Here is a 144,179-nt window from a genome sequence, read left to right as displayed (position 1 = left end):
CCCAGTAACTTATTTCAATGACCTCATTTCTTATTTGCCATGTCTGTAATCTTGAATAAAGAATTAAATATTTGTCCTGTTTCTCAAATAAACTTGCACTGACAAATTATGCCTATTTGCAGAGTTGGTGGTAAGCGTTATTCCCTTTACTGAGGACAGAGTGAAACTGACACGTCCCGATTTGGGCTCCCAGGGAACCTGTAGGTGAGAAACCTTACTACAGAGAATTTAGGTTGTAAGAACTACTAATCAGGTAAACTGATATGTGAAACCACAATATATATGTGTATTCATATTTATTTCAGCTAATAATTACTGAGTCTCTTTGAGGGACAGAAAAACGAAGGCCCAACACAACACTGTACACTGACTATAACTCAATTAAAAAAAAAAAAAGAAAAACAAAGGTCCAGTGTGTGTTCTCAAGGAAATGCAATCTGGTTAGTAGAGGAGACAGATGTGCAAATAATTAAATATTAACAAATTATTCACAAGAGAGAGTGCTGTGAACAATTTGTATGATGCCTTTGAGTAGATCATCATAATAAACAGCAGTGTGTTGCAGTCTATAAAAGCACTACAGGGCAGGGATTTTTCTTATTCACTACCAAACCCCAGTACCGAGAACACGGCCTGGTGCACGGGAGACCCTCTGTAAATATCCACTGAAGAAATAAATGAATGATGCATCTTTCCACCCGTTCCCCCACTGATCTCCACAGTCACCCTGCAGAACGCTTTCTCAGTTATTACTACTTAGTAAATGAGGAAACCGAGGCTCGGGTTGTTGCCGGTAGATGAAACCGGTCTTCCAGGTTCTTGTCCCGTCCAGGAAGAATTCAGAGACAAGACGTAGTGGTTAAAAAAGTAAAGCGAGGATTTATTACAGGATGGATAGTACACTCTCAGGGGGAGAGAGGGCAAGCTCAGGTGAGGGGCTGCCCTGAGCTTCTTTGGCAAGTTAGCTACATAGGGTGTAAAAATGAATGGGCGGAATATTCATTGGGGAGGAAGCGTTTGGGGTCGTATTCCCTGATTATCATCCCAACTCCACCTTCCCAAAGGGAGGAGGGATTTCTGTCCTTATTTAGTCAGGATCGGAAGTGTCATGGCGTCGATGCATGATGGGCACTTCTGATCTGCAAGGCTAATTTTATTGAAATGAGGGCATAATGAGCAAAAGGTTACATTCGGACACTGGAAATTCCTGCCTTTTCTCACCTTTCTTTGTTCATCTCCAGGCCACTCATCACCCCAAAAGGTGTGATCCCTTATCAGCCCAAAGGTTCCTGCTTTTCCTTCTCTGCCCAGGGACCCCTGGTGCTTCCATGATGTGTGGTTTCCTGCCTTTGGCCTGTGCCCCTCCTTTCTGCCCAATTCCTGCCATTTGGTCTGTGTCCCCCTTTCACTGCTCATATTTAGCTATCTGCCTGCTCTAACAAGGTCACACAGCTGGATACAGCAGGGACAGAAGCTACATCTAGGTGCTCTGACTCAAAATCTCAAGTAAGCATTTCCAATAAAAATGTAAATGTCTATAAATAAAATGCCTTTTTTAAGGGCAGTGAAAGGGTCCAGCTTCTGAGCTTCTGGGTAATGGCACAAGGCAGCTTGGTCAGACTAAACTTCTTGCAGGTAAAAATGATAAAGTCTGGACTAAACACATACAGACATAGTCTATCTGAAGGCATGGCTGAAGGAACAAAAACAGGCTGAAGCTAAAGGCAAATCTACCCTTGAATGGCAGACGGCGATGAGTGGGATTTGAGAGCTCACGGCCTTCTGCCTGGGTGGGCTGGGGCTGGCTGAGTGGCCAGGAAGTGGGGACGGGGTGTGCGAGCTGCAGGGGCGGTAAGCCTCAACATCTGTGTACAACATTCGCAATTTGCCCAAATCCGTGACCACTAAACCATACATGCAATATCAAAACATGCCGAGTGTGCTTTGTGGGGGAAAATGCAAACCCAAACGACTTGCAATGAGTCATTTTCTTTCTACTCCTTTTCATCAAATTACTATTTAAAATGACTTTGCTCCCTAAATGCAGCTTCCTCAAGCTTATTGAGGCTTGATGTTTAAAGAACTGGGTAAATTGATGCCAAAATAAAGACAATAAAAAATTTAGTAAAAATTAAAGTTCAGAAGTTAGGGTTTGGGGCAGAGAGAAAAAAAAAAAAAGAATTAAAGTTCAAAGTCTAATAATGATTTGAAAATCTTCTACTTATTAGTAGCACACAAGCACAGATCTTACAAAAAATAATGATGTTTTTATTATCAGGTTTACAAAGACAAAAAAGAATAGACAGCACTCAGTTGATGAGGGTGAGGGGAACGCTGCTGACAGAAATGTTAAGTCGTTCAACTTCTGGGGAGATCAGTTTGGCAGCCTACCAGAAACCTTCAAATTATGCATACTCTCTAATTTTAAGAAATATATCTGGAGGAAATAAATGTATATGCATATAAAAGATGTTTTTAACTTAAATATGTTCATCGCAGCACTACTTATAACTGAAAAAGTAGAAACTGTCTCAATGTCCCATACGTAATTTACAAACATGATAAATTCATATAATAGATGGTTACAGAATAATGTTCAAAATCTATTATATTTTAAAAACAAATTACCAAAGAATGTGTACAGAGGCACTGTAATAGATGCTATGGTGCAGAATACATGCTACATAACATACAACACTGTATTAATTTACTCCCATCCAGATTTTGGATTAACCCTCAGTTGGCCTGTGGAAGTTTGGTTAGTGTTTCTCTCTCTCATACAGATAAGAGAAGAACAGAATTGTGAAGAAATCAAAAAACAGTTCAGAAATCTAAAGCAAGATAATGAACTGGCACAAGCTGGCTTACTTCTTCGGCATTCATCAAAACATTCAGTACATTTACACCATATGTAAAATCTTCCCGCTTACCTTAAAAGTCAGCATAATGCTGATAAACAGAAGAATAATAAGGACCAAGCAGGTAGGATTCACTGACATGATATCATCCTTATAAGGAAAGTTGGGAGGCTGCAAAAGAGAAGAGCCTCATTAGCAAATCTCTTTCATCACCAGGACGCTACTCCTTGGGCATCGGACAGTTGTGCTTATCAGGAAGCAGTCGGTTAAAGCAGACAGTTACTATCTCAGGACGCAACAACATTTCTAGTCTGCTTCCACTCATGAAAAAGCTACAAACGTGTGTTGGTGGAGAGGCCAGTCTGTTCATATTTTAAGCAATAACTCTCAAAAAGAGAAATAAGAGGAAGATTCATGAGTGAGATGTGAACACGTAACTTTGCCCTCCTACCACACAAAAAGTTAGAAGTCAATGGTCTATATCTAGCATCTTGATATTTAGATTTCCTGCAAATTCTTATCTTTATTCAAAAATCTCTAAAAAGTAACTCAGATGCAAGTTCAAAATCCAAATTAACATGTGTATGTGTATGTCTAACTCTGCATCTTTATATTCTTGACATAACCAGGTTCCCCCCCAGAGAGACGGTAACTGGGAAGGTCTCATACCAGCTGTCGTATGTACTCCTGGATGGAGTTTGGATAAACAAGCACAGTGACTGCAACCAAGGTGTTCAGGGCAAAATCGAAGATCTGGTAACAGAAGAACGGGATGATCCAGGCAGCGTGTTGCTACACATAAGAGAGAACAGGACGTTAAAAATTTGGTGTTACAAAACATTACTTTTCTTGAATTTGGAGCAATCTTTTCTTAATCTGAAGGGAAACAGAGGAGTAGAAATTCATTAAAGCACGTCACGATGGCAACCTGGTAAGCCCAGCAGAAGCAGGCAACCAGCGAAGCCCCAGTGAACATTCCTGAGACTAGAACAGGGGTTTCCCACGTAACGTTAACAAGAGACTTGAACTTCCAAAGAGTCTCACAGGAAACCGAGGGTGATCACTCCTTACTTCTCACAGACAGCTGCACAGACTGCACATGTGAGGGACCGAGGGAAAGGCCCAGACCTCATTTCAAAGCTGCTCACCTTGTAGGCTCCGTAAGTGGCCATGGCACATATCAGGATCATGAGGAGAGAAATCGCGATGGCGATGAACATGTCTGTCAAAGAGAAAGACAGACGGACCATCAGGAGTGGTTCCGCTGTTGCAACACTTTTTTGGTCTCTCCTCAAAGGCTTTTTTTTTTTAATAAACCAATTATAAGCAAGAACTTGATACTAAGTAAACCACCAGAGTTCTTTTCGAATTTAAGAAGTCAGTTGCTAATGGAAGCAAAGTGCCCAAAAGATGATCTCCCTAAATCATACATATGTCTATAGAGAAGAGATTGATTTACACTCAAGTTTATTTCAAAAAGGGAGTGGGATACTGGTTATAGATATTAAATACATCCATAAATATACACCGATAGGTCAATCTCCATATCTCTCTATATGTTTATATATTTAAAAGTTTGGTCTTCTGGTCCACTGAATTTTATATATATAACAAATGAGGTATTCTTTTAACATACAGGTATCTAACATGTATGTTATAAACTCATGTGTGTCTCATGCCCCTACTAAAACTCTCCACAAGGTTCCCATCTTATTTAAAATCAAATCTCAATTTCTCATCAGGGCCTTTATGTCTCTGCTTACTCTAGAGCACACACAGATCCCCCACCAATCTCACTGCACCTCATCCCATGCTTCCTTGCTCACTGGAATCCAACCATGCTGTTTAGATCACTAAACACAACAGTATCACCCCATCTCAGGGCCTTGAGTTTGCATGTCCCCCTGAACAGACATAACGTCACTCAGTTTCTCACATGACTAGCTCCACCTTTCAGGTCTCAGCTCAAATGTCAGCACCTCCCGGAGATCTCCCCTGACTCTTGTAGCTAACGTGGGCCTCCCCTCCCGCCGTGCCCATGTGGCTGCTGTATTTTCTTTACAGCACGGATCACTGTTACCTTACTTACATTTGTTACTTGTGTCCTGTCTGTCTCCCTCTCCTAGAGAAACGCTCCTGAGGACAGGGAGTTTCTATGTCTCGTTCACTACTGCAACCCCAACACCGAGAAGGTGACAGATGCCACATGTGGGTCCAGGGCACTTGAAATGTGGTCAGTCTGAATTGAGATGCGCCCTAAGACTGAAATGTACTCCAGGTTTCTAGGGCTTAGTATTTTTTTAAAGACGTAAAATATCTCATTAATGACTGTTATATATAATTAGAACTTTTATTAACATAAAATATTAAGATAGAAGAAAAAAAAACACAAAATCTTACTGAATATTGTATGTTCTAGTGTGGAAAAAAGAAAGCCACTCCAGAACTAAAAATTCTGTAATGATTATGTAAGATTTAATTTCCATCTTTTTCAAAGAAAAAGGAGAAATTTAGAAGGCACAAATGAAATGGAAGTCATAAACTATCCTATCACCATTCACCATGAGATACCATAGAGAAATGTTGGTTTGAGATGAGGCATATATCACAAGCATGTGAAATACCTTAGGTAGAACCAAAGTGTAAATCCAATAAAAACAGAGAGCAGATAAAACAGGCTAGTAAACCTTGTACCTCCTAGCAATCTAGAGTCCAACTCCTCTGAAACAACGTGTAGCATACCACGGTAAACACGAGAGTTACTCTGAGGAATTAAAATCCATTCCTTTTAATTATGTCACACGCAAACGAGGAACTGGTTCTATAACAACATAGGGATTTTTACAATCAGGAAAGTACCGGTCGGTGACAGGAACACCCTTCCCATAGCAGCCCCACCAACCCACAGGCAGAGCACACTGACGTCATGCTGGTCCCTAAATTAACTTCCTGACTTACCAATGCAGTTCTAATTTGAAAAGGACCTTAATAAAAGTTACTCCACAGGCCACAAAAGGCATAATTAGAAATCTTTTCCTGATACTCAGTTAATCATTGAAATAGAATAAGCATATATAGGAGTTCCCTGAAATGCCTTTGTTTTAAATCATCTACTTCTAATTCCACGGTCCCTTTACATTTCTTGGATTTGTTTCCTTCCCATGAAAGTGGCAGTAGCCAGCTAGCTAACTACCTGATTTATCTTCCCACATCTTACTTGCCTAGTCATAAGCCACGCTTATAGCTCGATCTCTCATTTTCGGTCACATTTTTGGCACTGCCATTCATGAAAACAGTATTTGGGGTATATTCTCACCATTAAGTCTAGAGGAGAACTGTTTTCAGATGAATTCACAGCAACAGTCTGAGCTGCTGAGAGCAAAATACAAAGCCTAGGGGTCTTCTTAAACCTACATCTTTGTAAAAAGATCTTAAAAATATTCTTTGCATTATCCTTTAAAAAAAAAGATACAGTCAAGGTAGACAATATGCAACCTTCTTAACCCATGTGATTTATTTTTTTATTTGAAAATTTTTAATTAAAAAAAAATTTGGGGGGATGGGGGTAAGGTAATTAGGTTTAATGGAGGTACTGGGGATTGAACCCAGGACCTTGTGCATGCTAAGTATGCACTCTACCACTGAGCTGTACCCTCCCACCTTGAGCCATGTGATTTAAAAGATAAAGAGATGGAAGGATGGGAGGGTAGATGGATGAAAATAAAGGGCCAGGGTGGTGCCTATGGCTCTGCTTCCCCTGCAGTTGTGTGTGTGTGTCTATTTCCTTAAGACGCTGGGATGGTTATGCACAAGTAGGCGAGCTCTGCAGCCTGACTACCCAGCTGGGTTGGGGATTTGTGAAGAGAGAGCAGCAGGTAGCCTGGGCCGTTTCCAATGTGGCGTCAAGAGCCACATGGAAAGCACCAGCTGGTCACTTCTACCCCTTCTACTTCTTAGCTTCTATTATCAAAACTTTTAAACACACAGACATACGTAAGTATACCCAGAGAACTATAATGAATCCCAGCACCCACTCTGCTTGTACCCTTTCTCTGATCACTCCATTTGTGTCCACGCTACCACTGGTGGGAATGTGGACTGTTCCAGGCTTTGGCTATTATGGATAAAGAGACTACGCCCGTTTTTATGCATGGCTTATGATAGACAACACGCGTTCACTTCGGTAGGGTGCGTAACTAGGAGAGACACCGCTGAGTCATATGGTGGATGTATATTCAGCTTTAGTTTTCCCAAAGTGGTTGTGGGATTTACACTCCTGGTTGCAGCTGGAGAATTCCGGTGGTTCCACCGCCATAAACAGGTGGCACTGTCCATTCTGTTCGTGGTGCCATTTTGAGGGGGGTGTAGGGATTCAGCACTGTGCTTGTAATCTGCATTTCCTTTACAACTAATAATGTGGAGAATATTTTCATATGCTTATTGATCATATGGGTATCTTCTTTTGCAAAGTATCTGTTTTTCTCTTCTTGATTTCACCCAGAACCATCTACTGTAAAGATCATCCTTTCTCCAATAAATGTCTGTATCCTAAGTCAGGTGCCTACATGTAACAAACATAAATTCATGATTGTTTTTCTTTTGGCCATTCCCTTCCTGGGGCCAGGTGTATCCACCCAGTGAATAACATAAGTTTGGCTTGAAAGACAATTCTGCTGCAAAATTAATCAGAAATTAATTTGGATGATCCACTGTTTGGCATTATGCTTTGCTCTGACACTTCCTGTTAGTTCTTTGCCAGTCCATCAAAACTTCACAAACAAAATTTCATGAAGTCTACTTATCTGAACTTCACCTGTTTGTTTGCCTCCTAACATCCTTTTTCTGTTTCAGAATCCTATCCAGTGTCTCATACTACCTGTAGTTTTGAATCCTTTGTTTCCTCCAATCTCTGACAGTTTCCCCATCTTTCCTAGTGTAGTCCATTTTTTGATTATATGTTTATTTATAAATTATAAATATATATTATTACTAATTTGTATATAAAAATGTGTAAAAATACAAATGTGCAAGAGTTAGGTGTTTTTGAAAACAGAAATCTTTATATTTTTTTCTTTATCCTAGTGGAGTCTCCTGTATGTCCCATTTAGATATAAATAATAGCAATCTGGCTTTCTTCTACCAGATCATTTTAGGAAAAGATCGTATGAAAAAGCAAGACGCATCCCTGCTTTGTCCTTCTGGATAAAATCTTGAGATGGCTACCACCATTCCAAAAAGACAAGTCAAAATTGCTATATACCATAATTTTCGAGCACAACTTAAAGCAACTGATTGTACTCATTTCAAGGACTATTTAATTCTACCCTCATGTGTATTAAATATAGAAAGATTTGTCAGGCATGATGACCCTTGGCTTCTAAACTTTTTTCTAAAAAGAGATCAAAATATACAAAAAGGAAATGTAAGAGGGAAAGTTAAAAAAAAATTCACTCAAGTGAATGAATACTCATTCTTCTGTACCTTTTTAATCACGTGATTTAAACTATTCATTCATTTCTTTCAAATATATGAAATATCTGAGAAACCACAAATGCACTGGAATTAATATCCAGGACACCACAAAACAATGACTATTTTAGAGTCTTAAGTACCAGCAAGCCTTTGAAGTGAGCTAAATTAAGCCTGTGCTGTCAGGCAGTCACCACCCAGCTTAATCTCTGGCAATCAGAACAAGCCAGGCAGAGTTACTATCCGATGCAGACACAACTGTAGCTGTATCATTTAAAACTTCTCTTCTAACCTCTATTACTTAGAAAAGGAATCCTGCTACTGGAAGCAGTGAAAGAGCATTTATTTCTAAATGTCAATCAAACACGGTATTTATAGCTTATATAGTCTTTTAACTCAGGGGAAGGAAGGCAGAGAGGTATTAATTTAATATTAATGGATCTCATTATCCTTTCTGGAGGAATTCATCAGAGGAATGGGGTTATTCAGAGTAGAAAGAATGAGCAATGTTACAGCAGAAGTCACGGCTCAGTCTGACAAGGACTCCAGGATAACATAATGCCCCTGACTTCTCAGGACCTATTGTGAAGCAGTGTGGCGGAAGCCAGAGGACATAAAGCATCTCTCGGTTTTCCATCTACTTCACTTCCAGCTGTTCGCAGGCTCCTCCTGACCTCTAACACTGGGGCTCCTTCAGAGCCCCATCCTTCCCTTTTCTCTTCACTATCTCCCGAACATCAATACCATTTTTAAGTTGATGTCCTCAAATCTACTTCAGCCCAGGTGTCTGGGTTACAGACGCATATGTCCAACTACATTTTAATCTCTCCACTTTAAGATAGCTCACACTTCAACTAAAACATGCCTATCCAATAACAGCTAGTGAAACAGTGAAATATACTGAGCACTTACTACGGGCCAGACCCCATTCCAAGCATTTTTCATATACTAACTGATTTAACCACCACAACAATCCCATAAGGTAGATACTATAATCATTCCTCTATTCAGAGGGGGAACCTAAGCCGCACGAAGATAAGTAATTAGCCCAATCTTAACGCATTTAATACACGACAGGGTCAGGATTCAGGTCTCTGGCTTCAGAGTCCACGCTCCTAACAACTACGCTGAGTCACTTAAACCAGTCGAGTTTTCTTCCCAAGGTGTGTTCCCTCTCCTGGCCCTAGACTTCCTCACTCCAGTTAAGGTGCAGGTCATATACACAAGCTGGAAAGTATGGGCCATCCTTGATTCCTCCCTTTCCCTCACTGCCTAAACCAGCAAGTTCTGTCAATCCCACCTCCAAACCCATCATCTTCTTTCCCATCCCCAGTGCAGCCGGGATGGTGGGAAAATATGCCCCAAATCAGTCTCCAGGCCTCCGTACTCACACATTCAGTCCCCTAAATGCAACCTTTACTCAGCAACAAAAGGGATCTTCTGAAAACATGCGCCAGTTCATAACCACAGAATTACTAAAAACCACTGAGTGGCTTTTTCTTACCCTGAAAACAAAATCCACACAGCTCAACTCACCATGTCTTCTGAATGCTCCTGGTCTATCTCTAAAACTGCATCTTCAGCCACTCTCCCCCTTACTCACTTTGCTCCAGACACATTTTTTAAAATGCACTTTAAGTTCTGCAAAGCCAATGAAAAATGAATTCGCATGATCTCCTGTCTGGCAGTGTGCATAGCACTACCCCTTTCAGTGCGCATGGACACAGCCTGACTGTAGTTATAAAATGTTCAGGTTTCCAAGATCTTAGAGCTGGGTCCTAATAGCTTTCTTTCTGCACATCTCACACCAACATCCCTGTGTATGTTCATGTTTATCTGGAAAAAGTAACAAAACAACCAGCAGCACAGTTTCTAGAATGGAGGACGATCACCTCCTGGAGGAAAAGGAAATACTGAAACATGGCAGAAGACCCAGTAAAATACGCATCATCATTTGAACCTTCCTCTCAGCCACTGACTCCCTCTCCTCCCAAAAAGGCCAAAAAAGCCTAGAAGATTACCACAAGGCAACAATTTAAACAGCGGGTAAGTTAACACAAGATGAAAAAAAGATAAAGGAGATCTTATTGAAACTCTTGAACTTGGAATAGAGACAGAACACAAGTACACATAAATATCTGCTGTTCTGATTTGTGATGATGGAGAGAGAGTTAAGTATCAGCTCAGATGGGCCCATGAATCAATATTTGTCATTTAATAGGAAGAACTGGCAGCTGGATTCCCTGCCCTTGAAAATACCAAAATATCTAGCGATGCTATCTGATGTACTTACTGGCATCGTCCATGAACTCAAAGTCACCTCCTAGTTCAGAACTTGAAAAGTGATACTGATCTGGATCAGCCAGGGCGCTCAACAGAATCAACAGGAACACGGCATTGATGATCTGCAAGAAGAAAGGGAAAAAAAGTCCATAACCCCAGTATATGTTCCTTGTAATAGAAAATTATACTGACCACATGAAGTTTAACTCCAAGGGCTGCTGCACTTTCAACACTAAGCCCTGCCCACCCATTCATGCAGCCAAGGGCACATGGCTTGCTGGGCAGGGGACAGCTGGCTTTTCACCTCACCTCCCCCTGGGCTGGGCACCCTAGAGCAAGGAACACGCATGCAGCAGTCTGGACGCCAGTGGCTGGAAAAACTCCCTCCAGATAGCCACACACATGTGAACTAGCAACCTCCAGTCTGTTCGGTGATCATACATTTGTCACAGGTTCAGACAATAAAAGCCTTGAGGCCATCTAGGAAACAGCATCAGAGAACGAGAGCAAAGCTACTTAGTGGCAGAGCCAGGATCCTCCCTCCTGCAGGAGCACAGCCGAGCCCCTTTCTACCCAGGACCCCATTTCTATCTTCTAGAAACTGCCGAATACATTTCCATCAGCTGCTTCAAACTCAGCCCACGTGAGCGGAAATCATCTTCCCCAACACCTCCCACCTCTGTTCCTCCTTTTTTGTTCCCTATCTTAAAAAATAGCATTACCATTAATAATTAACAGTGGAAAAGACTCAGGCACTATGCTGAGTGCTTTATGTGGACTCTCTCTTAAGCCCTCCAGTAACCTAATGAAGTATGTGCTAAATTTTATCCCTGTTTTATAAACGAGAAAACTGATGGCTCGGGGGTTAAGAACACTGCCCAAGCTCAGGCAAATAAACTGTAGAAACAGGATTGGGATTCAGGAATTTCAATTCTAAAACCTAATTTCTTGAAATCTCCTGTTCATACTGATAACCTGGTTATCTTTGGGCTTACCATCTCCCTTATCCCTTACGTCCAACCAGCTGCGGGCTTCTGGCCATTCCTCTGTGCGCTTCTGTGTCCCTTACCCCTCCTACCTGCCCAGGCTGCGTTATTATGCACATGTACCAGCCTTGATGGGGCTGGGGTTGGGGGCAGCTTTTCCAGAGTTTATGTGAGGCTCCACTGGAGACTCAGTTATTATTTCTCCTTTTTCCTAAGTTGAGAAAGCTCTGACAGAGTTCTATGTTTCACTCTTACCAAAATGGGAAGATGCATAAACTTCATACATAGAGAAAAGTCTTTACTAACCACAGTAACTAAAGGCACTTCCTACTACAAAAATCATATTTCGAAATACCTGCTTACAGGAGAGGTTCAAATGGAGAGTCAGGTGATTCGTTTTACAACACTCACTCCAGAACCCACTCTGAAGTGGCAATCCCAAGTGGTTGTTTTAGGATTGCTGTAGAATTCAGAATAACCTTTTTGTCCCTTCCTCTATTTTCCAAAGTGTCTAATATGGCCTTATTGCTTTTTGAAAAAAAGTTACAGTAATGAGAATGGCAATTTCCCAGAGCACACATGTATATTACTAATTTAAATGGACATCACAAATGTGTGGGTAACTTTTTTTTATGTACAGAAAAGTACATAGTGAAAATCAAGTCTTCTTCCTGTCCTATCTGTCATGACCTCCTACAGTGACTATTGGAACAGCCACTTTCTTACTTCTCTCCAAAGACCCAAGAAACTTCATAGCACGGTTTAAAGGGAGTGTGATTAGCAAGACTCCAGTGGAAGAAAACCCTTCAGAAGGTATCTACAGCCCACGGGAAAGTATGAGTTAGCCCTACAACGGGCAGATGACTTGGCAAAGATGCTCTCGCATAAATCACCAAGTTTTCTTGGCATTTTATTCCCTCTACATTCTTGTCTTTGGAAAAGGCAGTCCAAAGATTAGGCACTGAAATAAGATCAGATGAAATAAGCTAAGAATGTGTCTCGAAAAGCAAAGCACCACGCAAAGGCAAGGCACTCGCTGCTGTCACCGTGATCAAGGTTTGGAGAAAAAAAGAAAAAACCCACATAAATTTGGGATTCATGGACGGAGCTTTAATGAAGCAAGGGGTGGAGTAGGGAGAGTAAGAGGAAAAGATGGAAGTGGGAGGAAGCCGTGCAGTGAGCCTGGTTAGCGCATGAGGGCCAGATGTGGGGATCCTGTAGAGCCACTTCAGGGCTGGATTTTATTCTAAGTGTAACAAGAAGTCAGTGGAGAATATCAAGGAAGAGAAGAACGTGATCTGATTGGGGTTCAAATGACTAAATTATGTAAAATACCCAGATGGGTGACAGGCATACAACAGCAACTCAAGTTAGTTCCCTTACATAAGCTCGTGCTGGTGTCGGAAGCTCGTGCTGGCGTCGGAAATCTACCTGGCTCCAGGTCTTCCGAGACAGCGCTGTGCAGCTGTGGTCCTGTCCTCCCAGTGCCAACAGGCCCGTCAGCTCCTGATCAGCTTGTCAGTGTCCCCCTCACCTGGTTTACTTATTATACATTCACTCATTGCCTACAACGGAGTAGGTACTTTGCAAAGTGCTCAGGAAGAACTCTCCCGGATTTAGAACAAGAGGATAAATAAATCATGCACCCAAACAACAGAAAGCATAAAGCAGTTAAGCAGGGTAAAAGTTCAGAGAAAGAATAATGGAAATTCAGAGAAAGATGTCACTGAAGCCTAAGGCTGAGCCTGGGGTCACGGGGCGTGCAGCAGACACAGGAGCATTTGGACAAGGACTGGAGACGTGAGAAAATTTTGGAACCTGAGAGGCATGGAAAAGAATAATTTCACATTTGAGAAAGGCCACTGGGACAGGGGCCTGTGCTAAAAATAGCAAGCAGTTCAATTTGGTTAGAACATAGCAGACCAAGGGAAGTGCTCGGGGATGAGAACAGAAATGCAGGCTGGGGTCAGGTGGTGGCGAGTCCTCGAAGCCAGGATAGGAAATGGGGGCTGTATCTCAGTAGTTAATGAAGAAACCTTAAAGGTTTCTGAGGCGGGATATGACGTGATCAGGGTCGTCATTAGGAGGGCCAAGCTGGAGGCTGGGATGGAGGCAGGAAACTGACCTGGAAGGTGTCCCAAGGGTCTGGCTGAGAGGCAGTGAGGGTCCACTCATCTCCAGTTCTTGGGACAACCCTGACAGACAGTCTGAGGTGTTACTCTGAGAGGTTAAGTGACTCTTAGATCTACGTGTGGCAGAGCCAAGGTTTGACTCTCAGGGCTCTTCCACGTGGAGGTAGAATTATTAGAGACATAGTAAGTGAGTAGATGCAAAGATAAAAAAGCAAACGAGACTTTGAAATTCCAAGCCTGTGCGACAATAAAGGAAATAAGGAAGATCGTTCGAAGGACTATGAGAAGGTTGATTTTAGACAGGAAAAGTACTTGCAGGATGTCCGAATAATCAGGCTTTCAGCTTGTCCGTCCAGCCTCTGAGCCTCCCCTTTTCATGCAACCTTAGGCCCTCCCTCCATGTCTTGTTTCCCAACTCCACTTCCGCCGGCCTGGTGCAGTCTTGTGTGCATCTGTGCTTCCTCCGCTCAGCCTCCGAACACAGCACATCATTCCTGATGTCAGAGTGCTGGCTCCAGATTCAGTGTGTTCTTCTTGCTCCAGAGCGGGTCCTGGTTGCCACACTTGGCTGCGCTCCAGCTGCTCCAGTAACCATCACCCTCTTCCCTGTAGCTCTGGCCCTGCAGCCCTTCCCTCGGTGCTCACAAGCCACAGACCACAGTCCAGGGGCCAAGGTCCCTTCCAGCTGCCCTTCCTCTTCAAGAGACAGTCCAGAGAAAGGAGGCATAGATAATACAAAGATGTGATGGGAGGGTCATTACACATCACAAATGACTCACCACTGTTCTTTTAATCACAGGGTGAAATTCTCATGATAGAAGGTCTGTGTGTTGGCACACAGTTCCTGTGTTATTCTATGAAACCTCTCAACTGCTGGATGGCAATGTGACACACCACGGAGGATGTGAATACAGCAGGATTGCAGAGGCACCCATGAGGACCCAGGTCTGTGCAAGGGGTTGGGGGCAGGACTAGCCATGGTAAACAGGGTCGGATGGAAAAGGTCAAACAAAAGTCAAAGCCTCCAAGAACTGTGGGTAAGAAGTACTTCCCGAAAGAGAGAAAATGGCAATCACCCAATTATCGAGTCTGACCAGGAATGAATGTCACCACGAATGAGAACCAAGATGGCAAGGCTTGCCAGGGGCAGATTGTGCAATGAGCACAGCTAATATAAATGTAAAAGAAAGAGGAGCAATGCTCCCTTCCATGTGGGCTTGCTCTGTGTGTTCTGGGAGGTCACGTACAAACTGTTCCCATTCTTATTTACACAGTGTTCCTGTGCTGTCACGTATTTTTCCCTTGTTCTTGACAACGATTATTTCCACATGTAAATACATTCAACGCCTATCCGATGACTTGAGTGGTGTCAGGCCCTTGCATCTTCTCCAGGGATCCAAAGTGCTCTTCACCCTTAAGTCATGTATCAGACCCTAAATGAACAGTGAGATCTGCAGCTTGAAGCTAAACAAATGAAAATGTAAAATGTAACTATCAGATCACTTTTTAAAAGCCTCAATAAGAATCTTAAGACCATTCAAACCCACCGAGATAATAATTACACAACAATCAGAATTTTGCACTGAAAGTTATGTCTAAAAATGATCACTGTAGACTAATTTATAATAATGAAAATGTGAAACAGAAGTAGAATGACTAAATAAGATTACAACAAAATAAGAGAATGCTATGTAAGCATGAAAAATCACATTTAAAAAATATTAATGACAAGGGGGAAGGTTATAGCTCCGTGGTACAGTGCGTGCTTAGCATGCATAAGGTCCTGGGTTTAATTCCCAGCACCTCCTTAAAATAAATAAATAAAAACCTAATTACCTTCTCCAAACCCCCCCACAAATTTTTTTTAAGTAAAGAAAAAAATTAACAAGAAAATGTTCATGGCATAATGTTAAACAGTAACTGCAGTATAAACATTTTTTATTCCAATTTATAATTTATGTTCCCATGTATAAATCAGACTGAAAACACGAAAACAATGTTATAAACCACGTGGGAGGTCTGCGGACACCTTGTTCCTTTAATTACCAGTATATCTTTTTTTGCATTTTCCTGAGTATCTAACATGAGCACAGTTGCTTTTATAATCGGGAAAAATTATTTCAAGCTTCAAAAATATTTTTAATATAAAATATGATGTAGAATATCATTATTAAGCCTGATTCTCTAAAGGGAAACAACTACTAGGAAGAAGATGGCCAACTAATAAGCAGGTCTGGCCAGGCATTCCCATCAGAACTTGGGAAGAGGTGTATCAGAGGAGAAGAGTCAGAGTGAAATAAACATAATCAGGAGAGCTGCCACTTGCAGTAATGGTGAACTAGGTAATACAAACCAACCTTCTCGCCGAGGGCAACCAGAAAACTTGGACAAAACACAAATGAAAGGCATTAGACAGCTAAGTCAGTGAAGAATTACAGGCCAAGATCCAGCAGAACGCAGAAATACCCCTGAGGGCATTTGCTGATTCCAGAAGAGATGGATGAGAGCTTGAGAGCACCCTTGACCGTCTTGCTGGGCCAGGGAGTTGAGAGCTGGCGCGCAGGCCTGCTGGATGGGGGTGGGGGTGGGGGTGGAGGGCAGAATTCCCCCGGGCTTTGTCATAAGCCCTCATAAGGGCCTCACCACTGGAGTCAGGAGAACCAGAGAAGACACAGCCCAGCCTGGCCTCATGTGAGTGCTGAAACTGGAATGTGGGGATTGCCAGCTGCTATGCCCCTGTAAGAAGCTATTAAAATCCTTATTGGAGAAAGATTTCATCCCATGCCTCAGACTGATTCTTCAATTTTTTCAAACACAATGTCCAGAATACAAGAAACAAACAGGAGAAGGCAGGAGGCTAAGAACAAGAACCAGCAGAAGCTGACAACAGGAACAGACCATAGGTGCTCTGGATACTGAAAGTGATTATGTTTACAATATTCAAGGAGATAAGAAAAAACCAAACAAGAATCGTGGCAGGGAACTTCAATCACATAAAGAAAAGAAAGAAAAGAAAAAAAAGAAAGAGAAAAAGGGATATGAGAGTAGTTTTTTTTTTTAAGAATTGAAACTCTAAAATGAAAAAAATACAGTAGCTAAATCAAGAACTTAGTGGATGAATTTAACCCATTTAGACAGTTGGCTTTAATAAAAACAAAAGAAGCCAGAAAGCAATGGAGTTAATATCTACAAAATGCTAGGGGCGAAAGGACAGCTTACAACTTTCTATTAAGCAAAAAACCAAAAAAAGAACCCAATTCTTCGAGGACGAAAATGAAACAAAGATATTTTCAGACAAAACCAAGGGAATCTGTCACCAACAGCTCAGCCGTGAAGCAGGTATTAAAAGGGGGCTCTCTGGCCAAAAGAAAAAGATACCAGCTGGAAGACTGAAGATGTACAAAGAAATGAGGAACAACAGAATGATAATTATGTTGGCAACTGTGAATACTACTAACAAATATTAACAACAATAATAATGACTTGTGAGTGCAAAATACAAACAGAATCAAAACACACAATAACAGCATATAGATCAGGAGGATGATTGGAACAGAACTGATCGATGGTGCCTGCATTGTCCAAGAAGAGAATTAAAGCACCAATTAATACAAGATTTTTAAAAGCCAAGCATGTATATTATAACCTCCAGGGTCATCTTAGAGAACAGTCAGGGTTGCGTGGCAGTGTTTGCTTAGTGATAACCAAGGTGTTTATACTTTGTGCACTTTCTGTATGTGTGCCATATTCACAGTCAAAATGGTTAAAAATAAAAATACACATATAAATTATAATCTGATATGCTGTTTTCAGACAGCTGGCTAATTTTTATACTCCAGTATTTGGAAATCTTCTAAAAACTACCAACAGCAGATGTGCCTTTCACTTGGGTCCAACTTCAATGGGCAAATCAAAGTGAAATTAATTTTAGGCTTTTTAATTGAAATTTATTTAAATTTTAGAATTGATCCAAACGTGCTTTTTATTCAAATAAGCCCCTGTCTGCATGGCCCTGTTCTGATATTAAAATAAATCTCTCACACGTGCTATGTCAATTCAAACAATTGTGCTGAATATATCCTGGGGAAAATCAGATCTACCATAAAATCCCACCCGCCTAAGAAACTGACCAAATCAGCTCATCCACTATGTGCCCAACACTCTGCTTGACACTGGGTTATAAAATGATGTCTAAAGATCGCCCCCCCCCCCCCGTCCCTGACGAGCCAAATAACCCAGAGACAAGGTCTTGGAGCTGAGAAGAAAAGAGGCAATTTTATTGCTTTGCTGGGCAAAGGGGACTCACAGCAGGCTAGTGCCTTCAAAACTGTGACCCCACCTTGGGGACGGGGTGAGTGGTTCTACAGCCATAGCTCAGTCAATAAAGCATCGATAACAAGCAACAGATTCATTTTCTCATCAGACTTAGAGTGGCAACATCATGCCTCCAGGAGACCAATTCTACAGAGGCCAGCATTAGATATCTTTATTTCGTAAGCACTCAAAGCGTGGTCTTCTTGGTAATTCAGGCTATTTTGTAAGGGTACAGTCCTGTGATTATGTGAGGACTCAGAGACCAAGTGTGATTATTACTTTCAGTTACTGGAATAAAGTAGAAACAATGAGATCAATAGCTTTAGTTTTAACAATGGGTCTGGAACTGTTAGTAGCAACCGGTCAGTCAGGTTAGTTGACTGTTTTAAAAGAAAGCATAAGAATGAGCAATCCGTTAGCCTAAGTTCGGCCATTTTATTCATCCTCCTTCAAAAGGATGAATATGATGAGTAAGATGAATAAGGCATGGTCCCTGCCCTCAAGCACTGGTAGCCCAGGGAGTAAACACACAGCAGCAGCCCAGTAAAATGTAGGATAAATGCTAAATGTTCATTAATTCATCCATTGAATCGTTCAAAAATTATCTATTAGGCAACAAATAAATGCCAGGCACTGTGCTAACATCAATATATATTATTCCCCCCTCAAGGTAGACTATCACCTAGTGGGTAACAACAGTCAAATAAATTAGCTGTTCCACTTAAAGTGGAAAGGAATTCAGCTTTACTGGTGGCTGGGGCAGTCGAAGGCCTTCACAGGAAGATGACTTTCTTAACACCAGAAAGTCACAGACTTTTGGAAGTCTTGAGAGACAAAAATTACAGCACAAGTAATTTTAGGGAATCAGACAAAGTGACTAAGAATTAGGTGTTAAGAGAAAGTCCAACGAAATAAAAACATAAAAATGAGCGACTCTTGGTAGTCCTTTGAGTTGAATTATAATTTCAGCCAATGGTTTCAACTGTAGAAGCTCTGACTCCTCTAGGTTACACACTGTGCAGAAGAAGGTTTAAGCACTAAAATGGAAGTTGTATCTTTTATTAGAGCCCCATTTCAACAGGCAAAATTTAAAAAATACATTAGAGATTTCCCCCCCAAATTCAATGAAGTCATTCTGATTCACCTTGCAGCCCACACTGCCATCGTTAGGGCACGTCTTCTTCATGGGTGATGGATTAAATCAGGAGACCACCACCACTGCACACTTTGACTTCCATCACTGAAGCAGTTTTGCCTCCCCTAGGTGGTGTGATTTTTTTATTTATTTATTTATTTTTTTTTTTGCTAAGGGGAGGTAATTAGATTTGTTTATTTATTTATCTTTAGAGGAGGTACTGAGGATTGAACCCACGACCTCATGCATGCTAGGCAAGTGCTCTACCACTTGAGCTATACCCTCCCTCCTCACGGTGTGATTATCACTGCCATTCTACAGATGAGGACTCTCAGACTGCAGGGGAAACCTGCACCAGGTCATGTTTGCAGCCGAGACGCAATCATTGGTCCTTTGATTACAAACGCCACACATGCGCTTTCCAGCCACCCAGGTTCTGCCCAAGAAGCCAACACACCCAGTTCACCAGCCCCTCAAACAACCCCCTGGCAGCAGGCTCGGGGTTCTGTTTAGGGAGTGTTCCAGACAGCCACTCTCAATGTGCCAGGAGGCCGGCAAGCACAGTGAAACCGACTTGCCACCCCAGCAGCAGCAATCCCAACTTCCCTGAATGGACTCGGTCGGGTTCGGATCCTCACTCTCGGGCTGAGACACCACTAAATGCTCTCAGAATAATGAGAAAGATGTCTGGACGGTGGACAGAAAGCAAAGGATGGTCCTCTAGCAGAGGCCAGAAAGAGGGCTGTTCACAGAGCCACTGGGAGACTTGGGAGGGGGGCATGGATGGGGAGAACAGCCGTGTTCCCTTTTATACCCTAAAGAACATTCTGGATCTCTGAGTATAAAGAGCTAGACCTCCTCTAGAAGCCTAGTTCACAGTGGGCTCTGGAGAGCTAAACTGTGCAGAAAGAAGGGTCAATTACTAGAGGGTTAGAAGGCCGACATGTGGAAAAAAGAAGAGAAAATGTAAAGTGCTAAATGGCTAAACTAATTTTTTAGTGCAGCAAATCCGGTGTTCTTTGTGTTCTGATATGCCCTGTGCTTTTAAAGACTGTTTAAAGCAATTATATTACTTCCTCCCTGTTTAGTTTTAATATAAAAAAGAATATTCCTGCAGCTATTCACCAAAGACAAAAGTGAAACTCGTAACATAGAGTGTCTTTGCTAAAGAAAGAGGCAGTCACAGATTTAACCATTAGAATATAAATTCTGCATTCCATTCAAGAAGAGTGTTACTACACTGTATTTTAGAACTAAATTTTTTGCTTACGAAAATAGCAATACATTAAATACACCCAAAAACAAAAACAAATTTTGAAATTAAAGACAAAAAATACACTTCTAGTTTACACATATGGTTTGCAATTTAGAATAAAAATCTGCTAAAGTATAAGTTGACAGCTAAATTTTTAAAGTCTTGTCAAAATAAAATGCAATGATATAATTTAACTATATGTAGACAAAGAAATGTTTTGTAATCATAAGGCTGATTGTTGAATAATATCTTCTCCTTTCCATACATAAAGTGTGTACCAGAAATATTACTATATTCTTTTAAGCAGAGACAAATATTCTTTACTATGAATCTCGGTAATGGAACATTCTTAAAGGTGAAGTTAATATCTGATATTGTTACTTTCCAATAAAAGAAAGTAGCATTAGACTGCTTCAAACGTAGACAGCCTCTGAAGATCACTGTTCTTAGCTATTCTCAAAGTAAACTAATGAAAAGATTATCTAGTAAATTATTAATTAACTGTTACTAACGTAAATTCACAAATTTCTTTATTTACATACTTACTTTAAAACAAATTTACATAATTACTTTAAAGCAAATATTAACATTATCTGAGAAACTTCCACTTAGTTTCTAAACTGCTGACAGAGAAAAAACAAAAACTAGGCAAAGAAATATTCTCAGGTAAAAATAACAAAAGAATAAAAAAAAATACCTATTTAAATTTTACTAAATTTTGAAAACATTTTCCTAAAAGCTCTGTAGTGTTTCTGTTATTAAAGCTTCTTCCTTATAACTACACATTGACTCTTTTCACCAAGCCTTCAGTTACTCGTCCTGTTCAATACTTTTTGAAGGAATAAAAACTAACAGTCAAAGTTTTAACTACATGGGCAAGATTCTAAGAAAACAAAATTAGCACCAGAAATGAGTGGGCCCACAAGCCACTGCTACCAAAAATGTGCTCGGCTGACCTGCGGCGTTAGCACCTCCTCCAGCTTGTTACTCATGTAGAACCACAAGACCTGCCCTAACTCAGGAATAAAGGTCAGTAAGACTGACAGCCAACCTCTCAGCAGCAAAGCAGAAGTCAAGAGACAGTGAAGGAGAGCTTCGCTGTGTTAAGAGACACTGTCAAGCAAGGATTGAAATACCTTTCAAGAATGAGAGCCAAACAGAGATATTTTCAAAGAACAACTGTCAGAGTTTGCCACCAACAGATCCTCCCTAAAGGAAGTTTTTTTAATATATAGACAGAAGAGAAGGACAGATCCTAGACTGCAGGTCTGAGGTACAAAAGAAAATGATGGATCATGTACTTTCCACACTAAAATAGCCATTTTTTAAGTAAAAACTATAGTGACTGCAAAAAAAAAAAAAAAAGAGAGAGAGAGAATGGACAAAGAACAGTAGTAAACATGTGGGTAACAAAGCAAACATGGACTGTATAGCTCCAAGTCTTGGGGAGCTTAAAAAATAGACACTAAAAGATAAGAAATGACTGGACTTAGAGGACTTGTATTATTCAAAAGAAAGACAAAGATATTATTAAGTGTAGACTTTGATAAGTACACATGTTAAAATTTCTTGAGTGGGCGAGGGTATAGCTCAGTGGTAGAGCACAAGCTTAGCATGCATGAGGTCCTGGGTTCAATCCCCAGTACCTCCATTTAAAAACAAAGGTTTTTTTTTTTTGAGTGAAGCACTAAAATAATAGAAATGAAAAATAGCAAACAGGCAAAAAAATGGATAAGAAAAATTCAGGTAATGTGAAAGATGGCAAGGAGAGAAAAACAGAAAACAATGAGTGAAATAAGCCATAATATATTAATCACTGTTAATGTAAGTGGGGTAGTTTCTCTGGTTAAAGACAAAGACTGCCATGCTCTCCAACATGGCCACTCATCCCCAAACTCTCCCACATGCCTTATCACAGTGCCCCACATGCTCCTTTGCAGCACTTACCACAATTATGTTGCAATATTTATTTGTGTGACTACTAATTAATACATGTTAATTACTGTTAATTTCCTCTACTAGACCACAGACGCCATGTTGTCAAGGATTGGGTCTATCATGAACCATCATTGTATTGCCAGCACCCAGCACAGTTCCTAACACACAGGATGTTCTCAAATCTGATAAAGGAGGAATGAAGAAAGGAGGGAAGAGGGAAACTGGATGAGTATCAACATTCCTTTTTAAATTTTCTACAATTATTTTCTTCTGAGATGGGAAGTCCTTACCCATAAGCCCAGTTAGTTTTCTAATCCATAAACCAGCCGCATTTCATCCTTTACTAGATGAAAACATGAGCTCTTATAGTGAAAATGCTACTCTTCATTTTACCTTTAAAAAAATTTTTTTAACACTCAATTAAGAACTCCATTAATGCAGCACACCTTGGGGAAAATGCATTTGCATTTGAATACTACTTAGTTTGATCCATAGTTGTAACTATTTTATGACTTGTTTAAATTGTTTTGTGGTATTTTTAAATAATTATTTACAATTATTTATTGCTAGAATTATTAACTCCAGTTTAGAGAGGAAAATTGAAGTACTGAGAACTAATAAGTACTGTTTTGCAGACTGGAATTAAAGCCTCTTGTAGTTAGTACTGGTGTCATGTGTCAGGTCAGTTAGCAGATGCCCCTCAAACTGGTTCTCCTCTTCTTTCACAGGAACAGGCTTATTTGGAGATACCAACACCCAGCTAAAGAGGACATCTCCCAGCCTCCCTTGCAGCTAGGTCATATGTCTTATCTTTGGCTACTGGGTCGTAAGTGAAAGCAATGTGTACAATTTCCATTGCACATCCTTTAAAAAAGATGAAGCTGCTTGTCTTCCAGGTGCCCTCTCTCCCTTCCAGCAGGCCCGAACACAAACACAGTGCTGGTGAGCTACCTCCAACCACACAGACGAGGATAAAGGAAGTAGCCCCCTCGAACCAGAGAAGTCGCACATTCAGGATGGCACGGCTGCTCGACCAGCCTGGGTCTCAGGAAGGATGGCCTCCTCGAATAAAGTCTGCCAATCCTCCCCTACTATTAACACAGCAAGAAACAAACTGCATCTTTTGCATCTCTGTTACAACACTTTATCCGTACCATAGCAAACACAGGCGTTAAAGCTAATATTAACATAAAAAAGAACAGGTATCAGCTAATCCAGTGCTACCTTAAAAGGTGAAGGAGGCGGAGTCATGCTAGATCAAAAATTAAGACCTCAAAAGGACTATCCAAGAAGCAAATCCTTCTCTTTAAGCATAACTGGAAGAAGACACACTGAAGTTGGCCTCACCAGGTCTTCAAGAAAAGCTGTAAGTACTCAAATCACTGACAGTCATCATTTAGTGCCCGCTACAGAAAAATAAAGCATACAGGGCTAAGGACAGGAGCATTCATCTTGACTAGGATTATATTTCCCCATCGAATATTAATAAATTGGCATTCTGGTTTTACCTGTCCATCTACTGCAAATTTAGTCAGCTTGAATCAGCCATTCCACATGAGGATATTGACAAAATCCAATCTCTGGTCCAACAAGGTTGAGGGCTCACTAAGGAAAGACCAGACTCCAGTGTATCTCATTTGGCCTCACCTAGGTGACCCCCTAAGTGATTCTTTTTTTCCAACTTGTAACACCTCCATTTCTGCAACTCCCAGTCCTGTATTGTTAGTCAACAAAGATGTCAGTGCCTACTTGTGCCAAGCGTTACTGCTTCCCCATCTCTCACCACAGAACCAGCTATGTAACTTTAGCTGCCCAAGGTTAAGAAATAAACACTCAGCTTAACTAATAATCTGAAACTGTACTTCTCAAGCAGTTTTTGGCCCCTACATACGTCCCTGAGAAATAACTTTCCCTTAGAAGCTGCAACTGCAAAGAGGCGACTTTTAACCTCTAAAAGTTTGTCAGGAGCAAATGAAGAAGTGTGATCTTTGCTTAACTTTTATTTTGCTTCAAGTAAAAAACCAGTTTCTAGCCCTTTAAGAACTCTCATCAAGGCTGCATAAGCTCTATTTAGACTCAAGGAAGCTTGGAGGAAGTGGAGACAGCAGTGAGTTATGCTGCTAGAGCTCATCCATTACTTCCACCAGCATCCCTTTATGAACAATATTCTGTCTGCCCCAAAAGGGGTACATGCAAGAGACAACTGCGACCTCTTCCTTCACGGTGAAGATTCAAAGTGAGTCAACAAAACAAATATATTACACGTTTAGTTAATATATACACATCTTGGTGCAAAACTCATGTTAACCACTTTAATACTTGAAGCCTTGTTAGACTTGATATATCTAAAGTGGGTCCCAGAGAAATTGATATTAATAAAATTGCTTTGATGGCAATCTGTATTTCTCGGTCAGTTGTCTTTAAAATGTTCTGATGAACATCTATCGTAACATGCAACAAAAGCTAAAAAAGTTTTAACAACTACCACTGAAATCTTCACCAGACAATATTTCATACAACTTCCCTGGATTCTCTACATGGGGAGGGCCTGTGCTCTAAAAAGGGGCTCATGAGACATCTCTCAAAACTCCAGTATCCCGCTCTATCCAAATCTGTTCGATTCCTAAATTCAGATGGAGAAAGTCTGGATGGCAAGAGAGACTTGTATCATTCACTAACTGATAAAAGCTCCCATCCTATTATTTGCACCATTAGCAAATGAGACTCATGCTAGGAAGAACTGGCACTCCTGCATCTCATGTCTGGAAGACTTAACACCCCCTCGCTGATGTCCCAGCCAGCCGTCTCAAACAGCCTGCCCTTTCAACCATCCTTAAAAACTGCTTTCACCCTATAACCCCTTCAGTGCCCCCTCCACTGCCTACAGAAGAAAATCCTTACTCTTTAGCTTAGAATTTCGGTCTTTTACAATCTAACATGGTAGGGAAAATACTAGGTAATAAAGATTATGTAAGTATTATGAATTAGCCCATATTTTGCCCTGGACTTACAGATTCTCCTTGTACAATGTGACCGCTGGGAAGAAGCTATTCATCTTAACTGAGCATATCACCACCTATTGTGCCTGAGCCCAGGGTTGCTTTGAGGTCTAAATAAGAACAAATGTGAAAGTCCACTGAAAACTATCAATCACTCCACAAATACAAGACGTCGGTTTTACTATCCAGTATTACTATCCAGACAAAAATCAACAGCTTTGCACCAGAACTTCTAAGGATACAGAAAGAGCCCACCAGGCTAGGGTACACAAGCAAGCTGTGATTTTCAAAGTGAACTAGCTGATTATTTGACAGGCCAGGTCATAAAGCCAATGAGACCAGCTACTCTGAGCTCTTTCATCCTTTATAATCTGATATATGGCCAACTCCCCTACTGAATAGTGTCTGGCACAAAGAGGCATTCAGTATGTAGTTGCTGAATGACTAACCTCCTAAAATACACTTGGGATAATAAAAAGGATGATTTGCACAAAGGGAAATATCCCAGTTGTCAATGACAGATTCTTCCAATTACCAGCCCTACTTTTTAAAAACACACTAAGAAAATCACATGATAAAATGGTGAAAGAAATTATAAAGGGAAAAAAAAGAATGCTTGAGTGTGTAGGGAGAAATTCAGGTCCCGATGGCAAAACATATTCCATAACATATGTGGACTTCAGCGTAAGGAGGGTAGCAAGTATTTTTTATTGTCCTCCAAATATTCTTTCCTCCTCCTCCTCCCAGTAACAGCCTCTGATTCCTCATCCCTCTGCCCTCAACCTGGAGTTTTAAATTAATCCCACCCCAAGGGTTCCATTCCCCGCTAACCAATAGTTCAGGGTCAGGGGAATATCCCGGACCTAAATTCATAAGTATATTCTAGGCACATAACCCTGGCCTCTTTGTTTCAGGGGTGGACAGATAACGTAATTTGTCAAATTAGAATGAATCTCAGGCCTCAGGGCTTAAAGTATTTGGCAAATGCAGGAAGATAACCTGAAAGGGGGGAGGGATGGGAGAAAGGGGGAAGAGTTACGGTGGAAACTACTCCATCTGTTAACTGTGTAAGCCAATTTAAGCTGACTTGAAACAGACAGCTCCTGAAATCCATCTCCCTGAGACAGTGAGCCAACATTTCTAGGAGGAGGATAACAAGCTCATATTTGTGTTTGAGGAAAAAAAACCTCTGGGAATTGCATTTGTAACAGACTGAAAAGAATGGACTATTGATAGCAAGGCTAGAAGCCGGGAGACCAGTTACGATACTATTATAATAGTCAAGTGAGTGCTAAATAAGGGAAATGGTAGCAAGAGTAAGAACAGGACAGAATAAGAAGGCAGTCAGGAGGGAGTGCAAAAATCAACAGGCCAGGGGAATGGAGTAAAGGAAGAGACTGAGATGCAAGGGGACCAGAGGCAACTTGCTGGGGGGTCTAGGTAGAGGGGGAGAGAGAGACTAGAGTCTGGGCAAATTTGAGGAGGAAGTTAATGGATTCGGGCTTAGAATATTAAGTTTTGCTGAAGAAAGAGGAAACCCCAGAAGCCTGCATAGCAATCAGTGTGCTTTAAGTATTTCTTTCATGTCATGATTCCTCTGGAAGCGAGGACAAGTCAGTCCTCATTCTCTGTGAAGATGGATAAGCACTTACTCGTCTTTTTAAAAATGTATGCAGTTATTAAAGGTCATATAATAAATCAACTTTTAGATGTGAAGATTAAACTGCCTTTAAAATAAATACAGTGGGTAAAGGGGGTGGGAAGGGATAAATTGGGAGTTTGAAATTTGCACCTCTTGGGGAGTGATGGAAATGTCAGCTATCTTGATTATGGTGGTGGTTTCATTGGTGTATACATCTATCTAAATTCACCAAATTGTACATCTGAAATATGTGTAGTTTACTGTACAGGAATCATACCACAATAAAGGTGTTAAAATAAATGAAAACCTCTATCTCATGTTGTAACACAAAACTTAATTTTAGATGAGATGTAAATATAAAAGCCATAAAGCTTCTGAAGAAAATATAAAATATCTTTACAGGTGGGGGATAGGGAAAGGCTTCTTAGAACATAGAAAATACTGACCATGAAAGAAAAAAGTGACAAATTAAATGTAATTGAAATTAGAAACTCCTATTCATCAAAATGTACCATTATGAAAATGACTGGGCAAGTCACATCCAGAGAGAAAATACTCATAAAAGATGCACTTAAGAAAGGACTGGTATCCAAAATATGGAGTCCTTACAAATCAGTAAGAAAAGAAAGACAAAATCCGAAAAAAAAAAAAAAAAAAAGAGCAGTAAACAGCACTTCACAAAGGAAGACAGATAACTGGCCAACAAAGACAAACTGTTCCACCTTATTAGTCCCAGGGAAATGCAAACTGAAGCCACCAGAGCCACCACTCCAAGCCCACGGGAACTTCATACATTGCTGCCCGGTGTGTACGTAAAATGGCAACTTGGAAAACCGCTTGGCAGTTTCTTATAAAGTTAAACACACATCTACCCAATGACCGGCAATTCCACTCCCAGGTATTTACTCAAGAGAAATAAAAACATATGTTCACAAAGTCTTTTGCAAGAATGTTCAGAGCAACGTCGTTCTCAGACACACACTGCCATGTCCTGCAGCCACTCAATACCACAGAAGGCACTGTGTGCTTCTTGGTTTTTTTTCCCCCCTACCCCTATCTTGCCCCTCCCCTCTTCTGTCTCCCCACTGGTCACCACTGGTTTGTTCTATCTGTGAGTCTGCTTCTTTTTTGCTCTATTCACTAGTTTGTTGTATTTTTAGATTTCACATGTAAGTGATGTTGTGCGGTGTTTGTCTGCCGTATTTCATTTAGCATGATGCCCTCCAGGTCCATCCACGTTGCTGCAAATGGCAAAATTTCATTCTTAAAAAAAACAAAAACACGAATGTTCAGAGCAGATTTATCCATAATAGCCCCAAATGGGAAACAACCCAAATGTCCATCATCTGGCAAATGGAGAAGCAGACTTGTGGAATGCTCACACAATACTCAGCAATAAAAAGGCACAATATGCTGATACACTTCAAAACCCTGAATGAATTAAAAACATTATGCTAAGTGAAAGAAACCCAATACAAACCAATACATAAAGTATAACACCATTTATATGAATAGGCACAACTCACCTATGGGGTGGGGTGAGGTGTCTGCGGAGGGGGCCCACTGGGAAGAGGCACAAGGGAACTCCCTGGGGTTTGGGAAATGTTCTCTAGGGCTGTGGGTTATAAAGGTGCATGCATTTGTCAATTCAGTGAACTGTACACTTAATATCTGTGAATTTCACCCTACGTAGATTATGTCTCAATTAAAAAAAAAAAACAAAGCCAAACAGAAATTGATTTCTAAGATAAATAGCTGAAATCAATATGCTTTTATATTGGACTGAAGGAAACCTTTACAATTCCAAGGCAACAAAACAAAACACACACACAACCTAAGCCAACCTTATGTAAATCACCTAAGCTCTCTTCACCTAAGTTTTCTCATCTATGAAATGGGAATAAGAAAATCTACCTTACCGGGAATAAAATTAAGCTTATGCAAAGCACTGTAAAGAAAAATGTTGCCTGCCATTCCGGTTCTACAAGGATCTGCATTAGCCCCTGCAGTCGCCCACCGACGGTGGACCTGAGGGGAATTCAGGATGCAGGAAAAAAGGAAGCCTTCTGTGCTTTGGATACCTGTCCCTAGATAGTTTTTAGCTAAGGAAAAATTTCAGTGGGCCCAGATTCTTGCATCTTCCCACACATAGAATCGCACTAAAATCTTTAACTTGAGGTGTCTGTTCTTTATGATGAGTAGTCATCTTTTGATGTTGGACTACGAATTTTTTCCAGCAAAAAAAAAAAAAAAAAAAAAAATCAAATATCCCGGTTCCTTCCTGACCCCTTCAGACTATCTGTGAGTCTGTCTTCTGAGCTAGATTCCTCAGGAAGTCACCAAATAAACTCAACTCACAGCTCTTACACTGTTCTTTTTTTTTTTTTTTAAGTCAACATATCTAGTATAGTATCTGGCACCCAGGACGGTCATGTAGGAAACGGTCAGAAAATGCATTAAAAAAGATCCACTTTAACTACCTGGCACGGCAGGCCGTCATTTATTAGTTTAAGGAAGAGTTTTTCTAGTGGATTCTTTTTTGAACATCTATCTATACCTCTACTCTTTTTTTTCCTGAAAACTCTACCCCTTCCTGATAAGTGACCCCATCCCGTCCAGACGGCTGGTGGGGTGACAGGTTAAGAGAAGGAGGAAGAAATACATGCCCTGTTCTTCAGCTCCCTTATCTTAAAAACGTTCATGTAAATCAAAGTTCTGGATAATCAAATTATATTTAAAGGTATGAGGGAAATTCATTTTAAAAAGTTTCAATTGTTTTGTGAAATGCAAAAGTCTTTCCATAAAGATGACCAATACCAGGTTTCCCATATGTTAGATCTGCCTGAAGTGGTATTCTTACTCACATCTGCTAGAAAGCTTTCTAATTTCAAAAAGCCATATATTTCCAAATGCTAAAACATGCATACCAATAACTACTTTCCCCAAAGAGCATGCTCAAACCATAGACAAAGCTTGCAGAATACTCCCTTACCACAGCAATGCCGTCTGGTTGGATTACAGCCAAGAACAGGGCTCATGTAGATTTATCTTCCCTGTAGATCATGTAGTACATTTGCCTAATGCAGTGCCCTAGATTTTACAAATTACATTCACTGAAGTACTTTCAAGTCTGCAGATTTAAACATTTTCAAGGAGGACACAAGACGTGTATAAAATTATCTGTCTGGACCATCCATAAAAGCAGTATTTCGAAGCCATCTACCATCCTTTTGCCGTAATTTTAAATTTCTGTAAAGATTTCTTAGCTTTTAGCAAAATCAGAATTGAGCCAATAAGCAGATGTTTCATCTGCATTCACACTGCATACATACATACCAAAGATCTGCTGGAAAGCTTTTAAGGCCAAATATTTCTATTGCGTGGCCTGTGACAGGCACAGACTAAAGGAAACTTCAAACTATAAAATAGCGCAGAGAACACCGTATGTCTGGGGGGCGAGGGGGATGTTCCGCTTAAAATGACCCACAATAAACGAGTTCACAATTCGACATAACGTCCATATTCCATCACACACACAAACTGAATACGAACAGACCAAAACACTCTGATGTCTTAGAAAATAAGAACTGATTCCCACTAAAAAGTTCTAAATGACACCTTACTACCCCTTTTAAGGTACTTTCTCACTATGCAGAGGTAGGTATTCACCGCAAAGTGGCGCGGGTCTAACTCTCCATCATGATGTCTCAAAAACCAAAATGCAGTGGAATCCGAGTCAGTGTTAGTGCAGTCCTGGGGTGTCAACGCTCAACCTGGGGCTGGCACAGGGCAGGACTCCATCAGGTTTCCTCCCTGCCCCTGACAACCACTGCTTCCCATACAAATAAGATCTTAAAAGCTCCAACTGAAAAAAAAAAAAATCAGGTTTGCCTGCGATGTCGGCTATTAAGGTACACCGGGATCACCTGTAAATGGGCAGGAAGTAAGTGGGTGTAAAATGGCTGCCCCGGGCAGATTGAAACGCAGTAAACCACAAGCAAATCCATTCCAGAGTAAGAGCTTTGCAACAAACGCGTGGATAAAGAACCCCCAATCATTTCAACTCCGGGTGGGAGCGTGCCTCGGGGACCCGACAGCAAACCCGAGGCGAGATGCGGGCAGAGAGAAAGGGCCGGCGGGTCCGCGACCCCGCCCGACGACTGGGGGCAGCACAGGGTGCCCAGTCTTCGCCTCGACGGCTGTAGGGACCCGTGGAAACACAAAGCCCAACGGGGGCTAGGAAGAAAGAAAGGGAAACACGTGCTCCGCAGACAGGATCAGACTTATCCGACCACCAAGTGCACTTTCACCGGAAACCACAGCCGGCTGGGGGCGGAGCGCGTTCGGGTGCCTCCTGTTCTCCGCGCCCCCGGCCCAGCAGCACCCCCGAAACGCCCCCGAGCTCCAGGCCCTGACCGCACCCCCGCCACAGATTGGCCGAGACGGGGGCCTCGCGGGCAGGCTCACCCAGAGAATTAAGTTTCTAATAATACAACTTTAGGCGGATTAGCGCCGGCGTCAGCCCACCCCGAGGCCGAACCAGGAGCCAAGTAGGGGGCGTGAAAAGCAAGGCTGGGGCGCGGGCCAGGGTCTCCGGGCACTCAGGCCGCCGGCGCTCCTCCCCGGCAGGTGCGCCCCGGGTCTGGCCGCGACCGGCCGCGCTCACCAGGTACCAGATGCCGAGCAGGATGGTGCCGGTGCGGACATGGCAGCACAGGCAGCAGCTGTTGGAGTAGAACCGCGTCCAGGGGGCCACCATCTTCATCGCTCCGGCCGCCCGCGCAGTGGCGCGAGCGCGCGCCCAAGTTTGCAGGAGGTTCGGCCGCGTCGCTCTGGGCCCGCCGCGCCGCTCCTGGGGGCTTTTCGGCTGCCCTGGCACCCACTTCGGCTCCCGGCTTCGCTCGCCGTCTGCCGCCCGCCGGCCCTCGCACTGGCTCCTGCCTGGAGAGCTCCGAGCGGCTACCGCGGGCCGGACCCTGCGCTGCGAGTGCGGCGGGAGGAGGAGGTGCAGCCGAAGGGGGCGGGGCGGTCCTCGGACCACGTGATCCGCGCCTGGGCCGTGATGTCACCGCGGGCTCCGGCCAGCTGCTGGCGCCGCGGGACGGGTATAAATAAATAGTCTTGCACCCTTCGCTGGTCTCAGAGTGGGCCCGCAGTGGAGTTTCCGGCCTTTCCTCTTTCATTTGGTCATTTGTGTAACTCTGTCACGGGTTTGAGATCCCGTTATAGTCCAGTTGCTTGTGGGTTTCTCTCATTGCGCTTGTATCTTGCAGATAATCTGTAGGTGCAATGCCATCACCCTTATCTTGCAGACTGAAGGAGGGAAAGCAGTAGGGGTGATTCCGGTCAATTGCAGTACTTTGAACCACTGCTGAAGCTGCCAAGAGCAATTTGTCTCTGCTTCATAGCTCAATTACTGTGGTAGTAATCTTTTCCCAGAAAATAGGACGTGTGTCAAGGACGTCCTCGCTGTGCTTCGTAGCATTTTTAATCATGACTGTAACTAAAGAAACAGTCGTCAAGCCAGTTACTGCCACAAGTTCTCTATGTAAGTGGATTGGGGCGGAGACACGTATGTTTAAAGAGAACCAGGCCTGGCTTTCTTGACATAAGAGAAGCCATTTTGGGCCTAAGCTATTTTGTGATGTAAGTCTGGCCACAGTGCTTGTCTTTGAAAAGGTCTTATGGGACAAGAATAGTAAGAATTTTAAGAATAATATAATCTTATGGGACCAAAAGAACAAACTGTTATCAGGCAAGAGATGTAACAATAGCAAAGATAACAAATCAGTTGTAAAGATTCAGTTCTGTTCCAATGATAAAGACTAGCTTGAGGCACTTCTTGAGCTATTTTGCAGGATTTAAACCCCCCTCAGAGCTCAACCACCAAATCAATTGGAACCTAAGGAATGGTGACACTGACTTTCTCTGACTCTCAGGACTTCAATCAACTCAACCTTGAACTCTGGGACCAGACTGCCCAAGCCTCTTTATGAATATGCATGAACTCCCCCAATTTTGCTGCTTTGAGAAAGACCCTTGCAGCAAGTAGGGTGTTCTCAGTAATAAATAAAGTAATAAATCTTTCCTTCTCCTGATCTTTGACTTGATTGTGTCTTTTGGCTTGATGCTCACCAACAAGTGAACCCAGTTTTTCAGTTAACATCCGCAAGATACAACACAGAGCACTACTAGATGCTGAAAGACAGAACTCCAGTCTGGGGCTTTTTCTTCCCATCTGCTGTTTTGTCTGGAAGTGCCCTTGTCCTGGGTTAGCCTCTAATGACTTTTTAAGCCAAGCATCTCAGACAAGTTAAGATTATTATAGCATGTCAAAGTTTCAAACTTGGAACAAGAGGAAAACTGATTGGATTTACATTTCTTAAAGACAGATTATAGAGGAAGGAAAAAGAATGTTAGATAAGGCTGTTTAAGTGCAAGACTGGTTAGTTTTACAAAGTTGTAAAGCTGTAACATTCTTATTGTGTCGCTTAAACCTGGATCCTGAGAGACCCAAGAGTCATCTTCAGAGACGTCAGGTGTGGGCCCTTAATCAGAAATAATAAACATTAAAACCAAGCAGGATCCTGCAGGGCCCTCCTGAGTACAGAAACCGCCTCTGTGTCCCCCGTTTCTTATTTGTATGAAAAGGCTTGTCTCCTAAGCCTTCCCTGAGTTCCAAAGAGCAGGTATAAGCAGTTACTAATTAGGGAAGTGAGGGAATGCAGAAACAAAGGAAAAGCAGTTAAGCAAAAAAAGTAATGATAATAGTTCAGTGATAAAAAGGACTCCTAGTTCCTCTATAAGGATATACATAACAATCTGACACATATCTTTGAGTTGTAACACAGAAACTAAGACATATGCCCCCCCTTCTGCGTTGGAGGATGTTACTAGCGCTAACTTTATAAAGCACAGGACCCCAGATGATTAATATTCATGAAACGTCACCCTGTTACCTCACTACCAACCAATCAGAAGAAAGCCATGCCCCCCATAGCCCTCAACCCAAATGTTGCCTCTAAAAATCCTTCCCTGAAAGCCGTCAGGGAGTTCTGGTCTACCAATACTCTTTTCTTCACCACAACCGGGTTCCCATAAATTGGCTTTGCTAATCAGCTGTGGAGAGGACTCAAATGCTGGATCTCGTAACATGATTGTGGGAGTTAATCAGAAATACTGAACAAGAAAAGCTCAGTTTTTGTTTAGTTTTCTCACTGCAAAGTTCGTTTTTTTTCCACATAAGAGATCATTTTCATAATAGTAACAGATCTTCCACTTAATATTTAGTCATGCTCATAGCCACTTTTAACCAGCTATAGGACCAGGGTTTGTACTCTGAGAAGGAATGGAACAGAGAATCAGGATGAGGAATGCAACTTTTCAAATTCAAACTCCCAGCAAGTTTCCACAGCTTTGCCCTCCCACCAGAATTTCAGGCTCATTAGGTAAATAACTCATTGATTCAAGAAAAGTTTATATTTCAGAGAGCCTCCTACTCAATATCCAAACTGCAAGACACTTGCCAAATTGCTTTAGCTAGGGAGAGAGAGCGAGTAGAGAAAACCTAGCCGGAGAAAGGAGCGAGGGAGAGAGAAAAATGATACGTCTGTGAGCCAGGTTTGTTGAATAAAACTTAACGCCAGTGTCTCTGAAGTTGTATTTATTTGGATGCAAGAGAATATGGGGTTTTGCTGCAAAAGAAGGACCGGAGGCTTCCCAAGGAAGTCACAGCTTCCCAAGGAACTTGGTCACAGCTGGTCACTCGTTTTCAAACAGCTCCATATTTAACTGGAGCATTGATTGCAGTAGGACAGCTATTTAGACGAGTCACTTTGATCTTGTCCCATGGAGCTTAAGCGTCTGGGGCCATGCTTGCTCCTTTTCTCTGGGGCAAAGGAAAACAGCCTCCACGACCTTGGTCAGGTTGCCCTGCAATTCGCTCATCCCTCCTCTCCAGTCTTCAGTCTCTCCATGGTGCCTTCATTATCAAACGTTAAACCCTTCTTACCTCTAGGACTTTAGGGCTTACAACCTCTTTGTCATCAGGTCCTTTCCCTTGTCTTCTTCTTCTCCAGTTTTTCTCTTCCTGATCCTCCCCTGGCCCCCTTCTTCCAAGTTCAGGTGTTTTTCAATGAGTTGGGGGAAATTTTTCTTTCCATCAGATAATGCCACTCTCTTTCCTTTGTCAGCTCTCTTCTTTTCTAAGATGAGTGTATTTCAGTCTTTCTTTTACAGATCCAAATTGCCCCATGTTAATTAGAGTGGTGACTGTGTGGAAGTCATAGAGACATACAAAGTCCACAAAGATTAGAACATTCTGCTCCTGCTTCCAAAGTGTATCGACTAGTCTATTTCACAAGTCACACGATGTTAAGTCAGACCATGTGCCAGTATCCTTACAGGTAAAAACAAAATGCAGTGGGAAAGCAGGGAGGGATTAATTACATGAAAACTGTGGGGAGTTAGTGTTTCAGTGGGGCTGGGTGAAGGGTGACTAGAACATAGACTAGGAAAGGTGAAGGAAGAAACACTTGATCTGGGAGTTGTATTGAGCCAGACAGTCCTCTAGGGTAGAGAAGGTCTCACCTGAGCTCCACCTCCATGACCTGGGCAAGGGGCGGTCCCAGGAGAGACTTCAGGACCCCTCTCAAAGCTGAGAAATTCAAAGAGCTACTATCTAACTGTCCTGGAAAGAACAAAAATCAGGGGGGAGTGGGTCAACGCCCTCCCTAGATGCACTGGAAAAGGAATCCCTACGCCTCTGCCAGAGCAGGCTGTGAAATGTCTTCTTCAATAATGAAAGTACTGCTCTCCTAGTGGGATGAAAGAAAACCTCATAAGTCTCCTCATGCATTCGCCACATAAACCAGGGACCCATTCCTTCCTTCCTTCATTCATTCACTTGATGAGAGGGATCTTATTACTCCTTGGAACTGAGCCTGGCTGCCACCTCAGAACACAACATATCTCTGTCTATAAGGAGCTCACAATTTAACGAGGGAGATAGAGAAATAAACAGAAAAACATCCTAGCAAGCTAAGGATATGCTAGGATCTGTTTAGCACAGGGGGCTATGAGAACCCCATATCTCAGGTTTGGGAAGGTCAGGGAGGACTTCCCAGAGGTGGTGACATCTAAATTCCGACCTGTAGGATAAATTGGAGTCAACCAGGGAGAGAGACAGAGGACCATCCCGGGCAGGATGGGAACAGGATATTCCCAGCAGCTGGCGAACGCACAAGTTTAGAAACAGCACATAGTACAATAGTTGGGAGTTAACATTTGGAGGGAAAAGAGGCAGAGGAGAGAGAGATGTGGCTAAGGAAGTTTTAGGGGTGTCAGTAGAGGTAGGGGAAGATGAAAAGCTTTTAATGCCACACTACACTGAGAGGTTTGGAGTCTATTTTTGAGGGAAATGGGGGAAATTCTAATTCACTGAGGGTTTCATAAATATTAAACCCATATGACTTGAAAAATTAATGTCATGAGCTTAAGATGCAGACAAATGAGATAGGCAGGACCCACCACATAACTTGGGGTGGAGGGAGTCCAGTGCAAACTGAAAATGTGGGGCCTCTTGTTTAAAGAGTATTGAGAATTTCAAGATGGCAACAGTGGGACGTAAAACCAGGCGTGGGACCCTGTGCTATGGCCCAGGTCACATGCCCATGAAGTTGCCCTAGGGATAGTCCCCATAGCCCTCTTAGAAATTAAAAACAAAACTAAACACCAACCAAAAAACGTGAGAGCTGTCTCTTGTTTCCATCAGATAACAAAGAAGTGCTTTATGGAGGCTGCGATCAATGCCAATTTTATAAGAGCATGTGGAAGCAAATAAGTAGGATGCCAGATGATTCATTAAAGAATCTGGATGTCCCAGTCAGGGGTCAGGACTGGGAAGGTCAGAACGTGGAGCTGGCTCCAGCCCTGAATTGCAGCCAAGAAGGAAGTCCAAAATGGTGATTGATACGTTCTGAGACCCAGGTAATGAATCATATATTTATTAAAGAACACATGTGGGGTTTGGTCAGGTTCTGGACTAGAGGTGGTGAGAAAGAGAGCCTAAGACACAATCCCTGTCTCCAAGAAACATAATACAATGAGACAACAAAGATGGGCAGAGGGAGTCATTTGTGGTGCATAGTCTGGCTAACAGTGGGGCCACAGTATTCTGATTAATGGCCATATTAACATGGCACTCAGTAGAATTTATCAATGTTTAAAGATTTGGAATGCAAGCACACACATCTGTAGCCGTCAGAGTGCAGGCACAGGAAAGCAGAAGCCATTCTAGATATCTCACACAACGTAGTGCAGCGGATGGGGTGCTGTAATAAAATATTTCATAAGTGCCTCCCTGACCCAGTTTTGAAGCCATGGCTGAAAACTCTCAGTTCATCTTCGCAGGCAGTTTGCTAAGTGCCCACCCAGACGACATCCCTTATCGGGCTCTAACATGCCCACGGGACAATTCACACTTACGCAAGGCCATCCGCAAGGCCATCCGCCTCGGATACCTAATACCCTGGGTGGCGCCTTGTTCCCCGGGTTCGCAGTTATTCAAAACACCCGCATCCTAGGAAGCCTCAGAGCCTCGCTAATCTCACCCCGCTTGCCATACAGAAGCGGCTTCCTGCGATTCCACCTTCCTGTTACCCTGTGCTGGGTGCAGCCCCCACGTGGCCCTGCCTGGCCACCCTCTCTCCTGTGGAGCTTTCAGTAGCAGAGTTCTGCCTTTCATATGTCTGAGTGTCTTCGTGTTATGTCCCACCAGTGAAAGAAACCTTAAATCTTTTTTTGGGGGGGGCGGGCATGAGTTCCTTCTGTATGGCACAGGGAACTATATTCGATATCTTGTGGCAACCTATAATGAAAAAGAATATGAAAACAAATATATGTATGTATATGTATGACTGAAACGTTATGCTGTACACGAGAAATTGATATATTTTAAACTGACTATACTTCAATTAAAAAATAAATTTAAAATAGATAAATAAATAGATAAAACCATCAGTTCGAGAAAAAAAATAATACATTCATACAAAAAAAAAAAGGCATTAGTTCAAGGCGTAATTTGCCAATGATTGTGTCTTTGGAAGAATCTCTTCAGCTCCCTGACTTTTACAAAATGTGAATGATAATTCTGCTTTTATAGTTGTTGGGAGGTTATCACAAAATAAAGCATGTTACATGCCTGGCACACAGTAAATGTAGTCAATGGTAGATTTAGACAAAATTAACATGATGTAGCACCTGCTCATGTTTTAGGTCAAGCTTACAACAAACCCATGAGCTAAGCATTAAAATCTCCATTTTTTCAGATGAGAAAAATTGAGGGTCAGAGGCTGTAAGTCACTGGCTCAGTCCTGCTGCCAGGCAGTGTTGGTGCCAGTGTTTGACACAGGATGGTCCCTCTGCAGAACTTAAATGCATTCTGCTCTCCGTGAGGCGCCATAGATCCTGTCCCCGGGGATTTCCAATCTGAGGAAACAGAGCACATGCATGAAGCACCCAGTAAAAACGTCAGCTAATACAAGTAGGCCCTACCTAATATGTTCCTGAAAAAAAAATTATACATATATATATATAAAATATATATATATATAAAAAACTGGAATGTCCCAAAGTTGATACAACAGTGTCTGTTCCCAGAGAGTTAAAAATCTTTCTAATTACAACTTTTAAACACAAGCTTTGATGATATTGCTCTAGCTTTTTACAAGTTTCTTAATTTGTTTCCTTCGCAAAAGAGCAGAGTCAGTTAGTTTAGATTGTCCGGGGAACCTCTGATTGAGCTATTCCCCGCTTCTGGCACAGCCAAGGATTCCTCTCCAGGGTTTGAAGTTTATGAGACCTGTGTTCCATATGACTCATATCAGCACTTTAATTTTCCATTTTCCATCCATGGTTATAAATTAATAAGGGCTAGAATGCAGTGAAATATTTAAAGTCTTGTACAAATTGTTCCTTAAGAGGCAGCGCTGCTGGAATCGGGCAGCATCAGCAGGTGAGATCACAGAAGGGTTGTCTGTCAGCTGAGAGATGAAAGTTCCAATTCAGCAGAAGAAATATTTCCTAAAGGTATGGTAGATGGTGCTACTGAACCTTTTGCCCAAGTCTGCTTCCCTTTCCATGGTGTCCCTCCCTCCAGGAAGATTAGACATCCTTGCTCTCTTGAGCTCAGGAGTCCCCAGTGACCTGCTTTAGCCAATAAAATATGGTCAGAAGCCATGTGGGTGGAAGTTTAAAGAATTCGATGATGGTTACCAGGTTATTCCTCCTCTACCTGGAAACAGGCAACGTGACAGGTTTAGACCGCTCCGTCAGTATCCCAGAGTGACAACGACATGGCCCAGAGCCACAGCCAACCCACTGTGGATGGGCAGTGTGGGCAAGAAATGACTTGTCAGGTTGTTAGCACAGTGACCTTGCCCATCCTGAGATACAGGATGTCAGTGCGCCGAGGAGAAAAAGGTGGGTTGTTGCATAAGCAAAGCATTAAAAAGTAGTGGATTAAGTGCACCAAAGTATCACTTTCTAGCTAAGGCACCAGAGAGTCGGCTGAAAAGTTCCCATAGGAGACCAACTAAGACCAAATAATGGGACCTCAGAAGAGCTGTGGAGGGAAAGAAGGAACTTAGACAGGCGGTCTGCTTTATCTCTTCCGCCCTGTTTGAACTGTCTATCCGTTTTCAAATACCAGATAATTAAAAGGCCAACAAAAGGAAAAAGAAGGATATGAGAAGTGAAGTTTTTATTCTTAAGAAAATGATGTGAGTAGAGTGAAAAATATTCACAATCATGTAACCAACAATGTTTGTATTTGTCCCTCAGATTCCATCACATTCTAAGATTTTGCTGTCTTCGCTCCCTGTTTTCTCTAAAGAAATAAAATGTTACAGATACAGACTCAAGCTTCCTGCACAGCCCTCCCTCGTCCTATTTTCCTCCTTGAAAGAGTCAACATTTGCAACTCAGGAAATGAGTCCTGGGAAAAAAGCTAGAAACCATCAACATGAAAACCCCACTTTAAAAAAAGACACCAATTTGATGGCAAAATCAAGACAGCATACTTCTTAAAGAAAATGAAACACAATTTATTATATCTGAGTACACACAGACAACCATTAAAAACGCCCCCGGGCAGAAGCAGGAACGGAGGGAAAGGTAAGAGGACGTTTAACCACTGCGTTGCTGTTTCAGCCAGTTTGCCACAGAATTAGGAAACAGTATTATCCCAGCTCTTAAGGATTTAACCCAATCATGGTATTTCAGAGCTGGAAAGTGTTTGGAGCTGACTTGAACCAGTGTCTTCACATTACACTTGAGAAACAGGCCCGGAGAAGTGAAGCAACTTACCCAGAGTCACACAGATCATCGGTGTCAGGGCTAGAACTCTGTCTCCACAGAGCGTTACTGTGCAAAACCAGTAAGGAGGAGAGACTGGGGGGGGGGGGCAGCTCTCTGTCAGCGTGGAGCGCAGGCTGAGAAGAGCCAGCCGGAGGTGCTGGAGGTAGTGGGGAGCCTGGAGAGAGCAGAGGCCAGGAGAGGCCTAGTGACGGTGCCCAGGCCCGTGACCGTGCCCAGGCCCACGACAGGCCCATGGATATCGGAGGCAGTGCTGCCGGTGGGGTCGCCCTGACAGCCAGGAGCTTTGTGGGGAGGCTGAATGGCCTGCAGTGACACTAAGTTATTAGGCGCTCAGGACTCTGAGGGCCCGGGAGAGCTGTGGGGCCGGGCAGTTGCTGCCTCTCCTCCCCTTCTCTCTGTGCAGATCATCCCCGAGCACTGGTGGTAGTGGTGCGTCTTATTTTCGCTTTTATATCCTGAGGGAGGTGTTTTGTTTGTTTGAAAACATTGCTTTGTTTCTCTTTTGCTGTGGTTTAAACAATACTTAGAAACAAAGAATACATTTGAATTTCATTTTCTTGAAATGAAGGATTTAAAAAGTTTTTTTTACAAGTTTTTTCCTAGTTTTATTGAAAAACAGTTGTCAGTATATCACTCTGATACAGTGATATGTTTGAAAACATCACTGTGTCAGTTTGAGGCATACAGCCTGATGGTTTGATTAACCTGTATTGTGAAATGATTACCACAATAGGTTCAGCTAACATCCATCTTCTCATACAGCTACTATAAAAAGAAAAGAGAGAAGAAAAGAAAAAAGGAAAAAAATTCTCCTTGTAATGAGAACTCTTAGGATTTACTCTCATAACAACTTTCCTGTGTATCATGCAGCAGTGTTAGCTGCATACACTGTATGTTACGTTGCTGGTTCTCATTTATCTTGTCCCTGGAAGTTTTTGTCTTTGACCACCTCACTCCCTGTCCCCCTCTCACCACCGACCTCCCTGGTAACCACAAGTCTGATCTGTTAGTTTGTCAGTTTTGTTTTGTTTTTACACCCCGCACGTAAGGGAGATCATACAGTATTTTGTCTTTCCCTGCCCGGCATATTTCACTTGGCATAATGCCCTCAAGGTCCATCTGTGTTGTTGCAAATGTGGCGAGTGTTAGGACTTCTTGAAATAAGGGATTTAGAGTAAGCACCTACTGGGGACATCTTCACAAGGGTATTCTCATTTAGTGATTACACCAAGCAATCCCTCTCCACCTAGGCCAAGTCCCTGGCGACACGGAGGATTTAACACATTCCCAAGATGTGCTCGAGAAAAGGCTGAGGGCACTTTGTTTATGGAAATGTTTGGCAGCCTCTCCTGTTCTCCCCATGAGGAAAAAAAAATATCTGTACTTTAAAAAATGAACTGTGCTGGTACCCATGAGTCCATACTGATATAAACAAATGATTGAATAAATAAATAAATGAGGGAGAAGAGATAAATCCCCTGGTACAGAAAATTCCTAACAGTTTTCTGTGGATTCTCCGCCTGCAAGGGGATGGAGCAAAACTCTTCCTCTGTGAAGGCGGGCAGCTCCTTCCAAAGAGCACAGTATAGAAAGTGGGGGAAGAGAGTGACTCAGAGTAAGCTTGGCAAACACGACCCTACCCAGGCGCTCAAGGTCAGCATCAACAGTGATAAACCTTGTGCATGGTGTGTACCTACCTTTGATGTGATGTAAGGAGACGGGCACTCACTGCTGTGGTCTGCATCCCCCTCACTCGTAACCCTGACCCCATCATGAGAAAAGCATCAACGAATCTCCAACGAGAGACATTCTGCAAAATCCCCAACCAGTAATTCTCAAAACCATAAAGGTCCTCAAAAACAAGGAAAATGAGAAACTGTCACAGCTAAGAGGAGCCTAGGGAGATTAAATTAAATATAACATGGTCCCTGGATGGGATCTTAGAACAGGAAAAGGACATTAGGGAAGAACTAAGGGCATCTGAACAAAGTGTGTACTTCAGTTAGCAGTAATGTTCGAAGACTGGTTCATTAATGAGGACAAATGTACCGTACTAACGTAAGATGTTAAAAACCGGTGAAACTGAGTGTGGGGTACATAGGAACCCTCTGGGTTATATTCGTAATTCTTCTGTACACCTAAATGGTTCTAAAAAATAAAGTTCACTTAAAAAAGCCAAAGATAAAAAAGTGAACTGTGCTATAATGAGAGGGGAAATTATTTCCAAACAATATTAGACACATTTATTAAATGCTCAGATAATCACTAAGTGAAAACTTCCTGAAGAACTCAATTTACTTCAGCAACACCTATGCCAAGTTTCTTAGCATCATCATCTTTAGAGAGAAAAGGATGTTTTGTGAACTAATGAAAATATGATAAATACATATTTTAATAAATTAAGTGAATCCATGATACTTCTCAAAGTGTCTTTTGCTTATCATGTTGCAAATGGCCCCTTTGAATTCCTCGTAAATTTATATATATATAAATTTTTTTAATTGGCTAAAAGATTTAAAGCAAAGAAATATGCCATTTCAACTTCAAATGTCTTTCTCATTTAACTCAGCTCTTTGCTGCCTTTTCACTAAGACTTTATTATTCCAAGAAAAATGCTCATTATGTGGCAATTTTTATTTTACAGTTCACTTAATATTACAGTTTTTTTGGAATTTTTTTTTGGTAACAATTTCCTTGCCACTTTTTTTTTAATGTAACATCAATATGTTACCAGGAAAATGGAAATGAGAATTACCTCGATTCTTAGTCACCTGAAAAAAAAAGAGTTTTTGATGAGAGACAAAAAGTGTGATATAAGCAAAATTTTTATTAGTGAAGTAAAAAAATAGTACCCTCCCGAGAACTGGCAGCGGGCCAATCCAAGACAGGAAAAATGGCGCCATTCCTTTGTTTATCCTGGTTTCATGATGGATGATCAACTAATTGATTGATTGATTGACAGCTCAGATTCCCTGTGCTCTGGTTGATTGACAGCTCAGGTTCCTTGTGTTCTGGGTTGTTCCTTTCCCCTTCCTCGCCCCCTGCCCAGTGCTCATTTCTATCTAAACTACCTAACCAATACATTCTTCATTATGATCGCTCAGGAACTGACACAATGTGCAATATTGGCAGATACATGAGGTATTTCAGAAGTTAAGAAATCAGTAAGCATTTGTTTTGTAGTGCCTGAGAAGAAAAACATACCCGCTTCCAAGGAGCCAGTGGCAGTCCACGTTGTTTGCGGGTGGATGCATGGTCGAGAACATTTCATGTTTCTTTTAGGTTTAGAGACAGTGCAGAGCAAAACAGGAGGAGACAGCCCTAATACTCTGTATAGAGACCAGGACACGACCTCGCTGAGACATGGGAGGAACCCCTCAGCTCTGATGTTAGCAATTCCAATATGGTGCCCGGGTTGGGCTGAGACTGGGCGAGGAGGACTGCCTCACGTGAGTGGCGCTGGGGGCCATTTGGAACAGCTAGTAGAGGTCTTTCAGCCCATTTCCAGATAACTACTTCGTGCCACATCCCCACAACCCAAGTTGATTAAGAAACAGGCGCTCCCCCTTCCCTGGGCCTTAGAACCAGACTTGGAAAGCTGTATCCTAAGGTGCTCTCACCATGAGACCCAAATGTCACCAGGTTCTGAGTCACATCGGTAGCACTAGTCCCACACTCCTGCTCTGGCTTCTAGGGGACTTCCTTCCTCTTGTGTGTCCCCACCCATTACCTGAAGGAAAGAGGAGCCTCTTCCTGCTGACAACTAGCCTGTCAGTGTCAGGCTCCTCACATACCTCCCGTTCCCACTCCCTCCCTCTTGCTCTGACGACGCCCACTGGTGACCAGGCAGCTCAGAGGAGCCTCATTCGCACCTAGCCCCGGGGCTGGGTCCCGATGCTTCCAAACCCCACACGTCCAGCAGGAACAGAGCAGGGCTGGATTCTGTCCAGAGCTAAGGGGGCTGTTCTCTCCTAACTGGTCTGCCGTGTGGCCCTGGGCCCCAGAAGGAGAGTGTCCTTGGCAAGAGGGTCACAGAATCTCAGAAGAACAGCACCCCTGTCCTCTAAAGACAATTGCTCCACTAAAACCCCAGATATCTCCAGAAGCACAAGCATCCGTGTGTAGGTGTGGTATCTTCTCTCAGGTGGGACTGAGAGGCCCCCTGAGATGGCCTGTCGGGTCTCTGTGGGTAGCCAGTCTGCTCAGCAGCCCACGTGGATGATGGAGTTGACAGACTGAGGGTGACGCTGGGCCAGGGAGGCTGCTCTGGAGGCAGGCATAGAGGTGTTGGGGGGAGGGTCGCAAGAAGGGCTGAGGGACTGAGAGGCAGAGACTTGGATGAGTTGTCCACATGGATGGGAGGTCACCTGGGATGATGACAAATGTGCTAGAGGGGAAGACTGTAAGCCAGGGGCCGGAGCCTTCAATTCCATGGGAGAGAGAGGCGGCGCTTGGCAGATGCAGGATGCCCTGTACCTGGGTGCGTGTGCTCTGCCCACCTGGGCAGCCTGGAGCTGAAGCCCAGCCCACACTCCACTCAAAGAGCCAGGCGCCCTAGCATGGGGCTGTGTTCACCCATAGGGTAGCTTCAGCCCTGGGTAGATGTCCACGATGAGGCAGGGACAAGGGCATAGTGGGATGGCATGCACCTCAAAGGATGGGGGCTTTTTACAAGAAAGTGGAGGAGAAATAGTCTGGAGTGGCATAAAGGAGGGAGGAGAATGCCACCTGCCTTCTGGCCCCATGAGACCAGATTCCTCTAGTGAATAGTAGTAGTAGTAGTAGTAGTAATAATAATAATAATAATAATAATAATAATAATAATAATAATAATAATAATAACCAACACAACTAAAGCTTACTGTATTCCAGGCACCATGCTAACTACTCTCCATGTGTAAGCTCATTTAATCCTCACAACAACCTTCTGAGGTAGGTACAATTATTTGCCCAATTTTACATCCAGGAAACCAAGGCACAGAGATCAGGTTGCTGGTTCCAGCTTGAGTAGGTAGTGGTGTTAGGAATCTACCCACCCCCAACTGTCTTGACTCCAGAGTTTGAGCTTCTACCCATGACACTAACATATAAGGTCTGCTTTCCTCCAAAAACAGCTCACAAAACCAAGACATGGAAGCAACCTAAATGTCCATTGACAGATGATTGGATAAACAAGGTGTGGTAAATACACACACACACACACACACACACACACACACACACTGGAATACTACTCAGCCATAAAAAAGAATAAAATACGCCATTTGCAGCAACATGGATGGACCTGGAGATTGTCATACTAAGTTAAATTAAGTCAGACAGAGAAAGAAAAATATCATGTGATATAGATCTTAAAAAATGAGACAAATGAACTTATTTACAAAACAGAAACAGATTCACAGACATAGAAAAGAAACTTGTAGTTACCAGGAGGGAAAAGGGTGGGAAGGGATAAATTGGGAGTTCAGGATTTGCAGATACTAACCAGCATACAAAATTAATAAATAGCAAGGTCCTACTGTATAGCACAGGGAACTATATTTGATACCTTTTAATAGTCTGTAATGAAAAAGAACATGAAAAGGAATATATATATGTATGTATCTGAATCACTATGCTGTACACCGGAAATTAACACAACATTGTAAATCAACTATAACTATACCTCAATAAAATGTTTTGAAATAAAATAGTTTGAAAATGCAAACAGGAATCCAAAGCTAAACTTCTTTCAAGACGGAGAAGACCTCAGTTGATTGTGTTTGCTCACGTGGCCCTTTGCCTCCTCCCCACTCCTCCTTACACAACCCCTTGTAGGGCTCAGACAGCGACCTGCTCTCACTTCTGCGTCTTGCCTTCATTACAGGGTTAGCATCCAACGGCAGAGTCCGCTATGTGGTCTGATTAGTTTTGCTGATGCAGAAGTTTGTCGCTGGGCTCCTTTTCCTCTAATTGTTTAAACACGTGAGTGACATATGTGCAGGCTGGTGTCACGGCAGACAGCATGGCCTCGCGGGGAAGAAGCTGTAGCACTTGGACCTGGCTTTGAGACCTCAGACCAGACAGATGCTCAACAAACAGTTACTGAGTGTGGAGCACAGGCCAGGTGCTCTACTGAATGCAGATTGAACAGAAATTCACCAAACCCAGTCCCTTCCCTCTGCACACACGTCTAGATCATACTTCCCAGGTTTCCATGCAGTTAAGTGAGTTATGCCTGAGTTTGGACCATGAAATATGGGTGGAAGTGATGTATGCTCATTCTAGGCCCTGCCCACAAACACCCCCAGACAGGCCTCCCCTTTCTTCTCTCACCAAACATTTTTCAGTTTAGAAATTCCTGCTAGTGGAGCACAGCGGGTTTTAGACAAGTATGTGGTGATTGATGCATTTAACTCTGTGATTTCAAATGCTAATACTTGGAGATCTATTGGTTAGGTGTCGCTGAGACAATCAAAACTAAATTAGCCCTTTTTATACTGCATTCCCTCCAAAATACATTTTTAGAATTGGTTTGGCCAACTAATTGATGATTGAAATAAAATTCCTAAGTATCATTCGTCTCCCATTAAATCAACTACCCTTCCACTATTTACTCCATTTCTACCAATACAAATTCCAAAACAGTTTATCTTGAAGTCTTAGTCCAATTTTATCTCAAACATTTCCTCTGCGTTTCGTAATAAACTTAGTTACTTGACAGCAAACAACTGACAGCCCCATAAAACATTTTGCTGCACAGCAAAGCCTCCTAGATTCTGTGACCTTATGCCATTTTTTTCCCTTTGCTATAATTCTCAGATGAATTATTGCAGTTATTTTTCTTCTGGCTTCCAGGGAGTGTATAAAATATGTAAATAAAATAATAATTAAACACTATTCATCTTGATACAGCTTTCTCAAGAACTCCAGACATCTCCAGGGAAGCATTATAAAATATGAGACAAGAGCTGGACGGATCAGCTGAAGCCAGACAGAATTCCTAAGTGTTTGGAAGCTTATGTATCCACATCACTCTTATTTAAAAGATGATCGTGGTGTTAGAACAGGGGGTCAGAATTCCTCGGGGCTCCATTAAGTTCTCAGTGTCCTGGCCGTGAACAGGTCAAATAACGTCAACCATCAAATGAGAGTAATTCTAACAGGAAAGCAAGAATAAAAGGGACTTTGAATAAGATTTTTCACATCCAAAGCAAAATGTTATTTTTTATTTGAGAAAAGGAATTTCTTTAGACCTTGACCATCATGATTTGTCCTCTTCCTGGAATTTGGTGGCTTTGTAGCTCTGCCTACCCAGCTTTCTGCTCACAAAGGGTTCCCTGGTGAGAGTTCTTTTCTTTCTTTCCTTTTTTTTTTTTTTAATTGAAGTATAGTTGGTTTACAATGTTGTATTAGGTGCAGGTGCACAGCAAAGTGATTCACTTACATATGTATATATATGTAAAATAATTTTTTACAGATTCTTTTCCATTATAGTTTATTGCAAGATATTGAATATAGTTCCCTCTGCTATACAGTAGGACCTTGTTGTTTATCTATTTTATATGTAGTAGTGTGTATCTGTTAATCCCAAAGTCTTACTAATTTATCCCTGCCCCCCTTCCCCTATGGTAACCATAAGTTTGTTTTCTATGTCTGCAAGTCTGTTTCTATTCTGTAAATAAATGCACTTGTATCATTTTTTAAAGATTCCATACATAAGAGATATGATATGATATTTGTCTTTCTCTGTCTTACTTCACTTAGTATGACAATCCGTGTTGCTGCAAATGGTATGACTTCGTTCTTTTCTATGGCTGAGTGTGGTGTGATTTCTGAGTGAGTGGCTCTCGTCTCAATGTGAGGTAATCCAGGGCCGCCCCGCGTCTTCGTCCCTACCACCACAGTTCTCACCTGGAGTCCTGCAGCAGCCTTGGGGTGACCAGCTATCCCTGTTGGCCAGGGGCAGTGGATGGAGAGAGAGGTTCCCAGCTTGCAGAACTCCCGGTGCTAAAATTGGAAAAGTCCCGGGCAAACCAGGAAGAATCAGTCACCCTGAGCAGCCTCCTACATGGTCTCCTTGCATTCAGCTAGCTTCCGCCTCTGATCTGTTTTCCACAGAACAGCCAGAAAGTTCAGGCCAATCCAGTCCCATCACTCCCACGCTGGAAGTCCTTTGACGGCATCCTAGCATCATTAAAGCTAAGCCCCTTAACCGGGTGTTGAAGGTCTTCTTTATGGTTCTGCCCCTGCTGTCTCCGTGGCTTCCTCACTCATCTCCACCCCGCCTCCCGGGCCCTCCCCGGCTCCAGGGGGCTGCGTTGGGTTGGAGGCTCGGCACTTCCTTCCCCCCAGCATGAGACACCCCTCCCATCCCCAGGCCTCTTCACTCACCCTGGTTCCCGGAACCCAATACTCTTCACCTCTTTGTTTTGTCTGCCCACGTCCCGCCTTTGATGTTACCTCCCCAGGCCAGCCTTCGCTGATTTACCCTATTTGAGTTAGGCTTCTTTATCATTCAGGATGATTTTTGGCTACTCAGTGCAGAGGCCTGACTACTGTGGCTTAACAGGGCAGAAATTCGATTTCTCTCTCCTGTGAACTGAGTGTGGAGATAGATGGCCCAGGGCTGTTTGGCAGCTTTGCAGTCATGGGGACCCAGGCTCCTCTCTGTAACCCCATCCTAGCATGGGTCCCCTCAAGGTCCAGGCTGACTGTCCCAGTCATCAGTCCACCCTACAGGCGAAATGTTTTAAATTTTGTATTTGTCTAGTTGGCATCCATTAATCACTAGATTAAACTAACGGCCGAGTTGTTTGCGTCTCCCCTGTGATCCAGAGCCTAGACGCTGAGCCACTTCCTTTATCTCGCTCTCCCACGCCAAGCCAACATTTCCCTTGCCCTAATCAGCCCAGGGCCAGGCGCCAGACAACGAAGGAGAGCCCTAGGCCCCAAAGCCCGCTGGAATTGTTCAAGGGGCCAACCCTCAGCTTGCTTTTCCCCCGGAAAACACAATAAAGGCTGCAGCCTGTGCTTTCCCCTTGCTCCTGCTTCTGCGTCCCGACCGAAACTGGTGCTTCCCCACAGGGCCCTGTGGGGCACGGTGAGCCCCCTCCTGTTGGGAATTGTAAGTAATAAGTTCTTCCAACAGCATCAGTCTCTCCACCTCATCACTCGGTCCCCTTTATAAATTCAGACCCAGACACAGTCACAGAGTGAGTCAGAACCCTTTCAGCAGCCTCCCCCGGCATCCGTAACTGCAGGTACGGCCATACATAGTCTGCTCCCCACGGCTAGCTCTGGGGGCGGCTGGGAGGGGGCAGCGTTGTCCCACTCAATCAGTGCTCCATCATGATGACTCATGCTCCCCGGCCCTCTCTGCCCTTCCTGTGCTGGCATTTACCCTCCTGGCCACCTGTTACCTGCTTACTTGGGTGGTGTCTCTGAGGGCGAGTTGGTGAGATGAGACGTTGATTTGCCAGGGCTCCTTGTTGCCTCTTGTCTCCCTGCACTCAACACAGAGCCTTGCGCACGGCAGGTGCTCAGTGCTGCAAGAGGAAACTGGGACCATTAGCTGTTAAGTTAGGAACAGAGGCGACACATGTCTGCATGGTTAGCTTAGGCACGCTGTCTTTGTAACACGAGCAGCACCTTTGACATGGATCCATTTGTTTGTGTGGTCATTGGAAAAAAATTATTCTGAGCACCTGAATCAGGCTAATTACTAGTTCTAGGTGTCAGCGATACAGCAGTGAGCCACGCAGACGTGACTGTTTATCCAGTACTATGTTTAGAATAAATTCCTGGCAGCAGATCTAAGCCCTGCTGGGCTCTCCTTCCTTTTTCCTTCAGAGTTTAATTCTGTGCTTTTTACAGTAACTATTCAATAAATCTCAGTCAAGCCGCTAGTTGAAACAAGAAGGACAAGAGTGGGAGATTTTAAATGTCTTCATTATCATCCCAATTTCCTCTTTAAAACGTTCCTTGGCCATGCTTCCCTTTTAAGTGTTATAGCCCTAAAGACATGAACAATTGGATAATAAGGGCTGGATATAAATTCTAATTCTCTTTCCTGGAATGTATCTTGGTTACACTCTGTACTGTTTCCCTTTGATCTTTGGAGATTGTAGAAATTTACACAGAACAGATTTTTAGAGTGAGTGGAGCCACACAGCATCACAAATACGATTTTTCCCTGGTCCCAGGTTTTAGATTTAAGGCCTGGTATGGCATGAAAGCCCCCAGCCACCATCAACTCTCTACAGATTCTTCAAAGACATTTTTCCTAAACCTGATATCTGAGAAAACAAACTCACATCCAATTAGTTATTGGAATAAAAATAATATTTTTCTAGTTTTTAGTCATATGTATACATTTAAAAAAGGTTTTCCTCTGCTCACCTGCCTTTCTTTTGGGGGGGGAGTCAGAAATTAGGTTTATTTCTTTCTTCATTTTTAGAGGAGGTACTGGGGATTGAACCCAGGACCTTGTGCATGCTAAGCATGCACTCAACCACTAAGCTGCATTTCCCTCCTCACCTGCCTTTCTTCTTTTTCTTCCCCTCACCTGCCTTTCTTATGGTAATAGTGACAGGAATGAATTAAACCAGTGTGTCCTAACTTGGGGGTCTCTCAGACAATATATTACCAGTTTAATGGTGTCAATGCAATGGAATATAAAACATGAACTTGAATCTCTTAAACAAGATACTGCCATTTTGATTAATTAATGTCAGTACAGCGAGGTCTAAACACAAAATTGTTTCTTTTGCTCCATCCATGCCTTCCTTCACCCATTTGTGTTGCATCTTCCTTTCCTGTCCCTTAGAGACGTCCCAGAAAGAGTTCACCATTTCACAGTCATTTTCTGTGATACAAGCCCAGGGCTGTTTATAGCTCCTGTTTAAACTATGCTCCTTGTTCCCTCCACTTGCTGCTGTCTCCACCCCGGAACTCACCAGGCTTACGGTGTAGGGATGTGGAGGTAGATAGAGCTTATTCTGTGTTTTCTTCTCTTTCCTATTTCACCGCGAATGGAGGAGGGGGCTTCTGGTCTACCTCGGAGGCTTCCCTGCTCTTCTGTACTTCAGTTTCCTGGGTACATTAGGGTAGCCAGCTGGGAGAGATAGGTTCTAGGTCTTTTTCTAACTGCCTGCTGTCCTCTCTTGGGGGTTGTGATGGTTAATTTTATGTGTCACGTTGGCTACGCTATGGTGCCCAGTTCTCTGGTCAAACACAAGTCTAGATGTTGCTGTGAAGGCGATTTTTATATGTGATGAACCCTGAGTACACTTTGAATAAAGCAGATTACCCTCCCTAATGTGGACGGAATTCATCCAATCACTGGAAGGTCTTAAGAGCAGAGACTTCCACAAGAGGAAGAATTCTGCTTCCATACTGTCTTTGCACTCAAGACTGCAGCATTGACTTCTGTAGGGTTTCTAGCCTGCCAGCCTGCTCTGCAGATTTCAGACTTGCCACCTCCCAAAACTGCATGAGCCAATTCCTTCAAATAAATCCCTCTCTCTCAGAAATGAGCTATCAAGCCATGAAGAGGCATGGAGGAACTTAAATTCATATCACTAAGTGAAAGAAGCCAATCAGAAAAGGCTACATACTGCATGATTCTAACTCTACGATGCCTGGAAATGGCAAAACTATGGGGACAGTAAAAATATCAGTGGTTGCCCGGGGTTTGGGGGTGGGGAATGAGTACACAGAGCACAGAGGATTTTTAGGGGTGTTAGAATACTCTGTAGGATACCATAATGGTGGTTCCATGTCATTGTACATTTCTCCAAACCCATAGAATGTACAACACCAGCATGAACCCTAAGATAAACTATGGACTTTGGGTGATAATGATGTGTCCCTTGTCCTCCCTCAGCCAATGTGCCACACTGGTAGGAGGTGTTGATAATAAGGAAGTCTCTATGTGTGGGGGGGCAGGAAGGATATGGGAAATCTTTGTCCCTTCTGTTCAATTGTGTTCTGAACAAAAAACATCTCTGAAAAAAAAGGAAGTCTTAATTTAAAGAATTATTTTAAAAGCATGTATATGTATATATGTGTCTATTTCCCCTAAAGGCCTTCAACTGATTGCATGTGGCCCACCCACACTGTTATACACACACACACATACCTGACAAGAGTTTTCTCTGCTTCTCTGCCATCACTGACTGGTCTGTGTCAGCGGCCTCTGTGTGCAGTGCAGGCACCCAGATCTTCAGAAGAGTTTCTCTTGGAGCCCCTCTTCATCTGGCTGGGGTGGTGGTGAAGGACCTCTTTTGTCTGCCTCCCAAAGAGGGCAGGAGAGCCTCAGTGCTCTGCTCTGAGCCAACTGTGTTCTACTCTTGTGACTCTTCCCAACTCCCCTCCCCAGTCTTCTTGGGTGAGGGTCGGGGATTGATGAGATGGAAGGTAGGGACCAGGACGGTGCCTGATGATGACAGTTCTCTCTAGAACATGTGGTACTTAATGCCCCTTGGTCCTCATCTGGAGGCCTCAGCAGTTGCTTCCTCAGTGGAAGTCAACTCAAATCAGTTACAGTGAGTTTCCAGGATGCATCGGGCATTCCTTGAAGGAAAAAAAAAAGAGTTCCAAGTCCAGATGAGTCTGGGGACAACTAAGTGAAAATGAGGTAAACCCTTTTTTTTTTTTTTAAATTGCAGTGTTTCTCTGAAGCTCTAGTATGCTTGTGTGATTGGCAAACTTCTGAGGGAGGAAACAGTGTTCTGGAATTCCTAGACTTTGACTCTGGAACACAATTTTGAGACTCAACTAGCATCTCACAGAACACCTGCCGGGGAAATACTGAGTTAGCAAGATGGCTGAGACGCTCGTTCTGTTCCTTGGTCCTTCACAGCTGCACAGCCTCTCTGGGATTTGGGACCATTAAGTTCTTGAGCTTTTGAGAGCACCTGAGATAACACACATAAAGCACTTGCTCTAGACTAGATGGTCCACACATGACCGCTATTAATAGGGATAAGATCTGGGATTCCTGGACGTGGAATCAACTCACAACCTGTCTGACCATCAGTAAGCATATTTTACTGATGGTGCTTCTGCAGCGAGAACAGTCAAATGTGTGATGTGCTCGTAAGTCCAAATTCTGAGCTGTGTTTAAAAACCATTCTGCTATAATCACTAGTTTTCCATGTTTCAAAATTGGTATGTGGAGGAAATCTGGTGTATTTCCAAGAAGATGTGAACAGTTTTTATACTGGCCAAGTTAACTTTAAGGAGATTGGTGCAGGCACAGAGAGTAGGTTAAATAGTAGAAAACTCAATTTCCTATCACAAACATGCAATGAGTAAACACAATTTCCTACAACAAACAAACAAGGAAAGCCAGATGTGACAAGCCCTGAAATAAGATGGCTGAGATAAAATTAGACTGCTTCTGTCCTCTGCTCAGCCCCTGTTCTGAGGTGGTGGGAGGGGACAGTGTGGGGGCGTTTTGTTCCTTCCTGTGAGGGAGGTTGAGAAATAAATGCCTTGTGATCATCATTCAAAAATCTTCTCAGACCAGAGTTTGCCCAAATATGACAAAGTCTCATTATCTTTCCTTTTATGCCTTAGAGACAGTACAGACTGACTGAAAAATTAGTGTTTTTTGTTATTTTGCAAAAACACCACCACCTCATATTTTATGTGATTTATGTGATGAAATATTTTATTTTGGACTCCATATCGACATCACGACCAATGTTGACGGCGTTACATGGTGTCGATGTTAAAAGCCATGTAACATTTAACTGTCAGAGTTCAAAGCTTCCTGCAAATAAAATATTTAAATTTACGATGATAACATACAGAGTATGTATACACTTTCCAAGAAGGCTTTTACCCTCAACTGACCACTGGTTATATTGTTAATGAATTCAAGGTGTCTCACTTGTAATGGTCTCCAGCCCTTTAGCCTTACCTGGATCAGCTTTCTCTTCCCACGGTCTAACATCAGAACTCTTTCAAGGATTCTCCATCTCTCAAGGATGTGGCTGTTAAAATCTTGTTGTTCTTTCGCCAGAAAAAAGAAAAAAAAGAGAAACAAAGAATCTTGTGTTCTTGACTTTAATCAAGCCTCTTTCAAAGAATTTGGCTTTATTTATTTATTACTGTGGTAAGAACCCAACATGAAATCTGCCCTGTTCACAAAATTTTAGGTGCACAACACAGGATGGCTGACTTGGGCACACTGCTGCGTACAGAGCATCTCCAGCTCTTACTCATCTTGTGTGGCTGAAACTTCGTCCTGCTGAACAACTGCTCCCCATCTCCTCCTCCCTCAGCCCCTGACACCCACCATTCTGCTCTCGGTTTCTATGAATTTATTTTAGATTTCTCATGGGAGTGGAATCATGCAGTATTGTCCTTCTGTGACAGGTTTATCTTTTTTTTTTTTTTTTTTTTGATTCAACAGTGCTTAACATTTCACCATGAAAAAGTATCTTTGTTACTTTTTCTAATACCCTAATGACCACGGTCACTCCAGAGCTCACTGGCTTCACCGCAGTTTTTAGCAGCTACCTCTAGGGTGCCTGAGGAGATGGCTATCCGGAATTTTGTGTTCACTTCAGTTATTTCTGACGTAATCAAGCTCTAGGGGATAACAAAGCAAATCCACCACCCGCAGGTGGATTTCCTGGTCTGTTGTGCAGCAGCAAATTCTAATGGGGAGGCCAGAGCTTACCTGGGTCTAAAGCAAATTTAGTTTTACGAAAACACCTGATTTTCAATAGGATTTGAACTTATTTGCACATCAGCCCTTATTTTAAAAATTTTGCTTTGGGGGAATTGGTATATAGACACTCTGGAAAACAGTTTAGCAGTTTGTTACCAAGTGAAACATTGTATGAAATCATCATACAATGCAGCAATTTCACTCCTGAGCATTTATCACAGATGAATGAAAACTTGTGTTCACACAAAATACGTACAGGAAGATTCACCGCAGCTTTATTCGTAACAGTGCAAATCTGGAAACAATCCAAATGCCCTCTACGGATGGACGAATTGTTAAATAAACTGCGTACGTACCTGCCACAGAATGCTACAGTACAACCACAATAGGAATAAACTGTTGATACAGTAGTTTGGACGGATCTGAAGGGAATTATGCTGAGTGAAAAAAGCTAATCCCCAGATGTGCACGCCGTATGATTCCATTTACATAACATTCTTGAAATGACAAAATCATAAAGATAAAGAACAGATTACATGTTGCTGTGGGTTAGGGCTGGGGAGGGGCTGAGGAAAGTGTGTGTGATTGTGAGAGGGGGCTGTTGTGCATCTTCACTGGTGCTGATTACATGAATCTACAAGTGATTAAATTGTATGGTATGAAACACACACACAAGAGCCCCTAAAATGGATGAAATCTGAATAAGATGGTGGATCCTACCAACCAAGTCCGTCTCCCACTTGCGCTGCTGTACCAGAGTTTTTGCAAGAGAGTGCCTTTGTGGGAAACTGGTGAAGGGGTCTGGATTACTTCTTACAACTGCATATGCATCTACAATTCTCTCAAAACAAAAAGCATTTAACTGGAAAAAAAAAAAGGCTTTGCTTATAGAGTTAAATGTATTGCAGGGCAAGCAATTCTTCTGACTCAATAAACTATTAAAAAGGAAAGAAAGTTTTCATCAGTTCCTATTGAGGAACGGCAGACGATGCCAAAGAGAACTGAAGGCATCAGGAAAGTTATAAATTACTTCTGTTCTTGAGCAAGCGGTTGGGCATCAGTGTCCTCGGGAAGTCAGTGCAAGGATAAGAGCAGCCTGTAATGAAAGCAACCTAGATAAATTCTCAATCATTGCTAAAAATGAGCTTTTAATGACCTTTCTTATGCTTTGAGCTCAGAATTGAGCTCTGGAATTAACGCAAGTCCAGACTGCAGACATCAGCAAATTTCTGTGTTTAGACGTTAACAGTTATTCTTGTCACACTTAAACAACATCTATCCAGCAAACGGCTCTGCTATTTCTACTGTGTGGGTGTCACTGTGGGGGTGCAGAAGGGTGATAGACAGAGAAGATCTCAAAGGATGTATAGGAGTCCCCTGAGGAAGACAGGGCAGCGGTGATACGGAGTGAGATGGATACAGGTGCAGGACAGGTCCGGATGTAGGTCAGAGCAGCGCAGAGGGAGAAGGGGATAGTCTGTGTGTGTGCGCGCGCGCGCGCGCGTGTGTGTGTGTATGAAAGAATTAGGGATGAGGACTGAGGAGATCAGGAAAGGATTCCCAGAGATTTAAACTGATCTTGAAGCAATTGCCTGTATGGTTTTTTAAAATTAGACAATAAATTGAATAATAAATTTGGTCCCTCAGTTGCACTCGCCACATTTTAAGGGCTCAAGAGTCTCATGTGGCTAGTGGCTGCCGTATTTGGCAGCACCAATATAGGACATTTCTTCCACTGAGAAAGTTCTGTAGGGCTGTGCTTGCCTGGAATTTGAGTGTGTGTGGACAGGGAAGGGTACTCCAGGCGGAGCAGGCAAAGAGCAGTCAGGACGGGCTGTGTGCAGGGGAGGTGGAGGTGAAAGGTAGACTGGACTCTAGGAAGCGGATTGTGGAGGGCCTGAGTGGAAGGTTCGGGAGTAGGAGGAACAGCACCTTCCTTGGTTCATTTAGCTGTCTATGCCGGTGATGTGGACATAGAGATTTTCCTTCTCTCTGCAGCCGCATAGAACCCCATCCTCGAATGTCACGTAAATTATTCAAACAGCACCTCTCGATGGATATCTGGGCTGTTCCCAGGCTTTCATTTGACGAGGAATGCCTACTGTCTAGGACATTTTGTATTTTAGGTGATGGCCTCTTTTTGGGGGGAGGCGGGAAATTAGGTTTATTAATTTAATTAATTTTTAAAAATGGAAGTACTGTGGATTGAACCCAGGACCTCGTGCAGGCTAAGCATGCGCTCTACCACCGAGCTACCCCCACCCCTCATTTTCCATCTTTGATCAGCACTGAATTTGTTGGTTGTCTTTCTACATTGTTTATACTGGCTTTTGTTTTTGCCACGTGAGTTGTCTTTATTTTCATATAGTCGAGCTTTATCAATCTTTTTTCATTGCATCTGGATTTTAAGTCATGGTTAGAAGGCTTTTCTCATCCACATTAGATAGGAATTCATCCATGTTCTCTTTAATACTTGGATAGTGTAAAGAAAAAAATGTTTCCTGCCATTCCAGTTGTCCAAGGATCAAGATATTAGCCACTGCAGCTGCCCACTGACAGTGCACCTGAGGGGAATTCAGGATGGAGGAAAACAGGAAACCTTCTGTGTGATCCAGATTACGTTATACTAATAGTTTTAATGTGTCCTCTGTTATTTTCAAACTGTTTGTCTCTCTCTGCTGTACTATGACCCTGTTGTTACAGCCATGTGACTTGTATCCTGTCTGTTCTAGAAGATTGTTGTCTTTTGCATGATCTGATATGTAACCAGACCTCCAAGAGAATTAATGATGGGCTAAACGTCTTGAGGTAATTGGTCATATATATATATAGATATCTATCTATCTATCTATCTATCTATCTATCTATATATAGCTCTCTATGAAATTAATTGTAAGAGTGCAACTCTCTAGATATGGGAAGAAGGAACAAGGGGAAGACACTTCCCGGATCATAATAGACTTGTCAGAGAGATGATGCAGAGAATTTTGGGTTATTAACAAGGTCTAATGCAGATGTAGCACAGGAATGGCCTGTCACTGAGATCCTCGCCTGACCTAGGACTAAGCGTTCCTAGGGGCCATGGGACAAATTGGTCCTTAAATGTCTCCCAAACCTTGGTTGAATTTATGACCAACAGGGGGCACTGTTAAAAAAAAAAAAAAAGCCTTGCCTGCTATTTCAATTCTACAGGGATCAAACCATTAGCCATTGCCGACAAAGCATCTGAGGGGATGAAGGAAAACAGGAAACATTCTGTGCTTCAGATATATGGCCCCTAGGTAAGATGCGGGGAAAAATTTCAAGGACTTCAGATTCCCATACATACAAAAGCACTAAAATTATTAACTTGAGATGTCTGTTCTTTACTTATATACTGAAGTAAAAACTGGTGAAATCTGAATAAAATCTGTCAATTATACCAATAGGGTCTATTTTCTGGTTTGGATACTGTACTGTAGCTGTGTAAGAGGTTACAGTTGGGAGGCAGAGTGAGGACTTTGACTATTTTTGCAACTTTGATGAATCTATAACTATTTTGAAATAAAGCATTTAAAAAGTTAAAAAAACTGTATACAGTATACACGTCTATCTTCACAAGGAACCCTCACCCTAAGCAAAATACATGCTGCTCTTCTGAATCCTGGGGGAAGCTCCTTTCGAGAAAAGAGCTTTGCTGTCCTCCTTCCTTGTGGAAAGGCTGCCATGTAAAGTGTGCACTGCGTAACCCTGGGGCCACCATTCATGTTCAGACTCACTGTGCCTGTGCGCATTTATTACAACTCCCCACCAGGTAGCAGTGGACTGACTTGAGGAAGCAGCACCAGTGAGGCTGCCGTGACACCTCTCCAAGCAAGACTAGGCTCTGTTCCCCAGTCCCCTAGCCAGCGCCAGCACCACAAAGGACCTGTGCCAAGTTGGGGCACGTGAGAGTAGCCATTTTCATCCACGCCCCCACCCCCCACGATCCTGTTACAGAAGAACAACAAAAGTCAAGCTCGCCCCCAATCCCCTATTGGTAATGTTCTATTTCTTAAGCAGAACGGTGGTTTCAGAGGTGTTCATTTTATTATGCTCTGTAATTTACGTACATGTTACATATATTCATTCATTTTGAATGCTTTGATACAATAAAAAAGGAAAGCACACATACAAGTAAGAATGCCATTATCACGGTGATCAACTTGAATCCTTAAAGTTCTCTTCAAACTAGCCTATTCAGAAAGCTCAGTAATGTTCATTATTACTAGGTTGGCAGCAAACATCTTACAGTGTAGCTCATATACCTGTCTTGATGCTAGGGTTAGAAAGCTTTCTTTTTAGGTATTTAGAATATTAGTAGCGTCTTTTAATTTTTTAAAAAGATTATACACCAGGGTAACGCTATTGAAACTTGTTGGAATCTATACGTGCCATGCAGGTGTGATAGCAGGGCTACTAAATTTCTTTAAGCCTCCAGGTCTCTAGAACTTAATGCAGTCATTGAGCGGCAGAAATTTCTTCCAGAATGTTACATCTAAGTTGAAACATTATTAGCTGCTACTCTGAGCAGTACCCGAGATTTCAAATTTTCTGCTCAACTGGAAAAGCTAAAACCTGACCCTAAAAGTGATGCTGCATGGGTATGGCACATACACAATGTATGTCAACCCTGCGACAGAGACTGCTGGCTGTTCCTGATACCCAATTCTCGGCTGCTTTCTCAGCGATGAATCCTGAAATGTTAATTTGCCCCATGACAGCCCAGGATAAAGACTATTATTTCCCACCCCTCTTTGGAGCTAGTAGGATCAAGTGATTAAGTTTTGGTTGATAAGCTTGTGTGGTATGGATAACTTGTAACAAGTGTTCTCAAATGAAGAGGGCAGAAATGCCGGTGGGAGGTTTCCACTGGCGCAGCTGTCTGCAGCTGTGCCATGAACGCCGCGCGCTGAGAATGGGGAAGTGCAACATGGAAGGACCCTGACGCCTGGCCCTGCAGAGTGTCAGAGTAGCCCTGTGCTGCCTTCCCAGGCTTTTCCACGCGAGACAAATAAACTTCTATTTTAAGACATTACTGTTTAGGGACACAGCCGTACTAATACATAATGCTAAGCTTGAGTTTAATTTCCTTAACTTCAAAGGTCGATACAAGTGACATACTGCACCTGGTGGCAGTTACACCTACTGATGCTAAGATGATGTCAGATGGCAGCTGTTTCCCAGAGAGAACAGTGTCACAAACTGGGACATTTCAAGAGATGCTTCATTCTAAAAATCTGACTTCCCAGTGGCAAAGCCTACAAGTGCCTATGGTTTCAGAGCATCAAGAACAATTGAAACATCTAGAACCTATGGTTTAGAAACATCAAGAACATCAAAAAGAAACTGCCTTTAGACTAGCTTAGGATGCAAAATGACTGTGAAGTCCCCTCCCATAAGAGAACTATCACGAGCAATTTAAACAAAACGAAAATGGTTTGTTTTATTTACAATACTCAATGCATTTTACAAATAACATATTTGCATTCCCTAAGTCTTTTGGAAAGTAATTCCAGTTTGTGCAATGAGTTTACAGGAAAATCTTAAGATATCTATTAGACATCTTAAATCTAAATTCTGAATTTTGAAAGATACTTCATACTATATTCATAGAGGACTGTTTTTAATTAAGAAAAACTAAACTCTGTAGTTAAATATTGCCCTTCAATATCTTTAACCCAAGTACAAACTGGATTAGCCTATGAAATAATACCGTTAGATTCAGATGAGTTATTCCCACCACCCACCCAGTAAAACGCATGCATAAAGTAAACACAGTCAATTACAGTAATGACAGTTTATTTCAATACTTGTTTTTGGACTCTCTCAACTGTTGTTTTGTTCAATTCAGAATACAGAGAGGTAGGATTCCAGTCCGGGGAAATCCTAACCCACTACTCCCTGCACCAGAACAGGGAAGGATTTTCAGTAAGTCGTGTGGAGACAGGTCAGGATAGGGAGAGTTTAAAGCAGTTTCTCCAGGAGGCCTTGTTTGCTAATCAGAACAAGGGTCCTCTCCAGGCCTGACAAAGCCTGAAGGGATCACTCATCTCCCTACTGGGGGTTTGGGGAGCATCTAATCCAAGCCTCTGAAGGACCACAGGTCCTCCCCTCCGGAATCACTATCTTGATTTTAGTGCCTTCTGAGTTGATGTTGGAAAACAGTTCTCCTGTTCAGATGCTAGAAACTGCTTTCATGTCACATGAAACACTTATGAACAAGTGAAGAGCAATGAACAATGATACTTTAATTGTGCAAGAGTCTGCACCTCATGCATGTGTAAGAGAATGAATTTCTTAATTTTATCACTCATAGCTGCCATCTCTTAAAACATAAAATCCATGCCCTGGCTCTAGAGCCAGAGAGAAGGGACAGGTATCTCCATCCTGGATCCACCCAATTTAGCAGTGCACTTCTCCACCTTCACACCAAATCTCCCGTCAGAAGACAGCGTGGTGTCTCTAACACCTGGCGCTGGTGGCTGAATGAGAGATACTAGGCTGGAGAAAGAAAGTCTGAGATTTGACAGAGCCAACACAATTCTAAGAGAAAGAAATGGTGAGGTAGAGTTGAGAGAGTTCAATTAAATTTTCTGAGCGTCGGTCTTTTGGCACATTCTAAAATGACTATTCAATCCTCCTTTGTGATGCCTTTCCAAAGTGCTGCAACGTAGGAATCCTTGGATCTCTTTAGGAAGCATCTGTATAAAGCTAACAGTACAGTCATTTGAAGAAGTTCACTCCTGGCACTTCAGCTTACTTACCCCAATATTGAAGCAATAAAAACAATGCTATCCATTTGCTGAATTTATTTAAACAAATCAATTTAGAAATATCATAGAATTAAACAAAACTTCTGACATGTAAACATACTGCCATGTTCCTGAAACAGATGTTAACACCTGATAAAAGTTAATAATCGCTTGTTAGGAAAGCTGTCCATTAATAAGGCCAGTCTTCAGCAAAACTAAAACCATTTTGTTTCTTGAGCTTTCCTAGCGTGACAATGCAATACTATCAAACCACAATCAAATATAATGAAGACAGGATTGGATGGGTAGATCAGTACCATTGGTTACAGCTGTTAAACAGTTGCATTCTTGGCGCCACAGAAGAACAATTAAGCCAATCACATCAAATAAATCATGGCTTTTTTCTTTATCACAATTCACTAAGTGATGTTAATTATGGTCCTTGTCAAACACGTTTGGTAGAGGCTATTTACAGTGTACATGGCTGAGCATGCACTATTTATAGTTACAAAGATACCTGCCAGTTTATTACAATAGAATTACACAGTGCCTGAAAATGGTGAAACATCTCACACATCATTTAAATCAATACGGTTTCAAGCAGAAAACGTTCCTTATTTGATCACAATTGCAATAATTACATGAAAATTCTTATAAAAACACGAATCCCCTTCAAGAAATTGATGCATATTCTACGCACTACAGGTTAAGGCAGTAAAAAAATGTATTCCTGATAACTGGAGGTCTTGACAATGTCAATTAAAGCTGTCTGACTCTAGTTTTTCATTCTTCATCATATACTCAAAGTTCTGTATAACTAGTTTGTGAAAGATTTCATTTTTGAAGCCAAAAAAGTATTAGTAATGAAGAAGAGTTGACGCTGGAAAAAAGTAATTGCTAGGGAAAGGAAAAATGTAAGTTGGATTTTGCCTCAAAGTTTTCAAATCATAAACGAAAGCATTATTTGTGAGTCTGAGCTTTAAAAGTATAAAACAAATACATATAGTTTATCTTTCTTAACTTAAAATATACTGTACTTTGAACACTTCAAGTAAAGTAAGACTATCAAAAATAACTTCATAAGCCATAAAAGTGTCAACTGCATTTTGAATGTTTTAAGAACTTTTAAAAAACTGTAAACTAAACCATGACAGTTTAGTTAAACAAATGATAAATGACTTTTTATTTGCACTTGTGATTCCTTTAATACAAATTGCTACCAACAAATATGTAAAGATATGGCAGATTATGCATTTGATCAAAGCACTTTGATTTAAGCATAAAACAGATTCAAATGGTTAGAGTTCCGTGCATAAGATCCAAGAAGCTGCCCACTGTTTTGTAGGCGCCCCTCTCTCATCAGAATCCTTTATTCCTCAGCTGCAGATGAGACAGGGCACAATCTGTTGTAAACAGGGCACTGCTGTAAAACCAGGATAATATTCTTAAATTGAGATCGTTCTTGTTAAATTGAAAAGACTTTCCCCAAGTGTCTTCCAGCACTGTAGTATATTCTGCTGACCTCTTAATTTCATAAATTAACTTTCCTTTGATTCCATTTTTATGGTGGTTGTATTCACAGTTTTGTTTTAAAAATTGGTTTAAATTTATATAAAACTCTGTACATGTTCACAAATTATTGCATAAACAGCATAATTTCAAGACAGTGTTTGCAAACACATGTCCAATTCAGAAAAAAAAAAATTCACGTTTCCCGTCTGGCTTTTTTCTTCTTTTTTATTTGTTTGGGAGATTCCCAACTAGTTTCAGACTTGGCTAAAAAGAAGAAAAAAAAAAGAAAAAAAGAGAAGAAAGTTAGGAGGATAGTAATTACTGTTGTTTCGAAAATATAAAAGTAGTATCAACTAAAAAATATGCCTCGAAATCCACCAGTAACGCCTCAAATTTATGATTATGTTTTCAAGCTCTAGTTACATGTTTTTAGGTTATCCTCTGGCTGCCTTCCTCTTTCCCTTTCAATCCCAATTACTTGGTTTAACCATACACATATTTCATCAGTTTTGATCTAGAAAAACTATCATTTAATATGACTCAACCTAAGTAATAAAAGTGAAAAGAGGTAAAATGAACAGTACAGGTAGCTGAAGGGAGAAAAGGGAGGAAAAAGGGCACAGAACAATTTGTAGTCTCAAGGACATGTGCACAGAAAAAAGGAGGGCCGAGGCAAACAAGGGCAGGTACCAAGGCCCCCGCTGTGTATGTCCGTGGTCACCTACCCTTGCCTTGGCCTCCTGAGCCCCTTGGCCCTCACAACTGAGGTCCACAAGGTTCCAGGAGTCTAGGCTTTGAAGGGCTGCCCTACTAATCCATCAGACTTCTCAGATGTCAACACTTATAAACACTGCAGAGAACACACAAAAGCTCCCGAAATGAGGATTACTTACTCTGTGAAGGAGGCACACTATTTTGCTTAGTATTTGACTTGGATTTATCTGTTTCTTGTAGCATCGGTGGCACTTGGGAAGAGCTCTTGTCAGAATCACTTTTTGATAAAATAACAGATGGCTCGGTAGAAAGAGCAGGTGGAAGAGTCTTGATAGGCTATTTTGAAATAAAATTGCCTTAGATTTTCATAAAAAATTTCAAATAAAACTAAGTATCATGGTGACACCAAGAAGCTGCTTAAGAGCAAGTAAATACAAAGATGGTTTCTAAGTAATTTACCAGCAGAAGCACCACAACTCATGCCCGCCCTCTAGTGACGTATAACCAAATAAACCTTTACCTATAATACCCACAAACACAGGCTGAGATAAAAATGAATACACAAAATTAAAGATGTTTGCTGAATCTCAAATAGGAGTGAATAATTCCATTTTCATTAACTTTTACATTTTCCCTTGTCACTGCAAATAGCAGGATTTTATATGTGTTATTGGTTCAATGGTTCTGTCCACTTGCCACAAACTCTCAACTCAGAACCTTCTCATGTGAAAGGCAAAAAGAAAACAGCTAATCTCTGAACTACCAGCAGGTGCTACCTGCCTTTCCCCTTCTCCAGAGTTAAGGATATTTCAAATAGTAGCAGCAGTAGCTCCAGTTTCCTCTCCAAGGAAAAAGATGGTCTCAGAAAAAGCAGGCTAGGTGACTAGTTCTAGCGATTAAAGCCAACTAGTAAAACTCAGGTCCAAATCTTCAGAGTTTTATCCAGCCTGACAGTGAGCTCATGATGCCCAGAGCCTAGACCCCTAGGCTGGCTTCTCCTCTTTAACCCGAGGGCAGAGACTTGCTGGACTGAGGCCTAGCTGTACCGAATGGCCAGGACAGGTGGTGACACAGATTCTGGTACCTGGAGTGCCATGAGGCTGTAACAGACAAGCACGTGAGCTTTAGCTGTGGTGATTATTTTGAGTATTGAAATAAGGGCAAGTAATGCTTCTCTCGCCCCTTGTTCTTCCAGGCTTCAAGAGAGCACAACTGGAAGGGAACAAGAGGCCGATATGTGTACTTAGGGAACTGCTAGGGCTCCTTCCTCCTACTTCAGGTCACGGAAGCTGCATTTATGTTGCTCAGTTCAGCTCTCTTAATGTTCCCTATATTTATTTCATACCCCCAAATTTTAGTACTCATTTTAAATCTCCTTCCCCCACCTTCTCTCACTTATCTATATTAAATCACAGAAGGACTCAAATACCCTTTATAGGATGGCTTCTGAAAAAGACTTATAAAGTGAAATATCAAAATGTCAAAGGACCCTTCACAGTATTACTACTAGACCTATGTATGTACTGAGACTATATCCTTTTATCTCAAAACACTCTCAGGGAATTAAAAGCATTAAATCCAAACAGGAAGTATGGCTCCGAGTTTTAGAATCCTTTCTCTGAGCAGTGACTCAGGTTCCTGTGTGAAGCTGTTTTATTCAACATGTGAGCTGCCAAAGGCAGAGACCTTGTCTGCTTTGCTCTCTGGTGTATCCCCAGGGCCTTAGTGTGCGGCAGGTGCTAGGTTCTCAACACATTTTTTTGGAATGAGTACATACATGAATCATGCAGAATTTCATGGTTACTCATATTTCATATATTTCCATACGATACACTTTACCTAATTAGAAATCAGATTTTAAAGAGGTCTTTGTGTCACTGGCCTAGACCTTTTATAAAATGGTCCCTTCTGACATATCAAAATTTTCCACAGATGGTACATATTTCATACTGTTGCCAAATTTTAAACAAATGCTACATTTCAAAAGGTAGGATCACAGTCCTATTATGTGCACGCTTTTGGGAAAATGCAACCAGTCACATCTTCTGCAAGCCATCTATCCCTTGTCTGCCTAGATATTCAACAAGAAAAAATACAGTCTAGTGGCTCTGGTTTTGCCTGATAGTTACATGACTTGGGCCAAGTTATTAACTTCTCTATCCTCATTTATATGATGGGCCTCACTTTTCCTGTGGGGTTGCTTTGTGGCCAATTTGGTGTATTTAAAATGTTTAGCATGATGCTTCAATAAAATATTAGCAATAATACAATCTCAAGTCATCGAAATTTTATTTCTTAAATATCACAAAGTTACCTGGCTATTTTTGATAAGTGCTTCAGCTGTATCACTAGTGCTTATGGTCTTCAGAGGAAAAGCTTTTTCCTGTTTTGGACGGACTTTAGAGGTATTCACTGGAGGCTCTTCTCTAATCTCTTTTTCTAATTCTTCTGTGTCCTATAGAGGAAAGTAGTGTGTTAGATGATATAAATCACTCATTTTTACTAATTAAGTAGCGTACCCTCAAGAAAGTTTGGCTACCTACTGCACTGAAAGGAAAGAAAACAGCGAGCCACGTGGTCATAAGCAAGGAGTTAAGATTTTCCTAAGTTGTCATGTAATGGTGATAGCGCTTTCAAAAGTCCACTCATATTTCTAGTAATCTAGTATGTTTGAAATGAAAATATCTTGTTTTCATCTATAATATGATCTAAAGATATTTTCCCAGATAGGAAAAGCCAAAGGAAAAAAAAGGTGAATGTAGGAGTGATATAAATAGAAAATTCCTGTTAGAAGCAGAAAGAGCAGGAAAGACAATGAAGTGGAACAGCCAGCAAACTCAGAGTCACGGGGAACACTCCGCCTGTTAGGCACATGGGTTTTTGTAATTTTGCTAAAGTTCCAATTTTCTAAATTCCATTACTCAAAGAATTTCTGTATGTGTGAAATACTACACCTCCTTTCCATTTTACCGTAATACAAACCAAAATGCATCTTATTTACAATTTTAGTCATTTACTTTAGGGTTTACATCTTTGATATCATTTTTAGAGCAATAATTCTTTTATTACAGTATGATACATACAATCTTTAAAACATTCTATAACTTTTCAAATACTTTTCAAGTAAATTTAATGTTTCACATTGTCTTTATCTCTACATTTTCTTGGTTATCTGTATACTATCTTTTCACAATTCAGCAGGCTGTGCTTGATGAATGATGTTTGTTGTTTTGATATTCTACCTGTGCAGGAGAGTTATCTTCACCTTGCTTCTTCTTTTTCTTTTTTTTCTTTTTAGATTTCCCGGTTGGAAGAGCTCCCTCTCCCTTTTCTTTGTCATCATCTGAAACCTGATGTTAAAAGCAAAAGTATTGAAGTGAACCGACTGGTTAAGTTTTCATTATTCAGAAAATTATTATGAAATAATTTCATTCATTTGGTTGTCTTTTTCTCTCAAATTCTAAATAAGAATTAGTAACAATAAAACCGATCTGAAATCACATATTTAAAAAATAACAAAAGTGCATGGAACTTAATTTTTCTATTATCTATGATAGACCCCCTTTTCTCACATCTTTCATCATTCACTATGCGATTAGAGAGCTACGCAAACTTTGGATTTTAAATTTAAACTCATTTCATAGGAAATTGTTTTATTTTAGAGTTTAAATGCAGAATTATTTGCATTAAAATTGAATTTGACTCTATTAAGACAATGACAAGCTACAGAGTAGGAGAAAATATTTGCAAACCATATATCCAACGAAGGACTTGTATCTAGATTATATAAAGAATACTCAAAATTCAACGGTAAACAAACTGAACAATTAGAAAATGTGAAAAAGATATGAACAGAGATTTCAAGAAAGAAAATAGACAAATGGCAAAGAAGCACATGAAAAGATGTTCAACATCACTTGCTATCAGAATGCAAATTAAAACCATAGTGACTAATCATCATACACCTACCAAAATGGCTAAAATAAAAAATAGTGACAACAGCAAGTGCTGACAAGGATGCAGAGAAATTAGATCACTCATACATTGCCAGTGAAAATGTAAAATGTATAGCCACTCTGGAAAATAGTTTGGTAGTTTCTTAAAGTATTAAACATGCAACTACTGTACAACCCAGGGATTGTACTCCTGGGCATTATTTCCAGAGAAATGAAAATTTATGTTCACACAAAAACCTGTACACGAATACGCATAGCAGCTTTATTCATAACAGCCCCAAACTAAAAACAACCCAGATGTTCTTCAACAGGAGAATGGTTAAGTAAACTGAGGTGTACCCAGGCCATGGGCTACTACTCAGAAGTAAAAAAGGACCAACTAGTGATACACACAACAGTCTGGATGAACCTCTAGAGAATTATGCTAACTGAAAAAAACAGTACCAAAAAGCTACATGCTATATAATTCTATTCATAGAACACTCTTGAAATGACAAAATCATAGAGATGGAGAATAGATTACTGGTGGCCAGGAGTTAAGAAGTGGGAGGAGACCAGAGGGTAGCAAGTACGGCTATAAAAAATGCGACATGAGGGATCCTTGCAATGATGGAAGCGTTCTGTATCCTGCCTGTCTCAATGTCAGCATGCTGGCTGTGATACTGCACCACAGTTTTATAAGACGCTACTTTTGGGGGACACTGGGTAAAAGGCACACAGGGTCTCTCTATTATTTCTTACAAGTACATATGACTCTGTAATCATCTCAAAATAAAGGGCTTAATTAAAAAATTGAATTTGAGAAGGAACGTCACTGAAAATATTCTGCACGACAAAAATAGTGAATTAGGATTGTTAAATTAGTATTCATATTTCTTCACACATACCATATAGTCGAGTGTTCCATGGAAAAGTGCTTTTTGTTTATTCTTTTTGTTTATGTACAGATGACAGCCAAGATTCCTAGACTCTATTTAAAGGGTGAGATGATATGGGTAACTGCTATTTCTCTGCTCAGCACTATATTCATTAGGATGATTTTGGAGGTCTCAAGAACTACCAAATAGTTTACAGAAATTACTAGCAGATGGAAAAAAAAACCCAAAAACTAAATCATGCACAAACTTAGCTAAGAGATTTTCAGTCCAAGTGGGTTGCAAGTTTTGGAAAACTTCCACAGAAAATTTCACCATAGGCTCACAATGATTAAAATACCGTATGAAAAGATGCATCCTATGAAGGATTTTTAGATCACGGGGACTCTGGTCAGTCGGCTTCACAGCCAATTTATAATCCAACCATAAGAGAAATGTGGTTCATCATGGCAAAACACTATTTTTATTCATGGAAAAAAAAGGCTGAAATCCCAATCTTATAACTTGTATAAAAGAAGTGACATTCTGACAAATTTATTTTGGATTTTTTAAACTTAAAAATTCCTTTATATTCCCCTCTCCTCCCTATCCTATTCCCACACTACCTCCCTAGGAGTAAACCAGTGTGATGATTTCCTTTTGTGCCCATCCAATTTTTCTGTAAATTTATGTGTATTCATACACAAATTTATATAAATTGTATCATACTGTGTCTTTTTCTAACCTGCTCTTCATCATTCAGCAAGTTTTTGAGATTCTATTTAGACTGATATTAATGTAGCTGTATTTCCTTTATTTTTAACATCTGTCTAATTTGCCACTGTAAACAAGTCACATTTTATATCTCTGTTCTCCAAATGATGGGCATTAAATGGGGCCCCATTTCTGCTTAGAAACGTAAAGTGATCTCTGAATATACCCAGAAAAAGACCTACGATATGTGGTAGTCTTTACTCCATTCAGTGGTTCTACTGTTTAATTCTGATGATCAGGCAACAGGGAAGTTTCAGCTAGAAAAATAGATTTTCGATTGTACATTCATTCAACATTCAATAAATAACAGAATGATTACTATGTGTTAAGGTCGTGTTCTGGGAAGCTTTTCTTTTTAGAATAGTTTTAGGTTACAGCAAAATTGAGCAGAAGGCACAGATTTCCACGTACTCCCTGCCCCCACACACGCAGCCTCCCCCATCATCAGCAGCTCCACCACAGTGGTGCATTTGTTACAAGTGATGAGCATACACTGCTACACTGACACATTATTCTCACTCAAAGCCCACAGTTTCGAGTTCACTCTTGGTATTGTATATTATTTGGGTCTGAACAAATGTATAATGACGTGTTTCCACCAGTACAGTATTGTACAGAGCGGTTTCATTACCTTAAAACCCCTCTGCGCTCTGACCGTTCATCCCTCCCTACTCCACAGCCCCTGCCAACTCTAGGAAGCTTTTGTAGATCAAATCCAAAGCTCATTTTTCCCCTTTGACTTTCATATAACCTGTTAGCCGTCCCTCTCTATTTATTTACACCCTTAGTAACGAATCCCATTAGTACCTCTCTTTCTTTGGTCTCTAAAGATAAAAGGTACTATATCCTATGAGAGGTCAACCCACAATCTACTTGTACCTACGATTACCCCACCCCTACTGCCAGGATCTTACTCTCCTAGCCAAATCTCTCTCGAGTGCTTAATTTTTACTTTATTCTAGATCCTTTCTCTCTTTGTTAAAGCAGGGGTTGACAAACTACAAATCTCACCCAATGCCAGTTTTTGTAGAAAGAAGTTCATCTCCATGTTGTCTATGGCTGTTTTTGCACTACTACACGTCCCTTTAATAAAGTTTGCTGACCCCTGCACTAAAATCTCTCCTATCATTAAAATACAAACAACCCCAACAAAACCCTTCCTGATACTATAATTTGCTGTTATCCACTACCTTTCCTCCATCCCTACCCAAACTTGCTTATGAAAAAAATCTTATACTTCTTATTACTATTTTTTAACCATCATTTACTCAACTTACGCCAATATGGCTACCATTCCAAAATTTCTGACGAAACTGCTCTGTATACCAGAGAGCAAATGCCTCAGCTTCTGTGACCCAGAACTCTCCTGTCTCTTTCATGGGCTTTTGTTTCTCCTTAGTTGGGAGTTCCCCAGATTTCTATGCTCATTACACTTCTCTTCTTGACTCCATAGATTTTCCCACGTATTTCACTTACCCTTAAAGTTTTAACAACCATCTACTAGTAACTTCTAAACACAGATCTTTTCCCTAAGCTCTAACCTAGTACAACCAACTTTTCTTAGACATATCTACAAAACATCCTGCACTTTAACTTAATCAAATTGAACCAACCATTTCCCCTCACTTAACTAGCTTTTGCTCCTATATTCTCTGTTGGGAGCACCATTTCCACGTTCTCAGTTACCTAAGCTACAATCCTGGGAGTCATTTTTGATGGTTCTTTCTTCAGTCAACTCTAAACATATTCTGTTGATTTTACTTCAATTGATTTCTCCAATCTGTCCTCTACTCTGCATACCATTCTTACCACTACTGTACTTGATTACTAAACAACCTCTTAATGGGGTTCATTTTACAATTCACATACTGCCTCAATTCACATACTCCTCCACTCCTTTTTCTACATGGGTTGCCAGAGTAGCCAAAAGGAAACCTCCACTTCAGCTTAAAATCCTTCCATTATTTATAGGATAAAATCCAAGGTTTTAAACATGACATTCAAGGACCTCTAGAATCTGGTTCCTGCTTCCTTCTCCAGTCTCATTTCTGACCACTCTTTGCTTCACATTCTGCTTTTACTTCTGGGGTGCCTTTGCAAAAAAACTCTTAAATGCTTCCATAATGCCTAACACACTGTAACATTATTTTAATCTCCAATGTGCCCTTCTCCTTCCCCTCCTCCCTAACTAGACTGCAGGCTCCTTGAAGGCAGAATTGTGTCTTGTTTATCTTGTTTCTCCACTAGCACAATACCTGATCCATGGCAGGTGCTCAATTAACGTCTGTTGACTGTTAATAGCCCTATTATCTTCAGAGCCTCTTTGACTTTTCTCCCTGATTTCTACAACCAACCAGTAGAAAAGTTCAGTCAGTAGTTTCACGTCTCTTGTAAATATCAATTCCGTTTATTTTTCAAAGCTATCAGCTTAGTTCATCATTTCCTCTCTTGACTCCTGTAATGGTCTATTTAACACTTACTCAAAATGGTACAAAACAGTCTCCCAAACCTGTCTTCTCATCTTTCTGCTTTATCCAGCCTAATTTTTCTAACCCTAAAAATTACGAGGTTATCACTAGTTTAAAAAAGTTGTCAACAGGTTCTCATTACTTACAGAATTTCATAAAAAATGTGGCAAGGCATGTATCATTCATTTCATCTATTTATTCATTTACTGAATACTAAGCATGTTGCTAGAGCTACAAAAATAAAAACTTCATGGTCCCTTTCTTTAAGGAACACAACTTGGGAGGGGAAGATTGACACAGATACAATCGACCCTCCCCCCGATTGCACACGTGTGTTACACCTCTCCACCACAGGTGTTACTTACTTTCCTACCTTGGTCCCTCTTTCATGATGGTCTCAGCCTTCTCTGCTGCAATGAAGCTTTCCTTAATCTTTCACTGAGAACCAATCTACACTTCTCTAAATACACTAAATTGGTAGGCCGATTAGAGGACAGGAAATTGTGCATTTTGTTTTCTGATCAGTGTCTAATTGTGCCTCCACATAGTAGAATCCTCAATAATTTGTGGAAACAGTGATATGGAGAAGACATGTGGACATATGATAATTGAAGCAAATATGACTAGAATGCCTCTCTGAAGCAATTCTACCCTTCGGATATATTTAGAAAAGGAATGTAACCCTTAATAATTTTAATACAGTTGGGTGCACAGAGAAATAAACATACCCACCAACCCCTTTACTCACTTTCTGATCATCAGGAATTGGTTCTTGGGACTTTAGAAGTGAAGCTCTTTCTTCGTCTACCCAATTCCCCCACTCTTCTGCTGGCGCATTCCAATCAGAGCTGGGATCAGCAGAAGACAGACCATCTAAAATTTAACAATGTTAATTAGGTATCTATCGTTTCTGCCAAAACTAAAATGCAAAACCCCAAATTCCTTACAATGAACTAAGCTGTAATTTTAAACTATTGCTCTTCTTTCTCCCAAGCACATTTTAAGAGTCCGGAAAAAAACGGTAACATAATGATAAAAACCTTTACCCAACTTCTGCTGGGCACATCATAAGATGAATTAAATGGAAGGTCTAAGGAACTCTAGAAAACTTATAAATTAATCATTTATTCCATTCTCCCTACTTCCTTTGTTATCAAAGGAATTTTGTTATCAAAGGAAGTTTGTCTCCTAATCTGCTCTCTTTTCACTGTTTATGTCTAACTTCATCTATGACCTTGGTCATTTTTTCTGTCCTGATTATTGTAACATTTTGGTAATTGATTATTCCCCTAGGCTACAGAATGTGTCGGGGAATCTTTAACAGTAGTGCCAGAATTATGCTCCTCCCTTCCTTATGAGCTTTTCAAGATTAGGTTCTTCTTCAAATCCACCCAGTCACTGAAAATATTCAACCTCTTCTTTTTCTCCTCTTTTCTAAGTACTTAACTTGTACCTTCTTACATTTTTTCAGATTATTCAATGATACTTCTATCTTTCTAAAATATGTGAGTCCCTTTCAGGGTTTCTAGCACCTTATTCTTAAGAATAGATTTTTATTCCATACTTTCAAATTCTTTCTCTCTAGGAGTCACTGAATTTTTACCTCCTTTGGGAAGCTATCACTGGCTTATTCTAAAAGAGAAAAATAATCTTTGTCTTTACCCTGGTTAAATAAGTAGTTCCCGAATGAATTCTTTTCTCCTCTTCCTGGACATCATTCACATGTCCATATGTACTCCTGTGATGACTACTTATAGCCAAGATAACAGGGTTAGGCTTTATTTCTAAATGGTTAACAAGTCATTCTAACATTGCTTTATTAAAATAAAAAAATCCAACATTTTCCGTTAATGCCAAATGCTACTTTTAACAAATATTAATTTGTTTCATATATATTTGAGCCTTGTTTCCGGAATTTCTGTTCTATTCCACTGATCTATTCCTGGGATAATGCCATATTTATTAATATAACTTTGTAATACATTTTAATATCTAGAACAATGAATCTGCCTACATTCCTCTTATTTTCTTCATTATGCTTATTTTTCCGCATGAATTCTATTAATTTTGTCTAGAGAGTAGGTATTATGATACATCCTCATGAGCCTTTAAAACCTGTATTTTGGAAAATATGTAATGAGCTGGGAAAATGCTTATAGAAAAAAAAAATGACAGACAAAACTGTCCGTGCAACATGATCCCAAATTCTTATGAAGAGATAAAAAAAATAATACATTAATAATAGATATATCTTAACAATGGAGTTACAGGAACTTCATCTCATTAAGCACTAAGTACTGGAACTTGAGCTAGGTACCAGAATTACAAAAACAAGTATGATACAATCCTTCCCCACATGGAGCTCACAGTCTGTCTATTCAGGGATGAAGATAAGTAAGTACAACAGAGAATTAAGAACAGAGCGACAGATTCTGTCATGGGAAGTGTGGAAAGGGAGAAGAGAGGCTAAACCAGTAGAGGATCGAGAGAGACTGAAAACGTAAGAATTGATGGTCTAGTAGAGGAAAAACATGGAACAAGTGTGAAGTGTTACAAAAAACGAAGTCTCTTCCTGTATTTCTAAATGTACTATTATGAGCAAGTACCCGGAGCCAGTACTACATAGTATTAGCATAGAGGTTAAAAGCATGGACCTTCGAGTCATACAGACCTCACCTGAATATTGCTCTACTACTTAGTAACTGTGATCTTGGTCAAATTTCTTAATCTTAATGGGCTATATACCAACTTCACAGAATTGCTGAGAGGATTGTATGAGATACATGAAAAGGAGTTCAGAGCAATGCAGTAAGTGCTCAGTAAATGGTACCCACTGTTTTTTAAGTGACTGATGACACTAACAATAAAGTCAGTTTCTAACCTATCAAGCATACACAATTAAGAATTTATTTCTCACAATCCTGATAAATCTCTCAGTAAGGGAGGGAGGGTATAGCTCAAGTGGTAGAGTGCATGGTTAGCATGCATGAGGTCCTGGTTCAATCCCCAGTACCTCCTCCAAGAATAAATAAACCTAATTACCTCCCTCCACCAAAAAACAAAACAAAACAAAAATTCCTTCTCAATAAGATACACTTGGTTATGTCTAAATGCAGAAGTCATTTTTATAAGTAAAAATGGATCTAATAGATGTCTGCAACCAATTGTTCACCTTACACCAAGCATTCATTAACAATATTCTTAGGAGATTTGAATGCCAACGTTGTCAGTGGTTTTGCTAAAACCTCACAAATAAGAAACCCAGATTTGGAAAATTGCTGTCTATAACCCAGGTCTCTTAAGGCCTCGTGTTGGGAAAGAAACTTTATTTTGTCAAGAAGAAAAAAATTTTGCCAAGTGAATAGGTGCAATAAATATATAAACTATTTTCTTAATAAATATGGTAGTGGGGGAGTGAGGGATAAAAATTTAGTAAAGATCTTAGTAAAATTATTTCTTAATAAAGGCTCAGATGGTAAAAAAATTTGAAGAATAATTGTAGCCTTCTATCAGAACATTAACAGAAGCATAAATCTCTATTGGCTTTATAAAGCTTTAAGGTGATTTTTCCATGTTTATTGATTTCAGGTTGGTTTTCATATATTTTTAAATTAACTGGTATTAAATAAAATTACTTTAAAAAAACAGATCAATCACCTAAGCCTAAAAACTCTCACCAGGAGACTTCTCAGTGCATAATTCTAAGGTTCATGGGCCTAATGTACTAATAAATTTTTTTTCTTAAAAAATTTTTTTTTTGTCGGGGGCAAGTAATTAGGTTTACTTCTTTATTTTTTTGATGGAGGTACTGGAAATTGAACCGAGGACCTGGTGCATGCTAGGCGTGCACTCTACCATTGAGCTATAACCCTCCCCCCATTAAACCTTTTTTTCTTTAGTATTTATTTTATTAAAATTTTTTTAATACTAATAAATTTATTAGACAGTTTCCTTTGAAACTATGTAGTATAGCTTCATTCATAGTATAGTTTTCTCCATTTATAAATAATTTCTCATTTCTTAAAATTGTCCCATTAGTTTACCAAAGTCTTTTCTAAGAGTCATATTAGCTGTCCTTTCAAAATGGTAAGGAATTTGCCTCTCCATTAATTTGCTGGTGAAATAATGTTTTAGGTTTAAGCATCTCAGAGCTCTTCTCTATTTTATCTCAGTAACAAAATGGTTGTCGCTGTTTCTGGTCAGAACTTAATTCAGAATTAACTTTAATAAAACAAAATAATTATGTTAAAAAGACATTCCCCAGTGTTGAAACAGACGATACAAATTAACCCCACTGAGTAGACTCATTTTGCCCCTAGAAGAGTATCATCAACAGTACTACAGCACTTACTGAATATTTACCATGTAGGACGCAGTGTTCTAAGTGCTTTATATGCATTATGTCATTTAATCTTCTCAACAACTGTGAGATAAGAAATACTCTATTTACAGATGATGAAACTGAGGCATAGAAAACAGGGAAGCTAAGATTCAAACCCAGGTAGTCTGTCCTCAAAATTCATGCTCTTAACTCCTTCACTATGCTATGGTTAGTTTATTCACTTTCGTGTGCCAGCAAAAACAAAGTTCTATTCAAAATCTGAATCTGACTCTTTTTAAGAGATTATCCGCTCTTGTTCCTTTATGGTCAAGATAACTGACAGATTAACAACTGCCTTCAAAAAACGTTACCTTTGTACTTCAGCATCTTAACTTCATATTCAAGTGTTTGGGGTAAATTCAATGCCTTTCTGCCAGGTAACAATGTCCATGCCTCAAACCAGAGGGTCAATTTATTAATCATATCACATTGCTAAATGTGTGTGTATATATATATATATACTCTGTAGATGAGTAATCTCAAACACATCATGCATTTTACAAATTTAGAAGGAATAACTAAATTCACTGAATATCAAAATTAGCGATATTAAAGAAGATAACAGAAAAAATAAAATTCATGGAAAAAATGAGGTTAAAGAGAAACTTTGGACTTAAAAGACTGCCAATAAAGCCGTAACAAATTTGAGAAAGAAGGTGCTCCTGATACTTTTTACTTTAAGTATAGAGTCCTGTGGGTACATGTTTATTTCAGTCTTTCATTTAACAGCAAATCATGTTTTTTGCATCACAATAATTTTTAGACAAAAGTGGAGCTATTCTGTCCAAGCAGGGAAGCCTAGAGCCCCATTTGCTCAGTTTCCCTCAGCTTCAACCCACAGCTGCGCAAGACACTTAAATGCTATTTTCTTACAATCACTCCTTTTAGTCCTATAATCACTCCTCAATTCTATTTTGCACATAGCTGATCATTCTTCCCAAAGCACAAACAGACTTTTTCTCCCCAAACAGTGCTGCCCTATCCTTGTAATATTCTGGATTTATCTGGTACTTTATAATTTACCAAGAACTTTCATGTTCATTCAAGATCCCATTAAAACCTCACAACAACCTATGGAAGTAGGGGAGGTAATTTGCTCTATTTTATAGCTCAGTTCATCTGGATTCCCAGAGAAGTGACAAAGTTCAACTCATATGAGGTATTACATTTTAAAATCAAGACTAGAACTAGGTTCTACCTTCTAAACCAGTATTCCAACCCTTACCTCCCTAATCTTTAGCCAGCAGTTCAAGGCTTTTCACAATATGGTCCTTCCTCATCTATCTTTCCAATCTCATCTCCGTCAGTCTCGAAGAATTGTGCTTCAACTAATCTAAGAAACTAATTAGTCTAAGACTAATCTTTGGATTGTGTTGCAAGCTTACCTTCATGATCACAACCATCACCATGGCTGTATCATGTAATGGTTAAGAGAATTAACACTGGAGTCAGACTATCAAAGCTTGATACCAGTTCCTCCATTTAACTAGCTGTGTGGCTGGGAAAAATTTGATAACTTTTCTTTGCATCAGTCTCTTCATGTGTAAAAAAAAAACCTGCCTCACAGAATTGTATTAAACAAGCTAACAATATGCATAAGACTTGAACCATTCAGACCAGTGCCTAGTACAGTCAGATGTTTGCTTTTATTATCATTATTACTATTGGAAACCTGTGTATAAAGCACTATACTAGGTGCTAAGGATACAGGAAAGCCCCCATCTTCAGGTTTTAAATTCTAAGGTTTAATGTTGTGGGAGGAAAAAATAAATCTGATTTTTTTTTTTTAAAATGAAGATAGTATGAGCTTTCTGAACATAAAATGCATATGCTTTTTCTCTTTCTCTTTTTTGTGACTTAACTTTAACTTTCCTACCCATCTACTGGAAATTAGGCTAAGAAAACAATTTCTAGCAATACAAAAACTTGCACACCTCACAGATTCAAAGTCATTTCTGTATATTCTATTTACTTTTATTATACTATTATTATACTACTATACTAAAACCAGGAAGAGAAACAGAACATTCATTTAAAACGAAAAATTTAAAAACTAGAGAAACTACAGAGCAACCAAAAGAAAATTTCAGGTTTAAATACTGCCTCAATCATGAAAAGTTAATTTAGTTTTACTTCTACAAGTATTCCAATGCTCAGTTTATAAGTAGTACACATTTGGTATTAAACTATATTACTATGACCTAAAAGGTGAAAAAGCAGGATTAAAATTAAAACATAAGCATGAATTCAGGGTGCTAGAAACAAAGTTCTGAAAACAAAAACAAAAACAAACTGATAATTTTTAAAAGGACATACTTAACCCAGACCATTCATCATCGATATAGGGTTGATTACGGCTAACATCCCACTGATAATCAGAAGTGGTAGACTGAGAAACTGGCTCAGCAGTAGACCCTTAAATGAAAACGAATGCAATAAAATTAAAAATGGAATTTTCTAATGATGTTTCATAACAATAGTTCTATACTTTGCACACGAAGACTTAATTATTTTTTATTTCTCCTAAAAGGAAAAATTCAGGCATTAGGAAAAAAGTTAAGATAAAGTAAAAGTAGAATTGAGGGTAATTTTAGATTAAGCATGATAATCACTTGATTGAATTCACTGATCAGAAATGTATTTTTTCCCTAGTACCAATCTATTAGATTTTGTCTTTCATACTATATACTTCACACTGGTTATCTACAAATTTCAATTAGTCAAAAAAAGTTTTTTATTTTTCTTAATGAAAAATAATAAAGCACAAAAGAAATCCTGGATGTTTCAGGGTATGCCTATACCCTTAGAAGGAGAGAACTAGAAAATGTCTGAGTTTGCTAGAAACTTCTGCCTAAGGAAAAATAAAACACATAGATGATTCTCTACAAAGGAGAGGCAGAAAGAAGCCAAAGAGATAAGACAGTTTCACTGGTGGTTTAGAGACCAAGTTAAGTTCAAGTACACTTAAAGAGAAGAGAATATTATCTTCTAAGTTTTTTCTGTTTTTATTTTTCGGGGATGTGGGGAATAGGTGGGGTAACTAGAGGTCACAAAGTCCTTTAGCAATTCTGATGAAAAGCTATGGTGAACTAATGTCTAGAACTTACATAAAACTGCATATAGTTTTGGGGGCATATAAATTCAAGGATGCCATGTTGAAAATCATTGGCTCTACAGCCATAAATTAATTTTAGGATGTAACTATAAAGCAGTGGCTCTTCACCAGGGCTTTGTACACCCCAGACCTTCTGAATAAGAATTTGCATACGTTTTGGAGTCCTTTAGGTGACTCTGATATTCACTTTGGATTCAGAGCCAGTGATATAAGGAAATGATTAAGAATATTGGATAGCGTAAAAGACTTACGTATAATCACTTCCTCTCATTTAAAGTTCTTACTAGCTTATATGTTTTCACTTGGTTACAGATGATCTTACTAGCCTTCCACTAATATGCTTAATATACACTAGAAATAGTTATAAATTTTTAATATAAAATTTAACCCTGTAAAATTCATATATAAATAACACAGTAGCTGCTTAGAAGTACTGTGGTAACACTGTTGCTATTTCTTTAGCAGTCCATGCTGCCTTCTCTGAATATATGAAGGGAACAGCACCTGTGTTGTATGATGTCACCAAATGAAGGAAGAAATTCACCGGTACCCCTGGAACTGAACCGTAGTCTGTGAGACCAGGGGCTGGCAAACTAGCTCACAGGCCATATCCAGCCACCCCCTTTTTGTATAGCCCACGAGTCAAGAACAGTTTTTATATTTTTAAATGGTTGAAAAAAAAAAATCAAAAGAACAGTATTTCAAATCCAGATACACTCATCTGGTTTATGTATTGCCTCTGGCTGCTTTCCTGATACAATGACAGAATTAAGTAACAGTGACACAGTATCACCCAAAAAGCCTAAAATATTTACTATTGGGCCCTTAACACAAAAACTTTGCTGACCTGTAAACTAGTGACTCCAGACTCTGGAATCACATAAAGAGTACACTGGGTCCATGAATCCCAGCGTGAACTAAGCATCACAAAACTAAATGTGACCCGTGTTTATGTGGTGTTTGTTAAGAACATATAGCTTCCATATAATTAATAAAAGGCATATTCATATAAGTAATGTAAATTGAAAGTAGTTTGTTAGTAATGATGAATTTTCGAACTCAACAGATCGTCAAAGCAGAGTTACGATGTGAGGGTCCACCTAACCTGAAAGGCTTAGCTATAAACTCATGATGAATACAGGCAAACAGAAATAAAACGCCAAACTGCAAGTAGAAGTATGGCAGGAGTACATCAGTTACAAAAGAGCATCATGACCTTGAAGGGAAGGCCTTCAATTTGCATTTGTCTGTATGCCAACACTTTCAGTTATGTCGTTAAGGCCACAGAATCTTCCCATCTCCACAACAGAAATGAAATAAGCCACTTGCAGATAAGAAATTAGCTCTTTCTTTCTTCCCCTTTTATTAAGGCCTCTGCTACTTCATACTGTATATCTATTATTTTTGTTGATAGCAGTATTTGACTGATTCTTTTTTCAAATAGCAAGTGCTAACATTAATTTAAACAGAAATTTTTTTGTTAACTAAATGAAAGACTGTTTTCACATACCAGAAACAGCAGAGTTAAGTGTGAGAGATGCAAAAGAAGCAGAATTCTGTTCAGAGGTATTCATTCCCCTATCCACACTAGACCAAGCAGCTGTTAAAATAAAGAACGTCACTTGGAACCTTCAATTTGCAATGAAACTTGAAAGATATGTAAAGATTTAAAACTATGATAACAATATTTAAAGACAACCTTAGAAATCAGAACCACATAACACAGCAATTGCTACTATTTATTGAATGTCTATTATGTAGTGGCCTCTTTATGCCAACCACTTCTAACCCTTAGGGCAACCCTGCTAGGCAAAGTTTCAGAGCAGTGACGTGACTTGCTGATGGTTAGAAAATAGCTAAGCCATGACTGGAACTTAAGCCTATTTCCAAAGCCCATGTTCTTTCTCTACTATATCAAGCTACCATATCATCTACCATAATTAAGCTACTGCTTTGTGGCAAACTCTAAACTTGGTACTTGACATTCATTATAGTCAATCCTTACAACTACTTAAAAATGAGGTTCACACAGGCTAAATAACTAGCCTAATATCCATAAAAGCTAATATGTGGAAGAAAAGGGATTCATACCGAACAGGCCTGTCTGCACTATGAGCATGCTCATGCTACTATGCCATAATATCATCTCAACATTTTCAAGCATTTTACTTACATATGAGTATTTATATCCACATACATCTGTGAGACCAGTCACACCTGTCTCTTCTCAGTGACTCACTGCAAATCTCAATTAATGTAGTTTCCTTTCAATTTCAACAAAGGTCCCAATCCATCTGGGCAGGAACTCTAATCTGCTGCTTAATTTTATCTATAGCAACATTAAGCAAGTACTACCATCTAATTTATGTCCTAATTATGAAAATGCTACATAGTTTTCATAAGTAAACTGCAAGTATCTCAAAAGGTCACAATTCTTAAGATTATCTGATAAAACTTGACCATTTCTTTTATTAGATGTCAAAGGATGGTCTACAGCACAGAAATTTATGCTTTCATCACTGCTGAAACAAGGCTGGGAATTTAGGGACTGCCTCTTCTTCCAAATTTTTGTATTTCTACACAATTTTTGGACACTGCAGGGGAAGAGGAGAGAACAAGTTTATGAACAATATTAGTAAATGAGTTTGTTTCTTGGGGATGTTAGTTAACATGAGCCTTTCTAAGCTTAAGGTGATGGGAAAATCAGGTAACATAGGAAAAACAGTTTTTTATATTTAAACACTAAGAATTTGAAGACTATTGCTCCCCCAAACTAAACTAACAAAACATATCCACAACAATCACAATAGAAAAGATTATATATATTTAATGCTCAAGGAATTACAACTTAAAAAAGGCACAAAAACCAGCAAAGGCCATTAGACAAATGGGCGAAGAACATGAATAGACAATTTGTAAAAGAAATAGAAATGATCAAGAAAGTTGTGAAAAATATTCAGTCTCATTAGTGATTTTTAAAAAAGTTAACCAAAACAATTTACGTACTTTTTGTTTATCAAATTAGAAAGATTAAAAAAAACAAGAATATCCAACCTTGGTAGGCATATGATAAATGGCACTTATACTAATGCTGACTAATAGAGAACAACTCTCTTAGAAAATTGTCTGACAACATGTCATAGAGTGTAAATGTTCACATTCCCTTTAACCCAATAATATCACTCCTAAGAATCTATCCTAAAGAAATAATCCCAAAATAAATATATTCAATGCAATGTCATTTTACAAGTTAAAAAGAGAAAAATTATTTCTCTGAAAATATGGGAAGAGTTAAATAATTTACGCTATGTTTATACAATATACTATAGAGCCATTAAATAAAAATAATTATAGAAAGTAAACATTTACGTTACAATATTAAGTGAGGGAAGGGGAATAAAAAAAAATACATATAATTTGGACTATGTAAAAAAACAAAACAAAAGAAATAAAATTGTACACAGGAAAAAAAAAAAGACCGTAAGGAAATGTAAAAAACAGTGGTTGCCATTGAGTGATGTGGTAAGTGTGTTTTTCCTTCTCTTTTTGCAGTTTTCCATATTAAATATGGATTTCTCTTCTATAACACACACACCCCTGAAATTAAGTTGCTTTCAACTCAATGGCTCTCAACAGAAATACGTTTCTCAACTACTGGTCTTTATTTTTAGAATCCAGGGGAAAATTAATTATAAACAGGTATTTTGTAGACTGTAAAATAGTAGATAAATGGATGCTATAAACTATACTTCCATTTACTCTTTTTATTTAAATTCAATAGGACTGTTGAAATTAATCAAAAAGTCTACTCATACATTACACATTACATCACTAAAAATACACAATTGTTAACAATGAGTTATACTGATAATCAAATGTGATAAAAGTATGTAAAAGCATTAAGAGTACATAATAAGTGCTATCGTTCACTTATTTAGTTCCACTTTGCTCCATGCAAAGGATCTGAGATGAGTTAAATGTATCATTTCTGTACAGCATCACCAATTTTTCTACTCATGGATCTGCTTTCCATTCTTGGAAAATTTAAATGTACCAGCTTAAGCATTTTAAACTAACTTAAAATTTTCTAACAGTTCTTACCAATGCCAGAAAATATTGAACGATCATTCCAACTCCTCCCCCAGTCTTTTCCATTTGCGTTAGCATCTCCAGTGTCTTGACCCCAAGCAGACGGCTCAGTTTTCCTCTTGCCTGCAGAAGCAGATGAAATAGAGTTCCACTTCTCCTCACCTGCACTGATCTGTGAGGAGAGTTTTATAGACTTTTCATTCCAGCCTCCTCCATTTACAGTGAGGTTTTCATTCAATCCTGAAGAAACTTAAAGAAGAGAAAATAAAGATTAAAAAACTGATACATGACTCCGTGTTAAAACTGGGATATTTTCAAGTTTCTATAATTGCTTGATTTATATTTATCACTTATTTCCCCCCTCTACTGTCCTCTAAATGGCTTGAGCTTTAAAGATAAAATGAAAATAAAGAATTTAAAAAGTGACATGACCACCATGGATGACTTTTAATTTAAAAACTACAAGTTCTGGTTTGAATTTTATATTACTAATAATGTTTTCAAAAGCAGAATAACTTGCTCAAGAGAAGTACAACAGAGCAAACAGGAAATCACATGTTCTGGTATACTCAGTACACTCACCCACTAAGAGCATAAAGACTTCTCCTTAGTTACATGCTCTTTCCTTAAATATTTACACATATATGCACATACATGTATAATGTGTAAGGCAGTGATTCTAAAACTTGGCTGCACATTAAAATCAAATGAAAAATTTCTTAGAAGTAGACACTGGAGCCTCAGCCCAGACCAATCAAATCAGAATCTCTAAGGGTAGGGCTGAGGCATCAGTATGTACGTGTATATACATATACATATACATATGTACCTACATATACTCATATGCAGGTATATGTACATATGTGTATGCATGTATCTCCGTGTACACACACACAAATATACACATAGGTGTGTGTATATAAGTACATGTTTCTTTTTATATGCATTTGTGTCATTTTTCTAAGCTTCCTAGATGCAGTATCTAGGAAGCCTAGAAAATACTAACGTGTAGTCAGGACTGAGACCCATGGGAATGAAGGAAGCTGACAGTATTAAGAACAAGCTTGAAACAAGAAAGTGCCTTTTCATTTCTGTATTTATGTTTTACTACAAACACTTTAGCTTTTAGGTTAGGTATACCACTCTACTTGACCCAATCTTTATCATAAACAAGTAAGTAAAAGAGTATGGGTATTAAGGCTTTTTATTTAATAAATAGGGGTAAAGGTTTTTAAAAATCCCATTTATGCCTATTATTAAATCCAAGTCCAAAGAAAAATTCCTTCTATTCTCTATTGGCTTAAACAATGCAAGTAAGAATAAAAACTGGATATAAACTATTACTAAAAGAATGTTTTTACATATGGGAGAGAGGGAGTAACAACTAGAATATACCAAAGACTATTACAAGTAGGAGTGATTTTTCTTTTTACTTATTTTCCAAAATCTCTGGACCGTTATTATGTTACTTTGGTAATTAAAAATCATTTCTAAGTCTTTTTTTCCCTTTCTGCATCATTCACGTGAGGAAAGAGACATACATATGTTTCTATTTTGATGGGCCTTCAACTTAAGTTACACGTAATTTCTCTCACCCTGAAGTGTAGAATCTCCTTTTCCAGACTTAAAGTTGCTAACTTGAACATTTAGATGAGAATCACCTGGTTGAAATAGAAATAAAATGTATTTAATACTAAATAGGCCACTATGCACATTATATTAGGAGTAACATACAAATTAATTTTTACTAATTATTTATAATAAATTGCTCCTTTAAGTACTAAATTCTTACACCAGAAGAGAATCAGTTTTACTCACAACATATTTCATATGTCCTTAAGGAACTGAGTTCTCTAGTTACCATATTTTTAGTCAACTAAAATGCCAATAAAGGACCTGGAAAATAGCCCACGTATTTATAGTCTGCTGTTCTACAATGGTTATCAAGATTCTTTAAAGTAGGAACTGGAGAACTGGGCTCTGTAATTGGATTCAACTTTGCCACCTCCCAACAATACCAGCTGCCTTGTCAACAATCCTGGAAGCAAACACATCAACTTAAAAGAATTTGCCTATATTTGTACCAGGACTTAGGAAATATGGCAAGAGGCGAGAATACATGTTATAACAAAGATACTATTTCTCTGATACTAAGAAGCATAATGGTCACAATGTATCAAAAGCCAGCAAGACACAGAATTGTGCTAGCAAGGAAAGCATGCACAGGACAGTGAAAAAGGGCTACCAACAGAAACACTAAAGCATGGCTACTATGCGACAATGAAAATGGATAAGCAGAAGTCATTGCTGTACCAAAGCAATAAATTCCAAATCATCAAACAGAAAATAAAAGGTACCAAGGCTAAGACAGTGGTCTGGAGATAAGTGGGAGGTGGAGGCAATTTATAAAAAGGTGAAGGAAGAAAAGTCAATGCCCGGAAGCAAGATGAACAGCATCACTCTGCAGACTGATGTCTCCAGGGTAAAAATGATGGCAAAGAAAAGAGACACTGAGAAGCCATCAGTATTGGATAGTCTGAACATCTGAAATACCTGGGAAGAACATTAGCCCAAAAATGTTTGAAGTTCTAGTCTAGCTTGATCAAACACCTAATGATAAGAGATCCAGGTAGAATCTGCACTATCCAGAACATGCTTGTTTCATCTTGGAATGAAAGCACCCAACATGCAGAATGCTGACAAATAATTCCATTTAATAAATGTCCACTATAAGAAATGGAGATGTAAGAGAGTTGGGGCAAAGCAATACACATGAGAAAAAAGCAGCAATCACTTTCTCATGTGACTCAAGGCAGAAAGGCAACTTTAATTTAATAGGCCATTCATTGGGCAGTATGTAACAAGTAACACTGCTGGTATCAGGTAAACCAATAGGTGGTCCACAATGCTCTCACGAAGAAGGGTATATCAGCACAATGATGTAAGCAGTTCGAAATAGTCAGATTTTGACATAATGATATTTTGTACATCTGATTAAAAGGAGTTGGATTTAATGTATTACTCTTAAGTTCCACTAATATACCTTTATTCTTCTTGGAACCAACAGGAAATGATGTGGTTGTAACTTGCTCGGTGGTAACTGTGATGGTATTTTCTATCCCAGGGATAGTTGAATCCAATGAACCAGAATCAGTCTGCACCTTATCACGTTTACGTTGCTGTCGTTTCTCTCTGTGACTAATTTTAGTTTCCCAGGCTCCTGACATAGCCCCAGAAAAAAAAATGTTATTCAGTAAGGGGAAGACAAAAAAGTTGAAGTTTTGGGGGGAAAATGGGGCAGGGCACACAAAGTATCATGATAAATTTAGATATTAAACTAAAAACCAAGAGTGCTTATTATATTCATTTATCCTAATAATTTATTCTGGTCTCATTATGTTGTTTTAGGCAGCTAACTACCATTATTTATTCTGGTCATTTTTATCAGATCTGTCATCTATGGTTTAGAAGAAATTGATATGTCTTCTTGTGTCTCTTTTTATCTTGCTGGAGTGTTATATATACTTACTAATAAAGGAGGGTGTTACATATACTTACTAATAAATGGGTTTATTAGGTGAGGATAATAAATGGCTTACTCAAGAATTTTGTACACAGACTTCTAGGGATGGTATATTTAAGAACAATAGAGAAAAACCCCAAACCATGCTTCTAGGAAACAACGACAAAAATTAACAGCTTTTCAACTGCTCAAGATATTAAGCTAGACCTTAAATTTCAAGGCAGTTCCCTTCAAGGAAAGCACTATTAGATCCTTAAATAATTCAAGGGAAAAAAGCGTCTTCTCACAATGTGACAGATGTGTCCATTAAAATCTAGTTATTAAAAAGAAGAGCTAGAAACAAGATTAAGCAAAATAAATGCAGCTTTTATATAATGCACCTTGGTAAAAAAGGGTTAAAATTTTTTCTATAGTCCTTTCACTTGCTCAAATACCTTCATCAACTTCCTTTCCATCATGGCGTGAACTGTTTTGCACTGCTTTAGCATCTGACTTTGATTTCTTCTTATTTTTCTTTGACTGAAAGTAAAATAGAATGTTACTTAATATTTCATTACGTTTTTGAAAAGATAGGAGTCAGTAAAATACATAATGAAATGTATAATGCTGACAACCAAAAAAATTTAATCTTTGATTAAAAAACTTAACATTTTAAATGGCAATAGTATGAGTTACCATTTATTGAGTGGTTACTATATGCTAAGTACTTTATACTCATTCTTTATTCCTTTAAAAAACTCACTGGAGAAGGTATTATTCCCATTTTAGAGATGAGAAAATGAAGACTTAAGAGATGTTAAATATTACATAGGTTGTTCTGGGCCACATTAAGTTAGTAAATCAGGAGGAAATAGGTCTATCTGGCTCCAAAGTCTGTGCCCTTAGACATCACGCTATCCTAACTTACATCACAAATCAGGTGCCATAATATGGTGTTTTCAGAGCAATAAAGTAAAAACCCACTGTGAATGTTCAGAAGGAAAATGATGTACTGATTATTGGCTTTTGGATTTCATAAAGCAGATTGTTGGCATACCCTATGTGTAACAAAAGAATGAGTCAACTGTACAAAGGAGATAATATTTTGTCAGTTTCAAAGCAGTGTGAAAATACCTAGGATTTGTATATGGTAGATGTTAAGTAATTCATTAAAGAAAAACACCTACACATATAAAATATGGACACTTTGGAATCGCCTTACAATTCCCTTCTGGTAAATTTTCTCTTCTCAAAAGCTTGCTAAACATTTCATAAAGCCATGATTTCCATATTTAGATAAGTGCTTCTAGAAGAGAACTAATATTCAAAAATAGTGATTTTATTTATACTTTGTATTCACTCATTTATTTACTGAGATTGCCTATTTATGTATTATTGTGCACCATCTTAAAGTTTACAATTAAAGAGACATAGGATAAGCAGTAAATGACAGTCTGATTAAACAATAAATGACAGCTAATTGCTTTTCTTATCAATAAATTACTTACAAATATTCTCAAGTGGCATGACCTCTTAAAAGGCGATTAAAAATTGTCTTTGACAATGGGAATATATAATAACTATTAAAATTTTTCCTTAAATTCCCGTTAATTGATTTGCATGTTTGTTTCTTTGCATGTTCTCATTATCATTAACATGTATCATGGTTAGTGTACTGCTTTATTACATCTACCAAAACAGGCTCATATCCACTGAAAAAAATTGAGATACTATCTTTTTAAGTGCATAAGTAGTTTTCAGTGTCTTCGAAGTTGAACAACTATCCATCTAACTTCAGAACATGTTCATCATCCCCGGAAAGAAAGCTGGCACCCATTAGCAGTCACTCCCACCACCTTTCCCTACTGTACCCACTACTAATCTACCTTCTGTCTGTCCCTCATATCCACTTTAAGTGAATATATATAACACATTGAGCATCTATCAATTATAATATAGTGCAGGGGTCAGCAAACTTTTTCTATAAAGGATCAAATAGTATATATTTTAGGTTTTGCAGGCTGTATGGTTCTAGATGTAACAACCAAACAATTCTGCTGCTGTAGCATAAAAATAATCATTTACTGTATGTATTTAAATAGGTATAACTGTGTTTAATAAAATTTTATTCATAAAAATAGGCATCTGGATGAATTTGGGGGGTCAGAGTTTGCCAACCCCTGATGAAGAGCAGCACTGTCCAGTAGAAAACAAATGAAAGCCACACATATAATTTATAATTTTCTAGCAGATATTAAAAAGTTAAAATAGGTTAACATTAAATTTTTTTAAATGGAGGTACTGGGGATTGAACCTAGGTCCCATGCATGCTAAGCACATGCTCTACCACTAAGCTATATCCCCAGCCTCCAGGTTAACATTAATTTTAATAACGTATTTAGGGGAGGATATAGCTCAAGTGGTAAAGCCCATGCTTAGCATGCTTATAGCATGTGAGGTCCTGGGTTCAATTCCCAGTACCTCCTCTAAAAATAAATAAACCTAATTACCCCCCAGCCAAAATAATAAATAATAAATAAAAGGTTAAAAAAAATAACATATTTAACCCAACACATCCAAAATACTATCACTTCAAAATGTAATCAATACAAAAAACTATTAAAAAGATAGTATGAAAGAAAAAGAATGCTGACTAGCCACATGTGGCAAATGGCTAACACACTAGACAGTGCAGACCTACCTGTCACCTTACAGATAAGGAAACTGATCACGACTTTTTAAAACTGCTAAAGAATATATACAAAATACTATAGATTGGTAACTCCTTAGGAAATTGTGAGGCCTATGAGATGAGTTCAGAGGATTCTAAAATCTCATTAGGAGTTACCCAAATAAGTAAATAAGCAGTCTCAATACCCAGCTGGCAACCCACGTATGGAATATATGATAACTCACTTAAACAGAATACCTAAGTATGCCGGGTAGGAGAGTTTGCTGTTCACTCTTAAAAGAAGTAGGTTAAATTATTAAGCTTGTTGTTCTTATACATCTATGAGAAAAAATGAAGCACATACTACACAATGTTTATTTGTATATTTTATACATATCCTACTACTGATACATTCGTAAAACATAACTATGTTAGTAAGAGCAAGCATGATTGAATATGCTCCATTATTTTACAGTAATCTTCTAAATTCAATTAAGAACTATCATATCTGACAAAGAGAGATCCAAATGGAGGACATACACCATTAGCCATGCTTACCAAACCGTGACACTAACTTTTCAATCTCATCCCTCGAAGTATGCAAAGGTTTTTGTGGAAATTTAAGTAGTAAAATTTAACCTTCCTTAACATCAGTTGTTTCTGCAACTGAATCTGAAGGTTCTATTTTAGGGGTTATTTTTAACAAATGGATTCATTAAAAAAACTTAAAAAAATAAACTGATTGTATTGCTATTACTTAAATAGAACCTAATGATTAACCCATTTAAGTCCCAAACTAACCCTAAGAGGCAGATGCTACTGTTTCTACTTTACAGATGAGAAAACGGAGGCACAGAGTGATTAACTAACCAACCCCAAGATCACATAATTAGTAAGTGTTGGAGCAGGGATTTGATCTCATATAAGCATGCTACAGATTCTGGGCTGCTACGCTATTTTTTCTGTTAGAAAACTGTTTCCAAGCTGTTAAAACTGTGCAGATAAGAGGATTTTCACAAGTATCAGACAAATAAAAAATCAGCTACTTTTGTGGGGAGGGTATAGCTCAGTGGTAAGAGTGTGTGCCTAGCATGCACAGGGTCCGAGTTCAATCCTCAGCACTGCCATTAAAAAAAAAAAACAGCTACTTTCTAATATCTTGTTGAATTTTCCTCAACACTGAAGGGACAGAGGAGGTAATAAACTTTTCCCCAAAGTATCTGTTAAGTAGACAACCGCTTGCCATTACAAAGTAGATCAACATATTTGAAAACACTTGATTTTTACCAAAAGAAAAATGTATGGCTCACTTTCTAAGCTGATCAGGTTTATAAAAGTATTTTGCCACAACATAATCAATAAATCTTTGTAGAATAAAAGATGATGACTACTACCTCGCTTACTATAATTTAAAGGTTTATTTTTCCAATCTGCAGTCTGGCTTCAACCTCTTTTGCCACCGTAGTTTTCTAGAAATAATGCAGTGAATGAATTTCATGCATGGTGCTATCTCTATAACTGTATCTCTCTACCCTCCAATTTTCTTTTTTGGTTTAATTCTAGTCCAAATGGTGCCTCTATCAGTGATTTTGATTCAGTTTTTTGCCTCCAAAATTTTAAATTAAGTGTCTAATGTTGAGAATATATCTTTATGGGTATTCATATTTAGTTGCTCACAAAAGTAGCTCTTCGTGTACTTCGTTACTGAAGCAGAATCTAGCAAGTTCCCCAAGTTGTAATGTTAGAAACATCTGTACTTTCTCCCAATTTGCAATTTGCTCTGCTACTAATTTACTTAAATCATCTGCAATGTTTTTATGTTGTGCCCAACAGTATATGCTGACAAACGAATGTGTTTTGGTTGATTGTCATATTGCTTTTGCTAATTTTACCATGGCAGAAAGCACAAGTATTTCCTCACAGTATGTCTTTCCTTTTAAACAAGAAACTTCAAGAGACGCTTCTAAGCATTTATAACTATATTTAGTAAAATTCTGTCATATTGAGTACTGCATAAACAAATATCTCAAAAAAAACCCTGTGGAAGTCAGTCTTCACATAGTTTCATAATATCCTTAGCTAAGGTCTCAAAACACAGCATGAGTGGGCAAGGTTTCTTAGCTAAAGTAGAAATATATTCCTGCTTCAAAAATCTTTTTTCTTGATGATTTCAATTTTGGGGGACCAATTTCTTGTCAGATCTGATTTAATCATCTTAACCCCATGATGATGCAGTTGACAGAGTTCTAACTAGAAACAGTGTCCACCAGTCTCTTTTTCTAGTTGTTTACTTGCATTATTATCATCTGCAATCTGTAGCTTCTTTGCTGTCTGTTTACTAGCAGACTTAGTATACTAACAGGTTATTTTACTTTAAACTGAGTAATACAATTAATTAACTTATGGAATTGAGCACACATAAACCTGTCAGAATATGCTATGAGCAAAGAACCAACGAGGGTACTTTTTCCAACTGTAGCTTCCCATTCTTCACCAGATCCCTCCCATATAGTGTCTTAATACCCTCTACCATCCCAAATGGGAGTGCCAATGACAGCCATATATAAAATATGAGTAAAGCTTATTTTTTAAAATAAAAAACTCAGTATAAAGTAGAAAGGCTAATATTTCCTTCTTTCATCCCAATGGATCTTCTTGCGTACTCCACTTTGGAGACTGTGGTCTTTAAAAGCACAAGCAAAAGCAGTTCTAGGACTGTGAGTCCTAGAGTCTCTTAAAATTCATAGAACTTACATATAAAAAAAAAATTATGAGCTAGTTATCAAAGAAAACACACAAGAATGACTTCCAAAACGAAGCTCTTTAATCTCAACATAAACGAATATTTCTAATTTTAGCCAATACCCAATAAGTAAGTGCTATCATCTAGTAAAGTGGAAAAGGTACACGTTAAGAGCAAAAGCAGAACTACTCAAAGGGCTAATGGCTCTCTTAACAGATTTTGCTACTTTAAAGAATTGTAAAGTATAAAGAAAGGCAGAGCAGTGCGCAATTTAATGCTGAAAAGACTAATTTAGGGAGTATAATCTAATATTTGTACAGCATCAAAACTATCATTAAGAATACTTTATAAATTTTCAGTGATATTTTATTTTGCAATTAGCTATTTACACACATGGTAAGTCGCCAGGTTCTGAATGTAATCCTTACTCATTTATGACTTCTCTAATCTGGAAAGTACTGATCCTTAAAATTATGATGAAATGACAGCACTAATATTAAGCCTTATAATCATCTAAAGTCTCTGCTGGTAATGTCAGGAGTGATAAAGTAAATGAGGCATGAAAAAGGGGAATACTGAGTATCTTCTAAAGGTTAGACATGGATACTAGAGTGATTTGGTCTGAGGACTAGTGGCTGGTGTATAAGGTTTTTCACTAACTTATGGCAAAAGGTGTTCTTTTTTCCTGAGGTTTTTGTTCTTTTTATTTCCACTGTGTCAAAATTCCTTTCTTTTTTTGTAATGGTGACAGTGGTTTTAAAAATGTACTTGACAAAATCAAAAGTTGGTAGTCAGTGAAATTTATTTTGAAAAGTTTTAGCAACTGCCACTTGAAAAGTCTGAAAACCACTGTTTTAGGATCAATTTCATCCTCTTTCTGCCTAAACAAGTAAGGCAGGGTCTCTATTTTATACTGCTCCACATTTTGGCACTATTTCTTTTTCTCACTTATCTCAAACACACAGATGACTTGGGCATAGTTAAATGCAAAGGATAAATGGTCCAAGGGGTATACTAATTCCAATTCTCTATTTTGTATAAACCATCAGTTCTCAATCTTAGTAACTTGGTGACACAATGTCAGGACGAGATTAATTATGAAAAGTGTCATAAACCTTTATAAAAGTAGAGAGGCTTGCAACTGATTTCCTGTTTGGGAGAGAGGGTGTGATTTAAACTAGACTTAGGGTTACTCTACTCACTGCTATTCTGATACCTTTTTTTTTTTTTTTTTGAATAAAAGTAAGGAGCAGAGTTGCAGGTGCAGAGAAGTGCCCACAATTTGCACTTTGCCTCTTTCTCTTCACCCTGTTAGTTATTTTCTTTCACAGCACCTATCACCACCTGACTTTAGAGATTATATTTGCTTCATAAGAATAGTGACTTCATAAGAATAGTGACTCTACCAACTATTTTTATCAACCATTATATTCCTAGTGCCTAGAATAGTGTATCTTGCACATGGAAGGCATTCCATTAATATATGGTTTATCAATGAAACAGTCTAAAACTAGAATGCATTACACATAGCCCTGTCTGCCCAACTCTCACTGTCTTCCTAAATAAAACCTCTGAGCTATTACATTTGTATACTTGATCCATCATCCAAGCCATTAAATTATTTAAATGTGTTTGGTGTAGGCTCATAAGTTATGGTATACCGCATAAACAGCTCGGCTATCAACTCATAATCTTAAAAAATTTACAAGAAACCTTTCTTAAGAACGCCTTTTATCTAGCCCTGAACTCCTTCCGAGATCTGGTTCTCACATTTCCAATAGTCTAATAAACTAATTCCACTTGGAGATCCCGTTCGCACTTCACTCAGCATTTTCAAAAACAAACTGACCATTTCACTGTGTTCTATCCCCCTCTTGCCACTTCCTGCCTGATACAACCACAGAATCGTGTAAAAACGATGGGCTTGGTCAGAAGTACTGCTTCCGGTCTCAGTTCCGCTGTTAGGAGTTTAGACAAAAAAGTCTAGGGGCAGAAATGAGGTTCCTCTGGTAAGACACTCCCTTTTTTATTAAAAAACTACTTGGCTTCCCTTAAAGGAGACCTTGAAAACTAATTCTCTGGGTGGAAGCCAAGAAATCACAACCATAGACTATGGCACGAGGGAGCCTAGAAAGTCAAGAGCCCAAGACCTAGAGAGTAAGACCATACTAAAGCACTCCAGAAAATGTTACATTTTAATGAACTCAAAAGACTGTATTAGGAGTCTAAAACAGGGGTTCAGCCAAAAAAAAAAAAAAAAAAAAAGACCAAACAGTAAGTATTTTAGGCTTTGCAAACTATAAGGTCCCTTTCGCAACCACTCAACTTTGCTGTTGTATTGCAAAAGCAGGCATAGACAATAAATAAATGAGTGAGTATGCCTGTGTTCCAGTAAAATTTTCAAAGATAGGCAGAGAACATGATGTGGCCAGCAAGCCATGGTTTGCCAATCCCCAGCTTTAAACTGTAGTTTCCAAGCTGTATTATGGAAGATAAAACAAATGTATGTAAACTTTCTGGACATGCTGGTATTCTCTTTTCACTAAGAGCTGCTACAGCTTATGCTTGTATAAAATCTATGCTGCCTCAGAATAATTCTGTCTTTGGTCTTTAAAAAACTGATCACTCCTAGAGCACTGGTTCTCAAACTTCTTGGTCATAGGATACTCTTAAAACGTATCGAGGATATCAAAGAACCTTTGTTTATGTGGGTTATATCTACTGATATCTATCATACTATAAATTTAAACTAAGAAATTATTTAAATATGTATTAATTTATTTGAAAGTAATAATAAACTAATTATATATTGTATAAGTATATTTATATAAATAACTGTATTTTCCAAAACAAACATTTCAGTGAGAAGAGTATGTTTTACACTGTGCAAATATTCTTCATGTTCAGCTTCATAAAAGACAACTGGATTTGTATACCTGTTTTAGCATTAATTTACTGTGATACATTATTTGATTGAAGCATATAAAGAAAATCTGGCTACATACACACAGATATGTAACTGGAAAAGGGAGGAGTTTATAGTTTTTTCAGATAATTGTGATATTCTTTAATAGTCCACTAAAGATTAGTGGTTGCTGAGGGGAGGGGAAAACAGAGAGACACTGCCAATCGGCACAACATTTCTTCTTGGGAAGAGGAAAATGTTTAAAAATCAGATTGTGGTAATAGCTGTACAACTCTGTAAATACACTAAAATAGTACACTTCAAGGAAGTGAATTCCATGGTATATTATCAAAATAAAGCTGGTTAACAAAAAATAAAGAAAATCAATGTGTCTAGAGCCCAGAGCAGGTAAGAGGCAGGAGAGCAGACTTGAGTCACAGTGCCTTTAGATTCTGTTCAAGACTGTGGAGTAAGAGCAACAGGAAGCCATGAAGGACTTTAGGTAGAGGAAGGAAAAAATATTACACCAAACCTTGTTAGGTGGTAGTTTCTTAAAAATTGCTGCAATGGGGAATCTGAAACTACCTGAGTGAACTTTCTATGCTCTACTACATTAAAATCCATTGGTCTGACCTGCGCTTTAAATGAATCTTTTATACTTGCCTGATTTTGTAACATGCAAGCATTGGTCATTTAGAAAACAGATTCACTGGTTATACACATCTTCCAAAATGTTAGAACATTCCATTATATACAATATTTAAAAAAAAAATCATGTTTGTTAATGTTACCACTGGTTTCATCAGAAATTCTTTAAGTACTGGGATCACTGTCAAGTTCATGGTGGTAGACACAAATTTTCCAAATTCTAATTTTCACTTGGCAACAAATCATTTTATCATTTGCAATGAATCCTGTCAATTGTTTTCCTTGAACTGTCTTGATTATTTTTTAGGAAATGCCTGCAACTACCCAAGTCTAAATAACCCCGGCCTGTCTATCAGTTGTTCTCTCCAGTAACCCGGAGTAACATGAAATAAGTGGCTGGTCCAGTCTACACCTCAATCGTACAAGTGTTTTTCCTCAAAACCACCACTGTTCTTCAGTACACAGCATACTTCCCATTTCATCATACGGAATAATTAAAAAGCATGGGTTGAGTTAATAAAATTAATAATTACCATTTTTACAGATTCATCAAGGATACTCTTAAGTGGAACTAGGTTTTTTTTTTTTTTTAACTGTGAATAGATTGCAGTAAAGAATTCAACTACTAGTAGTTTGATGCCACTGCCTTAATTTGTACTCAGGAGCCAGCAGTTTTACCCACTGCTGCTTTTGCACCATTAATGCAAATATCAACACAGTGAAAAAGGCAATGTCTTAATTATAATGAAAATAGCTCTGTCTTCTGAGACCTAACAAAAGGGTCCCTAGGACCCCTTCACAGGGGTCCATGGACCGCACTTTGAGAACTGCTGCCTCAGAGAAATTGAGAGCATTACTTAACTAGCTTTGTGATCCTGGGCAATTCATTACACTGTTTTTAATAAATTGTATAAAAAATGGTAATCCGCCCCCTCCTCCAGAGTTGTATACTAGGTAGGATTAAGAGATATGAAAATATTTTGTATACTGTATAGCATCATAAAAATCTAAGAGCTTATTAATATTTGTAATGATATGAGTATTTTAGTAGGACACCACTGACTTCATCTTAAACAACTTGGTGAACAAATTTCACACTTTTTTTGCTTTTTTTGTTTCTCTTATTAACAATCATTGCACTTCTATCTTAAATCAGACCTTTACAATCATAGACACAATGCTGATTTGTAAATGTTGCTGCCAGCTGAACATATCTAAGTTTTTATCATATCGCCACCCATCCCTGACCAGTCAAACTTGTCTAGGGTTTTCCTTTGAGTATGTCTGAGTATGTTTTTGTTTCAGCTGAAAAAGGACTGAGTTCATTTGTTTCTCTCTCCTTCTAAACTTGGCCTCCCCACTTCTACTTACTGAAATATCATCCCTATCCTTATGAGTCCAATTAAATCAATTTTTTCTGGATACCCAAATAGGATAATCTTACTCCTCAAATACCTGGCCATCAAGGCCTTAGGTTACCTGGTATCTTCTCTTATCCTTGGTCTTTCCTTAACTAGATTGTAATCTCTCTGAGGGTAAGTACATGTTTCATTTCTCTTTATCCCATTTGGCATTTAGTAGCACAAAGCACTCAGCCTGGCTAAGGGTCCAATGTATACTCTGCTAGAGGCTAGCATCAATGAAGCACTGACCTTCATATCCAAATGAAAACCTGGTAGCTTAACTTGCTTCACAGACCCAAACCCATAGCTCTTAACCATAAATTGTTTTTAGACAAAGTTTTATCTGTAAGACTTACACAAGTAACAAGGTATTCGATATCACTGCATGGAGTACAATTGCTCTACCAGCAAATTGTATTTCTCAAAGCACCTAAGATGTGGCTCTGAGAGGAAAACAAATATAAAATAATACATACTGAGGTGCATAAGTAGATCTAAGATGTTTATTTACAAAAAAAAGACAGAAGTCTAACAATCTGTCACATATTTAAAACACACAAAAGCACACAGCACAATAGCATAAAAAATTAACTAAAATGAGTCACCTGGACTGAACCAAGTTAAAAAGGATAAATACAAGATGTAGGATGACAAAAAGTAATACGGGCCATGAGTCGTAGCATTTACTATTATGCAGAAAGTCAAATCACGTAGGCAATTAACCAAAGGCAGAAGCCTTGTACTAAAAAAGCAACAGCAACTGAAAGGACGCAATTCTGTCAAGAAATTAAAAAGTACATGAGTTTTGGCATGGCATCAGAATGAGTTGGGTTCAAGTCCTAGCTCAGAAACTACACATAAAATAGAGAAATCACAAGATCCCTCTATGCTTCAGAGCCCTTATCTATAAATGGGGCTATTACTATTTGCCTGGAAGAGTTTTTAAAAGGGTCAGAAGTAATATGGAACAGTAAAAAGCACAGACTTTGAAGTCAGATGGGTCTCGGTTAGAACTGACTATACTTTCCATGGCTTAGATAACTTAAGCTTCAGGTTTATTTGTAAGACAGGTATAACACCACCTCCTTAGCGTTCTTGTGAGGATAATTAAAATAATGTATAAATATTCTGTAAAGTCTTAAACGTACACCCAGTGAGTGCTCAATAAATTGTCTCTTATATAGGCAAATATATTCATATACATACACATACCTCACTGTGCACGGAGCCTGCCATACTGTAGATACTTAACAAATGTCAACTATTACATTTTCTAATACAAGAAATTTCAGAATGATTTTAAACTGTAAACTGTGGTTTTACATCCTGATACATCCTATCTATACATGATTAATCTAATCTATACATGATTAATCAATCAGAGATGAATGGTAGTTAATAAATTACTCCGACCACATATTTTTCAGGATAATTCAGGGAGTAGAAGCAGAAGTATACAATGCTCACTAGTAGGAAGCCCAGAAAAAGAAACACTAGATGGGAGAAGTAGAAATCTATATTAAGCATATAAACTATTCACAATGTAAATTCACAATCCCGAAATTATATGCTTATTTATTCACACAAGTATTTACTATTTATTTTTCTGCCATAGGCAAAATCAGACATAAATTTAATTCTCTCCCACAACCATCCTTTATTTTAAGACACGCTACCTGTAACTGTCTTGGTCCTAGACCAATTTCACTGGGTTACACGGGCAGAATTGATCTCACCAGTTCTTCAAAGACATTTTGAAGTTACAAGCGCTAAGAAACTGTACCGACCATTTCATGCCACTGTTCTGCGGGGCTGGAGCTGTGGCACACTGGTTCCTTGAAATCACTTACCTACCTGTGGTTGTTTTTTGTCTGTTTCCCCTAAAAAAGGAGTTAAGCATGCATGGGGTTAAAGAAGTGGAGGAGGCGTAGTTTGTAATGTACCAGAATGAAGTCTCTCACCCACAGCAGGAGAAACCACTGTTTACAGTTTCTTGCACATTTTGCTATACTTACAAACTAAATTAAGTCAAATAAAAATGGGTCAGTTCTAACCCTGGCAACTGGAAAGTGAATAAAATCCCAGGAATGCAACATTTATGGGATATAACAGATTGTTTTATTTGAAAACTTAAGAGTGTACACCCAAACTTTTAATAATGACCTGAATATAGAACATTTTCTTTAAACAAACTGTATCTAATAAATAGATGATTATGTTTCCATCATAACAGAAATCTATTTTAACACATAACACCACAAGACAATTTTGCCAAGCTTTTTATGCCAGAAGTGCATATTAACAAAGGTAACACAATTCTATTTTCAAATAAGAGGTATGTTACATATCTGGAACCTTACTCATATAAAAGATGTTCAAGTCATGAATAAACTGTTTTTGGCAAAGTGAGTACTTATAATGCCACAGCAATGTTTAAAATACTTGGTGGTACATCCTTCCTTAAAAAATGAACAAATAAACAAAAATAACTTATTTGAACCTTCACCACCCATTGATCCATCTGCTATGATAAATTCTGATTTTTAGTTTTTCTTAAATAGGGATAATACGTACAACTTTATGTCACTCTCTTTATTAAGAGCATTGCATATAATTTCATATGCTGCCAAACTTACCTTTTCATTTTTCTTGTCTGTCTCTAATGGCTGCTTTGCTGTTACACTTCGAGATGTTCGGACAACTTCCTCCTCAGCCACTTCAACAGTCCGTCCATTTGGCTACACAGCAACAAAAATGGATTCTGTTATCAAAAAGCTTGGCAGATCAAACCAAAAATTTATACTCGGGAGACAGAATACACAACAATCAAATTCTACCCCCGACCCAACACAGCAGTGTTATCTAAGACTAGATGGACTACTGTCCCTAGGAACTATGTTTTATAATAAAGAATGAACTTATAAGCAAATATCTGCACTACAAATTTATTTTCTGATTTACCCAGGCATCAGTCCCTCCAACAAAAAATGGTGGAATGGAAGCAGAAAAAAAGAGAACTGAATTGTATTTGCACCCTGACCACCAATTAGCTGTGTAATCATAGAATATTTCACTCGTTATCTTTGAGTCTTACGTCTACATCTACAAAATGATGAATCTGATCTATTCAAAAATCCACAAACTTTTTCAGTAAGGGCCACACAGAAAATATTTTAGGCTCTGTCAACCATACAGCCTCTGCTGCAACTGCAAAGCTCTGCTGTGGGGGCACAACAGCAGCCACAGACGACATGTGAACGCAGCCGTGCGCCTGTGTTCCGAACACAGCAGGTGCAGGGCCAGATTCGGCCCATGGGCCACAGCCTGTTGACCTCTGCACTGGATAATCTCTAATATCTCCTGTAATTCTGTAGTTTACAGCTCTACTGTTCTGAGATTAAGAAGTTTGACTAACCCACTGCCACAGTTTAAAAAGGCTACCTCAGCTTCCCTAACATTCCCCAGAATAAAATGATAGCACTTAGAGGTGTTCAAGAGTAGAATTAAGTCTGTGAACCTGAAATCTGGCTTTTAATCAGAATCACTAGTTTGGGGATTTTTTAAAAAAGTTAAACATTTCTGAGCCCCATCACCAGAGATGTATCTGGATTAAGCGTTTGAAAAAAGGGCCCCAGGTGTCTGCACTGCAACCTCTTCTTTCTGGATACTACTACTTCTTTTCACTTGCCCATTTCTCCTCATACTCACCACAGTAAGCTAGTCAATCAATACATAGTTTCAATTGCTTTATTTCTAGTTTATCATATTACTTATTATAGAAGAGCTACACTCAAGAAAACAACATGAATGTTCAAAGTTGTCCTAATGTGACTTAACCTACATTTGTGTAAAATTATCGTGGATATGAAGCTGGAAAAAGAGACCATTAATATTTTAAAACCCAATTTGCAGGCTTCCCAAAGATTTATGGCAGAAAAATCAAAACAAAAGCTGTCTTTAAGCTGATTAAATTCCTAATTAATCCAAAATTAATCTGCTGGGTCTTAAGCAACTTGTTTAAATCAGACAGCTGATGTCGAAACCAGGTCTCCTCACTTTTGGTTTGGTTTTTTCCCTTCAGTGCTATTTTGCCATTTTAACGCTGCCTCTTTTCATCTCTTGCTGGGTTTATGGATACTGGGGGGGGGGGGGGGGGCAGTGCAGGGAGGAGGCAGTGCACAAAGAAAGGTAAGAACAGCCAGAAAGGAATTCGGACTCAGAGCCATGTTCACATCAGGAATATAAAACTTTGATTAATTCTACTTTCCAGTACCCCCATCTTACTTGTCAACTCTTATATGCCATTTCTTATTTCAGACTCTCTCTCTCTAGTCAAACTTTTTCTGACTTCCTGGGGTCAGTCTCACCTTCCTATGTAAGTTTTACTCCAAGTGAATGATCTTGCAGCTACAAGTCTACACAGTTTCCCATACTGGCAGCTCCCAAGGCTTACATCTGTGAAATTGCATTTAACTAATCCCTTCAGGAAACTCTCCATCATAGTCACTTACATAACACCTCCATTTTACTCATATAAATAACTAAATTGAATCATTTAAATTTATATATTAACTGTAAAAAGGTAAGAAATTAAGTGGTTAAAAACTAAAACCTACTAAAAGTTCAATGCAATTCCTTAAAGACAACTGCAAATATTGATAGAGCCCACCAAATGAAAGAGAAACAATCTTTCCTTCTAATCAAATACAAAGTCTAAAGTCCTCAATCAGTGACTAACAACACAGGAACGCTCAGGTTTCATTTCATAGACTGCAATGATCAGCAAGCCAAAGGGGGTCCCATGCTTCAACCTGTGCCAATTCACTTCCTTCTTTGCAACATCTACTTATGTAATGGCTAGAACTGTAGCTGTTCCCCCTGATCTATGCAGATCTTCCAATTTTTCACTAACTCTTGGGCTTTATTTATGTCTCATAACTATTAGGATTCCATAAGGCATCAATAAGACTTCACAAATGCCTGACACCATGAAATAAGAGCCTCCTATCCTAGGGGTGAAGATAACAGAATTCTTTGGTAGCAGGAAAAAAAGAACACACTATAGTGGCTGTGCCTCTCCTACCCATCAACAGCACACAACTGCCCTCTTATTCTGCTACTAGCTGGTTAAGAAGACCTTGCCCTGGACTAAGCATTAACCATATTTAAATCAGCGAATCTCCAAATTCGAGCATATTATGTAGATCTGCTCACATAAAAAGAAATAACTGCAAACCAACATTTTAAATTCTATGTGACTTCCAAGCTGGGTTTCACATGAAAGTATTTTCTCTTATTACAATACAGAGCCTTAATATACCTGTGTTGTTTCCACAGATTAGAAATACATGGGCCTCTCATTATGCCCCAGTTTAAAATTCTCTGGAAAATTCTGAGGTGTTCCCCTCCAGGGCCAAATTAAGTTAATTATGAATATAGCTTGCAATCTATATTTTAAATTAGACCACCCCAAAATGTCCTTCAAATTTGGTGAAAATCAATGAGTAATGGAAGAATGATAAAATCACTTATTATGGATAAACTTGTAGACAATGCCATGTCTGCCTTATTATACATCCCCAACTCCTATCCCAGATCCTTTTTTAAAATGCATTCACAAAAGAACTGTGTGTGTTTGTGTGCTGGGAAGAGTGGTGATAAGGCAGAATAAAGATACCTAGCTGAGAACTAGGAAAATAAAATGGAGGAGGAGGCCACACAACAGGAGCATGGTCTTATTTAGTAATTCATACTGATTTCAAGGAAATAAAATTCTTCATGTTAGTCAATCTTCAAATATTAATTCCATAAACGTGTACTAAGTACTTAAGTACAAGGCACAGGGCTAGGGACCTCAGGAACAAGGACACATGAAAGGAATCTGCCCTCCGGGAGTTTTAAAGTTCAGAATAAGAAAGTAGATTTCTACTCTATTTGAGCAGCTTTTATACATTTGTTAAACTGATTCAAAATTGCAAAATTACCTATATCTAAGGTAACCATATATAAGGTTTAACATTTGACTTCTAAAATTAAACCATTTAAAATCCTATTCTGACTTAGCTATGCAAATTTTATTTTCAGCCAGAAAATGTAAAAACCATGACTTCAAATTACTTGGAAACGCCTTAAGTTTAGAAACTAGAAGGACAGTCCACTCTACCTACCAAAAAAGTGAAATATGAAAAGACTATGGGCTTTGGAGTTGGACAAACCTGGGATTAAGGCCCAACTTCTATATTTAATCACTGTGATTTTAAGCATTTTCCTTGACTTAACCCTCAATTTTATCAACTGTAAATATGAAGAAAATATGTAACCTGTATTAAAACGTTTCTTGTCAAAATGACAGTAAATGAGAAAACATATGAAAGCATACTTTACTTGCTCAAGAAACTGTTTCTTCCTTTCAGTATTCTTTCCTCTCCAAAGCTATGACGGCCCATATCCTCATCCCCATGTTTCAGCAGTCATTTTTCATACTAGCAAGCTCAAAGTAAATGTTAAGTCCTGGTGGTCAAGAAGGCCAACAAACTGTACACGCATCTGCCCAGTCCAATGCTCCAGACACAAATTCTTTTGGGAAGTGTTTTTAACAGAATACTAATTATGAATAAATACATCCTCTCAGAGGCTAGAAATAGTCCAGGCTTGCTCTACAGACAGCAATGTAATGCAATCTTTCTTTTTAAAAAACTGCTTATAGTTTCACCATCCATGATAAAAAAAGATAAAAGGCAAGACAAGGCATCACGGAAATTCAAGAGCTATTATCTTTAGATGACAGATTAGACTATAAGACAGCCTGACAATAACGAATAACATCCAAGTATTTGCCATGGGCCAAGCACATGCATTATCTCATTTAATGCATCAGATTTACAGTCTTGGTCAGTTTATTAGTTTTAGTTTTGAAGAGTGCTGATACAAATTCAAGACAGAATAATTTCCTGTCATTTATCTGAAAACGCAAACTATGCATTTTTTCTCTGCCAAGTGTTCTGCACATATCAATTACATAAACTAAACATACACATAAACTATAGCTTCAGTCATAGTAATTTGCCAACTTATTTAAAATTCAACCCCAATTTTAAACTCTTAATAACTAAAGAGAATAATCTTACAAATATGGCCTATAAATCACATTTGCAAAATCTTGCTATATATCCTGAGATATTTCCTTTAGGATAAAGATCCTTGTGCCTTCTAAATAGCTAGTCAAAATTAACCCCTCTTCAGGGATTCCAAAATACTTTTTTGTTGACTGCATCAAGGATGGTCAGGGCTACTTTTACAGGATAGAGAGATGACACTCAATACCTATCACATGGCCAAATTATGCTAAAGATGACTTTTGAAAAACTAAATACAGCATTAGTTTTCAAGGTTTCATATCTGATGGGTTTTGAGAAAAGGATTACAGGTGATACAGCAGACACATATCCATGTACTTCTTTCTCCGATCCTGATGGATGCCTTCTGGATCATGGCGTTCTGTGGAACACTTTAAAACTGCTAGCGTAGTTGGAGAGAAAACAGCAAATTTAAAAACTGGACAAATAACACCAATTCCTCACTTAGATCTCTTGATTTTGTTTGAATAATAATTATAATAATTTAACAATACTTTCAAGGCTTTCACAATCTTGAGAAGTAATACAGGACTCAGTAATGCCAAAAGTGCAACAAAAACAAGCATTCAGAGGGTTTACTGCCACTACTGGTACCTAAGATGAACACAACTATTAGAGACCTCTTCTGTCGGAACTAATAAAGGTCTTCTCTGCTAGGCCTCTGGCAGAAAAAAATGACAGGATGAAAAAGTTCTGTCATATAACCAAACAAATGGAGTCAAAATTCTGGAGCTTTTGTAAAAGTAATTATAATTTTCAGCAGAAACCTCTGATTCTGCTTCTTAAAAGTACATTTTAAAAGCAATAAAGCTGTAACTCACTGAGAAAATTGGATTTGTTCTCTGAATGCAATGTAATATCCTGGAACGTGCTATCAAAGCCAGAGAGGTACAGTGGAAATAACAGTGAATTCTTAGGCTAGAAATCAGGATATTGTTTTACCTTTGAAATGACTTTAATCTATGACCTTGAATAAGTCACTTAATCTCAAGATTCCTTTTCTGTAAAATCAGCAATACTTGTTTTACCTATTGCTCAGGATTTTTTAATCAAATGAGTATTCTTTTAGAACTTAAAACTATGGGGACTAGTGACTTAAAGGGAAAAAGAAAATCGTGTAGGTGGCATATGATACAATTTATCTTTAGTAGTACCTGGGATAATATGGCAAAACCACTACCTACGAATAAAAGGTAATTCTATTGAGATTATTTTAAAATATAAATTTATTTAACTCAATAATATTATCCAATTAAACTGTGAGATGTCATTTTAGTCACTTCATTCAGCATTTAGTTTAACAAATGATTATCAAAGGCGCTTATACACCAGTCACTGTTCACTGGTGTATATCAAGGCTTACAATATAGTGGAGGGAGAAAGTAAATACAAAATTTACAAACAATGATAACGATAATAAAGGAAACACACACACAAGAAGTTGAGAGAGAAAATAGAAGAGGATGCCCATTTCCAATAGGGTGATCAGGAAAACATTTTCTGGGAAGGTGAGTTTTAAAGTGAGATCTAAAGGCTAATTAAAACAGTGGGGACAAGAATGTGCCAGAAGTGTTAATAACAGCCCATATAAAGCCACTGGGTTGTGAAAGAGTTTGAAGAACTGAAAAAACGATCACTGTAGCTGGAGGTAACAAATGAGAGGAAACCACCTCAAAATCGCTGAGAAAGAAAAGCAGGTGCTGGGCCATATAAGGAAAGAAGTTTAGATTTTAAGTGGAAAAGCTACTGAAGTGTTGGTTTTAGACAAGATGGTGATTTGTTCATAAAAAGACTTAGCCTTAGGATGTTGAGAAAGGACTGGAGGCCTTCAACAGAAGCTACTGCTGTACAAGTGAGTTAAGGTGACAGCAGAATGAGAGTGGCTGGACTGAATATATATTCTGGAGATAAAAATCGATGGTACTTGCTGATAGCTTAAATGTGAGATGAAGAAGATGAAGAGGTAAGGAAAAGGGAAAAACCAAGAATGATTCTTAGATGTCTGGATTGAATAACTGAAAGAATGGCAGGGTCATTTTACCACTTACAGAAATGGGGAAGACTGGGAGAGGGCAGGGAATTACAAATGGTGCTCTAAAGATATTACAGTTTTTGAGACAAACATCAGATTTCCAACTGTAAAAGTCAAGTATACGCCTAGACATGAGGTTTTGGAGATGAGAGGAATGGTCCAGTTACCACAGGCTAATATAAAGTTATTCCCATTATTTGGGGAATTCCACATCAGCCAATTCACTTACTCACTAAAATTTATTTCTAATGCCAAAATCAATACTTGTCATTCTCGGACATGCACAGAGCTGTGAAAAAATCTGAGTCATCCTAAAGGCGCATTTCCAGGCCATGTTCTGCCTTCTTGTTTTAGCTCTCATAAAAAATATAAAATAAACATATGAAAAATAGAGACTAGGTGGGACGGTACAGCACAGTGATGGAGTGCATGCTTAGCATGCACAAGGTCCTGGGTTCCATCTCCAGTACCTCCATTAAAAAATAAAATAAAATAAAATAAAATGAGAGACTAACTCCAGCTAGGAAACTAGAGAAGGATTTACAGTGAAGGTAGCAACATAGGTAGCTGGGTGTTGAAGGATAAGTAGATATTGGTAGAAATACAGAAAGAAGGGCTTCTTAGAAGAAATAACATGAATAGAAGAAAACAATATGAATAAAGAGACACAGAAGTCTAGCTAATGGTAACATCTTAGGAGTAATGATAAGAGATAAATCTAAGATGGGGTTAGATCATGAAAAGCCTTGAGTGTCATGTCACAGACTGAATTTTATTCAATAGGTGATGGGGAAACTACTGAAAAGATGTGAACATGAAAGTCACTCAATCAGAGTTGGGCTTTAAAAGATTTAACTGGCATGAGTGGGTCGAAAGGATTGGCAACAAAGGGACTGGGAAGCAGGAAAACCAGTTAGGATGCTGTTAGAACAGCCTAAGCAAAAGGTAATAGAGTCCAAAAGTAGGGCAGTGGCAGTGAAACTGGAAAAGTAGTAATGAACACAGAAGACACTGTGTACTAGTAGAATGGTTTGTTGGCTGTAGAAAGATGGACCTTACAAAATTTTAGCCAGATGAGGCAAACAGCCATTTTCCACTGTAAAAATAAAAAGGTGGCTCATATGGCTGTCAACTAGGCATGAAAAATAGAAATGAGTTGCATAAATACTTCAGTGGAACTTCTTACTATATTATGCATTTAATAATTATTGAGTGCCAAGTACTGTGCAAGGTTATACAGCAGCAAACAAGACAAGACACTACTCTTTTATTTACTGAGATTATAGACATTAAGAATTGCACTAGGGCGAAATCTTTAAGAAAAATTCTTACACTAATATAAAAACCACCTGTTCACTAAAATGAAATTTCTTTGACAATGATCTTGGTCATGTGCTTCCAGCTGAAATTGAAAGCAACAATTGCTGAAGACCAGTTACCTGACATCTCACATCCATCTAAATCATTGCACAGATGAAGTGAAAAATACTTACCAAGTGCCTATTTAATACTCACAATGAACTAGAAGTCTTAAGAAATACATATAAGAGAACAATGATTTCCAAAAAGGCTAGTAACTAAGCCCAGTGAAAAGTGCCACCCCCTTCACTTTTAACAGGGGAGCGAACTGCAATTTATGCCCTTGAAGACCTACAGCTAAGATATTAGGGGATAAAAACCAAACTGACAAAAGAATTTTTAAAAAATGCTTATGAATAGATTTTAAAAAGCTAAATAGCACCTACTCTACAAATAAATACAAGAAACTAGAAACAAATTTTGAAAATTCAACTTGTGAAATTGGCAATGATTTAAGAGAAAACTAAAAAGAATGGACTAAAAGGATGAAAATAAAGTATTTAAGCAAATATAGTTTCAAAAAAACTACAGCAGTTTACATCACTTAACTCACGTGCATCAGAATTAAGTATATCCCAAAATGTTTATCAGGATGATGTAGAGATGGATTATAGATTGAACACAACCCCAGTTCGAAATTTCTTATACAATGGATCTTACGGCCCTACTGCAGTGAGTGATTTTTCAAACAGATAAGCAAGGATTTACTACAGGAGCTTGTTAAAAATGCAGATTTCCCTGGACTCAGTTCCAAAGATTCTGAATTTATAAGATGTGCAGTGGGACTCAGGAATTCACATTTTAACACACATTCAAAGTAACTACTGCAAATAGGGTTAACACTGACAAATCCCGCAGTGTTTTAACCCAACTAAGATACTCAATTTATAAACAAGATAAGCTAAGTGGAGCAAGGTTAAATGCTTTACTCAAGTTTAGAGTTCCCAATTCCTGCCAGGTTGATGGGAGTTAAGGCTTTCCCCTGCCAATCGTATTCAGCGCCTTTGCTTTCTTCAGCCTCTCCCACTATCCTACTCCTACCCACTTTCATAGCTGAATCCTGTGATAAGGTCTTTTACAGTCACCTGGGCCCACACTAGGATTGCATTGTTAATTTTTTGATATCTCTTTCCACAACTGGAATGAAGAACTCCCTGGGGAGAAACTGAGCTTTTAGTTTTTTATTCCTTTCACTGTGAGACATATGAATATTGTATTCCTTTTTACTGCCTTCAATTTACAAGCAGTATCCTGCTTTTCTCCAAGTAAATACTTAGCACAGTGCAAAGCATATGAGTCCCAAATAAATGGCAGTTTATACTTCTTAGCCCTAGAAAACAATGTTTTTCTAAGTGCTGGTCACTCTTTGCAATCAAATGTGAAACCAATTTAGTGAGTCATAAGTATTGTTAAAGAAAAACAAACAGAATAGTTTGATATGTGTGTGTGGGGGTATTGTAATGGAAAATGTACTTTTTACTCTAGGGTGCAGTCAAAGACGTTTGAAAGCCACAATTTTGCAAATGTTGATAAACTTCTCCAACATATCTTTACCTTTAGACAGACAAATACTTTCTTTCACACAATTAACATTCAACCACTCCATCAGTCTTCCCATTCTCCACTAGATACTAGATTTATTTATTTATTTCCCTGGTCCTTTACTCAAATGAAATGGAGAAGGCGTAAGTCCTAAGTTTGACGAGCATTTTTCACAGTACAAGTCCGTCGGAGTCTGCCTGAGTTCCTTCTTCTGATGGGTCATGTAAGTGTTGCGATGCACTTCAGATGGGCTCTTGGAGCACTTGCCTCTTGACTCAAGTCTATCTGAACTTCCAGACGTCCCAAACAGGGCTTTGAAATTTTCACAACCTGCTTCATCCACACAGAGCCTAGGCTTATTAACTTCTGTAGTTTTTAAGACCACTTTTTTTTTTTCCTATCTTGGAGCCAGGTTCTTTATTTCCACCATAACATTATTTTCTGGTAATCCTTGATGCTCTCTACAAATTTAAACATAATTACGCATGTCCCAAATCAGTTCTATCTTCTCCTAACTTAAGGTAGTATTCATACTGACAAAACTGTATCCTTTTCTAGGCCTTGTATCTCACATCTTCTTCATCAGCGAGTCTAACCTAGGCCTAACAATGCAGTAACTGTAACCTGTCACGTCTCTAATATAGCCTTATTCTTTCTACTACCAGCAATACTCTCAAAATCCCACTTTCTCCAATAACTTTCCTAAATCCCTCCAACAGAACTAGTCTCCACTCTCCAGACCTCATTACACTGCTCACACCTCTACAGCAGCTACCAGTCTATAAAATAGAATTATTTATGAATCTGTCTCCTACATTAGTTTCCACGACTAACTCCTATGTGTGTATCTCCCACTGCCCAGCAAACACCAGAGGGCATTTCACATAGTACTTTATCCTACTAGAAAGGTGAAGAGCTTAATTCAGTGGATATAAAAATAGGTGAGGAGCGGTTTCTAATTCCGCACGCCCTCTATACTCTGCTCAACTGTAAAGTATTTTTAAAAGATAGAAACTATGAAAGCTATAAGAGAAGAACCAGGGGGAAACAGCAATAAACAATGTAGAAATAAAACAGAAAGGCGTGATACAACGGATGTGATGCTCTCTGCATTTCCACACGTGGTCCGGTAAAGCGTGCCTGAATCCCGTTCTCAGCCTGCACCATTCTGCTCTGTCATCCCTTTACTCGATTTCAAAACCTCCCGCACCACTTCGCTGAACTTGCTTTAGCGCTCTCTCAGAGGGCCAAGTATCCCAAAGCGTATCAAAAAAAGACTCCCTCTTGCCTTTCTCCTCTTCCGGCCTCCATTGGCCACATTCATAAGAATGAGAGTGGGCAACCATTTCCCTTCAACAGTCCCAACTAAAATGGAAGCACGTCTAGACCTGCGTACCTTTAATCCTTAAGTAAGCCCCAGAGTTTCTAGGTCACCGTATATCGCCTTCACTACCTGCCACTTCAATGGGACTGAACTAGTAGGCTCTGTCTTCCAGCCGCGGTCTTGCCACAACTTCCCACCACCACATTAAGGTCCCATTACCCTCCACACATCGCAGCCTACCCCGTAGGCCTCAAGGAGGGTTGGCATGTCATTCTGGGGTCAAGGTTCCCGAAAACGGCTTGACCTCTGAGCGCTTTTATTTAAACATGCCTCATACCTTCTAACTTCCTTCCTCGAAACTGATCTCCCCCCACCCGTCTTACACTTCCTGACTTTCCACCATTCTTCAAGTAACGTGTCCCCCGATCACCTCCTTCCCCTGGGGAGAACTGCGTTCCGGCTCTCGACTAACCTCGCTCTTTTCCTTTTCCATGCCCGGCTGGGGCGGCTGGGGCGGCTGGGGCGGCTGGGGCTCGGCCGCCCGCTCGCTCGGGGGACTCCACGCCGGCCCCTCGCCCATACATCCCGCCGCTCCAACCCCTACTCACTTTGGGCTTCTCGGGCAATTTCTTCCGGCTCTTCTTCTTCTGCTCCTCGCTCCTGAGATTCTTCAGCAGAGCTAGGTCGTCAGCGGCCGGGGCCGAAGCGGCCGCCGCCTCCTCCCGTTTGCGGGGCGGGTTCCTCCGCTTCTTGCGGGCGCCGGCGCAAGCCGCGGCCCAGCTGTAGCCGAGCAGGAAGATCAGCAGCAGCCCGAGCGCGCCCGTGCCCACCAGGATCACCCAGCCCGGGTACCGCTTAGGCTCCAGCCCCAGGTCGAGGCCCAGCTCGGTGCGCAGGAAGCCTAGGCCGACCGAGAGCATTTCCTGCAGCCGGGCCGAGCCCTCCTCGGCCTGCTGGGCCAGCTTGTCCAGCCAGCTCGGTGCAGCCATCTTCCCTCCCGTCAGGGGGACTCGCAGGATGACGCTGGGGCGCAGAGACGCCGTGGAAGAGTCAAGGGAAGCAAGGGAGGGCCGGCCGGACCGCCTCAGGCCGAGCGCATCGCGGCCGCCCCTCGCGCCGGAGCCGGGGATCGGCCGCTGCCGCCGCCAGGATAAGGGGCTCTCAGTTCCCCCTTGTCAGCCTCACTCCGCCGCCGCCAGGAGGAGGGGGGCGGCGGGAGGGAGTGTCTCCAGTGGCGGCCGCTAAGCGGCGTCTCGGCGCCAGTGCCAGGCCCCGCTGTCCTCCCTCGGCGGAACAATGGCGGCTCCGGCCGCGATCCACGCCGCGCGCGCAGACGACGACTGGGCCGCGGGTCACGTGTGCGCCCGTGGGCGGGGCTAGGGTCACGTGGGCGCGGGCGAAGCCGGGCGGGGCGGGAGCCGTTGGGCCGGAGCCGTTAAGGCGAGAGCGCGGCGGTGGCGGTTGGCGGTGACCCTCTTGGGCCTGGTGGAGGCGCTGAGGCTTGGGGGCCCGTGACTGTGGACGGGAAGCTGGGAGGGGTTAACTGGAGGAAACCTTTGCCGGGTGGCTGGTGGCCCGGAGCTGGGAGACGTGGCACTTTGAATGAGTCCCGGGGAGGGGCTCTCGAGGAAGCCTGGGAGCTGGGAGGGGGTGTGGAAGAGGGCAAAGAGCGGGGAACCGAGTCTTGGGGTCGAGGTCAGAGTCGCCCTAGTAGGTGTCTGGTTTTTTTCTTCTTTTTTTTTTTTTTTTTTTTTTCTGGGAGTGGTGTTGGGGTGGAAGCGGCTTTTTCTCCCTGGGTCTGCTAGATGCTTCCAGAGTGGGCTCAGCTAAGTCTAAGCCGGCACTCTTCGTCCAGGGCCTAGTTTAGCTCACAAACTGGGTCTCTGTTCAGGGCCGCTTACCCGTTGCGCACCGACCGTTTACCTGCCTGGCTGGGGCGCTTTCGCGTGGTTTCGCACCTTCCCAGAATTCAAAAGTTGGAAAGCCCGTGGGCAGCATTATTCTCCTACTCATTTGTAGCTTTAATAAGAAATGAGAAGAGAGGCACATTAGGTTGTGTTTTACACGTAGAGGTAGTTTCGTCTTTGCGTTTTAAGTTTTATGCAAGACCACAAGGACTTTCCAAAGATTCTATTTTTATATCCTGTGTTGACCGTATCTGGGTAGCGTTAGGAAGAAATGAATTTTTAAATTTAAGTTACAAAGATGATATTTGGAGGCTGCCTTAGGGTTTTGAAGTTGTATTTCCCTATAAGGAAACTGTTTTATCATTAAGTGATAATTAATATGTAAGCAAGTGTCTTAAGTGAACTAAATACAGGCTTTCTCAAAAGAATAGAAAGGGGGTAACGTTAATAAGTACCGAATGTCAAAAATGTATTTAGGAGTATTTTGACCTACTTTGCAACTGTGTTGTAAAGCATGTTGTGATTAATGAGTGGAAGGGAGTTTTGTAAATAATAATAAACTGCTACTCTTGCTAAGCTTTATACAGACTTATAATTAAAGACACTGTAAATTACAAGGCCAAAAATTTAGAAGATGTCATTGGAACTACTTCATCTCTTAAAGGTTCCAAATTCCACTTATATTTATGAAAGTAGATTTATAATTCTACATTTATGTTTTGGTTCCAGAGACATGAAGGGTGATGATTTTTCCTAAGAAATTCCACTGCCTATTCTAGGTTAATACCTATGGATTTATGAATTAAGCTATTACACATGTAGTAATAGTAGCTGGGTTTGCCTGTTCCTTTTGCAGCCTAGCAAGTATTGATTATGTAAAATCCTATTACCTTCTTTTTTTTCTGTGACTCTTTAAGCTTAAAAAATTGTTTACTGTATTTGGTAATACAGATAAAATCATTTTTCGTATGTAACTTTGTAGTCATCTTTTCAAGTATTTTTATTTTAAAAACAAAAATGGAGTCATACACTGTTTACTGTTTTGCATTTAATGCGATCATGAACATTCGTGTCAATTGATAAAGCTCACCAGGAACATACCTGTAGCTAACAAAGTTGGGTTCATTAACTTGCAGCAGAATGAAGTTTAGGTGAAATTTAAATGAAGCAATGCTTTGAAAAGCTCAAAGAACACTGTCTAAAAGAGTTAATATTAGGTCTGGCGTAAATGGACTCAGAATCCTAATTCCTTGGAAATGGCAACGTTAAGAGAAATGTGAAATGTCGTTTCTGAAACCTCTTTCCTTGAAGCAACTGGATTGAAAATGAATACTACTTATTGTGAGAGTCAAAGTGACCCATATGATGAGATGCCATTAGGAAATAAAAAGGAATGGACTATAAATACATACGCAACAACATAGGTGACTCTCAATTACACTGAAAGAAGCCAGACAAAAAAGAGTATGTACTGTATGATTCCATTTGTATAAAAGTAGAAAATGCCAACTAGTCTGTGGTGACAGCAAATCAGTGGTTATGGGGGGCGGTTGGCAGGGGAGCAAGGAGAGGTGGGAGCAAGGAATTACAAAGGGACACCAGGAAACTTTGGGGAATGATAGATATGTTATCTTCATTGTTATGGTTTTATGAGTCTATATGTATGTCAAAACTTGCCAAATTGTATGCTTGTTGTTTGTTAAATATACCTCTATAAAACAGTTCACAGGAGTTTTTAAAAAAGTGACCCACGTGGCTCAGATGTTTATAGAAGTGGCATGCTCCATTCTCATTGATGGGATTTCTAACAAAGTTTTTGCCAATCTATGATTTTAAAAAACAAAGTTTCTCAACACTATATCCTTGATAATTAACAAAAAATTTTTTTAACTTACAGGTTTGCAAATATTCACCTCTTGTCTGGCTCTGCTGTACTTTAACATAGTTTATTGTTGGACAGTCAGGTTATTTACAGGTTACTTTGCTTTTTGCCGTTAAATGCAATTCTATCATGAACATACTTGTAACTAAGTAGCTTTGTGAATATCCCCGATAACTTCTTGAGGATAGAATCCTGTCACTGTTTTTACCTGAGCCATAGCCCCCAGTATGTGATAGAATGCTTTTAGTTTGGAAGTGTCAAGGGACCCGAAGAAGTTCTACCTAAAGCCTCTCCTGTCATAGAAGAGAAAAGAAGCTTCAAAGGGTTAGAGCAGCTGAGCTCATAATAGAACCCAATCTTCTCTGCTCTGGATCCCTTGGTTCCTCCTCTTTTTCAGTGTGCTCTGTGATTAATTCTTGGGATTACTGTGTGCATTTATTCACTCAGATTGCCATAACAAAATTCCACAGAGTGAGTAGCTTAAACAACTGAAAGTTATTTTCTAATTCTGAAGGCTGGAAGTCCAAGATCAGGGGACCAGCATGGTTGGGTTCTGGTAAGGGCTCTCTTCCTGGCTTACAGATGGCCACTTTCTTGCCGTGGCCTCACATGGTGGAGAGCAAGCCAGTGAGCTGTCTGGCATCTCTTAAAAGGATATTAATCCTATCAGATCAGAGTCCCACGCCTATGACCTCATTTAACCTTAATTACTTCCTTGAAGGCCCTGTCTCCAAATACAGTCATAGTGGGGTCAGGGCTTCAGCATATGGATTTGGAGGAGGAACACAAACAGTCAGTCCATAACAATGCAGGAAGCTTCCACTCAAATAGCTTATCTTTGAGGGCTGATGAAAGAAAAATGTTGACTTTGGTCTTCAAAATGTAGACTATTGACATAAACTCCTGGATTACAGGATTATACACCTAGAAGGATGATTTCACAATAAAGCAATGAACAACAGTTGAGTGTGCTTAGAACTTGGAGATATGGAAAGGAAAGAGTTATCCTCAGAATAAATCTAGTCAGAATTAGTAAATAAAATTCTCTGCAGACGTATCCTAAGCTGAAAGATAGTTTATAAATGTGTTGTTGAAAGGGCCAGGATACTTCTGTGCCTCTTTAAAAGGTTGGAAGATACGCTAAGAACCTGTATGGAACGTGTACGGATGTGTCAAGGATACTCATTCCCATACCATGCATGTAAAGTTTAAAAAATTAGTTTATAGATAAAAATGTAAAACCATGCATGAGAATAATGAACACCAAGTTCAGGACAGTGCTTATTTGCAGGGGAGGGACAGAGGGGATTAGGGGAAAGTATGGAGGGGGCTACAACTGTATCCACACTTTTTATCTATTAGACTAGGTTATGGGTACAAGAGTACTCCTTATATTATTTCTTTCTGGTTTTTCTATGCCTGAAATACTTTGTAATTAAATTTAAGTGACAAAAATTAAATGACAAAAGCAATAGTTTTCACTGAAGCTAGGCCAAATAATGGAGGCTTCCCTGACTATACAATTCTGAGGTTGTTATGGTCTTATGGTGGGGAAAAATATATTGGACCATAACAGTAAGATATCCCTTAAGGTCATTTAACCCCCTCTGCTCTGATTTCATGCTCAGCACACCATACCCACCTTGTGATGAGCATCTCCTGTAGACTTCTCTACGTAAGATAGAATGGGTTGAAAAGCTGACTTAAGTAATCTGACCTTCTTAGCAGTTACATTTATTATTATAAATCATGCACTCAGTTGGGCAATATTGCTCCCATGAGGGTGAAAATTACTGGTTTTGGAGGCAAAGCCCCCTTTTTAATGTATGAAGTACAGATATAATACACTACATTTACAGATATATAATGTTCTGTGGCATTAAAATTTCATAGGAAAAAAATACCTAAAAAGGCCCTTAAAGGGGTGATAATGAAAAATGGTTGAGAAACGCTGGTACAAAGGAAGAAATTGGCACTCTGTTTCATCAGTTAGCCTCCTGTGTTTTCAATTAATATTTCCTTGGGTTATTTATTCAGTCATTTCTTCCCTGGACTTTTATTAAATCCCAACTCTTTGATTTAAATGCATGCTATCTGTCCTCAAAAATCCTCAATTAGTAAGGACAATGGACCCTTTCTTAAATAGCCTTAGTACAAGAGAGTATTTTCCCCACTATGTCCAGTGACTCAGCCTGGGGTTACAAATTCCTGGCCTTCTTGCCCCATCTTGGGATGATTTTGAAAGACCATCCCAGCTCCAGAATACTGTTTGGCTGAGGACTGTTGGTGCTGTATCTCAGTCCAGTTCTCCCTCTGCTCAGTCCCACTTCTTTTTCCTCCTACTGGCATTGGTTCCAAGAGCACTTCCTCATATGCTGATCTATCTCAAAGTTTGCTTCCCAGAGGACCCAATCTGTAGCACGGATGATGAGGAATTACAAAGTTTTTGACATCACCAAATAGGGAAAGGTTATTTCTGCATAGGGGCAGTGGAACACTTCAAATATGTATGTTTAGATTAAGTTTGGAAGGATGAGTAAGATGTTGCTAAGAAGAGAAGGGAGAGAGGAATTTTCAAGCATGGGGACCAGCAAAAGTGAAGGCTTTGTGACATGAGAGAACATATGTTTGGATTATGGTGAGCACTGTTCTGTAACTAGTGATAAAGTCCTTAAGATTTTGGTAATTGAAGATGAGAGAATTGTCAACAGTGACTCCTTGGTTTCTCACTTCCAATTGGACAGATGGTGGTGCTATTTGTTGAAATGGGGAATATTGGGAAAGCACTAAGTTTGGCAAGTCAGGATTAGTAGCTTGGTTTTACACACATTGGTTTTGAGGAGTTCAAACTATCCAAATGAAGATATCAGATAGGCAGGTATACATGGATGTGGACTCCAGAGGAGAGATGAGAGTTGCTGGTACCCCTTGGTTTCCTTGCTCTGATCACACTTTTAGTTCTGTATCATTTTCTACTTTCTACTCTCACAATCTCCTTTCACTGGCTCTTCCCAGTGCATAGAATTCATTTGCTGGCTTTTCCTAGTTAATTCCTGCTCATTCTTCACATCTCAAATGAAATGTTGTTTTCTTCCAGAGGCTGTGCTGGCCACTCGATCAGGTCACTTCTTCATGTTACGTATTTTTATGGCACTACAAATTTTCATAGTATTTGTCAAAATTGTTATTTCACATTTATTCATGTAATTGTTTTCTTTCTCACTCTGATGATAATTTCCATGAGAACAGGAACTGTGTCTACTTTTGCTCATCATTGCACCTAGCATAATGCCTAGTACATGGTAGATGCTCAGAGCATATTTAAAAGAATATTTGATATTAATGTGAATTTAAAAAAATCCCAATAGCTATTTACACATGGTGACAACAGAGATGTATCCCTAAAATGGGATCATCAGATAGGATGAAGGCATCAGTATTTTGTGGAGGAGAGACTCTAAGATGTTCCTGCCACCTCCTGCTCCACCAGATTATCCTGCCTCCTGAGAGACCTGTGACTTGCTTCTAACCAATAGACTCTGGCACAGTGTCATGGGATGTCCCTTCCATGATTACGTTACATAAGTTTGTAGCTTCCATTTTGCTAGTAGACACTATTTTCTCTTTCCTTTGCTGGTTTTGGCAAAGTAAGCTTCCCTAAGGAGAGGCCCATGTGGCGAGGAATTGAGGGTGGCTTGCCACCAGCAGCCACAAGAAAGCAAGACCCTCAGTCTGACAACCCAGACAGAACTGAATCCTGCCAACAGCCGCAAGAGTTTGGAAACAGGTCTTTCCCTGGTTGAGCATTAAACAAGACCCCAATTCTGGCCAACACCTTCTGAGAGACCCTGAAAGAGAGCAACTAGTTAAGCTGTGTCCATATTCCTGACCCAGAAACTGAGATAACACATGTATTTTAAGTTGCTAAGTTTATGGTAGTTTGTTATATAGCAATAGAACTAATACATTTATAATATCAAAGTTGGGAAAGTTGGGCAAAATATGGTTTGCAAGTCTGTGGGGGAACAGACATTCTCATACAGTGTTGATGAGAATAAATAGGGACATAACATTCCGAAGGCAGTTTGGCAATATAGATTTTTTTTTTTAAATCAAAAGCTCAAAAGGCTAATAATTATTTGAACCAGCCAAGTTCACAGCTAAGAAATTGTCCAAAGGAAATAATTGGACAAATGCGCAAAAGTGAAATCACATAGTCCTTACGTTGTAGTTTACAATCTGAAAAAATTGGAAGCAACCTAATGAGGTGATCGTTTGAATACAGTATGACATATACAAGGATAGGAATATTATGAAGTCATTAAAAATGTGTCATATATCTGTGTATTTCAGTTATTCCTAAAGCCACACTGTGAAGGGAAAAAACCAGGTTACAAAATAACATGCTGAGTATTAGATCACTAAAATTTTAGAATATGTATATGTGTATACAGAGATAAGAATCTGGAAAGATATTCCCCCAAATCTCTACAATAGTTTGTAATAGCCACAAATGGGAACTGGGATTTTGAGGTGTTTTTATTTTTTAATTTTTTTCTATATACTCTTCTGAATTGCTTGAATGTTTTATATGAATATATATTATTCTTTTTTTAAAAATCTGCATTTTAAAATTGAAGTATAGTTGATTTACAATGTTGTGTAATTTCAGGTGTACAGCAAAGTGATTCAGTTATTTATATATATATGTGTGTGTGTGTGTGTGTATATACATACATAAATATATATATATATATTCTTTTTCAGATACTTTTCCATTCTAGGTTATCACAAGATATTGAAGATTGTTCCCTGTGCTATACAGTAGGTCTTTGTTGTTTATAGTTTAACTTTTACATATAGTACTATGTATCTGTTAATCCCAGACTCTTAATTTATCACCCACTACCTTCCTATTTGGTAACCATAGTTTGTTTTCTATGTCTGTGAGTCTATTTCTGGTTTGTAAATAAATTCATTTGTATAATTTTTGTTTAGATTCCAAATATAAGTGATATCATATATTATTTGTCTTTGTCTGCCTTACTTCACTTATGATGATCTCTAGGTCCATCCATGTTGCTGCAAATAACATTATTTTTTATGGCTGAGTACTAGCCCATTGGATATATACCACAAGTTCTTTATCCAGTCATCTGTTGATGGACATTTAGGATGCTTCCATGTCTTGATTATTGTAAAGAGTGCTGCTATGAACATTGGGATGCATGCATCTTTTTGAATTAGAGTTTTCTCCAGATTTTGGGATTTTGTTTTGTTTTTTTTTTTTTTTAACTTTTTTTCTATACAATCTTCTGAATTGCTTGAATATTTTATATGAATATATATTATTCTTTTAATCAGAATAAAATAAAGCTTTTGTTTTCATTTCATTTTTGTTTACTTTGTTGAAACTTTACCTACAGGGTGATTGTGTAGCACATCATATAAACAACCTCAAAAATCAAAGAAACAGAATGGCACAGCTGTGTTCATGTGCCCAGAGAAGCTACTGAGTTTTGGTGACATTTTAATTCTGAACAGTGACTAATGGTGCAAGTGGGATATAAACTCTGAAGCATACAATGTCATTAACTGTCTCTGTACCCGGTAAATCTGAAGCAGTGGGAAGTATTTTGTGTGGTATATGTATGGGCTTCACATGTGAGCAGGGTTATTGAAGGAATCTGTCCAGACAGCTTCCTTCTTCCTAAAAGAAATTTTTATTCCTCTTTCAAAAATTGGAAAGTAGATTATTATTGACCCATAAAAAATTTTCTCCTAGGAGGATAATCATTTTTGTAGTAATATATTTTAATTAGTATAATTTAAATTTGAATGCCTCCCTGGGAAATGCTTCCTAAGGGCTGTAATATTTCTTTAAGTGTTCTGTTTCACTGAGGCCCATTTTGCTGGATAATGCCACCACTAAATTTTAAGATATGCCAATCTGTGTCATAGCCAGTGGCTTCTAAGGTTTCAGTTATATTTTAAGATGCATTTCTGAACCTGTGAAACCTTTATTAGTAAAAGGAGAACTTCTTTAGAAGGTGATAAGTCGCCTCTGCTGGATGAGAGGAAAAAAAATACTTCAAAACTCATTTAAGACCTAATGTCTGTAAAAATGAGTAGCTAGTCTGGTGACTGAGCAGAAAGGAAAGACACAGGTGTCCTTGCTGGGAAAGACCAAAGTGCTTATGTAAATCAGTAGCCTCAGATACTGAAAAGCTGACTGGAGAACTGATGCTGTAATCTAAAAGGGGAACTTGGCAGATACTAAGTTTATTGCTCCAGTGTGGCTTTGCTGCATCTAATAAATCATAAATTTGATGAGTTTCTGGTCAAGATAATTGTCAGCTTTGTACTCTCCTGTGAGCGTCAGATGAAGTCTAGGCACGTGAAAGTGCTAAGCAGATGCTCACTTAGGAAGCAGGCAATCACTTTATATTTATGATTCCTGTTCTTACGAGGCTGCTTAGTTCCCGGTGTGTACTTTGTCTGCTGTCAAAGGAAGAAAAGCCCCACTAGTGCTTTAGGTGTAGCCTCCTCTTCCAGATAGATTTCCATCATAGGTAGGAGGATCTAAAGAGAGAAGAATAAACTTTGTCTATAGTTATGCTTTAAGAAATAATGGAGTTCTTTATTAAAATAGTCAGGAATATTGATGAGGAGGAGTTACATGGGCAAAGGTTTAAAATAGACAAGACGAGGTGTGTCTTTAGAGAACTGTCCTTCGTGGGAGCTGAGAATAGTGCCTGTCTGGTGGGAATAAGAGTAACAGGATGTCTTAGTCAGCTTGCACTGCTCTGTAAGAGAAAACCACAGACCGGGTGGCTTAAACAACAGAAATGTATTTTCTCCTAGATCTTGTGACTGAAAGTCTAAGATCAAGGTGCCAGCAGAGTTGGTGTCTCCTGAGGCCTCCCTCCTTGGCTTGTAGACAGCTGCCATCTCGCTGTGTCTTCACATGGCCTTTTGCCTGGGTGTGTAGGGGAGAGAAAAATCTCTGGCATTTCTTCCTCTTCTTATAAAGATGCCAGTCCTACTGGATTAGGGCTCCACCCTTATGACCTTATTTGACCCCAGTTACCTCCTTAAAGGCCATATCTCCAAATGCAATCACACTGGGGGGGGGGTTAGGGGTTCAACATCTGAGTTTTAGAGGGGACACAGTTTAGTCCATACCGCAGGATAAGATCTGGGCTCGTTCTGTACTCTTTAAAGACAAGAATACCATAAAATTGATTTGCTGGTATCCCTTGATGGAACATAAGCTCCATGGGGGCAGGAGGAGTGTCTGATTTGTGTATTGTGGTACCCCTGGCACTTACTGCAGTGCCTTTTAATATCAATATTTGTTCAACTAATGAATAACAAATATGGTGATTGAAGAGTGGGGTGGCCTGGAGGCTGTTTCAGTGGTCTGAGATGTGAGGTACCAAGTGCCTAAACACAGTAGTGGTGGAAATGGAGGGTGATAGTGTGACAATGAGTGACAAGAGCAGTGAAAATAAGAGGATGGGATAAAGGGGAGGAAGAATCATGGATGACTGATGTTCTGGTTTTGAACAGCATGGTGGGCACTATTCCATTCGTGAAAATGGAGAATTTGAGAGACGTTAACTTATTACCACAAATCCTCATTTTGAGATGAGATATCTCTTAAGACTTATTCATAGCTTGTAAAACTGAAAGTCCTCATAGCTTTTCCCAGACACTCCAAAAGGCTTCTCTGAAGGCATGTGATTTCTTTCTTATCCATCAATAGTTAGGGCTTCTATTCTCTGACTTAATCTCTCACCTAATTTTGGTAGCCCAAGGAGAATTAGGAAGACTAGAAACACACGTTTCTTCTCTCCTAATATTTCTTCTATCTTTCCTGTCTTTTATTTGTGGTAGCCATAGCAGAAACATAAATAATGGTCATATTGGGCATCACAGTGAAATAAAACTTCTAGCACAAGTGCTCTTTATATCAAAATTGTTTCTCTTTTCCTGACTGCTTCCTTCCTTGTCTTTGTAATTCTCAAAACTTTCTTTCTCACTTAGTTCTCTGAGTTATTTATGAGTGCAAATTTGCATCTAATAGCAACCTACTTTCTGAAATTTGCTTGTAGTTACAACAATCTGAGTTTATATCTGAAACTTTTTGAACATGGCCATTATCTCTTCTGAACAAACTATTCTTGGACAACTTTAAAACTGAAACTTAAAAGGTTGTTAAATATAGATTTAGAGTAATTTGTTTATACCTGCTAAGATGGATTTAGCAACAGGAAATCATTTATCTTGAGTGAATGGAATACTTTATTCTAGCTTGTAGTAGAATTTGCTCCAAAAAGAACCAGGCTCAATATCCAGGCACACTTTCCCTATCAGATGATGTCAATGTTCTTTATGGGTAGACCGCACTGTCCATCACCTTGAGAACAGGGTTTGTTCACTAAATTTGGATTTTTATAATTAGCTGATAAAATGAGCATTTTGAACTACTGCATGATGTTAACATCCACCATCTTTAGCAAAGTCACCATCCCTCTTTTTAAATAATTAATTTTTACTGAAGTATAGTTGATTTTCCATCCCTCTTTGTACATACATGTGTATAATTCTTTCAATGTTTTATTGCTCCTGGATTTAAATACTCTGCAACAGCTAGATAAAATAAAATAGCAATTAGGAGCCAAAAGCATAAATTCTAAATGTAATACAACTGAAATTGTAACAGGTTTCACTTAGGATACAGAGTAAGGGGCTTTAACAAAGACTTACAGGGTTTTAAACAACATAGAACAATATAGAGTTTAACAGTCTGACTAATTTCATATAGAATATTGACATGTTGGCGCCTTCCATCCTGCAGCTCTACCAGTGGCCCTAAAATATTCGCCTCATCTGCTTAGTCCCAGATGGCTTGTCACCATGTCTAACTTCTAGGCACTAAGATGCGAGAAGAAGGAGTAGAATAAAAAGACACATCTTCCATTTAAGGGGCACAACCCAGAAACTGCATATGTCACTTCTGTTCACATTCTGTTGGCCAGAACTTAGTCATATGGCCACACTTAGCTACAAGTTTTACGAGCTAAAACTCAGGGTTTTACTTCTTTTTTTGAGGGACGGGGATTAGGTTTATTTATTAAAAATTTTTTTTAAAATGGTGGTACTGGGGATTGAACTTCCCCTAACAGATGGTGGTAATGTTCTTCCTGAGGTCTTCCAGGACCTCAAGCAAGCTAAGCATGCACTCTGCCACTGAGCTATACCCTTTCCTCTCCAGGGTTTTACTTCTTGAGGGAACATGAGAAGATGAAGCTGGCGTGCCAAAAGTTGTGACACTTCAGTCTCAAGTGAATGCTCACTGGACTAAGCTGGTTGACTGCGGATTCAACTATGAGGGAAAAAAGGAAAGGCAAAATCATACATGATAAGCAAAATATTGAAAATATGTTGTCAAAAATCAAGTCTAGAAAATGAAGTTTATTTAGCTATTTTATATATTTTATGAGTCTCAGCAATGGAACCTGTCCTAACTTGCAAGCCTATTGTTTGGCTTTCAAAGATTTGGCCTTCGAATTTACTTAGAGTAACATATTTTGTATGGAAACAATGAGTAACCCATCTGTATGGAAATTTCTAGCTTGTCCTTTGTTCTGAAATGTGGTAGAATTTGTCTTACTGAGGAAGCCAAATGCTTTGAGTAGCTAAGTTTTAGTTAAAGAATATAGTGTTGTGGGTTTTACTAGCTGAGGCTTCTCTACTGAACCTGAGAAAGTGCCTTGACTCTGTGCACAGGGAAGACTGGCCAGTGCTCTGCCGTGGTCCTGTGAGTCTGCCTGGGAAGGGGAAGCAGACAGCCTCAGAGCAAGTGAAAAGCCAGGAAACACGGGGCTACTGCCGCAGCCTAGGGTCCAAGTAGACCAGAGAAAAAGATGATTGCAAAGGTCAGTGGTCCCACCTCAGTAGGGAGAAGAGTCACATGATAGCTCTTTGCTCTGGTCCATTTGGGAGCATCAAAAGCTCAGCAGGTGGTGAGAGGATGACCAGGGCTGGCCATCTCCGGGAACACCAAGTCACGATGGCCAGACAGGAACTAAGTAGCCATACGCTTGGGCTTCTTTGCAGAGTCCTCCAAGTCTTCCTCAGACAATTTCACTTAGTCTACCACAGCCCTTATGGACCTCTGAGAAATCCGAGATGCTATAGATTCCTTCTGGCTCCATGAATTTTCTATCACTGAAGGCATTCCTTTAGGTTAAGCAATAGAGCTGAGGATGTGGTCTCTGAAAGCCACATTCTCATATGTTCTCTGGGAAGGCAAGGAAGTGGGATGTTGTATCTCTGGTCTTCTTTAGCTCATAACCATTTATAACTGACCTGTTAATCTCATTAACTGCTTGCTACATCAGGAGTAAGAGAAGTTTGAATAAATATGTCAGCAGCTCTACAGTCTGAATGACCAGGGCTCTCTTGAGGATGTTAAGCTAATGAGGGTAGGGTTTAAAGGTGAGTACCTGGTGACTGTGCACCAGAGAAGCAGGAGTGGTTTTGTCCAGTGAAACAGATTCTCCAAGGCTGCTCCTGCTCTGACTTCTTCTAGGCTTAGAATGTCTGGGCTGGAAGCAGCATACATTATCATGATAGTCTGAGTCACTGTGGCTTAATATACTAAATATTTTTTTCTCTAAGGATTCATAATTTCTTTTAGCTAGTGACATCACTGCATTTTCAGTACCATGATCTTTAAGATCTTTTTTTAATATAAAAGATATGAATTTGGGTAAAACTTTTACAGTGGACAAGAGCAAGCCTTTGATGAGTTTAGTGTGTCTGTATGAGAGACCTGTATCTTATGAATAGTACAGATCTTTAATATGTCTCTTTATACAAACTAAACAAGTTTAAAAACCCCAACTACATTTATTTATGTATAAATACTTTTATAAGCCTTCACAGGATAAAAGATAGTTTAATAATGTGAGAGAAGCTGTCAATCAAGGGAAAGCTCCCTGGACCTAGCTTCAGAGTTCCCAGTTGTTGTCAAAGGTCTTGGTGAAATGATTTCGTTGTGCTCGTTGTGTTTGTTAATCAATAGTATACCTAGTTAATAATTTACAATGAGAAATGCACCTTCAGGACATTCAGATCTGTTGACCAAGAGTCTAATCAGGGTATTTGGGAATAAGTATGATACTATTTCTGATGTAATTTCTCATGATCTTAACTCAGTTTTTGTAACATTAGAGGTCTAGCTAAGATAACCTATAAGGTTCCTTTCAATTCTTAAAACTCCTATTGTATGTTCTGCATCATGGAAAGGAGAAGCCCCACATAGAACTTAGGCAGTAGATTGTTCAGTACCAGGCACTGTGGCAAGTGCTTAATGTGCATTATTTTATTTAATCCTTGAAATTTATGAAGTAGGTATTATTGTCATCCCCCTTTTACAGATAAAGAAACTGAAACTTTACAGGTGTTACATAACTTACTCAGTGTCCTACAGCTAGTGAGCGGCAGAGTAGAGATTTGAACACAGTTTTGTGGGACTCCAGAGTTTGGGGACTGGAATCTATGCCTGTTAACTATCATACAGTAGCAGTTCTAAGGAATGTTTAACTACCCAAGAGCACTCAAATGGTATGACCAAAAATTTTTACTTTTTTGAGGGGGGGAGTGGGGGAGATAATTAGGTTTGTTTGTTTGTTTATTTATTTAACGGAGGTACTGGGGATTGAACCCAGGACCTCATGCACTGAGCTATACCCTCCCTGCAAGAAGTTTTACTTTTTAGTAAATTATTTTAACAGCAATATTTTTCTAGATATTTTCTCTCCATATATTATTATAAGTTTTTAAGATTTGAAAACAGAAAGGGTAAATTGACCTCTGAATACAATGGCAAAGTAGATCCAGATTAAACAATCTTCCTCTAAATCAAATGAAATGAACAGAAGTAGTGAAAAAAAAAAAAAAGGCAACAATGCATGAACAGCATCCAAATGAAGGCGAACAATTTTACATCACAAGCTTCAGAAAGTGATGGCCAAGGAGATTGAGAGACGTTTTGGGGTAGCTTCTTTCTTCACGCCCACCCCCAGGAATAGTATTGAGAACTCTGATAATTTTTCTTAATGCTTTCTGCTTGGCTTTGGACACACACAGTGTGAGGGAGTGCGTAGGTAGCCCTGGGAAAAGTAAAGGAAAATGCCTCAAGGGTAGCCAACCCTACTTACTCCTCGGGGGCCTTGACAGAGGCATGAAGGGCCTCCGCAGGCTTCCGCACTTCCAGGTCCCCGTGGAGAGCTGGATGAGTGAGGGAAATGTACCCCCAGCTGGGTGGGGTGGGCGCTGGTGCAGGATGTTTCACTGGGCTTCACAGGGGAAATCAGGCTCCCGCGATCCAGTGTGGGTCTCCCCTCACATACCTCCCACCATGTCCTCAGACTAAAGTAAGTGGATTGAAAGCACATTACATTAACCCCAAATGGGGCAGGCTGTTATAATGGAAGCATTATAACAGACCAAATAGGAAGTCAGGACAGAGCCAATGAAAAATGAAAAGAAATGGCATGGCCAATAAGCAAACACATTAGAGCAAGAAAAAGAAGGAAGACAAGAATGAGAAGAAGAAAAAGAACAGAAGATGGTATAAAAAAACAGATGTTTTAAGGGTGATGGGGAATGGGTTTTAAAATAAGGAAAATATACCCTCTCCTCACAAAAAAGATTTCCTGTGAGTGCTTTAATTTTATGATACTATTATTTTTTTAAAACAACAGAATGAAATGAACACAGAAATTTCTAAGCTAAGGAAACTGAGACCCCAAAGAGCACCATTATAGAGTTAATAAATAATTTAGGAAGAGCAAGGAACAGAATGGACAATGGTGGGAAAGAAAATCGATGACATGGAGGAAATGCTTGCAATAATCAGTGAGTGCAGAGAAAAAGGACAGAGATTAAAATATGTAGAAGACAACAACAGGGGGGACAGAAACCATCCAAGATAGACAACAAATGGAAGAGGAAAAGTAACTAGATGCATAATAAAATGAACTTTCTCTGAAATTCACAACCTGAATCCTTAGCTATAAGGGCACAACACAATGTATGCTAGAAAAAATTGGTGCAGCACCATAAACATCAAGGCATACTTTGATTAAGCTATTGACGTTCAAAGATAAGAAAAATTTTTAGCTGTTCAAGAAGAAAAAGTAAGTCACCTATAGGGAAAATTAGGTTTGCCTTAGATTACCATATCCAAGACCAGAATGCAACTGAGAAATATTTATAAACTTCCAAGGAAAAGAAAGTGTGACCCTGCCATGTAATTGTTTGCTTATAAAGTCAGTACGTAGATTTTCTCAAACATGAAAAAACACAGGGAAAATAGTGTTTAGAATCTACTGTGTAAGTTATAAAACTTGTGAGCCCTTCTTGGGGGAAAAAAAAGAAACACTTGACATTAAAATTCAGCCAAAGAAACGAATAGAGATCAAGAATTTAAAATTGGTAAAAGAACCGGAAACAAGCACTGGATCCATTTTAAAAAAGAACAGAGACTAAATTACTAGGACTAACACTCTTACAGAATACAACATGATGGTTTATAACCTGGCAAAGTAAAATGTAATATAACCATTGAAAAAGGGAACGAGGGAAAGTGTAAGCAGGAGAAATAACAAGAGTGTATCACTTCATCTTTAACAGCAGAGAGTCAATTCATACTATCTAAAATTTAACCTCGTAGTTAAAAAAAAAAGTGTTTCTAAACCTTTGGTGATTTTTATAACCTGAGGGCCAGTGAGACAAGCCTGTATATGTGTGACATAGTCACCTGTGGCTGTATTTTGGCTTTTTAAGGCCAGTTCAATGTTTTAAAATATTTTAAAATCTGAGTATCTTTAGGAGGGGGTAAACTTGCCAGTTAACCCTTATTTTCCACCTTCTTCTTTTACACGTTTAGAGGCCTGCCTGGAGACTCCTGTTGGAGGACTCTTGGTGAAGAATCATTTATCTGAAGTTCAGTAATTCCTAGAGTAAGATGAAATAATAATTGACCAATAGAGACATTCCTCTCAATTGCTTTGTAAACATATTTTCCTCTGGCATAACAAATGGTATTTTCCCTACTTTATAATGACAGAAATCTGTCTCCTGGCAAATGGAGACACTGCTGTCCCACTTTTTCCTTAACTGGGCTGTGACCACACCTTGGACTCCAGTGCAATCACGAGTGATACACAGGAGTGACTTTGGTGAAAGGTCCCTTCCAGCATGTAGGAACACTCCAGGGAAACGTCTCCTTATGCGGTGCCTCACTCTGTTTAAAGCCGTGGGGGCTTAGCTGCTATCACCTCCTAGCTATTTCTTTGGCTTAGTTTTAACTTTCAGTCCTTTAAATAGAGTTCGGATTGAGACTGAAACAGAGCCAGAAGAAACAGCTGATTGGCTGTGAAGGCCCCCGTGGAAGGTTCTGGCGCTGGCCTTAAAGGCTGAGCTGGTCATTGTAAGGAAAACGGCGTGGGCAGCCCCACGGTCTACTCTGACGGATTTAGGAGGGACGTCTGATGGACTCTGGAAAGACTGGTACTCCAGCAGGAGACCAGCGATTAGGCGCTGAAAAAGAACTGCAGAATTCTCAAGTTAGAATTTCCACATACAGGCAATATAGTAGCTCCACAGCAATCTGTCAAAGATACTACTTTTGAAAAGCAAAACTAGCCTTTTATTGAAATTAAATCCGGCAGTAATCGAGAGAGAGGCCTCCCATACTTAGGTTTTGAACTTCTAAATATTTCCGTATTTTTTCCTAAGTTCATTCATTTAATTTATTTTTTAATTGAAGTATAGTGTTTACAATGTGTCAATTTCTGGCGTACAGCATAATGTTTCAGTCATACATATACATACATATATTCCTTTTCGTTATAGGTTACTACAAGATATTGAATATAGTTCTCTGCACTATACAGTAGAAACTTGTTTATTTTATATGTAGTAGTGTGTATCCATTAATCCCAAACTCCTAGTTTATCCCTTCCCACCCACTTTCCCCCTTGGCAACCATAAATTTATTTTCTATGTCTGTGAGTCTGTTTCTGTTCTGTAAATAAGTTCTTTTGTGTCTTTTTTTTTTTTTTTTTTTTTTTTTTTAGATTCCACATATGGGTGATATCATATGGTATTTGTCTTTCTTTCTGGCTTACTTCACTTAGTATGACGATCTCCAGGTCCATCCATGTTGCTGCTGAATGTTTCCATATTTAGAAGGCATTGATGGGAAGGAGGGAAGGCTGGGGCTGTAGTGGTGGCTGTGAGAAAGGGGGGGTAGGTTTGAGCCCCACCCCGCTCTCACTGCCTTCATCATACAGTAATAACATGTGAAAGGAAGAACCAAAGGCTCATACCATGTGAAAGACGCATTTTATATCAAAGGAAGAACCAAAGTTTGTTTCCTGATTGGATATGGGAACAGAGAAGGAATCTAGCTTGACCACTTGAATGGCAGATAATATTAACCATGGGCACGTTGAGGGCTTTAAACACGATGTATTCTCACTTGCATACTTACTGCTTTTGCAGGTAATACCATTATAATCGGAGCGTTTCCTCTAATGAGATGAATTTCCTCTGTCTTAGCAGTGCTTACAATGACAAGTCTTTTAGGATGAAAGCACCATGACAAGTTATCTAGCGCAGATGGGCTTCTTGTATATAACAATTCTGTTAAGGAAAAAAAGTTCATGAATTTGTGTAAAGCTTATCACCAGTAACCTACTGATTAACTTCAAAGTTCAGCCCTGAGAAAGGTAAACTGCATCCTACTACAATATTTCAGGCATATATAGGCAATGAGGGATTTTTTTTTTAACTGTTTAGATCCTGAGAAGAAATCTCAATGGAAAAAATTCCCCCATTCTGCATGCCATGCAATGACATCCTTTCAGTTCATATCTGAGGGTGATAATGTGCATAGACAGTACTATCCACATTTGCTTGTATTTAATTAATGTCCAATTTATTATAATTGTAAATGGGGAAAATTTATTTTTCTTAAGCTCCTAGGTCCAATTTGTTATTTTGTTAATAAATCTTGTGAATTTTTGTAGAAGTTAAGCAAAATTGCTTTCTCTTGCTTTTTAAATCAATGTTCCATTAACTTACAAATTCAACAGATTAAATTCCCCTAGCTAAAACTAGTTTATTGAGTTTCCTGAAACATTTCAAAGTGCTATTACAAGTTTAATACCATAGCATCACATCTAAGATACCATCAATTGTAAGATGCACCATTATTTCATGTAGTGTCATGAAAGGAAAAATACTGCCAATGCTATCTTACCACATTGATCGTAAGTCACTCTCAGGTGGCAGATTTGTTAAAATGAGAAGAAAAATGCATCTTGGACTTGAAAAACTATTGTATATCTGAATATCTTAAGTAGTGCAAATGCAGGGCATTTTGTGTGTTAGGTTTGAACCAGACAAAATCCTTCTAAGCATTTAAGCCACTCTTGTAAATCTAAATACATTAGATTAATATACATGCTATGGCCTGAATATTTGTTATCCCCTCCTTATTATTCAGATGTTGGAATCCTAACTCCCAAGGTGATGATATTAGGTGGTGGGCTTTTAGGAGGTGATGAGGTCATGAAGGCTGAGCCCTTATGAACAGGATTAGTGCCCGTGTAACGGAAGCCTGAGAGTTCCCTATCCCTTCCCCCTGTGAGGACTCAGCAAAAAGACGGTCATCTGTGAACCAGGAAGTGGTCTTTTACCAGACAATAAATTCGCTGGCACCTTGGTCGTGGGCTTTCCAACCTGCAGAACTGTGAGAACTGTGTCTGTTGTATATGAGCCACCCAGAGTGGTATTTTTGTTATAGTAGCGTGAACAGATTAAGACAGTACAGATTTCTAAATGTAGTCTGTCTCAAGTGTTTAAATACTGTTTATAAATGTAGACAAATTCAGTTATACTTTCTAAAATAAGTAAAAAATGAGATGGAAAATTTCAGTAACTCATAGGGCTCATGGGTCAGTTTCTGTAATATGTCAGATTCTCTTAAACATTTCGAACACCTAAGGTTGCAAATGGACCAATATTTTCTTGATAGTTATAAAACTTATTCCTAAACTTAACACAAAAGAATTAATAATGGGTTTGGTTACTTCATCATCATTATTCTTATTTCAATGCCTTCTTAGTGTTACTGAATCACTTATCCAATGAGCATACTTACCATCTCATTTGGGCTGGGGTCACTAGTTCCTAGACACCCCTCCACTGGACTGTAAATTAGATCAGTGGGTCTTAAACTTTTTGGTGTCAAGACGCTTTTATACTCTTAAAAATTATTGAGAACCCCAAAGAGATTTTGTTTATGTGTTTATAACTATTAATATTCACTGTAACAGAAATTAAATGTGAGAAAATTTTAAGTGTTACTAACTAATTTAAAAATAATAGTCATAAACCCATTACATATTAACATAAATCATACATTTTTATAGATAAAGCTATTTTCTCCAAATCATAAAAAAATTTCTTTAAAAAACTAGTGTGAAAAGTGGCATTGTTTTACATTTTTGTAAATCTTTTAAATATCTGCTTTAATAATGAAAATTGGATTCTCATACCTGCTTCAACAGCGATATCCCAGGTCATGTAGCCTCTGGAATATTTCACTGTATTCTAGTGAGAGATTGAGAGAGAAAAAGGCAAGAATGTACTAGTTTTATTATAAAAAGTTTTGACGTCATAAACCCCCCTGAAAGGGACTCAGACACCCCTGGACCACACTTTGAGAACCACTGAGTCAGAGAATAATGAGTTAAATGGTCAGGCCGGGAGCTGGGTGCTACGTGCCGGGATAATTCTACCCAGGCCCCAGGTTAACACGCCGAGCTTCCTCTCACAGCAGACTTGTCTGCTGTGCCAACAGGGGCCAGTCCATGCCTTTCATCATGCGTCCCCTCCGCGTCTTTTAATTTTCATCCTTAATTTTTTTTCAACTTTTCATCAGTTGATTTAGGAGGATGGGACTCTTTTGACTGCATGATTAGGATTCACTGGACCCTGCAGTCTCTCATCTAGGTTGTAACGCTTTGCTCTGCCGTCTAGTTGGACTGTGCCTTGTTTTCACATTTTTCTTTTCCAGCTCTTGACCATAATTCTGTAGTCAATTTACTGCTAGGGCCTAAAGTCCTATTCTGTTGCCTATAGCAGTCAAGCCTCCAAGCACCACTGTGCTGTCTGTAATCAGCAGAAGCTGGACGATCGTGTGTTAGAGAAACTGTAGAAGTAACTCCCTCATTAGACAGGGGATTGGACAAGCCCGCCGAGCTCAAAGTTCTCTTTTCATTCAGAGAGTCTACGCTGCTGCTCTTTTTCCTCTCAACCCTGAAAACCTGCAGACTGCTCTGAGGACCACTCGAGGTCAAGCTGTCTGTTCGCTTTCCTGATACTCAGTCTCTTCTTTTCTCTTTGTCACAGAAACCCAACTGTGTTAGTGTCCTGTGTCCAGTTAAAAAGACACAATACCCAGGAACTTTTGGTCACGAGGGATGGCCTTGTGCCTGATTCTGGCCAAGAGGTATAAGCAGAAGTCCAGAGGTGGGGGTTCTGGGAAAGTGAGTATTTCTCATACATATATAAAAATATGTTTATATATATAAATATAATATAATATATAATACATAATATAATATAAAAGTATATTATATAATACACATTATATAAGATATAAATATATAAAAGTATTTTATATATATGTATAAGAAGAGCACACTTAGAAAATATGTGTGTTTTGACTTCTCCCTATCTGGAATGTAGATGTAATACCTGGAGATGGAGTAACCCTCTATGACCATGAAGAAAGAAGAGAACCACATGCTGAAGACTGAGCAGGAGGCTAAAGGACGCCGAGGCCTTGATGACATCTGCGAATAAATGCATGAGGCCTGGTCTACCTGCTTTTGGACTTGTTACACCAGAAAAAGAATCCTTCTTTAAGATGCTGTAATTGAGTTCCTGTTACATGCAGGCGAAATGTACCGTTAATTGTCTAACACATTTTCTGCTCACACGTTGTGGCAGCTAGTGCATTCTGCTGGTGCTTTAGCCTGTCGTTTGGCCACTGGAGTGGATGTTAATAACATGGTACAGGGCAGAGCGGCTTCAGCGTCAGCTGGAAGAATCCTGGCTGTGTGGCCTCAGGCAAGTTATTTAATCCCCTGGAGTCTAAGTCTTCTCATCCACTGAAATGAGACTAAGATTTAATGTCTCTTGGTTCTGGAGTAACAAAAACATAACAGGGTTTGGGTCTGCTAATGCTTAGGCAAATATTTGTACAGTAAGTGAGGTAGGGTGGGGTTGCCTGTGACAACTGTGGGGCTGTGCAGACGGCAAAGGTGGTGTCCTGCTGATCTATGGAAACCCTGAAGGGTGACCCTGGAAGGGAAGATCAATCAAGATGATGACAGTAGCTAATATATCTTGGGCACCTACTACGTGCTAGTCACTGTGGTGAGCACTTCGTATGCATTGTCTCATTTTGAACACTCAAGAACTATATGGTAGCTGCCGTTATGATCTTCAGTTTACGGATAAAGAAATGGCACTACTACTGCGTGTCTCTTTCCAACTCAACTCTAGCCTCCGTGTACCAGGAGGTCACATTGGTAGCTTGAAACTGGCCATGGTGCTCCCATGGAAATTTAGACTGCAAAATCTGCAAATGCTACCAATTAGGGCCTGACTGATTGTTTTGACTTCCAGGGATGGAGAAATGATTAATAACGCAGATCAAACTTAAAATTGTTGTGACTGTAATGGTTACACTGTGACTAGCACAAAAAATGGAGGAACTATTTTTCTAGTATTCAAAAACTATGATCTTATTTAGCAAAGGACTGATTGACGCCATTGATGAGTGGATCAAATTCTGACATGTCTTCGTTGTTTCACTTTCATGCTTCATAAATGAAAATATCCGCCAACATTCATACTGGAAGTACAGTCTTTCCTCCGTTGCAACCATACCTGGGTTACAGATACGAGTTCACCAAAATGCCAGCAAAAACATTCTGTAGGAATCAGTTGCCCACATGGAGTTTTTAATAAGTAATATTGTAATTTATTTATTGTAATTTATTTGAATAAATTCAAATTTATTGAATTTTCAGTAGAGAATATTGTATATTTATTATTATTTGTAAATTGTGTTACACATCCTTATGTCAGTAATTTATAACAAATGTATGTGCCCATATATACACAAATAGCTTTGCAGTCATAGCTCAAGAACGAAAGATGTACTTTTAAAATCTAATGTCCATCTTCCCTGATCAAACTATAAAACTACATAAAGGCAAGAACACCTCTAGCTTATCCATAGCTGTTTTCTCAGAGCCTAGCCCAGTGTCTGGCGTGTGGTAGATACTCAACAAATATTTCCTGAATGAATGGATGGATGAATCAGTGAATCCAAATCCTAACTTTCATTTTCCTGCTGCCCGAGAGTCCATTATATATTCTCTTACATTTAGCACTATTTTCATGGCAGTTTTTGCAATTTTTTTGGCATCTAAAAATTAATCCATGATGCTGCTAATACTGTTTTTTTTTTCTGATAACGAAGTCTGATTAAATGGTATCATTTAGGAGGGAGGTAGGTATAGCTCAGTGGTAGAGCATGTTCTTAGCATACACAGGGTCCTAGGCTCAATCCCCAGTACTTCTATTAAAAAAATTGAAAAAAAAAAAGTACAAATTAAAAATAAATGGTAAAAAACCAATTATTTAATGCATCCACTTCATTAGTATTTTCATATTGTTTTATCTAAATGACTCTGTAAATAACTCATTGTGCAATGTAAGGCAGCATAATGCAAACATTTTGTCTGTAAGACACGGTAAGAAATAAATTTAGATGGCAACTCTCTAATGCATATGTACACATTTGTATTTGTATGCCTAATGCAATATATTTGTGTATGTGTATTTATTTTGTAAACTTTTAAACAATTGAAGTATTTGTTTTTTATCTATTTTATGTGTGTGTATTTAAATAAACGTTTCCTAATACTTAATACATGGAATGCACTCTGATATTTTCTACCCTGGAGTAGTCTGTTCTATTTTATTTTTTGAAAATTTCTAGTTGTGCCCCAACAGATTGATTTTGGAATTAGTGGGTCTCAGCCTGTTTTTGAAAAAACACCTGTCTTTGAAGATAGCTCTCACCCAGAAGGCAGGATGTCCTGTTTCATGACTAATTTTAGACAACTCACTAACTGTTCCATATCTTCATTTCTCCATTGATAAAGTGGAAAGAGGTCATGAGATTAAGCATAATTTCTGTGAGGAGGTGGCAGAGGAAGACTAGGCTTGTTGAAGTGTTGAATGAACCTCTGAATCTCAGTGGCTTAGCACAATGTGGTCAACCTTTTGCTCACAGGCAGTTTGATGAAAGTTGGGTGACTTTCCAGGGTACCTGTCCTCCTTGTCATGACCTACCACTCCAGGCTGCCCCTACCTTGTGAACCATCTTGTCAACACGTGACTTCCGTGACTTTCAAGGCAGGGAAGGAAAGAGGTGGATGGTGGCACTGTCTCTTACATGCTTCCTCCTGGAAGTAACACTTTTCTCTTCCCAGCCCATTGGCCAGAACCAATCATATGACCCTGTCTAATTGTAAGGTAGGTTGGAAAATTTGGGAGACAACATGGATATTCTATCAATACTAGATATCTCAGGGAGTTTCCTGGTAAATAAATAAATAAAATAAATATTCAAATTTAGGTTCCACTTTTATATTCTCTCATAGCACCCTATAGTTTCCTTTCTAGGAGTCTTCAGAATTGTAGTTACATTAGTTCCTACTTTCTTATTATGGTCAAATTATCTGTTTAGTTACTTGTCTTCATGTCAGCAGGTACCATCTGCTTTATTCATGGTTGTATTCCCAGTGCCTAACACAGTGCATGGCATATAATATGGTAGTTTGTCAAATTTACTGCTGTATTTGTTACATGAATGAGTAAATACATAATCTACCTTACTAAAGGAAATATACATAATCTACATTTCCTATAGTAGGGAAGAGAGTTATGTAAGAGCGTGATGAGTACGTGCTTTTAAAAATTGCAAATAAGGATGACAGCATCCACATTATCAGTAATCCCATGGAGTGATGGTGGACTTGATTTGCTTGATTTGTTGTTTGCTTTTCTGTTAACAATTTGATGTTTATTATTCCTCTGATTGCATACAAAACAGTGACACATTTTCCTTCGTGGAAAACATTGATAAAACAGAAAATCTACAATAACAATTTTAGATGTCCTAATTTACCTACATTTATGTTACTATATATATTTTCTCAGTTTTCATTATTCTTTCTTTTTTTTTTTAACCCCTTTGGGTATTATTAGAGAATCTATGTGGGGTTTTTTCTTCTCAAGATTTTTATTTTTTACAAAGAGTATTTGAATTAAACAGTGATTGATTCTGAATTTTCTCTACTCTTTTAATTTTTTTACCTTTATTACCATGTAATAGGTTTGGAATTCAGTAAAACTTTGATAAAACAACTTTGGTTGTTATCTTTCATGATGGAGAAAGGGCTATTGAAAATCTATACTGCAAAGGATTTCTCCATGAATCTAACAAGATTTAAAAATTACCTTTTTAAATGATCAAGTATTTTATCTCTGGTGTCTGAGGAATCCTTGTGAATACTGTATCTTTGTTTCTTTGAAATGAGTAGAGAATTAGGCTGGTTTCTTGCTGTATAAAAAGCGATTTCCACCCAGAACAGAATGTTTAGGAGAGATAACAGTTTTCATCCTCAAAGCTGTATGTTCAAGTCAGAGACTTAATGTCTGGGTTGTTAGATACAAGCAGAATCATAAAGATAACTTTCCTGAGTTACATTCAGGGGAAAAGATAATATTGGCTTTAAATTAGACCAAGGATAAACTCCAGACCAATTTTTAAAAACTTGGTAATAAGTCATTCTAAGCTTGATTCATTCTGTTTCTGAAAACCCTCTTTACTATCCAACGAGACACTTTAATTCCTTTGAAGCTGTGGGTGATTTGGAGTTGATGTCGCTCCACGTTAAGCTTACTAGTTGTTCCCCAGGTACTATAAAGACGGACAAACAATCCAGTGCTGGTGTCAGCCTGACCAGTGTGTGGCCGACACTACTCTTTCTTCCAGATGGTCTCACAGGCGGGCCAGCTGGACCACTGCCAGCATCCCCTGATTGCTGTTGGAAGTGGACCAAACTTCATCATACATCAGGAGATCTAAGAAGCAGACTGTTCTCCATTGTTCAAGTTTTTCTATTCAAATTCATATTCCCTTAAGGACCATATGTCCTTTTGCCTGTCTACAAGTATTATGCCTGCTTTTTCATTCCCTGAAAGGCTGGGTAATACTTTTGAGGGGATAGTGTGTTGGCTTAAATAGGCTTTTTACTGTGAAGAGAAGTAGTGATACATTTTCCTTGGCATGGCTTGGACATGCTATTGTTTTCCCAATTGTTTTTTGTTATGTATTTTGGAGATTTCAAAGTTTTTAAATGACTGAAACCCAGATGCCAACTGTCCCCAGGGACTGCTTCTGTTCTCACTTCATGCAAACCTAGACACAGGACTCAGCACCATTATACAGTCTTTAGAAAATCCACAATAGGATGGTGGTTAATAAAGTGAACTCAATCTTTGTTCTGGCTGTGGGACCTTCAGTATGTTAATTACCCTCCCATTCTCCTTACCGCAAAAATGGAGATGATGGCAATAGTATCTAGCTCACAGTGTTGTTGTCAACATCAAATTAAAAAATTCATGTCAAGTGTCTAATAAATTGCGGGTGTCTATTAGTGGGCAGTATAGAGTTTAGAAATTTTTTATTAAAGAAAATTTGAAACGTATAAAAGTAGAGAGAAAAGTACAATGTACCCTCTTGTACTTATTTCCTAGGTTTGGTGATGTTTACCTTGTGGCCAATCTGATTTCATCTTATTTCCCATTCCTTTCCCCAGTATTCATCTGAAGCAGATCTCAGATATCATTCCTTTTTACCTCTAAATATTTTAGTATATGTTTCTAAAAGATAAAGAAAAGCCTCAAGTTTTAAAATATTATCGGTGCCCTCATAAGGTGATGGGGAGCTTGATTGCCAGCTGTCATTCTTTTAGCAGCTCAACACCTATTTTCTCTCTGCATGCAAAATATTGACATGTTCTCTTCAGCAGAAAAAAATGGATGAAATAGAAAATCTATTTTCTGTTTAAAATAAAAACCACAATACCATTATTAATATTGGTCAAAATTTATAAATTTTAAAATCTCATTAAATTAATAAAAATTTCAATGTCACCATCGATTAATCCACTGTTCAAATTTCTAATTTGAAGTCATAATTTTTGAAAAAAACCTGTTTACTTGTTTGAATCTGTATCCAATTAAAGTCTACACATTGTTATTGTTGGTATGTCTCCTAAGTCCTTTTAGTCCCTGGTATTCCTCACCCTCCCTTTGTTTTTCCCCTTGCAATTTAATTGTTGAAGAATCTGGTCTTCTAAGTTTTGCTAACTGCTCACCCATAGTGTATAACGTGTGTTGTGTGTGTGTGTGTGTGTGTGTGTGTGTGTGTAGTGTCTTTGGTTTCGGTATCAGGGAGATGCTGGCTTCGGATGATAAATTTAGAAGGGTTCCTTCCTCTTTAATTTTTTAGAATAGTTTGAGAAGAATAAATGTTAACTCCTCTTAAATGTTTTGTAGAATTCACCTGTGAAGCTGTCTGGTCATTGATTTTGTTTTTTGGATTTTTTTTTAAAAATTACTGATTCAGTTTCATTACTGATAATTGGCCTATTCATGTTTTCTATTTCTTTCTGATTCAGTCTTGGAAGATTGTATGCTTCTAGAAATTTACCCATTTCTTCTGAGTTGTCCATCTTATTGGCATTTGCTATTTCATAGTAATCTCTTACGACCCTTTATATTTCTGTGGTGTTGGTTGTAACTTCTCTTTCATTTCTGATTTGATTTATATGTGCCCTCTTTCTTTTCTTCTTGATGAGTATGGCTAAAGGTTTATCAACTTTGTTTTTTTCAAAGAACCAGCTTAGTTTCATTGATCTTTTCAGGGATTTAAAAAATCTTTATTTCATGGATTTCTATTCTTATCTTTATGACTTCTTTCTTTCTACTACCTGCATTTTGTTTGTTCTTCTTTTTCTAGTTCCTTCAGGTTTAAGTTTAGATTGTTTGGGATTTTCCTTCTTTCTTGAGGTAGACTTGTGTTGCTGTCAACTTCCCTCTTAGAAGTGCTTTTGCTGCATCACACAGATTGTCTGCAGGTACTTTTTGATTTTCTCTTGATTTCTTCAGTCACCCATTGGTTTTTGATAAGCTATTGTTTAGACTCCACGTTTGTGTTTTTTACATTTTTTTCCTTGTAGTTGATGTGTAGTTTCATACCATACACTTCTAGTTTCATGTCATACTTTTTCTAACCATTGTGGTTGGAAAATAGGCTTGATCTGACTTCAGTCTTCTTAAATTTATTGAGACTTGTTTTGTCACCTAGCATGTAATCTGTCCTGGAGAATGTTCCATGTGCACTTGAAAAGAACCTGTATTCTGCTGTTCTGGAATGGGATTTTTTTAATATATTAAGTCCATCTGTTCTAATGTGTTGTTAAAGGTCACTATTTTCTTATTGATATTCTGTCTGGATGATCTGTCCATTGATGTAAGTGGGGTTTTAACCCCCTCCTAGAATTATTGTATTATTATCAGCTTCTTCCTTTCTGTTTGTTAATATTTACTTCATGTATTTAGGTGCTCCTATGTTGGGTGCACATGTATTAATAATTGTTTTTACCTTTTTGATTTAATCCCTTTATGATTAAGTAATGACCTTTTTTGGCCTCTTATGATAGTCTTTGTTTTAAAGTCTACTTTGATATAAACGTTTCTACCTCAGTTTTCTTTTTGCTTCCATTCATATGGACTACCTTTCCCCATCTCCTCACTGTCAGTTCTGTGTGTGTCTTTAGATCTGAAGTGAATCTACTGTAGGCAGCATACAGATGCATCTTTAATTTTTTTTAAATCCATTCAGCCACTCAGTGTCTTTTGATTGAAGCATTTAGTCCAGTTACAGTTAAAGTGATTATTTATAGGTAAGTACTAATTGTCATTTTATTAATTGTTTTTGTAGTTCTTTTTTTTCTTTTCTTCTTCTTTTCCTCTCTCCTCTTATGATTTGATGACTATCTTAAGTGTTATAATTGGATTCCTTTCTCTTTTTTGTGTGTTTATATGGTTTTGGTTGGTGGCTACTATGAGAGTTATATAAAACTACATATGTGTATATATACATATATATGATTATTTTAAGTTGATCTCTTAAATGTAAATACATTCTAGCTGTCCTGCATTTTTACTACCCCCACCGCACGTTTACTCGTTTTGACATCATATTTCACATCTTTCTGTTTTGTGTAGCCCTTAACTGCTTATTGTGGATGTTGATAATTTTACTACTTTCGTCTTTCAAGCCTCCTTCCAGCTTTATAAGTGGTTGATCTGCCTTCACTGTATGCTTGCTTTTACTGGTGAGACTTTTCCTTTCATAATTTTCATATCTCTAGTTGTGGCCTTTTCTCTGCTGCTTAGAGAAGCCTCTTTATCATCTCTGGTAAAGCCGGTTTAGTGGTGCCGAACTCTTAGCTTTTGCTTGTCTGTAAAACTCTCTATCTCTTCTTCGAATCTGAATGATGAACTTGCTAGGTAGAGTATCCTTGGTCGTAGGTTTTTACCTTTCATCATTTTAGATATATTATGCCACGCCCTTCTGGCCTGCAAATTTTCAGCTAAAAAGTCTGACAAAAGTCAGCTGAGAGTCTATTGGGAGTTCCTTTGTACAGAACTAGTTGCTTTTCTGTTTCTGCTATTAAGATTCTCTCTTTATCTTTAATTTTTGACATTTAAATTACAGTGTATCTTAGTATGGCTCTCTTTGGGTTCATCTTGTTTGGGACCCTCTGTGCTTCCTGGGCCTGGCTGTCTGCTTCCTTCCCCAGGTTGGGGAAGTTTCAGCTATTACTTCTTTGATTGCTGCTCCTTTCCTCTGTATCACAGGATCTACTGTTGATTCCTTCTAGGGTATTTTTAATTTCAGTTTATTGTATTCTTCAGCTCTATCTGCTTCTTTTTGTTTATTTTCTAACTTGTTGAAATTCTCACCGTGTCCATCCGTTCTCCCCAGTTCAGTAAGCATCTTTATGGCCATCCCTTGAACTCTTTATTGGGTATTGCTTATCTCCACTTCACTTAATTCTTCTGGAGTATTGTTTTGTTTTTTTTTGTTTGGAACAAAGTCCATTTTGCCTTCATTGTCTCCTCATTTTGCCCAATTATCTTTGTTTATTTGTGCGTGTTACATTTGGCCACATTTCCCAATCTTGGAGAAGCGGCCTTATGTACGAGAAATCCTGTGGGGCCCAGCAGCAGGTTCCCCTCTGATCACCAGAGCTGTATGCCCGCGGGGTGCCCTCTGTGTGAGCTGCGTGCACCCTTCTGTTGTGGTGGGACCAACTACTGTGGGCGCACTGGCAGGCAGGGCCAGCCCCAGCCCAGCTGGCTGTGAGGCTGTGCCCTGTCGGGTGGCTGCGGGCCCACTGGAGAGCAGGGTTGTCTTCCTGCATGTTTGGCGGCACAGCCCTGGTTCTGGAGTGGGGCATAGGGCTGCTGCTGGCCTGTTGGTGGGCAGGACAGGGTCCTGGGCAGCTGTCTGTGCGGCCCTGGGAGGGCTTGGGGCTGGCGCCGACCTGCTGGAAGGCAGGCCTGGGTCCCTGCGTGGCTGTCTGTGCAGCCTTGGGGGCCACAGTGGTAGTTAGATTTTGAGGCTTTGTCAGGTTTAGGTTAGAGTTTTCAGCAGGACCACTTCACAGGTCTTACGGCCCCTCCATCCGGAAGTACAGATGTCTTGTTGCCTTTCTTTGGGGTGATACTGACGGTGAGTCCCTAGGTCCCTTAGTTCACTTGGAGTTGCAGAATGGTGATGTTCTATTTCTGTCATTCATTCTTCATTTCTTAATTGGAACACTGTTTGGTTACACAGTGGTACAGCTTACACAGGAAGGTCAGGACAAATGCCGATTCTCTCTCTTTATCAGGATTCAAAATAATGAGCCAGTTCACCAGTATCTTCCAATAGCGACCAACACATTTTATTTTGCTTTACTATCTTTACAGACTCATGAAGTAACATATCTGATGTATTTAAATCCTTTGCCATTATGATTCGTATTGATGCTCAGTGGTTCCAACTTTGGTCAAGTTGAGGCCTGAGCCCCACTGACATGACTCTAGTCTTTGACGACTTCTCTGTTGTCTGGTATGACAAGATGTTCCAAGCTCCTCTTTTATTTCTCTGGCCCTAGAATTAGTCCTTTCTAAGATCCTTTCTAAGGACTAATTCTTTGTTCATATTGATACTTTATATTCAAATTCATGACTATAGGATTTTTATTTAATCTCGTCTATCTAATTTATTGATTTCCTTCCTTCTGTCCATGCCAAGAATTCCAGTTCTCAACAAGGCTGGATATAAGAGAATTTGAACATCACATATTAACCCATTTGCTTAACCCCAAGTTATACACACAACGACCTCAGATACTGAGATTTCATAACCCGAGACTTCAGAGATTTTCTTATTAGTTTTTGTTTTTAACAGTTCCTTCTACCCCTAGACTGTGTCCCACGTGGGATGTCAGTCAAACTACTGTGTTTTAAGTCAGTTAGAGTAGTTCCTCTCTGGTGGTTATGCCACCATCTAGACATACATTTATGTTCATCTGTTTCCTTTCATTTTTTTAAGGATTGCTTTTTCTTAATTTAAGTATAAATTATTTAAATATTTATAGGACCCCAAAGTGAAATCTACCAAACCAGGCACATCTAAAGAAGCCTAGTTTGTGTTCGTTTCTTCTCTACCTCATCTCCTCCCTCTCTCATAGGTAGGTATTATTATTTTTATTTTATGGTTATCCTTGTGTTGTTTTAAACTATAATCACATGTATTTTAAAAATGTAAGCAAATGTATTTTTATACTGGATTCTCATGTAAGCCTAAATATATATATCCCAGAGCTTATGACAGATTTCTAGAAATAGGGCTGCTAGATATAGGAAATATAGATTGATAAGCAGAAGACAAGAGGTTTTATTTCATTATCCCCTTCATTATTTCTCTTCTCTCTGGTACCTTTCTCTACACCAACAGTCTCCAGGCTCCCCCCTCTACATGTGCTCTTTTTATCATACAGAGCTCTCTAGGGGTCACCCCCTCCTCCCTCTAACACTCCTGACCCCCTCAACCCCCCAACTCAGCAAAGACTA

At 39.3% G+C, this 144,179-nt stretch overlaps 2 protein-coding genes and 1 long non-coding RNA gene across 7 annotated transcripts in view; 1 reads left to right on the top strand and 2 right to left on the bottom strand.

Annotated features, from left to right (window-relative positions):
- LAPTM4B (lysosomal protein transmembrane 4 beta) overlaps positions 1 to 32,037 on the bottom strand; it is a 54,487-nt gene extending 22,450 nt beyond the window's left edge. Inside the window, exons 1-5 of the mRNA XM_010968014.3 lie at positions 31,678 to 32,037; positions 10,621 to 10,732; positions 4,007 to 4,080; positions 3,528 to 3,650; positions 2,931 to 3,029 (exon numbers count right to left, since the gene is read on the bottom strand). Coding sequence (XP_010966316.1) covers positions 2,931 to 3,029; positions 3,528 to 3,650; positions 4,007 to 4,080; positions 10,621 to 10,732; positions 31,678 to 31,776 — 507 coding nt within the window. The 5' untranslated portion in view covers positions 31,777 to 32,037. The remainder of the gene's footprint in view (positions 1 to 2,930; positions 3,030 to 3,527; positions 3,651 to 4,006; positions 4,081 to 10,620; positions 10,733 to 31,677) is intronic.
- A 29,831-nt stretch (positions 32,038 to 61,868) lies between these two features.
- MTDH (metadherin) lies at positions 61,869 to 112,296 on the bottom strand. Of its 5 annotated transcripts, none has more exons than XM_074352936.1 (13): positions 111,563 to 112,296; positions 100,198 to 100,299; positions 87,647 to 87,731; positions 86,733 to 86,909; positions 85,285 to 85,350; positions 83,702 to 83,938; positions 81,111 to 81,200; positions 78,802 to 78,900; positions 72,853 to 72,977; positions 67,295 to 67,402; positions 66,367 to 66,507; positions 64,232 to 64,388; positions 61,869 to 63,602 (listed from the first exon to the last, which is right to left on the bottom strand). In XM_074352936.1, the coding sequence occupies exons 1-13, from the start codon at positions 111,941 to 111,943 to the stop codon at positions 63,532 to 63,534; spliced, it is 1,839 nt and encodes a 612-aa protein (XP_074209037.1). In that variant the 5' UTR covers positions 111,944 to 112,296; the 3' UTR covers positions 61,869 to 63,531. The 5 variants fall into 5 exon arrangements, with proteins under 5 accessions (XP_074209037.1, XP_074209040.1, XP_074209042.1 ...); XM_074352939.1 differs by having other exon boundaries at positions 83,852 to 83,938; XM_074352941.1 differs by lacking the exon at positions 81,111 to 81,200 and having other exon boundaries at positions 83,852 to 83,938.
- A 109-nt stretch (positions 112,297 to 112,405) lies between these two features.
- LOC123612155 (uncharacterized) lies at positions 112,406 to 135,828 on the top strand. Its single transcript, XR_006719358.2, has 3 exons — positions 112,406 to 112,664; positions 133,245 to 133,381; positions 133,584 to 135,828. It is a non-coding gene; the product is annotated as an uncharacterized LOC123612155 (long non-coding RNA).
- Positions 135,829 to 144,179: the final 8,351 nt, after the last annotated feature.

The sequence above is a fragment of the Camelus bactrianus genome, chromosome 25 (genome assembly GCF_048773025.1).
Source record: "Camelus bactrianus isolate YW-2024 breed Bactrian camel chromosome 25, ASM4877302v1, whole genome shotgun sequence".
NCBI classification, from domain to species: Eukaryota; Metazoa; Chordata; class Mammalia; order Artiodactyla; family Camelidae; genus Camelus; species Camelus bactrianus.
Note: the sequence above shows the minus strand (reverse complement) of the source record. Positions and strands in the feature narration are given on the sequence as shown.

Bases quoted from the DNA above. Each gene is read 5' to 3' on its own strand.
- MTDH (XM_074352936.1), bottom strand. From the start codon at position 111,943: ATGGCTGCACCGAGCTGGCTGGACAAGCTGGCCCAGCAGGCCGAGGAG. The intron at 66,508-67,294 runs GTAGAATATCAA...TTTCCTCTATAG, and splicing joins AAGATAACTCTCCTGCACAG to GACACAGAAGAATTAGAAAA. The intron at 63,603-64,231 runs GTAAGTAATCCT...TCTTCTTTTTAG, and splicing joins TAGTGTGCCTCCTTCACAGA to CCAAGTCTGAAACTAGTTGG.